Source organism: Mus caroli, unplaced genomic scaffold (genome assembly GCF_978045245.1).
Source record: "Mus caroli unplaced genomic scaffold, Mus_caroli_1 scaffold_1, whole genome shotgun sequence".
NCBI classification, from domain to species: domain Eukaryota; kingdom Metazoa; phylum Chordata; class Mammalia; order Rodentia; family Muridae; genus Mus; species Mus caroli.
In genome coordinates, this window is record NW_028227256.1 from 167,334,333 (window position 1) to 167,478,511 (window position 144,179).

At 40.8% G+C, this 144,179-nt stretch overlaps 1 protein-coding gene and 1 pseudogene across 1 annotated transcript; one reads left to right on the top strand and one right to left on the bottom strand.

Moving 5' to 3' along the window:
• Window positions 1-37,847: 37,847 nt before the first annotated feature.
• On the bottom strand, window positions 37,848-38,465 carry LOC110302266 (high mobility group protein B2 pseudogene; annotated as a pseudogene).
• Window positions 38,466-58,181: 19,716 nt separating this feature from the next.
• Rgs5 (regulator of G protein signaling 5) lies at window positions 58,182-95,970 on the top strand. The gene is made up of 5 exons (XM_021168838.3): window positions 58,182-58,316; window positions 79,237-79,347; window positions 85,145-85,206; window positions 92,780-92,946; window positions 94,569-95,970. Exons 1-5 carry the CDS (start codon window positions 58,273-58,275, stop codon window positions 94,728-94,730), a joined length of 546 nt encoding a protein of 181 aa, XP_021024497.1. The 5' UTR covers window positions 58,182-58,272; the 3' UTR covers window positions 94,731-95,970.
• Window positions 95,971-144,179: the final 48,209 nt, after the last annotated feature.

The window sequence follows — 144,179 nt, forward strand, 5'->3', positions numbered from 1 at the left end:
TGCCTCAAACTGCCTCTGGTGCTGAAATTTCTGGTCTTAGGTGAGTGACTTGGGCCTCACATCCACAGTCAGTAAAGAATAAGTGCAGTAACATCAAATCCCATGATTTCTTCCCCCAATAGTCCAGAGCTGTACAGTAAAGTATCATCACACCCAATGCTTAATAAGACCATGCCGTATTCTCAACTCCTTGTTATTCTGGAAGCTTAAACATTACTAGCAAAGTTATATACAGCTAATGTAGGACATACATGCACATTTTGACTGTTTGAGAAGCCATATCCTCAGACAATGCAATATCCCAATCTCTCAGATCCACTGTTAACCAAATGGTGTGTGTGTGTGTTTTTCCTAGTGAGCTGCTGCAGTGAACTATAGAGATGATTTTTTTTATTTATCCGTATCCTGACCATAATCTGTCTATCCAGCATTCTTATGGAGAAGTAGCTCTTTTGAAACACAGACTTTTTTGAAACACAGTCTTTTCAACCTTCTGAAAACATGAGTGGTTTTCTCCAGAAAATGGAATAAAGTCTGAACTCCTGCAGACTTTACACATTATCACTTTTCCCCTGGAATTCCTTACCTCTCTGAAGTCATAAACAACTTGCAAGACTCAGATAAGTAAGCTGAGAACAGAGTCTGCCTTCTCTCCTTCTGTATGTATGCAGTATGTAAATGTGCTGCTTGAAAAACCACCTTGTCCATGTCCCTGTCTCATCACTGATCACTTTTACATGTACTCTTTCTTGGGTATTTGGTTCACTTTGTGTTCGCAACAGGCATCATGTTTTCAACACATGCTTAGGAGAACATGACTCAACTGAATCACATCTTCACTGTACGTTTCGCTTTCTACAACATATTCATCTCAATAGCTCGTGGCATGTAAGGGAGACATAGATCCTCCTCTGACACACACACACACACACACACACACACACACACACATATATTATATATATTTTATATATATACATATATATATATATATATATATATCCCTTCTACATATGTGCCTGTAAACTATGCATGAGATCATGACCAATACGTTGAGACAACTGGACATATCCTGAACGGGCTAACTAAACTGATCATCTCATCTCTCCATATCTCAACCCAATTTCTGTTATAAGTACTATATAAGAAGCCACTAGATTTACAGAGAGATGTCACCTCATTTTTCATGACCCAATGCTACTATTCAGGCAGTCTGGTCAGTCTATTTATCTATTATTTATCTATCTGTCTGTCCATCATCTATGAATCTGGCATCTACCTATTTATCTGTCTATCATCTATCTGTTTGTCTATCAGTCATCTGTCTATTATCTCTCTCTCTCTCTCTCTCTCTCTCTCTCTCTCACTCACTCAATCATCTATCTGTCCGACTATTTCTAACTCTTACATATAATAAAACATCTTTCCAAACTCACTCTCATATTGCCCATTAATTTCATTCTGAGAGTACATAGGACAAAGAATTCTGAAAACTACTGATGATGGGCTTTGGTGTTTGTTGATTTGCCTAGTACCTTAGCACTCAAGTTATGTTCACCTGATGTGCTAGTTTGAATGACAATGGCCCCCATATGTTCAGATGTTCAGATAGTTGAATACTAGGTTCTCAGCTGGTGTTTGGGCAGGACTAGGGAATATTGTCTTGTTGAAGAAGATTTGTCATTGGGAGTGGGCTTCAAGGTTTAAGAAGCCCATTGCTTTCCCAGTTAGTTCTCTCTAACCCATTGTTGCTATTTTAAGGTATGAGCTCTCAACTACTACTCAAATGTCATGCCCACCTATTTGCTGCCATGTTGCCTGCCATAACGGTCACAAACTCAGCCTCTCAGATTGTAAGTCCCCAGTAAACACTTTCTTCTATAAGTAGCCTAGTTCACAATGTTATGATTTTTCATGACAATAAAAAGGGGAACCAAGACACTTGAAGTGTGAAAGAACGCTTCCATTGCTCACAAAGACCCCATTTCCCCCATAGCAGTTACAAACATTTGGTTTCAAAGTAAACTATCTCTTATACCCTTTGTTACTAGAATTGTGCTTCTGGCATTAGCAGTGACACATCTGGGGGTGTGTTGGTTAGCATTAATTTCCAACTTGACCGAACCTAGAATCACCTAAACTTCAGAGTTATAGTTAAGAATTATCATGATCATGTTGGTCTGTGGGCATGCCTTTGGGGGATTGTCTTGATTGTTAATTGAAGTAGGAAGATACAACACATAGTGGGTGGCAATATTCTTGAAGCCGTGGACTGAACCACATTCAGAGTAAAGAAAGGTAGCAAACAAGCAAGGAGACAACATAAATTTTTGTTTCTCTTTGCTCTTGACTGTGGGTATGATGCCTTGAGTTCCTGCCTTGATCCCCCACCCCCACCCCCACCCCCAACCCCCGCCTCCCCAGATTATGGTCTGTAATCCAGAATTGTAAAGCAAATAACCCCACCCTCATTTGAATTGCTTTTTGTCAGAATGTTTTATCACAGCAACAGAGATGAATTACACAGGCAGTAAGTCAGGGAATGGAGTTCAAAGAGAATGGCTAAAGTTTCTTACAAAGGAGCAGAACCCTGTAGGCATCAAGGAAGCCTTTGAAAGAGGGTCTCAAACCAAGAGAACAGCAGGAGCTGTGTTTGCTGAATTCCAGAAGGGAAAGTTGATGGTGGTTAAAGCCTGGTGAGTTGGGGCCGATGTGACATTATGATAGAAGAATTGCACATGTGACCCAGGCACAGATTCTTTTTAAACTAATATAAAACTTAGATACAGTGAAATGCGTAGATATTAAATGGAAAATTACTAGTCTATTCTCTTTCTTTACTGATGACTAATTAGTGTTCTAATGTATGAACATATCACAACAATCCATTTTCTCTTGGTATTTGAATTATATCCAGTCTCTCACTATGATAAATAAAGTTTTTATTATTATTATGTATAAATTCATTGTGTTTATACATCTTAATTTCTCTTTGATAAATATTTAAAGATAAATGTCTGGGTCATAGGACAAATGGACTTTTATTTTGATTGCATCATCAGATCTGGACAGTTTTCAAAAGTAGTTGTGCCATTTTTCATTGCTCTCAGCAGTGCGGATTCCTGCTGCTTCTCCATTCTCTTTAATATTGATAGTGTTGGTCTTTTAAAAAAGACTGTTGTAGAACGTACATCTTCTTGAAGCATCGACATGTGTTACCCTTCAACAGAAACCTGAAGACAGCAAAAAAGAGAACTGTAAAGAGGTCATGGGAAAAGTAATTCCTACAAAGAGAACAGCAATTCCCAGGAATTGGCTGGGAGTAAGAAACAAACAGGGCTTACGGCCTGGGAGATGGCGAGTTAATGAGCAAGCATTGGCATTTGCTTACTAGCCATTTTTGGTATCACTCTTTCTAGAGATTCAATCCAAGGTTTGTTCATCAAGTTACTAGTTTTCAAGATTTATTTCTATATTCTGCATAAAGAAGAGCTTTTCTTTTATTACTTTCTAAACATGAAAGGAAATGATCAAAAGGTTTCTATCAGTAGCCCTCCTATATGCATATGACCGCCACTGAAAAAGAAAACAGGGATACAACCCTTTCACAATAACATCAAATAATATAAAATATCTTGGGATAATGCTAACCAAGCAAGTGAAAGACTTGTACTATAAAGACTCTAAGACATTGAAGAAGACATCAGAAGATGTAAATATCTTCCATGCTCATGGATTGGTAAAATTATGTGAGAAAAAAAATACATTTTCAATAAAGTAAATAAATAAAATCCTTTAGAGTTCTTTAAAAAAGAAAGAAAAGAAAAACTTCACTTTATCCAATTTCATTGCTTGTTTAAAATATTTTTTTTAAAAAGGCTTCTGCTAGTGACCTCTACAAAGTCCATATTGTGCTACATGAACACAAAGCCTAGCTTTAAAAGATGCTATCAAATGAATTTATATAACAAGTGTATGTTTTCTTCTTTCATTTTATTTCATGAACTGGATGATATCTCATGATATACAGGAGAAAACCTTTCAGAGGAAGGTATTTTTAAACAATAAATCAAAAGATAAATAATCAAAACTCAAACAAATTAAGACATAATTAGAGGTCTAGGGATGGCTTACAATGGTCAAGTACAAGGCTCTTGGATTTATCTTTTGTACTATAAATGAAGGAGGAGGCAAGAAATATTTGAGAAAACATAAACAAGAAGGAATTAGCACTAATAAAGAACATTTATAAAAATCCTACAGTTGCCAGACAGTATCCTTTTTCTCTTGATCCAAAACAAGGCAAGAATGTTTGTTCTGAGTTTTGCTCAACATTGTACTTAAGGTCCTAGACAGCAATAGATCATGAGACAGAAATAAAAGTTAGGGATTAGAAGTGAATAAATACTTTTTGCTTGATTGATTTAAACATTTGTTTTAAAATAGAATAATTATTTACATAAAAAGTTCCACAGAATTTTACTCCCATTTGGGAATTTTTCTAGCAAAGAAATATCTTTCCTATGAATTTTCAATGAATGCCAAAGCAATTTAATGAGGATATTATTGAAAAACATCTTATGACAGATCACTTTTTCAAGTATTAAAATTTAAATTATAACCTAATTAATATATATTAATTGTTTATAATAATATGTTACATTATAACATTTCCTAATGTATGTAATGTATTTAAATCACATTCATCCCCATTGGTGTCTCCTGTTACAGCTTCTTCCTCTTGTAACCAAGCCCCTTTCTATCTTCATGTCTGTGTTGTGTATGTTCAAGAGGAAGAGAAAGGGAGAGAGAGAAACCAAATGAGTTTCATTACGTGTTTATATACACACAAACACCTTAGCGATGGTTATGCCTCTAAATGTCTCTCCCCAACCAAGAAATAAATATGAATATACAGAAAGAGGTGTAGCTCCAGGAACCCCTCCTTCCTACATGGAAGGGGTTGGCAGGCCCAATCATAGCTACTATAAATTCAAGAGAGTAATAGCAATGTCATGCCTGGGTGTCAGAGTTCAGCACTGTAGTCTCATGACACTTTTATCTGGCTCTTATATTCTTTATACTATGTCCTCCTGTGCCTTTGAGGAGGTAATGTAGACATTCTATTTATAACTGGGCACTCAAAGTCATTTATCCTCAGTATTTTGCACAGTTATGAATCTCTGAAGTAATTGCTGACCACTTGAGAGAAAAACCTTCCCTGACCTAAAGTGACATCGATATTAATGTGACCATTGGCTTCTGTTTGGACTCTTCTTAGATTTTGGAATGCTTTCTTGCTTTTGGAGTTCCTCCATAGACCACTTATCAATGACATAAAGAAAATGTTTAACCTCATCAAAGGAGGTTTCTCCTTGCAGCAAATGGGATCAAATACAGAGACACATAGCCAGACATTGTGAAGACAGTGAGAAACCTTGGGACACTGATCTCTAAATGGGATGTCGCCATCAAATCCCTCCCTTCAGAGCTCAGGGAAGACCATGGGTGAGGAGGCAAAAAGAATGGGAGAACCAGGAGGACATGGCACACTGACTCAACATGATCAAAGCTCATGTGAACTCACAGAAACTGAAACAGCATGCACAGGCAAGAATGGATCTGCACCACATCCTCAGCATTTATATTATGGCTTCCAATTTAGTGCTTTTATGGGATTCCTCAGTTTGAGAACAAGTGAGTCTCTTACTCTTCTGTTTAAAAGCAGCAAGTGAAAAGGTCAAGTAACATATAAAGGCAGACCTATTAAAATTAAATCAGAGACTATGAAAGCTAGGTGATCCTGGACAGATGTCATACAGCCCCTAAGAGAACACAAATGTCAGCCCAGGCTACTATATCCAACAAAACTCTCAATTACCATAGATGGAAAAACCAAAGTATTCCATGACAAAATTAAATTGACACAATATCTTTCCATGAATCCAGGCCTTTAAAGGATAATAAAGAGAAAACCCTGACACAAGGAGGGAACCTGTGCCCTAGAAAAAGCAAGAAAATACTCTTTCAATAAACCTATTAGAAGATAGCCACATGAACAGAATCCCAACTCTAGCAACAAAAATGACAGGAAGCAACAATTACTTTTCCTTAATATCTATTAATATCAATGGGCTCGATTCCCCAATAAAAAGACATAGACTAACAGACTGGCTAAAGAAACAGGAACCAACATTTTGCTGCATACAGGAAACCCACCTTAGGGACAAAGACAGATACTACCTCAGAGGAAAAGGCTGGAAAACAATTTTCCAAGCAAATGGTCCAAAGAAACAAGTTGGAGTAGCCATTCTAATATTGAATAAAATCGACTTTCAACCCTAAGTTGTCAAAAAAGACAAGAAGAGGCACTTCATATTCATCAGAGGTAAAATCTACCAAGATGAACTCTCAATTCTGAACATCTATGCTCCAAATGCAAGGGCATCCACATCCATTAAAGAAACTTTACTAAAGCTTAAAGCACACATTGCACCTCACACAATAATAGTGGGAGACTTCAAAACCCCACTCTCATCAATGGACAGATCCTGGAAACAGAAACTGAACAGAGATACAGTGAAACTAGTAGAAGTTATGAAACAAATGGATTTAACAGATATCTATATAACATTTTATCCCAAAACAAAAGGATATACCTTCTTCACAGTACCTCATGGTACCTTCTCCAAAATTGAGCATATAATCAGTCACAAAACAGGCCTCAACAAATACAAAAATATTGAAATAATCTCATGCATCCTATCAGATTACCACAGACTAAGGCTGATCTTCAATAACAACATAAGTAATAGAAAGTCCACATACACGTGGAAGCTGAACAACACTCTACTCATTGATAACTTGGTCAAGGAAGAAATAAAGAAAGAAATTAAAGACTTTTTAGAGTTTAATGAAAATGAAGCCACAACATACCCAAACTTATGGGACACAATGAAAGCAGTCCTAAGAGGAAAACTCATAGCTCTGAGTGCCTCCAAAAATAAACTGGAGAGCACATACACTAGCAGCTTGACAACACACCTAAAAGCTCTAGAACAAAAGGAAGCAAATACACCCAAAAGGAGTAGAAGGCAGGAAATATCAAACTCAGGGCTGAAATCAACCAAGTGGAAACAAAAAGAACTATAAAAAAAATCAACCAAACCAGGAGCTGGTTCTTTGGGAAAATCAACAAAATAGATAAACTCTTAGCCAGACTAACTAGAGGGCACAGGGACAGTATCCTAATTAACAAAATCACAAATGAAAAGGGAGACATAACAACAGAATCTGAGGAAATCTAAAACATCATCAGATCCTACTACAAAAGGCTATACTCAACAAAACTGGAAAACCTGGATGGAATGGACAATTTTCTACACAGATACCAGGTACCACAGTTAAATCAGGATCAGATTAATGATCTGAACAGTCCTATATCACCTAAAGAAATAGAAACAGTCATTGATAGTCTCCCAACCAAAAAACAACAACAAAAAAGAAACAAAAAACAAGCAAGCAAACAAAAACAGGATTAGATGGGTTTAGTGCTATCAGACATTCTATCAGACTTTCAAAGAAGACCTAATACCAAAACTCCTCAAACTATTCCACAAAATAGAAACAGAAGGTACTCTACCCAATTCGTTCTAGAAAGCCACAATTACTTTGATACCTAAACCACACAAAGACCCAACAAAGAAAGAAAACTTCAGACCAATTTCCTTGATGAATATCGATGAAAAAATACTCAATAAAATTATCACAAACCGAATCCAAGAACACATCAAAACGATCATACATATGATCAAGTAGGCTTCATCCCAGGGTTGCAGGGATGGTTCAATATACAGAAATCCATCAATGTAATCCACTATATAAACAAACTCAAAGGGAAAAAAAATATGATCATCTCGTTAGATGCTGAGAAAGCATTTGACGAAATCCAAAACACCTTCATGATAAAAGTCTTGGAAAGATCAGGAATTCAAGGCCCATACCTAAACATAGTAAAAGCAATTTACAGCAAACCAGTAGCCAACATCAAACTAAATGGAGAGAAACTTGAAGAAACCTCATTAAAATCAGGGACTAAACAAGGCTGCCCACTTTCTCCTGACCTATTCAATATAGTACTTGAAGTCCTAGCCAGAGCAATTAGACAACAAAAGGAGATCAAGGGGATAGAAACTGGAAAGAAAGAAGTCTAAATATCACCATTTGCAGATGATATGATAGTACATATAAGTGACCCTAGAAATTCCAGCAGAGAACTCTTAAACCTGATAAACAACTTCAGCAAATTAGCTGGATATTAAATTAACTCAAACAAGTCAGTGGCCTTCCTCTACACAAAGGATACACAGGCTGAGAAAGAAATTAGGGAAACAACACCCTTCACAATAGTCACAAATAATATACAATACCTTGGTGTGACTCTAACTAAGCAAGTGAAAGATCTGTATGATAAGAACTTCAAGTCTCTGAAAAAAGAAATTGAAGAAGATCTCAGAAGTTGGAAAGATCTCCCAGGCTCATGGATTGGCAGGATTAATATAGTAAAAATGGCCATCTTGCCAAAAGCAATCTGCAGATAGAGTGCAATCCCCATTAAAATTCCAACTCAATTCTTCACAGAGTTACAAAGGGCAATTTTCTAATTTATCTGGAATAATAAAAATAACCCTAGGATATCGAAATCTATTCTCAACAATAAAAGAAATTCTGGTGAAGTCACCATCCCCGACCTCAAGCTGCATTATAGAGCAATTATGATTAAAACTGCATGGTCTTGGTACAGTGACAGGCAGGTAGATCAATGGAATAGAATTGAAGACTCAGAAATGAACCCACACACCTATGGTCACTTGATCTTTGACAAAGGAGCTAAAACCATCAGTGGAAAGAAGACAGCATTTTCAACAAGTGGTGCTGGCACAACTGGCAGTTAGCATGTAGAAGAATGCAAATCGATCCATTCTTATCTCCTTGTACAAAGCTCAAGTCCAAGTGGATCAAGGAACTCCTGAAATGTATAGAGGAGAAAGTGGGGGAAGAGCCTTGAACATATGGGCATAGGGGAAAAATTCCTGAACAGAACACCCATGGCTTATGCTTTAAGATCAACAATTGACAAATGGGAGCTCATAAAATTGCAAAGCTTTTGTAACGCAAAGGACACTGTCAATAAGACAAAAAGGCCACCAAAAGATTGGGAAAACATCTTTACCAATCCTAAATGTGATAGAGGGTTAATATCCAATATATACAAAGAACTCAAGATGTTAAACTGCAGAGAATCAACCCTATTAAAAATGGGGTACAGAGCTAAATAAAGAATTCTCAACTGAGGAATAAAGAATGGCTAAGAAGCACCTAAAAACAAAATGTTCAACATCCTTAGTCATCAGGGAAATGCAAATCAAAACAACCCTAAGATTCCACCTCACACAAGTCAAAATGGCCAAGATCAAAAACTCAGGTGACAGCAGATCCTGGAAAGGATGTGGAGAAAGAGGAACACTCCTCCATTGCTGGTGGGATTGCAAGCTGGTACAACCACTCTGGAAATCAGTTTGGCGGGTGCTCAGAAAATTGGACAAATTACTACCTGAGGACCCAGCAATACCACTCCTGGTAATATATCCAGAAGAAGCTCCAACATGTAATAAGGCCACATGCCCTACTGTTTTCGTACTAGCCTTATATATAATAACCAGAACCTGGAAAGAACCCAGATGTCCCTCAACAGAAGAATGGATATAGAAAATTTGATATATTTACACAATGGAGTACTACTCAGCTATTAAAAACAATGAATTCATGAAAAATTTGAACAAATGGATGGAACTAAAAAAATATCATCCTGAGTGAGGTAACCCAAACACAAAAGAACAGACATGGTATGCACTCACTGATAAGTGGATATTAGCCCAGAAGCTTGGAATACCCAAAATATAATTCACAAACCGTATGAAACTGAACAAAGTATGGATACTTTGATCCTTCATAGAAGGGGGGACAAAATATCCATGGAAGGAGTTACAGAGACAAAGTGTGGAGCAGAGACTGAAGGAATGACCATCCATTGACTGCCTCACCTGGGGATCCAGCCCATATACAATCACCAAATCCAGTGGATGCCAACAAGTGCTTGCTGGCAGGAGCCTGATATAGTTGTCTCCTGAGAGGCTCTGTCGGTGCCTGACAAATACAGAAGTGGATACTCACAGCCATCCATTGGAATGAGCACAGTGTCCCCAATGAAGGAGCTAGAGAATGTACCCAAGTAGCTGAAGGGGTTCGTAGCTCCATAGGAGGAACAACAATATGAACTAACCAGTACCCCCAGAGCTCCCTGGGACTAAACCACCAACCAAAGAATACACATGGTGGGACTCATGGCTCTAGCTACATATGTAGTAGATGATGGCCTAGTTGGTCATCAATTCGAGGAGAGGCTCTTGGTCCTGTGATCTATGCCCCAGTATAGGGGAATGCCATGGCCAGTAAGTGGGAGTTGGTGGGTTGGTGGGCAGGGGGATGGGGAGGGGATAGGGGGTTTTTGGAGGGGAAACTAGGAAAGGGGATAACATTTGAAATGTAAATAAAGAAATTATTTAATAATAATAAAAAAAGATCGCAGAGTGAAGCAACTATATTAGAGTCTGGAGAAAAATTCCAACTCACTTTCAGAGGAAAAGTCAACAGAATAGCATGAGATTGCTCATCAAAACCAGGAAAGCATAGAATATCCTGGTTGCTAAGTGTAAGTTATTGTCAATTAAAATGAGTATGCATACACAAGTGATCTTTAGAAATGAATGGATAAGTAAACCCTCCCAAGATAAGCACAAACTAACTTACTGTGTTACCATTAATAAAGTATTGCAAAAGATACTTAAAATAACCCAATGCACAAAGGAAGAAAGACAGTCCTAATCACAAACCACAGGAAAAACAATCTGGAGAGGCATGGAGGAGAACTAATATCCAGTTAAGCAAGTCCTTCTCAGTAAACAGCCAAAGAAACCTACTATACATATGAGAGGGAGACAACCAGAGAAACAAATGACAAATACCATGAATCAAGAAATACTTCTCAGTAATGCCTCTAGGTGTAAATGGGCTTACCTATAATTAATAATAAAGAATAATTGATTTAACCTGGATTAAAACAAGAGGCTGCTATTTACAGTCTACAAGAAATATACCTAACTAGCAAAAACACGCATACAAACACAGACTGAAATTGGAAGAATATAAAATGGGATATTAAGCAAGTAGAAGCCTAAAATAAGTAGAAATCAATATATGACATGCTAAGGCAGACTTCTAGCTCACAATTGAAATATGTAAAGAAAGTTGGTGAATATTAATAAATGTAAAATCCTATTATGAAGGTATGATTACATATATGTATATAGATATGTATATACATATTTATGTATTCACAGACTATTACTATATTCAATTACATAAATAAAATATTACTGTACCGAAAGGGACATACAGGTCCATATTCAGTAATAATGAATGACTTACCACACACTCATATTCAACTAAATACACAAGAAGGAAAGTTGAGAATTAAGTTGCATAATGGACTCAAACACACATCTACAGACATTTCCATCTAATAGCTGCTGAATATATATAGTTTGCAATAGCTGGTTAAATTTTTCTAAAATTGATTATATTGGGAACTCTAAAGTCTTAACAAATAAAAAATTCAAATAAATTCTTGTATTTTATCAGATCATAATAGAATCAGACCAAAAAAAGGAATAGCAAGGGAAAAAACACAAATAAAGAGATTAAATATTCATTATTGAATGATTATTATGTCATTGAATAAGTCAAGTGCAAATTTCAATACTTAGAATCAAAATTTTAAAAACTTGCAAGGATCTTTTGGACATTGTTTAATCAGTTCTAAGGGAAGGTTTACATCTATGAATTTGGGAATTTAAAAAATGCAATATCACAAATAAATGACCTAATGTTGCACCGTAGAGAATTAAAAATTGTAAGAGAAACCAAACTGAAAATTAGTAGGTACAAACAAGTAATCAAAATCAGTGTGGTAACTAATGAAATGCCAACTAACAGAACGATACAAAGAATAGATGAATCAAAGAGTTGATTCTTTGAAAAGATAAACAGAATTGACCATACCCTGTCTTAGGTAGTGTTTCTGTGATAAAATATTATGGCCAAAAGCAATTTGAGGAGGAAGGATTTATTTCTGCTTATAACTCTCAGGTTGGACTCCATCACTGAGGAAAATCAGGGAAGGAACTAGAAGGCAGAAGATGATGCAGAGGCTAATGGAGGAGGCAGAAGATGATGCAGAGGCTAATGGAGGAGGCAGAAGATGATGCAGAGGCTAATGGAGGAGTGTTGCTTACTGATTTGTTTTTCATGGCTTACTCATCCTGCTTCTACAGCCAGGACTTCCCATCCAAAGATGGCTCTCTCCCCTATAGGACAGGCCTACCCACACCAATAATTAGTCAAGAAATGCTCCCACAGGCTTGTTCACAAGCCAATTCAGTCGGAATATTTTCTCAGTTGAAGTTCCCTCTTCCCAAATGACTCTATCCTGTGTTAAATTGACAGAAAAACTAACTGGCACAAACCCTTAGCCAAACTAACTGATGGAAAAACATAGAAGATTCAAATTAATAAAACTGGGGAGAAGGTGATATTATAACAGATAATTAATAAAATTCATAATATTGGTAGTGAATGTCTTTCAAAGCTTATATTCAAAACATGTAAAAAAACCTCCTATTAAATAGGCAAATTCCTAGAAACTTATGATTTAGCACAATTAAATGAAGAGGATATAAATAATTGTGCACACATTCACACATACACACATTTTAAAAAATAAATAAAACTTACAGAGACAAAGATTGGAGCTGAGACAAAAGGATGGACCATCTAGAGACTGCCATACCCGAGGATTCACCCCATAATCAGCCCCCAAACGCTGACACCATTACACACACTAGCAAGACATTGCTGAAAGGACCCTGATATAGCTGTCTCTTGCGAGGCTATGCTGGGGCCTAGCAAACACATAAGTAGATTCTCAGAGTTAGCTCTTGGATGGATCACAGGGCCCCCAATGGAGGAGCTAGAGAAAGTACCCAAGGAGTTAAAGGGGTCTGCAACCCTATAGGTGGAACAACAATATGAACTAACCAGTACCCCAGAGCTCTTGACTCTAGCTGCATATGTATCAAAAGATGGCCTAGTCGGCCATTAGTGGAAAGAGAGGCCCATTGGTCTTGCAAACTTTATATGCCTCAGTACAGGGGAATGCCAGGGCCAAGAAGTGGGAGTGGAGGGGGGGAGGGAAGTGGGGGAGGAGGGTTTGGGGGTAGCACTAGAAATGTAAATGAAGAAAATACCTAATTAATAATAATAAAAAAAAACAACAGGAAAAAAAACCCTAGAGTATGTCTTTACCCAGTATGTTTCTGACATGAAATATACTTAGAATCTATGGGGCCCTCAAAATGAAACATCAAAAGGCAACAACAAGAGAAACCAAAAAAAGAAACCCCAAATTATCTAATAATTAAGAACACAGACCAAGGTCAACATACCTTTAAAGATGATGCTAATGACCAATGTATACATGAAAAAATGCTCATCACCCTTAATCAACAAGACATGCAAGGATCAGCAAGGCATTGAAATTATTCTTCACCCAGTAAGAATGGTTATCAAGAAAACAGAAAGATTCTAGCGGGGGGGGGGGGCAAGGACAAAAACAAAACACAAGAAAACAAAACAAAAAAACTCTTGTGGAATGATGATCAGATTATAAAATTATGATAGCAGTATGGAAATGCATATAGAATTTCCTCAGGAAACTAAAAACTGAACCAACACTTGATCCAATTATAATACTCCTGGGTACATACCTTAAAGAACCTAAATGTACATAGGAGAGAGTCAATATGTCCATATTTATAAGGACACCATTGAGAATAGCCAGGTAATGGGATTAGTCTACATGTCTACCAACAGATGAAGAAACAATGAGGAAATTGTGATAAATATACACAACAGATTTTTTTGTTGTTGTTTTAATTTGTGAGACAAGATCTTACTGTATAGCCCTGGCTGGCCTGGAATTCTTTATGTAGACCAGTCGGGCCTGAAATTCAAGAGATCTACCTGCTTGAATGTGAGGATTAAAGGTGTGCACCAGCATGCTCGGCCTCAGAGAAGTACTTATGCTATTTGCAGGAAAGTGGGTAGAGCCAGAGATCGTCACCTTAAGCCAGACTTAGAAAGAAAAAGGAAAACAGAAAAAGGCTGGAGGGGACGTGATGGATGCTAGTTGGAGCTAAATATGAACAAACCCTATGCTGTATATTTATGAAAATATCACAATGGAAACCATAATTTTATACAATACACCTGCTAACTTTAATCTGAAAAAGATAAAAATGGAAAATTTACTTTAAGAATCCTTTTGAGGTTTTGAAAGCAAGAAACTCAAATCATGATAGCAAAACAAATGAAAAATTGCAAAAAAAAAAAAACCCTATCAGGTTATAGGTTTCCATCAAGATTTCATAGCAGAGGCAGAGGCAGGTGGATTTCTGAGTTCGAGGCCAGCCTGGTCTACAAAGTGAGTTCCAGGGCAGCCAGGGCTATACAGAGAAACCCAGTCTCGAAAAACCAAAAAAAAAAAAAAAAGATTTCATAGCAAATAGCAAAGCCACTGTGACCGAAGTGTAGCATGTATGGTCAGTGTCCCTGCAAGAAGGCCCTGATCACAAGGTCTAGGGAGAGGGTTGATAAGCCCTTTTACACCAGCATCTTGTCACAGCATTTTCTAAGGGCCAGGCACAGAGCTCTAGAATGTAATATTCCCAGTGCTTGATTTCAGTCTTCTTTGGTTCATTTCCTTCCTTTTCAATAGGAAATGTTTCCCCTAAGCCACTGTATCTTGGATAACTTGTGTTTTTTATTTCTTACATGGCCTTACAGTGCAAGTTTGCACTCTACCTATGGTATAAGTAGAGACCTTTGGGCCTAACTACTGAGCGATGCCGCAACAATCAAGATTCGGGGGACTCTTGGAAACAGAGAAGGTCTAGCTTGCATGTTAATATGCACATGAGACTTTGGAAGCTGCTGGCAGAATGTCAATATTTGGACAAATGTCCCTCTAAGGCCACGTGCTTGATGCACAGCCCACAGTGCTGTGGTGGTGTTTAGGGTAGGGCTCTTTATGAGAGAGGGTTAGTAGAAAGTCTCCAGTTATTAAACCGTGGCTTTGAAAAGGACCTTCAAATGTTAACCATGGCATGATATGCTGTCTTTCTCTTTTTGTCCTTCTGCATAAAATGACTGGTTTTGTTCTACCTTGTGCTTCTGCATGACAGGGTACCTGACCACAGACCCAAAAGAAGTGGACCAGTTTATCATAGACTGACATATTGGAAACTATGGGCCAAAATACACAACTAATTTTTCATTTATTTCTTAGTGTAATGGTAAGGTGACTAACAGAGATCTTGAACTGGGCTAAACAAAATAACAGAGGGCAGAAATTTTTAATATAGCATTATAATACTGATGTCAAATTTTCTGAATTTAATCAAGGTACAAGAATTCTGAAAGAGACATTCTATTCTTTTTACCTAGGCTTGTATTAATTACTCTTTCTTAACGATGTGACCAAATACTTAACAATTTGAAAAAGAAAGCATAGTCTTTGGTTCATGGTTTGAGAGTACAGCCCATCACCGTACAGAAAGCATAGAGGCATACAAAAATATCCACTATGGTCCCAGGGGGTTGAGGATGCTTGCTCCTGTCTGGAAAGACTAGGAATCAAAGAAAAGAATCAGCGGTGTATTGTGGTTGTTGTTATTGTTGTTTTCCCATTCCCTCTTTGGAATCAACCTTAGATTCCAACCCGTAGGATGATGACAGTCACATTCAGAATAGAACTTCCTCTCTGGAAATACACTCACATATATACCCAAAGGTGTGTCCCCTACAAGATTCTAGATCCAGTCAAGTTGAGGTTTAACCACCAAAGGGTTCATGATCTCCTTCAAACTGGAAACTTTGTTCTTTATTTTTTATACTTTCAGTTTCTCCCAGAATTCACATTCATTCTTAAGAAATAAAAAAACAGGTGGAATTTGAAAATGAATGTGAAGAATAGGAGGAATTGCAAGTGGAGAAAATAAAGAACAAATTTTCCACCGTCCACATCCATCTGTCTTTTCTCAGAGATCCTCTAGTATTTCTTGCATGCCACAGAATACTGTGAAGACCGACTAGTTAGTGGCACAGAAGCAACAGCATGGACAGATTTAAGAGCAAAGATTCAGCACCCGGATAAGTTTTTCTCCTATGATATCCATTCTATCTTTATTTTTTCTTTTTATTCTCCAGGATAACATCCAACCTTTTCAAGACTAACCTATGCTAACAGGTAAACCTCAAAACAAAATCAATGTTATACCCATAGTTGTTGATAAATAGTTTACATATAGTTTATAGCTTTTTACATATAGTTTATACCTGTCTTTAAATGCTTGTTGTAAACAATACCAAGAGCCTACGAGACAGTGCCATTTTCCTTAGAAGGTCCTGGAAGCTTTCACTTGGTGTGAACAAAGAATGAAGAGAAAGTAAGACTGGGTATCTCTGATGACAACAAACTAATCAGGAAATTGCTCCTACCTTAAAGTTTATACAAATGGACCAATCTATACACCATAGGCCTCTGTGATTAAGCACTGGGCTCCCAGGTGCTGGCTCTATTTGGTGAGGTTAGGGAACCTTTGGGCGGTGGGTAGGGCTGGAGGGAATGTGTCACCCTTGAACTGTATAAGCAAGCCTTCCTTTGGGTATTTCACTTTCTTGGCCTACCAAGATGTGAAGAGTTTTGACAACATACTCCAACTCCATCATGCTTTCCACACTATAATAGACTGTGTCACCTTCAACTGTGAACCAGAGTAAATTCTTCTCCCCTTACATGGCTTCTGCCATGCACTTTATCAAAGAAGCAATATCAACAACAGCAACAGCAACAGCAACAGCAACAACAATATAAATTTTTCAGAAGAAAAAGATTTTCAAAGAATTATAGTATCACTTTGAAACTAAACTAACCAACACCTGACTCACTGCCTACCCCCTGAATTTTAAAGGAAAAACAAGACAAGGAGAAGTCCAGTCGAAGTCCACTCATCATCCAAGAATGGATAGAGGAAAAGAGCCCCCACCTCATGCTCATTGACTCCCACTTGTCCTTTCATGTATACACCAATATTTGATTCCCACCTTAATTACAGAAATGGCCTGTTAGATCACAACAGCCATACAGCTGGGAAAGCTCTTCTGCACAGGTTGTAATGATAAGACAGGAGTGAGTTGCAACAGTCCTCAGGTGCTTTGAATAAAACACTATTTTTAAGCCCGAAGAGGATAAACTTCTTATATAGTCTTTGACTTCATCATTTATCCCTTCTCAATAGCTCCAAATAATGGAACCCTAGAAACAAAATGGATGCGGAGGGTCTAGGGTGCAGACAAAGAGTAAGTTTGTCTGCAAAAAAATAAGTTCAGTTTATTTCTCACCACACAAAGCACATTCCTTCTGGCTTAGTCTAACCTTGTGCATAACATTGCACTAAAGATAGATCTAACATTTATCCCTAGAACATTGTTTGGTTTACTATTGTTAACTTCTTCAAGCAGAGTGGCTTTCCCAAGAGGTTATATTTGGAGATCACACACACACAAACAACGGTTTGGTCTTCTGAGAGCCAGAATTGCAGAACGTGTTCCTTTCCTGGCCCTTCTTAATATGAATGCAAACTCTGTCACGTTCAGTCCATTAACTTCAGCGAGACAACTGTCATGCCTATGCCACTGTTTACACAGACATAAATAAAAACACTATATGAATTTTAAAACAGTAGGCAAATGCACAGGATTACTATGGCTGTCAGGACTATCTAGAGGTAAAGTTTTTCAACAACCTTTTGTAGAGTTTGCTATTGAAAAGACAGAAGGCATCTGGAAGATTGTATATATAATCCCATTGCATATTTGCCCTGTGCCTTGGTCTGCCACAGCTCTTGATACACATGGGTTCTTTTGTAATCACTTTGAGTTTGAGGTAGTATCAATGAGAAAATGGTTCATTTGATTTTACTGGCAAAACAAATCCTGGTTGCTTGTAGGATGTCCATTTAGAGAGTGGTTCTCAACTTTCCTAATGCTGCGACTCTTTAAAACAGTTCTTTAACCATAAAACTATTTTTGTTTCTACTTCATAACTGCAATTTTGCTACTTATATATTTTTGGAGATAGATATTTGCCAAAGGGGTCACAGCCTATAGGTTAGAATTAATGATTTAGAATTGATTTAGAGTGTGGAGTTACCATATATAAGTAATCATAGGAAAAGTGATTGTAAATGGGACTGTAGTTCCTGTGAGTCTCTCTGCATATTTTACAAGACCCTATAGGACCGGCAGGCTCTACAGGACTGTCCACTTAGGTATGTTACATGGCATAGAGAAACCTGTCTGTTCTAAGTGCGTTCTTCTGTGACAAACATGATGACCAAAAACAACCTAAGGAAGGAAATGGTTTCTTTCAGCCTACAGCTAACAGTCCATCATCAGGCAAGCCAGGGCAGGAACTCAAGGACTTGAAGCAGAAACTGTAGAGGAACACTGCTTGCTGGTTTGGCAAACACATGCTCAGATAGCTTTCTTTTTTGTTACATATTTTATTTCGTTTTATCTCATGTGATGAGTGTTGCACCTATATGAGTATTAAGTGCAGGGGGGAACCAGGAGAGGTATCAAATTCCCTGAAACTAGAGTTACAGAGAGCTATGACTTTGCCTTAGTGGGTGCTGAGAAATGAACCTGGATCCTTTGCAAAGGAAGGAAGTGCTCTTAATTGCTGAGTCATCTTTCTATACTCTGTAGGTAGCTTTCTTTCTTTTTTAAAAGATATTTTCTTTATATACATTTCAAATGCTATCCCAAAAGTTCCCCCTCCCCTCCCCCTTCCCCACCCTACTCCCCTACCCACCCACTCCCACTTCTTAGCCCTGGCATTCCCCTGTACTGGGGCATATAAAGTTTGTAATACCAAGGGGCCTCTCTTCCCAGTGATGGCCGACTAGGCCATCTTCTGCTACATATGCAGCTAGAGACAGGAGCTCTGGGGGTACTGGTTAGTTCTTATTATTGTTCCACCTATAGGGTTGCAGATCCCTTCAGCTCCTTGGGTGCTTTCTCTAGCTTCTCCATTGGGGGCCCTGTGTTCCATCTTATAGAGGACTGTGAGCATCCACTTCTGTATTTGCCAGGCACTGGCATAGCCTCATACGAGACAGCTATACCAGGGTCCCTTCAGCAAAATCTTGCTGGCATATGCAATAGTGTCTGAGTTTGGCGGCTGAATATGGGATGGATCCCTGGGTGGGGTAGTCTCTGGATAGTCCATTCTTTCGTCTTAGCTCCAAACTTTGTCTCTGTAACTCCTTTCATGGGTATTTTATTCCCTATTCTAAGGAGGAATGAAGTATCCACCCACTGGTCTTCCCTCTTCTTGACTTTCTTGTGTTTTCAAATTGTATCTTGGGTGTTCTATGTTTCTGGGCTAATATCCACTTATTAGTGACTTTCTTATATGGCCCAGGACATCCTGCCTGGGGAATATTGCTGTCCACAGTGGAGTGGCGCCTCCTGTATCATTTAACAACCAAGATAGTCTCCAACAGAAATATTCACAGGCCAGTCTGATATAGCCTACTTCTTTCTGAAATGTGTGTAAGTTGTATCAAGTTGGCAATCAAAGTTAATTAGGACACTGTCTGTATATAACCAAATAGATTTACAACTACTATACGAGAGACACTTTGCCTAATCAGCATATTAGGCCATTATTTTTATTTAAACCTAACATATTATGAGCTTCTGAATCATGTGCTAGAAGTCCTTTTCTTTCCTGAGATATCTAATAGCAAAGCAACCTATGGCAGGGTAATGCCAATCAATTGTCAGAGCCTCTACTTCAGACTAATTTTTAAGGTAATATAAGAAAACTACCCATGGCCTTTACTTTTGGTCACACACAGTTGGAGCTGTGGATAGAGTTAATAGTAACCAACCATACTTAAGCATTATTGTATGGAGTTCAAATCTACCCACACTGAGTAGCAGTATCCTTGGGATTGGATATGACCATTACACCTTGGACCACTTTGAGGATCTGTGCTCAGTTACTGACATGGGACCCTAACAAGATCTTGTCTATTCCAATTCACTTATGAAGAATGAATCTCTGGGCTCACCAGTCTCCAAGGCTCACAGGTGACCGTCACGAGGTTACACGCATAGCAAACAATTGCTTGGGTGAAAGCATTTTCAGTGGTGGCCCTTTCCTGAGTCACCCACACTGGAGGTGGCACTTTTCAATGGTGCAGCCACCTCTGAGGCACCCATGCTCTTATTTAACCCCCCAAAACTCATTAGTTCACCAAACTGGAGTCGGAAGAGCCGTTTCTTTGATCTCTTCATGTTCACTCTGTTAATAGACATTCCTTTATTATTCAACAGATAGAATCATGTGGCACACACTTTACTGTACTAGAATCAGCATCATGACCACTCAGAGATGAGTGATAGCTCTTGCTGGTGTTACCATTAATGCCCTAACCCCTTCCCTGTTATAAGAGAGAGACATGAAGAAATTAGTGTTGACTCTTGTCTTAGTTACTTTTCTATTGCTGTGCTAAAACTCTAAGGCCAAGCCAACTTACAGAAGAAAGGGCTTATTGGGACTGATGGTTCCAGAAGGATAAGAGTAATTCATGATGGAGAAGAAGAGGCAGGCAGCAGGCAGCAGGCAGCAGGCAGCAGGTGGGAACAGCTAAGAACTCCCATTTTTAACTGTAAGCAGAAAGCAGAGGGAGCAGCAGAAAGCAGAGAGAGCAAATTGGGACTGGCACGTGGCTTCTAAGACCTTAGACCCCACAACGCCACCCTCCTCTCTAATAACACACTTCCTCTAACAAGCCCACACCTCCTAATTCTATCTAACAGTGTTGCAAAGTAGGGACCAGTTATTTAAATGCCCAAGAATATAAGGAACATTTCATTCACACCTCTATAATTACATACACACTGCCTTTTATACTTTTTCCGAAAGTTCACAGGAAGCTGACAGGTAGAAAGGGCAGTTTGGGTTACCTTAATATGAAGTACTGCCTAAGATTTCTCATCTTTGCTTTGAATTCAAGCCTGGTGACTCCCAGGGCAAAGTTATTTTCAGCTTAAACACAAATGTCTCATTTTGTTCTTTTTTTTTTATTCAGAAAATTGAAGATCTGAGGAAACATGATATAAATTGGAACCATAGTCATCTTTACATTACTCAGGAACGAATACAAGTACAAAACATCAAATCCAATGGTTTTCAGTCACACGGTGCTTTAGATGAGGAGCCCAGGTTTATTTCCATTCATTTAGTTGGTAACTTGATAAGTATTTGTTAATGACCAGCTATAAACCAGGAACCTTGAAGATGCTGGTGATCCATCAATAAACAGTGCATGTATTGAGATTTTCATTAGAACGAGGGGGGGGGAGTTTTGGTGAAAAGAATGTCTGAGTGAAAGTGTGAATGAGGTGGAAAAAGTCATGGAGCTCAGCCAGGGACAGCATTCTAAAGCGAGGGACCACAAGGGACATGCCTGGAGGGCCAAGTCTGTGCAATTGTTTGGAGGCATAGCAAGAAAATCAGTGTGTATAGGACACCGTGGGCTGGGGAGAAGAGTAGAAGATGAGTCAGAATGGGATCAGCCGTTGGTCTCAGGATGCAGAGAACAAAGGTGAACTTGTATGAGACATCGAATGAGGAAGCCATCAGGATGCTTTGAGTAGAAAGGTGACAAAACATAGCTATTAACATGATTACCCTGAATCTGTATTAAGAATAGACCACAAAAGACCTATGATTATAGAATGTGTAGGAAGCTTAATCACTAGCTCAGGTGACAGATGATGCTAGTTTGGATCAGGTGGCCCACACAAGCGAGAGAGGGAATTTTCTTCTGCCTGTCACTAGGATCAGCCAGCTCTCTACTTAGAGCACGTATAGGAGTGATAAATGGCCAATGGTTAGCATGATCATGGAGGAATCTGTTTCAGGGTTGTTCTTCTCTTTTGTCTTTGTTGCTAGGCTGACCTTGACCTCACAGTCCCTCTGCGTCTTTCTCTGCACGTTGGCATTGCAAGAGGGCATCGCTACACCAAAGCCTATTCAATATGGATTTTCAAACACTGAAAGGGTTGAGTAAAGCAAAATAATCTGTGGTGGTTTGAGTGAGAATGACCCCATAAGCTCATATATTTTAATGCTGAGTCACAAGGGAGCAGAACTGTTTCAAAGTATTAGAAAGATTGGGAAGTGTGGCCTTGGTGGAGTAGGTTTGGCATTGTTGGGGGAAGTGTCTCAGTGCAGATGGACTTTGAGGTTTCAAAAGCTCATGTCAGGCCCTGTCTCTGTATCTGTCTCTCCATATGTGTCTCATTCCCTCTGTCTCTCTCTCTCTTCCTGACCTCTGATCAGGATGTAAAGGTCTCAAATACCACTGCAGTGTCTGTCTGCAAGTCATCATGTTCCCTGCCATGAAGATAATGGAGTAAGCCTCTGAATTTAAGCAAGCTCCTAATTAAATGCTTCTTTTTATAAAAGAGTTGCCTTGGTCATTGTGTCACTTCACAACAATAGAACAGCGATGAAAGTACAATCTAAGGTCTTGAAGAACTGTTAGTAATAACCATATTTTATTCCATTTACAGATACATATTATATTTACCAATAACAGTAAACTTCCAATTAGTTAAAACTGTTCTTATTTGAATATGATAACAGTTGTCTTTAATGATTCACACATAAGGTAGAATTTGGCACTAAAGTGATCCCTTTTCTGTTGTTGACTGAAAGAGTAATTCTCTACTTTAGCTGTTCTCTGTGCACATACTTGGCACTTGTTTCATGGACAAAGAGAAGTCCTGGAGCCTGCTTTAGTGAACATTCTGAGCATGCTTCATTATGGCAGCAGTTCCCCCAGAAGCCACAAAAGATTCTTGAGGTCTTGGTCCAACATGAACATGCTCTTCCTTGGGAGACTCTAATACTGGTTGAGCAGTGCTTCCATGACACTTACTCAATTATGAATTGCGATTGACTGGACCAGTGTGCCTACTGAAGCAAATGTAAGAGTCCAAGCTTCACCAATCTCAAGTAATTGTTGGAGATTCCTGGAGGAGCCTTGGGTTTGCAACCATACGGCAAATATTCCTCTAAACCAAGCAGGATTTGATTATATTGCTTGCAGAGGTGTGGTCTCCTTGTATTTCTCTTGTAAAGATGTTGACACTTGTCTGGAAAGAATGGTATCACAGCAATAAGTAAACCTGTCCTTACATGAAAAGGGGGATCTGAAACTCTGACACCATGCAAGCCTCTCCTGGATGTGGGAAGCGTCTTTTGTAGCAGCAATCAAGTTTCTTTCTGGCTTGAAGATCCTGTGATAACTTTACACAGGAACCCATTTTCTTTAAAACCCAACTAATGACCCCCTGTTGCTTCTAGACCATAAGCAACAGTTAGATCTTATCATGTTCTGGAGGAAATGAGGAACTTGTACAAAACTATTTCCTTGGAGAAAGCAGGTCATATACTTATACTAAGATACTTGGGAAATTTGCCTCATCTAGATGATTTGCAGTGGTGAGAAGCATGTAGGGTGATTCCTACGTGGGACAAAGAACACAAGGAAAGTAACCTTAGATTGGGTCCAGTTCTCTTGCATGAATGTGTGTGTCAGGCTGTGGAGGCATAGCATCTGGATTATGTTGTAGATAGAAGTAGCTTTAACCATTGATTTGGTAGACTGAATGACATTTCAGCTAAGCATACTGAAGTTAGAGATGTCTGATGTTCCCTAGCTTAACATGGCAGAAGGAAGCCAAAGGCTTGGGGATACCAGAAATTGGGAAGTTTATCATTTCTGAACTACACACCCACGACTTTTCACTTTATCCTTTGCTAAAATGCAGATAATTATTTGCTCCCAGAGGCAATGAAAACTGTGTTAGTGGGAGGGGTACCAGAATCCAGGTCCCGTTACTGTTAGGATGAGCTTTTAGATGTCAGTGAAGATGTTGGGATCCTGGGGAAGAAGAGGCCGTTAAAAATGTGCATCATCTATGGCAGGGCATATGTTTTATTGTTAATAGACATGAAAAATAAAGTTGTAACCAGCTGTTTCTAGTTCACAAAAGTTTATAACTTCTAATTAATCTTAGAAAATGAATAAAGAAGGATCCCACTGAATTTTGATTTACATAACATGAAAAAACTCAGTTCTGAAGGGCAATGAAGAATCAGAGTTTGACCCAGGACACACACCTAAGTCTGTTCAGAGTCCTGTGGATCAGAAGCCAGGTATCCCTGAGACAGTCCCTATGATTCTAACGTAATTACATACTTGTAGATATTTTCTCAGTATTTCCCCAAAGCCTTGGTCACTACTTAAGAAAATTGAGTAACTGCAAGGGAAAGGAATGCACAGGTTTTTAGGGGTTACTTTATGCTGTCTTTTTGAGTCCACTAATCAAAGAGGTGCTTATGAAAGTTAGGTAATACCTGGAATTTTATTCAAGTCAGGATTTTTACTCATGTAATCCCTGTTCATTTGATCCCTAAATATAAAATTGAAAAACATATACTGTCCCATGACAGATGCTCCCCACTGGACATCTGGCAATTATTACAGGACGAGTCAAGTCAAATACACTGAACATCAGTTTCCTTCTAGGATAGCAAACCATCTTAGAACAAGATTGTGGGAGAGCTGTAGATGGTAATGTCATCATCAAAGATATGAATGATGGGGAGTCATTTACAACCTGTATTCCCACCTTTGTCTTGTGTAAAATCAACTCACAGAAGGAATGTAGACTTGGAAAATCAACCCCCACTCCTAATACTGGGCATGTAGCTACTGAGGTTCTAAATGATTTTCTCTGTGTAACAGTTTGAAACAGCAAAGACAAATGACTTTGTGTCACATCACTGATGGCAAACATCACTTCACGGACCAGCCAGAGGCTATGCGGACTCTACCGTTTTCTTCCTCTGTAATAGAGTCTACAGACAGCTTAATTGTCTTCATATTCTATACAACGCTACACCAGGGAATGAGTCAATTCATACCTGTACAAGGTAATGTTTTACATACAAATGCTAAGTAGCTCCAATATAGAGAGACTTCTGATATAATGGCTGATATATTAACTTCTTGTTGCCAATTTTCTGTAAGAGATTGCCACATTATAGTTACTTACATTTATTTTCAGAAGTCTGAAAGCAATTATTTTTCAAAGGCAAAGGGGGAATTTTTGTTGCGGCTGCTGTTGTTTATGCTTCTAGCAGCTGTACGCACTTGGTGACCCATAACCCTTTCCCATATTCTCTACCACATCTTGCTTCTATTCCTGCTCATTACTCTGACCCGCGCCTCCCTCCTTACAAAGACCCTTGTAGTAAAAGACCTACTGGGAAGACTAAGTTAACTTCCCAGTCTCCAGATCCTTATTTTTAATTTAAGGACATACAAATATCTCTTTGCCTTTGTATTATGACATGTTCACAGGTTTTTAAAACTAGGATATCAAAAATTTATCAATGAAGAAGGGATATTATCTATATCACCAGAGCACAGCATCAATCATAGTCACCCTCATAGCCAATTATATGTAAATATCAGATGAATTAAGTTTGAAAGTTACCATGGAGTATGAAAATGTTGAACCTTTAAAACTGTCAAAGACATAAAAGAAAGGGAGGAACGCATTATTGTACATTGAAGGAGATTAATATAATTTGATTATTAAGTGCAAGCATATGTGACTTTGGGATAGAAAGACTGGATGTTTAGTAAAATCATAATTGGGTCTGCGGATTAGATAACCGAGGCATACCTCAAAGCTATTGTGGGTTTGGTTTCAAAGCATCTCAACAAAATACTGCCGTGAAACAAGCCACACAAATGTTTTATCTCCTGATGCATGTAAAAATTACATCTACTGCGGTCTATTAAGTGTGAACTAGCATTATGTCTGTAAACTGTATATTCCTAACTTTGAATACTTTATTGCTGAAACATGCTGATGTTTAGCTGAGCCTTCTGTCCATTGTAACTGCTCAGTCATGGCAGATTTGTTTAGACGTGGATGATTGCCGGCTGGTCGAGATGCTTAAACACTGATGGTCAGCACGGTAGTGGCTGAAGGCTGCAGCAGCTGTGACACTTTCTTAAAATAAGACAACAGTAAGCTTGCCACATTGGTGGACTTCCCTCTTCTGTACCTTCTGGATCATGCTGTGCTATAAAACAGCCTTTTGCTGGCAGTGAAAATCAGTCAGTGCTGTCTCTCCAACCCTGTCCCTACCTATCAAGGAAGCTTCTGTAACATTCTGACTCCTTCACTGTCCTTCACTGACCTCTCTCAGGGAAGTCCACCTAAGCCTCACCAGCTCTTGATTCCCCCCACTCAGCTACTTTCTATGTTCATCTATGAGAAGCAACTCCTCAGCCCTGTGGCATCCTTGGGAGGCTGCTGCTGTTCAAACAGAGCTTAAAACTCCACTTGTAGCTCCATCTTCATTTACGTTTTTGTCCTATCTCTCATACCTTCCTCCATTGAAGTCCTGACCACCTAGAAGTCATCCACAAAGCTTCTGCCAACTCCTTCCGACTCCAGGCAATGTTCATGTTTTCTTCCACAAGCCACATGTGTCCTCAAATGGTGCCTGCAACAGTGGTCTCTTTCTAGAAGTCTTTCAGTTAACTTTGCTCAATTTTGTCAATAGAATTTATTATTTATGGCAGCTGTATTGCCTCCCAAGGTACTTTTTCATAATAAGGTTTGAAAATCAAAATGATTGCTTAGTCATGAGTTATACAACGCTGGCTGTGTTACCAGCTAGGAAAATAGCATTACTCTCTGCAGAACTTCAGCAGAATTCTTGGGTCACCAGGTACATAGCCCAATGAACATGTTTCTTTCAAAAGATATATGCAGCCATTCTCAACTGTGAACTTAAAATATTCAAGAATTTTTTGCTCTAAACAGAGGTATTGCTATCTGGGTATCTTTATTTCATTTACAATGCACAGGGAGAGTAGGATTTATACAACTATTAAGAGATCTAAAATTTTATTGACTGGTAAATAAGCATTGGCTTCAACTTAAAGCCACCAAGTCAACCTTCCCTGTGAAGCTTTGTAGATAAAAATGGACTTCCCTGTAAAGCTGTGTACGTCCTGAGGGCATATTCTTCCTTCTACTCTAAGCCTACTGAGTTTATATAAAAGTCTGAGGTTAAGTGTAGCACCTTCATTGGTTATTTTAGCTAGATCCAGATAACTTGTTTGTATTAATGATCTTTTCTATCATTGTAACCAAATAACTAATATAAATAATTAAATAGAGGTGACAATTTTTGTTTATTTGTGATACATACCTATATATGTATGTATAAACACAAACATACAGATATATCTAATATATCTTATATATAATAAAATCTATAATTAAATATATAGATAATATCCTATGTATAATATCCAATATCATCTCTCTCTCATGATATATATATATACATACATATACACACACACATATATATATGTGTATGTGTATATATATATATATATATATATACATCATGACTTCAGAACATTCAGTCCATGGTTACTTAGACCCTCTATGTTTGAGAAAAATATCATACTGATGAACATATATCTCCTGGAAGCTTCTTGAGCCAGAAGGAAAGAAAGAGCTATACAGGAAGGAGCCAGGGAAAGATACAGTGTGTTTCTGCTGTGGCCCACTTCTTTCAGTGAAGCCCCACCTCCTAATAATGCCATTATATAACAAGTCCACCAAGAAATTAATCCACTCACCAATCTAAAACCATCATGATCTAGTTGTGTCTGGCAATGTTGTCACAAACACACTCAGGGTGAGGCTCACTAGTTCCCTGGCTCTTCTTACTGTAATTAAGTTGACACATTTTCCACTCTGGCCTTTACTGTACCATCTTGTGCCTGTGACATATAGGTGCAGTCTTTAACCTTAAATTAATGATCCAATCTTTGCTCACTTCAAACATCATATCTTCCTCAACCCTCACAGAACTGAGAAAAACTAGGCCTTTTAGGGACTAAATTTAACATAAAGAAGATTTGATCTTCTATTGAGAACACAAAACATTTTGTACACACACTCACACACACACACGTATCCTGTGTGCATACATGTATGTAATAAGTAGTGTTAAAAATAGAAAGACTATATATATATATACATATATATATGTGTGTGTGTGTGTGTGCATATATATACATATATAGTCTTTGAATAGAAAAAAGAGAATTTAATTTAATATTTCACAAAAACATTTGATAATTTTCATATTTTCCCCAAACTATAATTTATCAAAAATAAACAGATGAAGGAGAAAGTCTGAACAGCCTGTTAACTACTAAAAACACTGACTCTGCTCATTAAAACCTTCCTGTAGAAACATCCTGAGCCTGGATGACTTCATTCTGACATTTAATGAGAAATGACACCAACACGGCTGAAAATAGAAGGAAGGAACATTTCATATTTTTCTTTAGGATGTCAGTGTAATCTTGGTTGTAGAGGACATTATAAAAAAGGAAAATTACAGTCTAATTTCTCTCTTGGACATAAATGGAAAAATGTGCAATAAATCCAGTCACAGTTAAAAACAGCCACCCTAACTGCCTAGAGCAAGCTAGGTATTCAATGGTAACTTACCGTTTAAAGACAATCATCAGGTGCTGAAGGGATTACAGAGGGGACGGGAGGAGGGGAGAGAGAGACAGAGACAGAGTCAGAGAAATATTTAGGGAGTAAAAGAAAGGGAGAGGAATACAGAGAGTCAGAGAGACAGACAGACACAGAGACACATAGAGGAAAAAAATATCATTTCAGTGCCCACAGAAAACCTTTTTCTTCCCTTTTTGAGACAGGATGACCTAAAACTTGATGTAAGCTGAGGAAGACAAACTACTACTGATCCTTCTGCCTCTGCTCTCCCAGGCTAAGGTTATGGGTGTCCTTGCCTGCTTTACAAATGCCAGAGATCAAATCCAGGCTTTATTTATGCTGGCATCCTACCAGGTGAGCTACATCTCCAACCCCACCCCCACCCCCAAAAACCATTTATTAAAGTAAAATAATCCATGAAATCTTATTAAGAAAAAGCTGTCTGGCCAAATAGAAGAAGTTGCAGAATAACAACTTTGGAGAAAATATCTCATTTAAATTAACGGTTAATATGCACTTATTAAGATTCTGAGACTGGCGAGTTGGCTCAGTGGTTAAGAGCGCCGACTGCTCTTCTGAAGGTCCAGAGTTCAAACCCCAGCAACCACATGGTGGCTCACAAACCATCCGTAATGAAATCCGATGCCCTCTTCTGGAGTGTCTGAAGACAGCTACAGTGTACTTACATATAATAAATAAATAAATCTTTTTTAAAAAAGATTCTCATGTTTACTTATAATCAGAAAAATGTATTACTGAACTCTGATATAATGCTAATAAATAACTAACTGAAGCACTAAATTGTTCGATAACGATAGTGTTGGTTAAAGTGTTTGTAGTGGTTTGAATAGGTATGGCCCCACAGACTCATGTGTTTGAATGCTTGGCCCATGGGGAGTAGCACTAACTGTTAGAAGATATGGCCTTGGTGGTGTAGGCGTGATCTTGCTGGAGGAAAAATTTTCACTGTTGGGGCAGGCTTTGAGATCTCTTATGCTCAAGCTATGCCCATTGTGGAGTACAGTCTCTTTCTGCAGCCTGAGGGTCAAGATGTAGAACTCACAGCTCCTTCTTCAACAACATGTCAGTCAACTTGCTGCCATGATTCTTGCCCTGAAAATCATGGACTAAACTCCTGAACCTGGAAGTCAGCCCCAATTATATGTTCTCCTTTGTAAGAGTTGCCATGGTCATGGTGTCTCTTCACAGCAATAAAACCCTAACTAAGACTTGAAAGTCTTAAGTAAAGTAAAACTTGGTATACACATTTCTGAAACTATCTGATGGTGTCTACTAGAGCCTACACACAGTATATTCTACAGCACCATTCCTTGGTACATACAAGTTCTGTGTTCAAAAGATGCACTCATTGTATCGGTGATGACCAAAATTGAAAGTAATACCAGTTCTTGGCATCACCAAAGAAAAGTGCTGATAGTGGCTTGGTCACCAAGCTTCATGATAGCTTATTTCCTGAGGACAGTCCTGGTTTTGCCCTGCCCAAGCTGTGCCTGCAGTTCTCAGTCTGTCACTGTCACTACAAAGTGGCATATTCCTTATTATTTCCTATTCTCTTCCCACATTTGGGCAATGACTCTCTTTAAACAAGAACATTTCTTAAATAACCCCAATGTGAGTGTTGACACCCGTTTTTTTCTAACATGCTAGTGCTGAGGGTTCACTCAGGGGCCAAAAATGACTTTTGTATTGTACATGTGTCCACTCATTTAATGTAAAATGTGTATGACAATATGTGTGAGTAAGTATATGTATGTGTTTGTGTGTTGTGTGTGTCTGAGTGTCTATACATGAGTTTGTGTATGTGTAACTGTGTGTGTGTGTGTGTGTGTGTGTGTGTGTGTAGATAATGTAGTACTATGATTTGGAAATCAACCAAGTGTACTATAATGAATTTCCTAATAATGGAAGAAATTTTTTCTAAGAACAGAACAAAGAGATTTTTGACTTTACCTTTAATATTTTTAATACAATAAAACAATGGAGGATCTGGTGAAAAAGAAGAACATTATATTTTTTGTTTTTGGCATGAATACTGAGGTGTTCTCATAGCATACATTGCACTAAATGAGCACTTTATCTCAATTAAAAATAAATAAAATATCTGCAATAACAAAAAAACCACACACAAAAGAACACAAATATGAATACTGAGCAAGGTGCAAGGAAAGGTGTAGAGTTTAGATGTAGCAACACATTTTAGAAAACATCAACCATAAAGTGATGACCAGAGACAGAATGGCTTTGGATGAGGCAGGAAGTTATATCAAGGGTGGATCAATAGAGCCTGGACCGTGTTTGCATAGTAACTGAGGAAGAGCTAGAAGAAAGGAAGAGAAGATGGTGAAGACTAAAGTATCATCTGAAGAAGCTGGGTCCTGTTAGCTGGCAGTAAGAAATTTCACATGTGATAACAGAAATGTGAAGAAGTCATTGTGGGAAAGAGTCAGTTCATCCCTTCTTACTTCTGCAGTGGTTTGAGTAAGAATGGTCCTTATGGCCAGGGGTGGTGGCGCACGCCTTTAATCCCAGCACTTAGGAGGCAGAGGCAGGCAGATTTCTGAGTTCGAGGCCAGCCTGGTCTACAGAGTGAGTTCCAGAACAGCCAGGGCTACACAGAGAAACCCTGTCTCAACAACAACAACAACAACAACAACAACAACAACAACAACAACAAAACAAACAAACAAGACTGGTCCTTACAAAGCTCATATATTTAAATGCTTAGTTATCAGGGGGTGGTACTGTTTGAAAGGATTGGAAGGTGTGGCCTTGTTGGAGGAAGTATGTCACTGGAGGTGGGCTTTGAGGTTTCAAACTCCCATACCAGACCCAGTCTCTCTTTCTTCTTGTGGAAAAGGAAATAGTTGCTGTGTGGTCGTGGTGTCTCCTCACTGCAACAGAACAGTGACTTAGATACCCTTTCTGGTGTGTGATGTAAGGTTTTAAAGAAAAACCTATGCGACTGTGTCTGTGTTAAGTAGGGGAAATAAATTTACTAAAGCAACCTAGAAGAGTTGCAGAGGAGGACTCCATCACTAGCTGAAATCATTGGATACCAGCTTCATACAAAATCTGTTCTACCCATGAAAGCCTAAGTGAATTTCTTCAAAAACACTCACTTGTTTGGTGAAATTAGACACTGGTTTGTGCCAAGAAAAGGGAAAGGGAGCAGGAGCCAAGTGATCTGGTGATGACAAAAAGCAAACGTTCTTAATTATGCCATACAAATGCTAAGGAGAGAAGTAGAGGATGAACTTCTAGGCCAGGGAGAAGGCCAAATTCAATGCCTTCATGTCTGATGATGTCCACGAATGGTTTGAATGGATTGCTAGATCAAGAAATTTGGTGAACAAGAGGCAGTGTCCAGAAAAAAAGAAAGAAAGAAAAGAAGTGAAGAGTTCACGGTTGCTCCCCCACAGTTACTAAGATCCAACATCATGTCAGTATCACTTTCAGCTAGGAGGGACAGAAGAGCTAAAGTGAAGAAACCCGAGTTTCCCATGCACTATCCCAGTCAGGTTTTATATTCCTGCACAAAACATCATGACCAAGAAGCAAGTTGGGGAGAAAAGGATTTATTAGCTTACACTTCCACATTGCTGTTCATCACCAAAGGAAGTCAGGGCAGGAACTCACACAGGACAGGAACTTGAAGGCAAGAGGTGATGCAGAGCTATGGAGGGATGCTGCTTACTGGATTGCTTCTCCTGGCTTGCTCAGCTTGCTTTCTTATAAAACCCAGGGCTAGAAGCCCAGGGATGGCACCACCTACAATGGCCCCTCTCACCTTGATCTCTAATTGAGAAAATGCCTTACAGCTGGATTTCATGGAGGCATTTCCTCAAGGGAGTCTCCTTTCGCTGCCATAACTCCAGATTGTGTCAAGTTGGCACACAAAACCACCCAGTACAACTACCATCCCCTTTCCGAGTGGGCTCCTGAAAATTCTACCCATGCCTTTCAGTTTACTTCACATTAGCTAAAACCATGTGACTTGGCCAATCTCAGTTACAATAGAAATTTATTTGGGGGAAGGGCTAGCCATGTTACTACATACAAAACTAATTTTGTCTTTTGGAAAGAAAAATAAAAGAAGCAACTGACAGGTATCTGATAGAATATGCAGGCCTGAGGACCATGGGATGTGACTTGGTGATGACTGGTTCTGTGAAAGCCAGGAGACTTTTAAACACAAGTGTAATGATTTAAAGCGAAGGAAAACACTCTTGACCCTGTGACCTACAGCGTGTGTGCTATAAAACAAACTACAGAAAAGACTGTGATTGAGACATGGTTCAACTTCTGTTAAGTCCAGGAAGTGGGCGGACCGATAAGAGAGGGAGATAAAGAGAGTAAAGGACTTGTTAAAGACAGACACGGAAGAGCTGCTGGAAGTATGTAAGAGAGGAAGGGGGATTAAGAGACAATGAAGAGTCAAGCTTTTCTTTCAGGAGTCTGAAGTAAACAGCTTCTTAATCTGCCTTCCCTTGCTATCATAAACTACCTGAGATTGGGAGGCCTTAAAGAACGGGAGTTTATGTTTATTCATCCCGTCAGCATCTGGGAATTCCAAATTAAGAAAACCACATGTTGTGAGGTCTTGTTCACCTTCAACTCTGGTAGAAAGCATAAGAAGAAGTAGGGATATATGAAGGGCACATGGGAACTCACATGAGAAAGATGCTGTTCCATTCATGAGAGCTTCCCTGGCATGACCTCACCTTGGACTGGGCTGCATATCCCTACATTGCCACTTTGATCCACACCATAGTTTTGTTGGCCATATATCATATTGAAACCATAGCAGGAGAACAACGAATACTGACGTCAACCACTGATAGTATTTCAGAGAACAGTGCATAGAGTTTTGTGTCCATGGTTAGTGACCCTAGGAGAGCCATTCCCTCCTAATACATGCAGTATTACTAATTAGAGACCTAGGATGGAACCTGCTCTTCCTGCACAGAGGGAGGTAAAACCTGATGTGCTCAGCCCAGCTCTGGAAGAGAGAATCTGCATAGGAACTTCCCGAGGGGAACTTAGGAAAAAAAATAAAGCCAGTATTCCACTGATCAATTGATTTCCACAAAAGCCAAAATCTATCCACTAACCACGGATTCACAAGGTATTGTGGTTTCATTGGCAACAATTTTCTTGATAGCCAGCAAAGCAAACAAAGGTTCTCTTATTCCAAAATTAATTATTAATATTCACTTTCAGCTCACTCATTATCATAGAGTAAATCAATCGATGCTTAATTATCTATCTATCTATCTATCTATCTATCTATCTATCTATCTGCCTATCTGTGTTATAGAATAGCTATAAATGGGTAAAATGGCCACAGAAAAGTACAGAGAGTTTCAAGGAGGGCTTAGAAGCAGAGAAAAGGCTGATAGAAAAGCAAAGAGAGTCTCTATGGGGGTGGGAATAGGCGACGATAGGGGGTCAGATGAAGAACCCTATTGGAAGTCTACTCAAGATGTAGTTGTAGAGTCAGAATACTGCCAAGTCCTAGGTAGGATTTGAGCCTCCAAAGGGACGTGTGAGAATCACAGACTGCAGAGATGAAGTACCAGACCCAAGCACACCACCAGTCAAATATATATTGAGTCCAGATGGGTAATCTAACAGAGGGTTGTGTGGGCCAATTGTGGCAGACATTGTCCGTAACTGGGGGCTAACTGAAGCCCATGGGACAGTTGCAAGTTCTCTTCTCCTCATCTTGGCTTGTACATGGGATGGTCACATGACAGGTCGATGGCACTTTCTCCACTGTAGTAAATGTCCTCTTCTTTATAAGGTCTGCAAGAAGGAATTCCACCCTTTCCTCGGTCTGGTGTGTCTAATAAATTCTTGGGCTGGGGTTTTCCTGATATAATTTTAGTACACTCGTGTGCTTCCATGGCCCCAGTTTACTTTGGTTGTTTAAAGAATGGTACTCTCTCTACTCTCAGAATGCAACTATTTATCTATCTGTATCTGGTGGATGGTGTGGCAACAGCTGATGCTATTTATGTGTCTACTGAGGTACAGAGTCATCTTCCATCCTTAAAACACAGTCGACTGCTGCATAGAGGGTATCTCTCAGGGCAAAGCACAGCCTAAGAAACCAGTTGACTGAAATGTGGACTAATAGCACGGAGCACAGCCTCGTTGCAACGCTCCCAATTTCCGTAGCAGAAACTTGGTGATAAAGACAAAAAGAAGTAAAACCAGCCCTGTATCCTCTCAGGCAGAACGTGAGGAATGGGGACACAGATCTCTGTGATGACCCAGATTCGAAGGAAACAGAAGGGAACTCGGAGAGTGAGTATCCAAAGTTCTCACTCACAGGGATGGAATAAAAACCTTATAAAATATGGAGAACGGGGAGACTAAAGGTAGAAAGGTTTAAAGCAAAAATCCTCATTATTTTGTGGGAATTGGGTCCAAGACACTGTGGCTTAGAAAAATCAAGAAAGACTTAGTTTTAGAAATGTCCTCCAATGCTATGTTGGATAATACCCTGCGGCGAGAACGCGGACTGACAGAATGTTCTTGCGGCAGGAACTGTTTGTCAGGGAACGATACTGTTCTCCAGGGAGAGGGACGGGCTTTTTGACAGCCAGGGCTGACCTCGAGGATAAATGCTGCATTAGGGTAATTATGTGAGTGGAGCCGCTCTCACAGAACTCTGACTCCTGTCTGTTCCCTTTAGAGATGGAGTGGGAGTCCTTGTTGTATCTCCTGGAGGCGGGAAGGGACCTGCAGCATCCAACTTCTGGTTTAGGATAGGTAATGAGGCAGTCCTGGAATTCCTGTCAAAACTACCATGTGAAGCTGACGGGTGTTTACACTCGGTGAGCCCATCCTTAGAAGACGATTTTAGCCATCAAGAACTGCAACAAAACAAAGACTGTGGTTATGGCTCATGAGAATGTTTGTGTAGCTTGCAGAAAGAGCTGGGCTCTGTCCCTGGCACCTCGTATATCCAGCGTCATTCAGGAGGTGGGGGCAGGAGCACCTTTCATCTGTATTTTGATCTGTTGGTCCTTGGTTTTTAAACCCCTTTTCATTTTCTCCCGTTTGAGCTAGGGTCTCACTGCTGGACTGCCCACTGTGAGCAGAGGCATGCTATTCTCCTGCCCGGTTCTCCCAAGTGCTTGGATTACCTGTGTATGCCATTGTGCCTGACTCTGCTACTAATGTCTTAAACAGCTTATTATTATATCTAAAGGAAAAACGAATCACTTGCCTATACGTTTTCTACAGATCTTTCCCTTCTCCTTCGATTTTTGTTTAGACTTTAGTCCTTGCTTTTTAAGAAGGTCGCCAAATTTGACAATATTTTCCCTTCATCTTCAGATTTTGAGTCCTATCTAGAAAGCCTTTCCCTGTACTAAGGGCTATAAGGAATCCAGTAAAAACTAGCATAGTAGTTACAATCTACTCTTTTGGAAGCTTAACTCATTTGAAATATATTCTTCCTTTTTTGCTATTAAAAACCTTTTTTAACACAATTTTTACCTATAGAACCATAAATGCTCTCTTTGGAACAGGAACATTTACAACAGACAGATCCTGAGTCTTTTGTCAAAAACTTCTGCAAGCAAATCACTGCAGTTAGAATAACCTGGTGGCAAACAGTGGATACTTGTGTTTTGGTCCTTGCTTTGCTCATTTAACAATAGCTAGACTTTCCAACGTTGACATCAGCCACTCGCTAAGATGTAAGCAGTTGGGAGAATAAGTTACAAAAGGTGAAGACATTTAATCACATCCTCTTTATGTTTTGTATTCTGAATATTTTTAACGTTTATTAGGGTATTATATTAATGTGACTAAACTACTATTTACCCTTTCATATTTACTTTTTAAATGGATGACTCTCGTTTGTTTATTGTCTTAGTCACTGTTCTATTTCTGTGAAGGGACATCAGGAATGTGCTTATTGGTTCAGAGAGTTAGTCCCTTATCATCACAATGGGGAGCATGGTAGCATGCAGGCAGGCATGGCCCTAGAGCTTCAAGCTTTACATCCTTATCCATAGACAGAGAAATAGACCCTGAGCCTAGTGTGGGCTTTCGGAAACTTCAAAACCCACCCTCAGTGACACACTTCCTCTAACAGGACAATACCTCCTAATCCTTCTAATGCTTCAAACAATTGCATTCCCTGGTGACTAAGCATTCAACTATATGAGTCTAGGGGGGCCATTCTCATTCAAACCTCCACACCTATAATAAACCAGTTTTACGGAAAACATAATTTACTATATACAATTACAGGGGCATTAGTTTTAAGGAGAATCAAGTGAGTCAACAAACTGTCATAACATTAAAATAAATGTTGGGGGAAAAAGAAATTTAATCCGTGAGCTGTATTAGTGGATGCATTTCAACTTTTGTTTTCTCATCCAGATTATGATTTGATTTGATTTTTATCAGTATCCTTTAACAGTGATGTAATGTCCAATGTCTAATTATACTTTTCTTAGCTCCTGATACTTTTTAAAATATACATTATTTTATTACATATTAAAAAAAACAAAAAAATACAACATCCTAAAAAAATTCTTTTTACTGGTAATACAAATTCCTATGAAGTTTTTTTTTCTTTTTTTGCTACCATAAGAAATTAAAGAAACCATTAAATATTTAGAAACATTCAACATCAAAAGCTTTAAATCTAACTGTAATTGTAGCCCCTGAAAAAGCTACGAACTCTGTTTTAAAAGTATTTTCTCTACAAAGAATCTCATCAGCTATACAAAAATCTGTACAGTTTTTATACTGGAGCTAATGTTGAGCTGCACTTAAATTTCACATTCTTAGCAAAATAACTGCCTGAGCACATATACTCCACACTTTAGGACAGCCACTTATTCTTCATCCTCTTCTTCCCCCTCTTCATCTTCCTCCTCTTCTTCTTCCTCATCTTCTGGTTCATTCTTCTTCGAGCCTGTTGGCCTACCAGGACCCTTCTTTCCTGCTTCACTTTTGCCCTTGGCACGGTATGCAGCAATATCCTTTTCATACTTCTCCTTTAGTTTAGCTGCTTTCTGCTCATACGGTTGTTTCTCTTTGGCAGACTGCTCAGATCACATCTCACCTAGTTTCTTCGCAGTATCTCCAATAGACAGCCCCGGGTGTCCAATTTTGATCTTTGGGCGATTTTCAGAGCAAAACAGGCAGAAGGCAGACGGTGGTCTCTTCGGAGCATTTGGATCTTTTTTCTTTCCTTTCTTATCACCTTTGGAAGGAACATAGTTCTTCATCTCCCTGTCATAACGAGCTTTGTCACTATTGGCCAAATCTTCAAACTTCGACTTTTCCTTTGCGGACATGGTCTTCCATCTCCTGGAGCATTTCTTGGAGATCTCAGCGAAGCTGACTGACGAATTGGGATGCTTCTTCTTGTGCTCCTCCCGGCAGGTCTGCACGAAGAAGACGTAAGAGGACATTTTGCCCCGCGGCTTGATGGGGTCACCCTTGCCCATGACAACCCGGCATCTGGCACGAGAGCTTCCCTCAGACCTCCACAGAGAGACTTCCTTTCCCAAGCTCCTAGGAAAACCGATTTCTCGCTAACTCAACCCCCAGCCTCTTGTTTTGCAGAGTTCTCCTCGCCACCAGCTCCTGAGACTTTTAACTTTATTATTTATGAAAAGAAATATTCTTTACATATTTAACATTTTTCTTTCCCTTAATTTTCTCTTCTCTTCTCTTCTCTTCTCTTCTCTTCTCTTCTCTTCTCTTCTCTTCTCTTCTCTTCTCTTCTCTTCTTTCTCTGCCTCCCAAGTACTGGGATCAAAGGCATGTGCCACCACGCACAGCTTCCTTTCTTTCTTTCTTTCTTTCTTTCTTTCTTTCTTTCTTTCTTTCTTTCTTTCTTTCTTTCTTTCTTTCTTTCTTTTTGTATTCTTTTTTTAATTAGGTATTTTCTTCATTTACATTTCCAATGCTCATGTCTCTAGCTGCATATGTATCAGAAGATGGCCTAGTCAGCCATCAGTGGAAAGAGAGGCCCATTGGTCTTACAAACTTTTCTTTTTTTAAACAGGGTCTCACTTTATATATAGATCTGGTCCTAAAAATCACAATGCTCAGTCTGCCTCCACCTCCGCCTCCGCCTCCGCCTCCGCCTCCTCCTCCGCCTCCTCCTCCTCCTCTGCCTCTTCCTCCTCCTCCTCCGCCCCCGCCTCCTCCTCCGCCTCCACATGCTGGGATTAAAGGTTATGTTCTTTACACCAATTTTGAGATGCCAAACTACAAGTTGGTAACATTTACTTAAAACAAAGGAAAATATAACAAATGAAAGACAAACACTCCAATGGTCACTGTAAATATGACTGAAACATATTCACAAGTATCAAAACTGTACAAATTTAAGTGACATATTATTTATTGCCAGCCACAGAAATCCTGGCAGTTGTTGGATGCTGGGCGGTGGATGAGAGGAAAGGAATGGCTTAGGAGTCTAAATTGGTCAGACGGCTTTATGCTCTTTCAATGTTGTACCCCACAATCTAGTAAGTCTCCTTTCTGAACCACGTTGTGGGAACTCTGCTCCAGAGTGCTTATAGAGAAGGGCAACCACGTTTTCATGTGGTGGACTGGCTTGTAGCAATGAAAAGCATAATCTTTAAGCCGCCAAAATCCCTGCATAGATGGTATAGATGCTCTCCAGGCCCCACCCCTGACTGAGGAGCTGTTGCCAGTACGTGGTGCTGAGAATGGAGCATCATATCTCTGAGGGTAGATTTCTTAGGCTCCAGTGCACGGTCCTACACCAATGCACATGCATCCAGAGCTAACTGGACTTAGCGGGTTACCAAAAAGTAAAAGAAGGGAAGACATTAATTTGGGAGGATGCTATGATGGGGAACTATGGGGTATTTGAATGAAAGGGTGAGAACATGTGATCAAATTTCATTGTACATGTGTATAATACTCCCAAAAGTGAAAGTTTTTTTTTTTCTCTAAAAGCATGAATTTTAGGTAGGGTGCAATCTCTGTGTTGTTTTATTTGTAGTGATGCTTTTTAATCATTAATAATTTAATCTTTATGAAAGAGACTAAAGCATTCTTTTATTTAAAAAATAGCAGTAAGTGTACCTGTTATCTTATGCTTGCTTGTGGGAACTAAATATTTAAATGAACGGAAGTTTTGTAAAGCTCCTGGTACACAGAAAATGTTCTATGAGGAGAGCTACCATTATAATCTAAAGCTAAAACCAAAAGTTTACAGTACAGTTAAGAGCAAAAGGTAAGATGCAGGTTACATCACTATCAACAGGACTCATGATATATGTAGGTAACTGCCACATGCATTTTATGATTTCATATTGACTTTGTCTGTTTATGCTGCTCTGACAAATCATCTGACTCGAAGAGGGCTTAGGAACAGCAGTAAAAAAAATAATTTCATACAGCTCTGGCAGCTAAAAGCCTAAAATCATGTTGGGTTTGGTAGGTGACAAGGGCTGTTCTTGGATTCCATGAGATCACCTTCTTGAGGATATTACACGGAATAAGAAAGAAAAATAAATTCTCTTCCTCCAGCATTGTCATGCAGCCTTATGATCACCTCATACTTGAGAGTTCTACCCTCATGGCTTACGTACTTCTTGGAGTCCCACTCACTCATATTATAACACCGAATAGTTAGTTTTAACTTGTGAATCTTGGGGGTCCATTTGAAACACAACCTATATGTATATGGAAGTATTCAAAAAATTATCAGCTGAGTGTGGTGGTGCACACCTTTAATCCCAGCACTTGGTAGGCAGAGGCAGGAGGATTTCTGAGTTTGAGGCCAGCCTGGTCTAGAGAGTGAGTTCCAGGACAGCCAGGGCTACACAGAGAAACCCTGTCTCGAAAAACAAACAAACAAATTATCACAGGAACTGGGGATGTAGTTACATGATAGAGCACTTGCCTCGTACTGGGAAGGCCTTGGGTTCAACCCCCAGAACTTTAAATAAATAGTAAATAAATAAAGATAAGCAATGCCTTACATTACATTTTTAATGTGGTTCAGATGTAATGGAAACAGGAAAAGAATAAAAAGCAAAAGTATCCTCAAATTTTTGTTTGTTTGTTTGCCTCTGGTTTTTGAGATGGGCTTGCTCTCAGTAGCTTGAGCTGTCTGTCCTAGAACTCACCCTGTAGACCAGGCTGGCCTCAGACCTAGAGCTCTGTCTGCCTCTGCCTTCCAAGTGCTGGGATTAAAAGCATGCACCCACTGCCACATCTTCAAACTTCTTGCCACAGCTGCCATGCCCAGACTTTAATTTTATCTGTTGCTTCATTATTTAAGTGAAAAGTCTGGAAGCAAATATCACAACTTGTTGGCAACATATTCTTCTGAGAAGCAGAATTATAAATCGAGCTTGCGGTTTAATTATAAATGGCATATGGCTTAAAATTCGTATCAGTGTGAAAGGAACAAACAAAGCCACATGCCTCTGTCTATTCCAAGAATCTTTTACTGACATTAAGGGAAAAACTTTGCAGAAACTAGGGATGCTAAGGCAACATGTGGACATAATAACCCAGATCAGTAGTTATCAAATACACGAAGATATTGCTAATCATAATGAAGGGAAATACTTTAGTTATGAATATGCACTAAGACCTGAGCAATGGCTCAGTGGTTAAGGGCACTGACTGTTCTTAGTGAGAACCCAGGTTCAGTTCCCAGCATCCTAATCAGACAGCTCTCAACCACCTATGACTCTAGTTCTAAGGGATCTGACACCCTTAGCTGGCCTCCGTGGTTACCTGCGTGCTTGTGATGCACACACACACACACACACACACACACACACACACACACACACAGAGAGAGAGAGAGAGAGAGAGAGAGAGAGAGAGAGAGAGAGAGAGAGAGAGAGGCACACCCATACACATAAGATTTTTTAAAAATGTTTAAGAGAAAATGAATTAGAAATCAGAACAGTCTACAGACTCAGTTCCTCCCATTACTCCTTCCTCAGTCAGCACCCACTCTCTGTGGTTATTTACCTGCACTGCAGACTCTCCAACCCTAAGACTTCCTCTAAGCCAGACACCTGTTTGGAGCGTCTCTCAGTTCCTTCTCTGGTCGCATTAGTCATCTTTCTTAGCCAGTCCCTCCACTGTCCATCAACAGGTTTGGATTTTTCTGTTTCTCTCCTTTGCTATTTAAAAACGATCGATTTATTTATTTTGATGTGTGTGTGTGTGCCTACCTGAGTTTAAGTGCATGGAATGAATGCAGGTGGCTGTGGAGATTGGAAGAGGGTGTGCTAGTCCTTCAACTGTAGTTACAGGGAATCATTAACTGACTGTTGTAGGTGCTGGGTACCAAATGTGGCATCTTCTATAGGAGCAATAAGTGCTCTTAGCCACTGATGTATCCTTCCAAGACCATCCTTCGCCATTTTGCCTCTGTATCATTTCTACACATTTACTGTTTTTAAGGCAGTCATGGAAGACAAAAGGAAACAAAAATAGTTCACTTTATTTTAAAATACTTAATTTATCATGAGTAAGCTTGTTTTTTAATGTGATTGAAACACATGGGATTTCTCACTAAATCATCTAGCTTACTGTACAGTAGAGTTGGCAGCTGTAAGGACAATGCTTCCTAGATCTGTAGAGAGTTTCTATTTTCCATAACTGAAACTCGGGACCTAATGAGTGACGAGTCCTCAGTTTCCCTCCCGAGTTCCTAGCAGCACTTTCCTACTGATACAATAATACATGGCAATGTCTTGGGATAAAAAGGCACCCCATTTCCTCTCTAAAATTAATGTACATTGAATTGAGAATTTCGTACTTTGGGTTCTAATCTACGTTATTAGTAAATTTGATGCTCAAACTTTGGGAAAACAGTTCGACGCCTGCTTTAATTTTTAACCCTAACTGAGAAAGCGTCCACCATTGTTGTGCGTTACACAACCCCTCCCAGACATAAGTCCTCACCACCTCAAGGTCATTTGACCATCAAAAAGCAAGCCAAACATTTGGTAAGGAGTCACTTTCAGATGCCTCCCGTTCACAGTGTTAGACTTCATGGTTAACAGTGGTTTCACATTGCTGCAAAACTAGCAAACGAGGGGGTTAATTGACTGTTGTTTTTAAAGCTGCAAATGGCAGAACTTGGAAAGTCTGTTTCCTTCAAGCAGTAGTTATAAACATCTATGCTCTGGAGAGAGACCCAGTGTGCTCAGAAATAGAGAGATAAAAGTGATCACAGGAGGACTCAGTTCTGAAATGTACAACTGCGTGAATACACTGTAAAGAGAGAAATAGTCAGTTAGTAGTTAGTTAGTTAGTTAGTAGTTAGTTTTGACTTAAAAAAACTACACACGTTCTGATTATGACCCATAGAAAGAAAGAAAGTGTATTTGTGAGCAAGCATTCCCAGAACGATACTGTACCTTCAAACTGAAGTCCTGCTCAGGGCTGATTACCTGGTGATGAAGAGGTTGAAAGGATGCTGGACTAGATGCAAATTATAACTTATCTTGGACTCTCTTTTAGGCCCCTTATTAGTCACTCTTTACCTACTTTTGTGTCAGACCTAACATCCTGTGACTAACAGACTAAAAAAAAAAAAAAAAACAACAACTTTGGAATGAAGTAACTTAACAAAACTCTGGATTCCATCAACCAAAAGGTTGAGAATGCTGACAGATAGCATCTAAGGCCTATAGCAGTGTTCTACATACTTTTTTCTATAGCCTACCTACCGGATGTACCCACTCATGTATTTGAAAAGTATCTTGATGACTTCCAGCTTGTTGTTGTTGTTGTTGTTGTTCTGTTACTATATAAAAATGTCATGAAATTGCAATCTATTTGAACATGTTATTTGGGGAGATTTAAGTCTTTGTTCCCAGGCCATGGTCACTCATATTATAAACTACCTTATCTCCCATTTGAGAGGAGAACTGTGTTTTGGGGTTGACAGTACTTAGTGACCCTGTGCACATATACATGCTGATGAGCACATTTTTCCAGAAAAAAAAAGTTTGACTCACTATGTTATACACAATTGAGTATTTGTTTTCTTCATTTGATTTAAAACATTAAGTCAGAGTTCATGGACTTTATAAGTGAATAAAACTCTTGGAGAGTGTTGGGTCCCAAGAAAACTCCAGTTGCCCAGACTCTGAAAGGCAGAAATGAGAAGGCTTGACCCGAAAGAGGATGTCTGGTGGCTAGAGAAAAGCAGCGCTCCTTGGGAACTTGTGAAGCTGATTTTCCTCTACCAAAGGGAGCCATTTCCCTCACCTCTGGCAGACGCTACAGAAGCTACCCATGGTGTCGGGATCCCTCGGTACCACAACTACTTATACATTTCAGCGTCCATGCTAGCTAGTTATCCTAGCCCATTTCACCTCCTGCCCTACCATAAACCACCCAGCTCACAGCCTACCGACCCCTAGCTACTCACTCTCCTTATAATTCTCATATTCTCACTGTGTGTGTCCCTTCTCTGTCTGCTCCCGCTTCTCTTACTGTATTTTCTCACGCAGATAGCCCTGGCAGTATTCAGTCAGCTGACTGTGCTTAGTCTACATTCTCTCTCTGCTCTGGACTCTTCTGGATGTCTCTGCCTAGTCTCTCAGATCTATAAGAAGAACCTTCCCCTCAACCATACCGTGGAACAGTCATGTCATCAATTTATACATGGATGTTTGAAAAAAGTTGCATAAGGATGAAGTTATTTAATACAAATAATTTCAGGAAAGAATTGGGTCATGAGAATAAAGTTTAACACCAGATTCAGTTCTTAGGGATTGTGAAAAGGCACGCAGCTTTAACGAAGGCCTATTTTAGGCATCCATATTTGCATACATTTACATATTAATTTTTTTCTGCATCTTGAGCCTCAATGGCCCAAAGCACAATTAAGAGGAACTTGGGTCTAAATACTGCTGGAGTGACAACAGGCAGGAAAGATTGAAGAAGGAGGGAAGAGAGGTCTTCTGAAAGCATAGACAGCAGAGGGGCCCCACGGGGGTGGGGGGGTGATTCAAGAGATTACCTAGTCATCAAAGTAAGCAGCAGAGTAACACAGACTTAGCAGCCTTCTGGGAAAGTGTCTGGTGGATAGAACTGTCTCTTCCCTCCAGCACTTGCATCATACTAGTTCCCCATTAAGATTTTGGTATATCATCGTCCACATATTTCAAAATGCTTTCAGGTACATATGCATCCACAAATAGCATCCATCCATGCTTTGATTTATATAAATGGTCATGTTGTCTCCTCTACCGCTGAGCTCCAGAAAAACCTTCTAGAAGTGGGAACAGATCTATCTGGACTTGAAGAAATTAAAATCTTCCCACGTATCTACAGCTGGGAGAGGAAGTGGCTGAAGCCCTGGGGCATCCAGAACAGGATCTCATCCCCAATAGAAAGATGAATGGCTTATCAGATGACCCTTCAATGGACAACTTGACAGGTGAGATCTCAAGATCTGGGACAGTCGTAGGCAGGGGGACTACACACTGCCTGGCTGTCTAGTTATGCATAGCTGCTGCTTTCTGTGTAGGCCCTCCCCTCACATGAAGAGCCCCTATAGATGCTTTTGGGGTACTGGATCACTCTGTCCCTCTTCTCTTGGACACACTAAATAAATCTCCCTTGACTATTCACTATTAACCCTGTTCCCTTAGTAGGCCCGTTGAGAATGGGTGGCTGAGCCTGTCTTGTAGGAGCCATAGGCTGTGACCCCTAAGTCCAGTGACAGTATTGAAACTATGAAGGGACAAAAGGCACATTTGGGAGTATGCTGGCCACAGCAAGTTGATCCCAAATGAAGAGGAAAGATGGATGACTCCACCAGCTAAAATAAAAATCTCTTTTATTCCAGAGATGTTTTCTTGTCTTTCCACTTCAGCGTGCATCAGCCACATGTTTACCTCTACTATGAGAAGCTGAGAAATAAGTGTCTGGACTTTGGTTTGGAGTCTCAGAGAGTCAAACCCTTGTTAAGTTTCTCCCCAATTGGTATACCTTGGGTTTTGCTTTCCTGTTTATTTGGGGGCCTTTTTATTTTTTTCAAACTATTTAGGCAGTTAACATTTGGTGATTGTGTTGTCCTTTGTCCCAAAGGACTTCTTGTGTTGAACTCTTTGGGATGTTATTAAGTAGAGAAGCACAGTGACCACTGTGGTGGAGGCAAGGAGAGTTCTCAGAGGCACTGGGAACTCAGAGCTGGGGACTCTGTGCTACCATTCATGCAATCAGAGGCTTCAGAAGAGACATGGCTAGGTCTTCTTTATCTTGAGTTTGCCCTTTCCCTGCCAGGACCTGTAGATTTTAACTATTGGAAAGATTAAATATTAGCTGATATTCTGAAAAAACAAATAGAAAAATTAAAACTTTCTGTTTATGGCAAAGAATTAAAGTCTTTTTATCTTCCCTTCTTTGTGAGACCATTATAAAAATGTGTAACTACCCACCCCCAGTCAAACTTTTGGTTACACAAAGACCTCACTGCCTTCTCAGAACTAGTGTCAAGTGGCCAACCCTTTCCTGGCTTGTCTTCATTGTCTTCATTTCTATTGGGAATATGTCTAGATATCCAATAAAGAAGTTGTACTTCAGTCAATGGAGAAAAGATAGAGTTGTTCCCCAGGTTAGGATAAAACTCAGGAGCACATCCTGCTCCTTTGTACGTTCCCTTCTGCTCTTGTGAGGAGTGTACGTCTCTGGTCAGAAGTAGTTTTGCCTTTCTAAGTGGAGTAGGGGTCTCTTATCTTATTCCAAGCTTATGCCTAACAAAATCCTCACAGAAGTGGACCAGCTAGAAGGAAACATGGCTTGCTTTCTCAGGCTATAAGATCTGACTTTCAAGGGTGAATTGTCTAAAAAACCAGGCTCATAATCAATCAATAGTGCTATTTGTAGGCCAGGTCTTAACAATTAAGAAGCTCTTTTCAACAAATTGGGAGTTCTTATGAACTATTTAGGATATCTGTGATATGACAGGAAAGGTGTAGGGTTCTGTTGACCATTTAAGACTGAGAAACAATGGTATTGAGGGGATTTGACTGGCTATGAAAATATTGAGTCTTTAATATCTTCATACCCCTTAGAAAGAAAGAGTTGTAGCTGACTGCTCTTGCATAAATTTAGAATGCTTTTTAAGACCACATTGAGACTAAACACTAAACATACAATTTTTACCCTCGAGTAGAAAACTTCTGCCTCTCTTCTCTCCTTTTTCATCTTCTCTTCTCCTCTCTTCTCTTCTCCTCTCTTCTCTTCTCTTCTCTTCTCTTCTCTTCTCTTCTCTTCTCTTCTCTTCTCTTCTCTTCTTTCTCTTCTCTTCTCTTCTCTTCTCTTCTCTTCTCTTCTCTTCTCTCCATCTCCCTCCCCTTCCCTCTCCCTTCTCCCTCTCATTCCTACATTTCTCTCTCTTTTTTTTTTAACTTACTGTTTACTGAAAATTACACTTGGCATGGAGTATGTGTGAATGTATTTTGCAATTTGGGCACTGAAAGAACCAAACTCTGCTCAGAACACATCAAAACCAAGTTCTCAGCAGAAGGGAGATTTGTCTGCCCCAGAGAGACAAAAGGCAGGAAATAAGAAGCAAAGTCAGGAGCTAGGGGACCAGGTGAAAAGAAAAAAAAAAAAGAAAAGAAAAGAAGAACAAGGGAGAGGGAGGAGGGATATTTGCCTGGGAGGGACAAATGACTGCTTCTGGAGAGAGAGGAGACAGACATCAGACATGGCTCATAGGCAAATGGCAGCTTATGAAGGTAACATGGAAAACCCCGTGTTAGCATGAGTTGGTTGATGTTGATTGCGCATATTAATTATGGTAGCCTGAAAGGGGGTTTTGACTGCTGAATTTCAATTTTTTGATAGCTGAACCTTGGTGGTCACCCTAAGGAGGAGGAAGTGGCCAAATAAAGGAATAGACCATCCGGCTAGTTTTAGGAATGTAATCTAATGATTGTTCAGCAAGGGAGAGGGAATGGGAGAAGGACAAGGCCTGCCAGAGCTGGGTTTCCAAACCTTGAACCTGTGTTTGGAATGCTCAGGCCTGCTAGAGACCTTCAGGGACTATTAAGAACAATTGGTTCACTGAACCGCTCACAACCTCTCACCTCAGCACTTGGGAGAGCAGGAGGCCCTGCATCTCACCTGGGCAATGCTATGGAGCTGGCCCTTATGGCAAAGGCATGGGTGAGCTGGCCCCAAGGGTGTGAGAGAAGAATTGATCCTGCCTCCTGCCAATGGTGGCATTGTATGGCCTAGCAAGAGCAGTGTTGGAGAGCTGCCCTGGGAGAGGTGGCACACTGACCAGCTCAGTTATCACCCAAGGTTAGATCCAGGGTTCTGTGTTGGCTCACCTCAAAATCTATATCATCTGGGCTGGGATGCATAAAGGTGCCAGTTCTGCTGATCCAGGGTTGAGAAATCTTCATGACACAGGGCAACAATAGGACAACTAGGAGGAGGCCTAGTGAGGTTCCAGTTTACAAGTGAAGATATGTGGACAGAAGGATATATGGAGATCTATCCTTGGGATATATGGTGATATACTACAGCTTCCACAATGAGATGTTTTCTATGCTCTGTGTGTGTGTGTGTGTGTGTTTTGGGGTAAAGTTACAAGGGTAAATGTGAGGGTATGGGGAGATGGGCAGCACTGGGGTATATGATGTGAAACTTGCAGAAAATTAGTAAGTTAAAAAACAAACAAAAAGAACAATTGGTTCCATGCCTGGTTTTTTGGAGATAGCTAAATGTTTGATATCAAAGCCAGGACAAATGGGCATTTGGAGTGCCTACTAACATCCAAGTTGACACCACCAGGTTAGCCCAGCTCAATCCCTACCTGTCACAGGGTTCTCTTGCCTGCCAGACCCAAGCCCCTACCCTGAACTCTCCAGCCAGGACCTGGGCTGCCTTTCCCCAGGCAACTGTCCCTTAGATAACACAGCCAATTTCTCTACACCACTCTCTTGGCCTCTTTGTCTAGACTTCCTCTCTTAGCTAGAGGCTCCTCCCTGGCTTCCCTCCCCACGTCTCCTCCCGTGGTCTCCTTTAGTCTGCCAGCCTTGTTCAACCTGGACCCTTCCCTCTGCCTGCTTTCTCCCTTAGAGCTACAATAAAAATCTGCCTCAGACTTTAGGAGTAAGCATCTCCTTCTCCTCCTTTTATTTCTTTTTTCCATTCACTCGAATGTAAGGATTTAACTACACAATGAATTAAGACAAAGGGGACTCGCTTTTGCTGAGTATTCCTCACTGCAGGCTCTTTTAAACTACTAATTGAAATGCTAATTCTAAGGTTACTCCTTAATGATTGAGTTCAGTGCTTTTGATATTGTTTTAAGATCTTATTTATTTATTTTATGTATATGAGCACACTGTAGCTGTCTTCAGACTCACCAGATGGTTGTGAGCCATCAGGTGGTTGCTGGGAATTGAACTCAGGACCTCTGGAAGAGCAGTCAGTGCTCTTAACCACTGAGCCATCTCTCCACCCACGAGTTCAGTGCTTTTGAATGTTGTTACCTTTGGAAAGTGAGGCCTAGTTGTGATTAGAGGATCTCAGAGACAGAATTCAGATATAATTTTATTAAATGCTCACAAAATTTGTGAACTGCTTTTGCTAGGTAAACTAAACTATATGATTTAAAGATTAGTTTTAGGATTGATTTGTAAATCAGGATAATTTTGGCTTTGTTCACTTAAAAATGTATATTTTGTCAGTATTGGCATGGACTAATTGGCTTTGCTATAACTGTTGGGAGACTATTCATTGCACTGTAAACAATGTTGTGACATTATATACTTTATATCTAAACACTTGCTGCAGAATCAGCACTCCATCTTTGTGGATACTTAGTCGTGTTGATGTAAAAAATTAGAAAGAGAACTAAGAAGGAAGCTTGGGGGGTCGGATCTTTTACTTTGAGAGAAGAGCAGAGTGGGTAAACCTCATGATCTGCCAGACATGAAGGATTGCCAAGTCTTCAGAGAGCAAATCAAAATGTCCAGTGTCCAGACAGACTTGCTGGCAGTTTGTTCAGTGTCTGGAGATAGAAAGGGGAGAAGAAAAGGTGGGGTTTTTGTTTTTGTTTTGTTTTGTTTTGTTTTGTTTTTGTTTTTTTGTTTTTTGTTTTTGTTTTTTTGTTTTTGTTTTGAGTTGGGATGAGAAAAGCAAGCAAGGTTAATAGTGAAAGATGTGTATCTAGCTGCAGTGTGCTAGACCACAGTGCACATCTTTGGGACAGATTGGGGTGTGAGGTTGCCACCCAGGACCACAGATAGAACTCAGGGGCCATTCTTTTGATCAGGAGAAATTGCTTTTACTTAATGTGCCTTGGGCAAACTCAGATACTCCCATTCTCCTCTCTTCTGCAAGGTATTTTAGATCTTCAGAATGGGCAATTGTGGCGATTCACATGTGTGAGTGTGTATGAGTGTATGAGTGTGTGTGTGTGTGTGTGTTACCTGCATAAAATAAAGTGAGAAGAGGTCCCAGGTACCCATGAAGGAGGGGGGGGTGGCCATCCTCACTCAGCTCCAAGCCTGCTATTTGCTTTCTCCCTTCCAGCTTAACAGTCTGCTGTAAATATACACCACAAAATACCTAAGAAAAAGATACTGTTCACCAAGGGGCAGTGTTAGAGCTGCTCTATTTATACTTCATATTCATATTTATAGAGAGAACATTCTCATGATATATGTGATGTGTTCTATTATTTTGGCAGATAAAACATGATGAAATGGTATTAGATCTATTTGCTCGAGTATATTTCTAAAATACCCTGGCTACACATGAGCACTTGTGGGTACGAGCATCCTATGGTAGAATTTCAACATCAAAAACTCATTTGGGAACGTGCCTTTGGTTCCCCACTTTTGATAAACCCTGATGTCCTCTTTGTGGTTCAAGGGTCTGCTCCTCCCCACTCTGTCCTCCCTCCTTGGTCATTTCAAGCTATTGCCTTGTTGGCTGGAAAACATGGTCTTTAGTCTGACACTGACCAGGGTTTTGAGTTTTTAGTCTTTTATCAAAGTCCTAATCTTATGACTTACAGACAGGACATGATTGGATCAGGGTTTGGCAGGAGAAGCAGATGAGGCACACTTCTGGACCTCTACCCTTTGCAGCCAAAGGGACCGCAACTCAAGTCTAGCCAGGATTCCTGGTTTTGATGCTGCAGTGAACTTCAGTACAAGGTAGTAAGGCAGGGTTGGGAAGATATTTTTAATATAGACTTAAGCTTGTTTAAGTTTTTGTTTGTTTGTTTGTTTTTGGAAAATGTCAGAGAAAAAGAATGTGGTCTTGCTCAAAGCCATATGTACTCAGGCCTTCAGCCCAAGTCATGGTTTTAACATAAAAAATTCTCTATCAAACCCATTCTCCCAAGGTTCAGGGATCATTGCAGAAAAGGGGACAAAATAGTTGCAAGATCCAGAGGGCAGTGACTGTAAAAAGATTGTGTTGTCAGGACATAGGAGGGCACCTGCACTTATGAAATCCCAGCAGTTCTGAAAGCATTCACAAGACTTGCATAAACCAGACAAAAATCCTAGCATGGAGAGAGGAGGTGGGCATCAGTCCCAACCTTAGCCAAGGAACTATAGGCCGTTTATAGCTTCTGGGAAAGGAAGGGTCAGCTTCCTTTAGGGATGTGGTCCGGGTAGACTGCCCACACTCCAGAGGGAGGCCACACATCCAGGCATCTGTGGAGAGTACCAGCCGAGCTTGGTAGGTTGAAAACAAAAAGAGGACACAAAGTTGGGTGGGTAGGGAGCAAGGGTGGGCTTGAGAGGAGTTTACGGGGGGGGGGGGGTAAATATATCTAATACATCATTCAGAATTCTCAAAGAACTAATAAAAATGAGGAAAAATATATTTGTGAAAAGAGCTTTAATTTCTGTGGGAAGTCTGTACAGTAGATGTTAATTGTGCAGGAACTCTTGCTTTTCAGTGGCAAGAAGCTGGACTCAGACTCTAGGACAAAAGGATTCTTTCCCCCCTCTCGTGTTCTTAATTTTTCTATCTCAAAATTTAAAAATGTAGCGATATTAAGATGCTCAAGTCATTTAAGGATTGTCTCATTGCAGAGGAAGCCATGAGAAACATAACTGGTCAGTTGTTTGGCTATTAATGTGTGTATTGGGTGGGTACACGTGGTTGCTTATTAAACAACCTGTGTGCTTTGTGTGGGTTTTGTCAGTTGGAAGGAAAAAAAAACAACAACAAAACAAGACAATCTACTTCTGCAAATGACTGCCTATCATCTTCTGGTGTCTTGAAACTTAAATATTAAGAGTTGATCGAGGCGAGTCCTTCTGTATTTGTTTGGTGTGCTGGCTAGTTTTAGGTCAACTTAACACACGATAGAGCCCTCAGAGAAGAGAAAGCCTCAGTTGAGAAAGTGCTTCCATAAGATTGGGCAGGGGCTGTAGCTCAGCCTGTAGGGTGATTTTCATAATTAGTGATTGATGAGGAAGGGGCCAGCCCACTGTGGGAGGAGACAGCCCTAGGCTGGTGCTCTGGTTTCTATAAGAACTCGCTAAGCAAGCTATGAGAAGTAGCCAGTAAGTAGATCCCGGTTCTGCCCCGTGTGAGTTCCTGCCCTGCCCGTCCATGATGAACGGTGATGTGGACGTGTAAAGCACACAAATCCTGTCCTTCTAAGTTGCGTTGTGTCATGGTTCTTCATTGCAACAATATTACCCCTAACTAGGACATTCGGGGAATTTGTTCTGCCTTTAAAAGAAGGCTAAGAAGAGCAGAAGCAAAGAATTAGTATACCCCCATCACTAAATATCTAAGATTCATCTATTTTTTAAAAAAGGTTAACGTTTTCTGCTTTTGTGAGAAAAGTTTGTTTCTATAGAGGCAGTTATCCCAGCAAGGACTCACATTTACTGAGCTTTCTCTTTCTGCTATGTATACATTAGCCAGTTATGTCAGATTGGAAGCAGAACTCCAATGAATGGGACAAGATGCACTCACCACCTAGGTCAGGGATAAGAATGGAAGCCATCTCGGGCAAGTGTGCTTGTTAGTCTAGGTTGGATCTTGGTGGATCCCTTTTACAAAAATAATTTCCCTACTAACCTACTTTCTCTTTCTGTGTTCCTTACCAGACACCAACACTATTCTTTATTTCTAACACAAAAGGCAAGACTTTTATGCTTCATTAAAATAATTTTTATGTCTCCATTTCAGACTTTTATCTTCTTATGGAATTGTCTTAACAATATCAAGATTAATTAAGTGTCTATGTTGAATTCTTTTAAATGACCACTTTGTAAGCAAGTATCTCAATACATTTAATGTCCTCTGCATCTGTCACTGGAACTATGTAGAGCTGTGTATTGAACTTTACATGTGCAAAAGCTTTGCACAGGGCTTCCTCCCTCAACAACTATGCATGCCTGAAGGAAGGATGACGACTACAACTGCAGCCAGAGGCAGCCGGAGCAATGGTCACAGAAGGCCAGAGCACAGTGGGCTAGCCCTGGGTCAGGCTGAATACCTTGTGTTACCCCTGGTGACCCTGGATAAATGCAAGGCAACCCCCAAAACACATGAGAGGGCCCTAGATGAGAAATAGGGACAACTCATGGAATTTTTGGATTATGGGTAGCTAGTGAGGAAACTCCTCCCATCTGCTAAGTTGTACTTAACGTTGACCATTAAAAAAAAAAAAAAAAAAAAAACCAAAAAAACAATTGATACAAATAAAGGAATCTTTTCATGACTACTGGGACTTGGTAACATTTTTCTTTAGATCCCTTAACATCTGATTCTAGAATCCAACTGGAACCTGCTTAAAATGGGTAATGCTGGATCTTCACAGGTCCTGGCCACCCTCCAAAGGAAGATTTCACTACATGTGTGGTGTAATGCTGACTTCCTAGTGTCTTCAAGACTTTTACACTTGAAAAGATGTCTTGGAAAACTGCCATCTAGATAACCTCTGAAAAGCTGGCACAATCCTTTTTTTCTAAAGAAGCATTTTGTTAATATATGAGCTTCATTTGTATATATATATATTAATGTTTTTCAAGACAGGGTTTCTCTGTACAGCCGTGGCTGTCCTGGAACTCACTCTGTAGACCACTGCCTCTGCCTCCCAAGTACTGGGATTAAAGACGTGCGCCACCACCACCCGGCTCTGTTAAATATATATATATATTTAACAGAACTAACATAGGTCCTGAATAGGCAAGAGATTTAACATTTTGAGCATCAATGCTGTAGACATAGGCAATTAAACCAAAAACTCTAGATTTTCCTTTAGAAGTAGAAGTTAAATCAGTATGTAATGGGCTTCTATATAGCTGTGTATAATGAGGCTAATTGCTACTGGCTCTTTTCTATGCATATATGTCTCTTGTACTGTGGGAGTCTTGTAAGGATTAGTGGGCATTAGATCTTTGCAAGTCTGTACTCAGTCACTTAATGTTAGAAACATAAGTGAATCCATTTTGTGTGGCTTGAAATAATGTACTACCTGTAAAAACAGGAGCTTGCTACCAGGCACCTCTGATAAGAGATAGGCCCCAGAGGCAAGATCTGGTGTGTTCATAGGATAGCTCAAATATGAACAGAGATCAAGATAGGTTTTGACATGTTAAGGACCTAACCTTAAGGTGGCACTGATAGGTTGGTGAGCCAGACTCATGCTGTGAGCCCTGACAGCACAAAGTTACTGGCCAATGAGATTATACAAAACGTAGAACTTTGGAGATGATCTCTAGGACTGCATTGCTCTGTTCCCAAGACGTGTCTTCTCTAGCCTATGTGTTGCTGCCCATCGGCAAGAGGGCTTGAAATGGCGTCTGTGTGCCCCTGGCTTTGGTGACCATTGAACTTCCAGCACCATTGCTGGACTCACATATGGCTAGCTGTCAGTGATAGAGAGCTGCTGGCTGGACACTCTCAAGGACATCTGGGACCTCCACCAAAGCCATCCTCCCATGGCCTGTCATAGCTGAAGGACCTCGTGACAGACTTGGGTTGAGCTTGCAACCTTCTGATTCATCTTCACTGAAGCACTCTCCAGGGACCTACAGCAGCATTTTCTCCCCAGCCACATGCTCCCTGCTCAGGGAAATGTCTGCTTAACTCTTATATTAATGTGATATTATAAGAAATGTTTGCATGAATAAACTAAGCATGTTTGAAAGTCAGATCTTGTGTAGACATCCTAATTGCTGAGTGTCTCATAGCCCACAGGCTATGCTCTCTGCACTACATTTTTAAATTAGTATTATTCTTGGTTTCTTTCTTTGTTTTGTTATTATGTTTTTGTAAGAACTTATAGCTTCACAAAAGCTATAAGACACTCTACAGAAAGTCTCTGAAAAGAGAACCTGTCTTAGTTAGGGCTTTATTGCTGTGAAGGGACACCCATGACCACAGCAACTCTTAGGAAAAAAAAAAAACATTTAATTGGGGCTGGCTGTCAGTTTCAGAGGTTCAGTCCTTTATCATCGTGGTGGAAAACATGGCAGTGTGCAGGCTGACATGGTGCTGGAAATGGAGGCCAGTGTCTTCATCTTAATGTGCAGGCAGCTAGGAGAAACTGTGAAACACTGGTCAGACTTGAGCTTCTAAGACCTCAAACCTGTCCCCAGTGGCACATTTCCTCTACCAAGGACAAGCCTACTCCAACAAAGCCATGCCCCCTAATAGTATGGCTCACTATGGACTAAGCTTTCACATACAAGAGTCTCCGGGGGTGATTTCTATTCAAACCACGACAGAACCTAAACAACATTTTTAGCGTGCTAGGTCATTACCCACAGAACCAACAAGAAGGACCCCAGTTACTCCTAATCTTAGAGGTACTCCTATACCTCTTAGGGCTTCCTTAGAATTGGCCCAAAGGTTTTACTGACACTAACCTCTTGATATCTCTCCTTCCTCCCATCCAACCTGGGATCAAATCAGACTAAGCAGGATGAATCTAATTGTGGTTATTGTCAGGTCCAAAGGAAACTCCATTTTCCCAAACTCTAAAACGAAGGGATAAATGGCTATCTGCGGTGCCTATTAACTAACACATGCTGGCCTCCAGGATCACTTGGTCTCACGAGAACCTGTCACACATTTCAGAGTCCATGCTAGCTAGCATCCTGGCCCTTCTCACCCCCTCCACTCCCCTAAACTTCCCCAGCCCAAGGCTTCCCTCCCTGTGGCTACAGCTACTCATTGTCCTTAGTACCTTGATGTCTTCCATATGCTCAGTCTCTGTCTTCCTCTCTCAGTCACACCCTCTCTGTCCCAGGCTCCCTCCTCCTCATCTCTGCTCTCCTTCCCACTCTGTCCCTTTCTTCCTCTCAGCCCTATTCCCGCTTCTGTCATGCCCAGGTCCAGTCTGCTGGCCATGCTCAGTTTAATTTCTCTCTCTGCTCTGGCCGCTTCCAGATGCCCCTGGCTGTTCTCTCCTGCATAGCTACAATAAACCCCCCTTCTTACCCATACCATAGAGTGGAGTGGCCGTGTCGTCTGTTTATACAGTTGCCAGGGACAGTGGAAAACAAACCATCAGATGCTTAATCACGGCTTCAGAGAACATTGTGCAGAGGCAAGGAGGAAAGTTGTCAGGATTGAAATGGAGTCGCACGGGGCAAAATAGTGGCTGCTTACAATCTCACAACTTGGGAGGCTGACAAGGAACAGAAGTTTGAGGACAGCCTGCATGTCATAGTACCAAGAACCTCCTCTCCCCTCTTCTCCCGTCCTCTCCCCTCCCCTCCCCTCTTCTCCCTTCCCCTCCTCTCCCCTCCCCTCCCCTCCCTCTCTCTGTCTCCCCCCCCCCCGCCCCCCCCAGACAGGGTTTCTCTGTATAGTTCTGGCTGTCCTGGAACTCACTCTGCAGAGGAGGCTGGCCTAGAACTCAGAAATCTGCTTGCCTCTGCCTCCTGCTGGGAATAAAGGCGTGTGCCACCACCACCCTGCTCAAGACACTTTTCAGGCCAACAGAATGCATTTGTTTGTTCCAGACTTTCTGAAAGAAGCTAAACCCAGGAGTTATGCAGAGATGGTACTTAGCAGGGAGCTTGACACCCCCTGAGTGTATTCTAACCTCGGTTCCTACTCCTGTTCCCTTTGGGGTTTTTGCTTTCAGTCACAGGCCTATCTCACCTCAACCCTGAGGTGTTAAAGCAAAGGGGGACCAGGAGGTTATGGACTTATCTGCCAGGAACAAACCTTCTAAGGAGACACTTGTGTTCCCCTCTTTGACAACCTGACTGCTGACTGTTAAAGAACTCCAAGCTATTACTGCCCCCTCCCTCTCCCCAATCTCCTTCAGGAAGAGGAAACGGCTGAAGCCCTGGGGGCATCCAGAACAGGAATTTGTCTCCTGGAAAAAAGATTTACAGCTTGTGCAATGACCTTGACCTTGTGTCAGACTGGCTTGTGGGAAAGACCCAGTGTTGAGACATTGGTGGGCAGGGGAACCTCGTTTTGCCTTTTCTCTTTAGCTAGGTGTGTCCCTTGCTTTCTGTTTATGCCCTCTCTCACGTCAGGCTTGTAGTAGACAGACTAGGGTCACACTGAGCAAATCTCCTTTCTCTGCTCTTCACCATTAACTTGGCTCCCTTAATGGACTCACTGAAGAAAAGACCTGATTAGGACTTGTTGGGCACACAGGCTGTGACCCCTAGGTCTAGTGAAGATGTGCCAGGGCAGTTGTTGCTTACACCTAACTGCACCAATGTAAGACACACCTCCATCATCAGAGCCTGGGCTGGTCCTTTTACCTCGGAATTCCTAGCACCCATCTGAGTGCTCAGGTGATGAGAGATCCTCAGGTGCACACTCTCTCCACCGTGAAAAGAAGCCGTTTCCTCCCCTGTGAGTGGGTTCAGTGTTTGTATCCCAGGACCCTTGGCAGATCTGAAATGGCTCAGGGTATCTTGCTTTCGAAGAAAGCCTACATCGCCGTTCTGGCTGACGTCAAATTTCAGCCTTCAAGCACTAATGATCTTATCTCACTTTAGGCTCCAACCCAGCCCTAACTAAACAAACAAGAGACTGTAGGGACAGAAGCACCAGAAACATGTCCCAGCAGTGCCTGAAATCAGGAAAGGCTCCCAGCCCCCCACCGAAGGCAAACTGCTGCTGAGCTCCAGCCCACAATTTTCACCCAGGCTGCTGATTGGTCCTCGGAGCCACGGAGCTGTGAGAGAGCTTGTATATATTCCTCAAAGGGAAAGGCTGCCCCAGATTATTGAAGTTTCCACAGACTGTCAGCTGTTGAGAGGTTCGTGCTCAAGTTGAGGATCTAAGCCGCCAGCCAAAATGTGTAAGGGACTGGCAGCTCTGCCGCACTCATGCCTGGAAAGGTGAGAACTGAACTTCTTCAGTGTAGGAGATAAAGATGTGGTGAGCCTTCACTCAAGGGAGGATGCCCAGAGGCTCTGCGGGATGGGGTCCCACTGAGATGAAACTGATGCTCGGTAATAGACTTACTTGGCTTTGTCTTGTCTGTAGCAGTACTAAGATTTGGAAAGATCTGAGCTAGAGATTCAACAGGAGATAATCCATGGTCATTTAATATACAGAGTGTCAGAGCGCTGTTCCCCCTAACCCCCAGAGGATGTGTGTGTGTGTGTGTGTGTGTGTGTGTGTGTGTGTTAGAAAGGTAACTCCCAACACCGAAAAATAAAGTATCCTGGTTTGAATTCTGTCTCCCCTACATATTTCCTGGGTAGCTTGAAGCAATTTCTTTAACTTTGCACATCTGTAAAGTGGAGATTGGAAGCATGTCTATCTCACAGGGTGGTTTTGAGGACTGAGTGAGTGTTCACGTGTGGGAAGTGCTCAGAAGAATGTCTGACACAGTAAACTGTGGGAAGAGTGATCTTCATTCACACAGAGAGATGGGGGGGGGGAGATGAGGACTCTGCAGGCAGGTTTGCAGTAGGGCAGAGGGGGCTCCCCATTATTCCCTATTCATTAGATAGGAGTAGCTGGATTACTGGGCAAAAGAAAAGTCCCTGGGACACAGGGTTTGTCTATTACCTGGAGCTCTGAGACACATGGTTGTCTAGGACTGTGTTGTGGTCTATAGAAAATCCCATATCTAAAGTCGTCATCTTACTACAAACTTAACAACCCAATACCCGACATGATCTGTGTAGGTAGAAAGGTTCTGCTCTGTAGAGTCCTGATTGGTTTTACTTTGACCCTCAACCTTTAAAGGGAGTAAAACTGATTTTTGCACAGCCTCCTCTGTCCCCAAGGGTCAATGTCTGTCTGAGAAAGTCATACTGTTTAGTGGGCCACCAAAGACTTTTACCTATTTAAAATGTCACATTTTCTTTGACGTTTCTCATTACAGCAATAAATTTTAAGTGATTTTTTTTAAAAGAAGAAACAATGGAACATATTCCCTAGAGTCAAAGGTGTAAATGTTTTAAATACATGAAGATAGAAGAAATCAATAGCAGTGGCATCTGTAGCTGTATCCACCAGACCAGGGGGGGAAGAAGTGGATTCCAGGACTGGGAACTGTTCGTCATTCCCACACCCCATCTCTCCCACCTCTCCTATAGAGAGCTCCAGATAGGCCAAGTGCTTAGAACTGAGTGACATCCCAACCTCTTGGAAGACCAGATGATACATCTTTGCTTTCTCTCCAACTGTGAGAGTCACACGTTGACCATGACCGTGCACAGCATAGATAGATGAGTGAGCATGGTGAGCCTTTAGCTCACTTGGTATTTGCATTGAACATCATTAATGCAGTGAACATCATTACACTGGGTGAACAGTTGACGCTGTTTATGTGATAGTCTGCAAGGGTTGGGGCATCTTGATATTGTTACTCCTCTTGCCCTCAGTTTTGATGGAAATAATATAGTGTTTAGAGAGCTATAGTAGTGGTACTTTTGCAATTATTTCTTTTACTATCATGTATTGGATTCATTAGCAACATTGAAATTTATTTATTTTTACATTTATCATTTATTCACTAAAGCTGGGACTTTCTAGTTGGGGACTGGTGTTATTCTTGCTGGAAATGTATGCTTTTGAAACCCACTGTAGCTGATAAGCTAGTGATAGAATTGAACACATTGTGGAATTCATAATGTTAAGAACACAGCAAACTAATAATGTAGAGGAGAGGCCACTGAGAAACTGTGGATTCTTATTGATGAAACCATTTCAGTTATTTCAAGCCTGTGACATCTCTTAGGCATTTGGATGACAAGCCACACCCTGCTCACAGGATAGTGTGCCCCAGGTAGGAAGGTAAATGAGGATGCACATCACTGAGTGCTATGGACCAGCAGGGAGGAATAATTGCAGAGTACTACTAGAAGTCTTAGACTGGGGACTCAATGGGCCTCAGAGCTTTTGATAGTTGGGGAAGACTTCACTAAGGGTTAAGAAAAAGATGCTTAAACTACTGTTACAAGGCAGAAGAGTCAGGCATGTCTGTGTAGGAGAAAGAGATGTGAGGGATGCCTTTAAGGCCAAGGGGACAGGCTGCAAATACAAACAAGAACAGAAGAGGGTACAGATAGTTTGGCCAGTGTTAATATAACCTGTACCAAGACTCAGGCAACATATGTCTTTGTTGTGTGTCCACTGTGAGAACATCCCATCACTGACTCTCAAGGTCCTGCCTCTGTTGGAGTCTACCACCTCCCATCAGCACCTCCTGCAGAGCAAGCATTTTGTGTGGATCTTTGGGGAGGCATTCAAGATACAAACCACAGCAGGGCTTAGTAGGTGGTTCTCATGGGACCCCTCCCCTCACTGTGTGGTGCCTTCCTTTCATATTCCACCATCTGTAATGAGATCCTCAGAAACATGTTTATCAAGGAGGGACACCTCCAAATTTCTAGTCGTACTCCGTACACCTCACTCATTATTCCATGGTTTGGATTTGCTTTGTCCCCCAAGGATGTGTATGGTAGAGACCATCTAATAGCATCATAGAATATTAAGAGCTCTGGCTGTGGCAGGTGGTTTATTATCACAATGACAAAACACCTGAGAATTAATATCAATTTACAGAGATAAAAGGTCTACTTTAGCCCCGGGTTTTGGAAGTTCTAATCCATAATCATCTGGCTACACTGATTTTGATTTCAGACCTGTTTACATGAAAGTGCATGGCAGAACAAAGCTGTCCATCTCACTCCCATGTAACAAAAGGATGGAAAGGCGGAGGTCTCACACCCCACTGTGAGGACACATCACACCATTGGCTTTCTAGGTCCTTCCTCTTTACAATCTCACCTCCTCTCATTGCCGTTAGCACCTCCTGCAGACCTAACTTTTTGTATGGATCTTTGGATCTCTGGGGGGAGATATTCAAGACACAAACCATACCAGGGCTTAGTAGGTGGTTCTTTTGGGACCCTTCCCCTCACTGCTTGGTGTCTTCCTTTCACACACCTGTAAAGTAATTCTCACCAGGTTCCAGCTGATACAAACACAGTGTTCCAAAACCTGCAGATCCTGCAGAACTGGAAGCCTCAGGTGTTTTGCTACAGTATCAGAGAATAGATAAATAACACCTCACCCAAAGCCTGACTCTGAGAACTAAAGATGTTTGCATGGAACAAGATTTTTTCCCTTCTTTGCCTGAAGTTTACAAAGACAATCAGCATTTGGTACAAAGTAGGCTCATGATAAATATGTTCCTGAAAAAGTTCTCAACTAATTGATAGTAGCTGGAGACTGGGCTGCCCAATCAATGTCAGCCTGGCACTTTTCTCTGCTTTCCAGGGGGATCAGGAAGAACAAACATTAACAGGGCCATGTTAGGTCATAATGGGGAAAAAGGATCACGTTTCTGTTTCTAAATAATGAGGTATTGGGGGTTTCCTGCAAGGGCTGGGGGAGGGGGTGGAGGGAGAAGGTGAAAGGAAAGCCAGCATTTCTATGCCCTGGGCAGGGAAGGTTTGGTTAACAGGAGGGTGGTTTGTTTCTCAGGATTGCAGGTTTGTTTCTCCTTTGGCTTTTGGACTTTAAGGAACTTCACAGCCTGGACTGTTTCCCTGGGGTCCACCATCAAAGCTACTTTTGTGGCTTCCTATATTATCACCTCTCCTCCCTCTCACTGGTTTATGCTGTCAGATCCCAAAAGCTTAGTCAGGAAGGGTTCTTGGAAGGTTATCTAATACCTTTCTCCTTTTCTAATAAGAACTACAGATTAAAGTGGATAGATGATAATAAAATAAAGTTTATTTATGTTTCCTGGGCCAGTGTCAATGGCTTGTCTTGCTGGCTGGAGAAAAAGGGAGTGAAAGTTTAATTAATCCAGGCAGGATCAATCATTAGCAAGAGGAAGCAGGATGTGAATGGAGGCCAGCCAGTAGCCGGCTCCTCTCTCTCTTTTTTTCTTTTGAGTTTCAATCAGTTCCCAGATAACGTGTGGGCTGTGGACCATATTTTAAAGGCCAAGTCCAGTTGCAAGACAGCTTTAGCCTGACCCTCTGACTGCCCCAGAATGTGAGTGGAGGGGGAGGGGGAGAAATGAAGGAGGAGGATGCTGCAGTGCAGGGAGGGTAGCTCTGCAGCCTCCCATCCCTGTATCTGCTTTAGCCCTGGAACAGTTACAGGGATGCCGAAGAAGCAGAGACCACACAGTCTCACTCTCTAACCCTTCCCGAAGAGCAGGGGAAGCCCTAGCTCTCTCTGAGCCTCATTTCCTCACCTGAAAATGACTTGGGAATCCTGTTGGAAAGAAATGTCACAAGAAAAACACCACAACAAAATCCACAAGGTGACTGGAGTCACGGGTAGACCCTACCAAGTAGTTCCCCACCACCCTCCCTCTCCTCTGTATTCTAGGCGGCCCTGAAAATATTTTTTGGAAATGAGTTCTGTGTCAAAGCCTTTTTTAAGTATTTATTTCACTCATGATCATTCACCTTCCTGAAGTCTTCTGTGTGCTCCTCCTTTTTATCAGACACTACACCGTGCACTTTGTTGAAACATTAGAAAACTCATTACAAACAGCGATTCTTATCCAGAAATTAACAACAGTGCTCTTTCACGCTTGGAATCGTTCCATAAGCATTCAAACATCTAGTGACCGTTTTGCAGTTGGGCTGTTTGAATTAGGATCCAAAACTTGACACACCTGAGACCGGAACTCTTAGATCTCATAATAAATGCCTCCTCATCCCCTCCTACCACTAAGCACAGGATTTGCAGGTACAATTTAGGAAGCAGCTCTACGCTCGAGGAAGTTTTTAGATGGGGAGCCGGCAGAGTCCTGAACTACGATCCTGGCTTTTAATTGCCAATGGCCAGTCCTGAGCCCCATCTCTAGGCATCTCTACCTTACTTACAAACAGACATGGTCATGCATGGTCCTCTACACTCCTTCTAGTTCTGCCACATTGCTGTTCTGAATTTGGACTTTATATATCACTATTTTTTTATTTTATTTTAATTTAATTATTTTCTGCACCTAAATCCAGTCACATCTTTAAAAGCTGTAGCAATTATATTTCACTAGATGTGTACCTGTCCATAGAGCGATCTGTAATGTAGAGTTTAAAAAATATTAAATGCATTATTGGCAGTTTTATGTGTGTTTATAACGTGCTTAGATCATAGTCACCCATCACACCCTCTTAACTTCTTCAGTCTCACTGATACCCTACAAGTCTCATGACTACTTGAGTCAGTGGATGCTTGTTTGCTTGTTTGTTTGTGGGTTGTGTATGTGTGTGTCTCAATTGAGATTGATTGCATGAGCATCAATTATTTACTGTAGGTGCACCCGTACCTCCATGGGCACACAAACACATACCTGCATACACACATCTGCACACACACACACACAGGGGGGGGGGGGTTGGGATGGGATGGGGAAAATGGGTCTTTCATTCATAAAATATCAGTGGGTCAAATCAGCCTGAAGGTCAGAAGCATGTATTATCAACACCTCTAATCCACATGTAGCTTTGGGCTATCACCTGACTATAGAGCTCCAGACATACCCACAGGATACTTCCAGGAGAGCTATTCCACTACTGCTGTACCCAGGTAGGAGAACTTAACTAGGCACTTTTTTTTTTCTTAAAAAAAAAAAAAAAAAGCCTTAGTGTTTAAAGGCTTGAGCCAAACAACGTTGGAATTCTTTAGACAGTAACGACTTGAGCAGGTCCGCTGTGTACGTACAATTTAGACTAAGATCCATGCTCTATCCTCTCTAATTGCCTCTCCCAACACTTCTCAAGCAGCACCAAGTTCATCTGGACAGGTTCTCACTTCTCTTCCTTAAACCCCGTTTCTAGGAAGATGTTGGGCCTGTCCCTTTAACTGGTGGTCTTGAAGGCTACACACAGGTCTTGATGAGGGAAGACTTATACACTAAGTATGAGCTGGACTTTTCTCAGGTTGGAGGAGGAGGAGAGGAGGAGGAGAAGGAGAGGAGGAGGAGGAGAGGAGGAGGAAGAGGAGGAGGAGGAGGAAAGAGGGAGTAAAGTGCTTGTGACAGCATGAAGCACACTGCTCTCCACACATTTGTTATCAGCAGTGAAATGTAGACAGTTGTTTTGGTCAAGCTGTGACTTCTGTTGATTTGTGTGTGTGTGCAGAACATCTGTTTATTGAGGAAGCACTCATCTACAGGATTCAAAAACTTTGAAAAGAATCAAGACATTCCATCCAAAAAGTGGCTTCCTGTATTTTGGCAGCCTGTTTTAAGTGGTAGCTTACGAGGGACATCTGGGTCTGTGGAAGTGTGAGACCTAACATGCCTTTGGGATTGTGTAGATAGTCTGACCCTTTCTATGTTATAAGTTTCTAGAATCTTCCATCTGCTTCTGAGTCTACCATGTCTAAAGCAAGTATACCACTTGAATGAGTAGATTAACACGCATCCTTGTATGGTACTTTTAGAAATGATAAATCTTTTGTTGAAATCAGGGATTTACCCAGACCCTTAGCAGAACGGAATGATGTTTTCTTGCTGCATTTATTTGTGGGTGCATGCATGTGTGGTGTGTGTGTTTGTGTGTGTGTGTGTGCTAATGTGAGGGCTAGAGGACACCTTGAGGGAGTTTGTTTTCTCCTTCCATCCTGTGGGTCCTGAAGATGGAGGTCATGTTTTCAGTCTTGGGAATAACTTCTTTGCCAAACTTCTCACAGGGTGCTTGGGTCATCATCAGGGTGCACGGGGCTCTCAGATGAAGGAAACTTCACGATTACTTTTACTCAATGATATTAAAAACTTGGGCTCTCAGCAGGGGCTTAGGCCTAGGGACCCTGCCTCTCTATTGATCTTTATCTTGACTGTTCCTTCAAGCAATTTCAGTGAGGGTTTCATTGAGCCACTGTTTTAAAAATTTCTCCAAATATGGGTAAGCAGAGGCATTTATTTGGGACCCTCTCATGTTAGGTGGTAAGCAGGACTTTCATGTACCATCTACCTAACCCTTGATGGTATAACATTGGGACTTTAGTTTTTAACTCTCTTACTGTATCTTTCCTTTATTCAATTTCATTCTTAAAAAAAGAAAAGATTTACTTTATTTTGAAATCTTTCTTCATCTCTGTCTCTTTCTCTGTATGTGTGCAAGTGTGTGTGCATGAGTATGTGTTGGGGGTATGGGGGGTGGGTATGGGCCCTAGAAGGCCTGCGGCATCAGATCTTCATGGAGTTGAGAACACTTACACTGGCTTTCAGACTATGCTTTATGTATAAGTTAGCCATACCACAAAAAACATGATATGATGATGGATCCATTTCCTATTGCCATTGTAACAGTTGCCACCAGTTTGGTGGCCTGAAGAAACACACAAGTATTCAAATGCAGTTCTAGAGGTTGAAGTCTAGAATGGATCCCAGGGACTGCTTTCATTCTGCACGTTGTCAGGAGATTGATTTCTTTGCCTTTTACAGCAGGAGGAGGTGATCTGTGCTCCTTGGCTTATGGCCCTACCTTCATCTTTAAAGCCAGCAATTTCCCAGCATCTCTGCTCTCACTGTTAAGTCACCTTAAGGCCACGGTCCTCTTACCTTCTTTAGACAATGACCACTTTTCAGTGGGCCTACCTTAATTTTATCACATCTGCAAAATCTCTGCCTACATGTGGAAGATATGAAAAGGAAATTGGTGTGACTCAGTCTCCTCCTGTGTCCGTTTCTGTCCCTTCCTGCCTGCTGTCCATCATCATCCATGGAAATGTCTCAGTCAGAGACCATGTCTTCAAGACTTTACACAGATTTTAGTTTCCATCTAGAAGATGTTGCTCATCTCTTATGTCTTCTGTGGAACACTCCTAGGCCCCCTCTGGCATTGATCCTCCAAGTCCCCGGGCCTTTCTTTTTTGGGGGTGTGTGCTTTGTATCCATCCTGATTTACATTTACAACACATGTTAGATAGATTTATATCTTTCTAAGCTGGTTCAAGTCCCCAATCTAGAGGAAGGTGCTCATCCCAAAGGGTGACATAATATAGCTCATGTTTGTCAACATCATGGTTCATGGTTTGTGGCAGCTAAGTGACTGCCGGCCTGGTTCCTAGACACTGCTCCCACAACAAGCTCAGATCTATAATTTAGTAACAACTCCCAGCACTTTCTATTCTTTGATCTTCAATATGTGAAAGCTATGGTGTAGTATGCATGGATCCCTTTGAAAACATTTAAGAGTATTTTTAGGAAAATGCAAACTTCCACTTAATGTTTCAGAAGACTCGATGAAGAGTTAGGGCAAGGATAAGAAGAAATTGAGATCTCTTGGGGCTCAACAGACACCTCTTCTCCCTGGCCTGCGACCTCATCAAATCATGCACCCCAAACACTGGTTCTTCTGTAAGTTCCTTAGAATCTTTGTAACGACCCTCTCCCCTTCAGGGAGAAGCCATTCTCCTTCCCTTTCACACCCCCACAAAAATTCTTTACCTTCTACATAGCTCATACAACTTTGGAGGGGAAAGGGAGGTGGGGCGAGGATGGCTTCACACCTGTAATTTCGCTGCCTTGATCTCTCATGCTGAGGTGCAGGTGTGAACTGCATCACATCTTACCCTGCATCCTTCCATTCCCCTTTGTTTGGATATTAGGTATCGAATTTTTATAACAATCATGTGACATAGACAGCGTCATGTCACGATTTTCCTAAAGAATAAATGCCTGCTCTCAGTCGGACAGTGAACTCCACAAACCTCAGCTTGGCCATAGGTATGCTACCCCCAAATCATGTTTAGGCTGCATTCAAATAAGTCATCCCATCCTTGTCTCCATATAAAGGGGAAGCTACTGGAAGCCAGAAATGTTTCATACTAATAGTATAAAGTATTCCCACAGTATTTATTACATACAATGATAAATAGCAGTTGCTCCATTAAAGTGGGACAAATAAGTTACTATAGAAATAAATGGATAACTCTTTTTATATAGAATAGAATTTACTTAGGGCATGGGCATGGGGAGGGGAGTTGAGGACAGAGTAGAGATAGAGATAGGCAGAGAGAGAGAGCATGGATAACTCTGAGAAAGAAATCTGAGAAAGTATAAGCTGCTGTTTCAGTTTTTTTTTTTTTCAGGGAAAGAGAAACGATTATTTAAAAGCTCATTTTAGCCATAGAAGCTGTTCTCTGGTTCCTTATTGGTGAGCCATTATTTTACTCAACAGGCCCTTATAGTCATTTGGCAAAGAGAAACATTGACTGAGACCCTGAATGTTTCATGTGGGAAGACAAAATTTGTGGAAGAGTGGAAAGCAGGCTGGTTTTTAACAAGATCTCAACCTTGGTGACTTCTCTTCTTCTTCTTCTTTTTTTCCTTCTTTAACACCATTTGCTTATTCTTTCATTTTGGATAGGCTAAATGAGTTTAAAGTAGGAGCCACTTGTAGGGATAAGTGTTTAGTCTGAGGAGCCTCTCTGTAATTGAACATAAAAGGATGCTTGGTGGTTGTGGGTACCACTAGTGTCTACAGAAGCTCTCGTGGGAACATCGCTGACCCTTCCACCTTTGGAGCTCAAAATTTCCACAAATATCTTTCTTCCCCAACTGCAGGACCATTTCCCACTATCCATTATTTGGGTTGCAAACGTAATTACCAAAAGTCCAGCATTCTTGCAGACACTATTTTGAAGAAGATGGGGAATTGAAGGTCAAAGGGAAATGAGCTGTTTCTGGCCTGACCATCTTGTCCCTACACTGTGTCTTCATTACCCCCAGTAACCTACCCTGAGTGATGAGTATGTCAGAGACAGGCCATAAAATCTTGGGAAATGTCCCAAATTTCCTGGGAGTCCTCCAGTAGGGAGTGGATAGAGCTTGGGAAAAACACCATTGTAAAAATACACAGTAAACCAACACCACAAGGAAAGAGATATTACAATATGACTCCATTGCATTGGGCAGCTATAGGAGCCTTGTAGCAGGCAACCTCGATGCAAACAATGGCAACTCATCCCTCCATGCTTTCAGAGTTGCTCATGCTGTTGTGAGGTAGAGACTATCTGAAAGGAACTGACCTTAGTGCCAACTAAGCACAAGCCTGTTGAGTGTATACTATCTCCTTGTTCAATGCATGTCTATTAACCCACACAGACCATGACAGATAGCAGCTGTCCCATCGTCAGACATATAGACTAGTACAGAATGACTGTATGGAACCAGTACACACAGTGCTATGATAGGGACAGCAGTAGTCACAACACACATGCTGATGGAATATTTACTGTGCAGAGGCTACTGTAGGCACCTCTGTGGGATGGTTTATTATCATCCCCATGGATCTCCATCACCATTTTGTTATACAAAATGAGTTGTGATACTCAGTAACATGGGACGGGACCCTGCTGGATGGTGGGAAGTAGAAGATACAGCCATGCGGGGTGAGTCAGCTGGCTTTATTTTTCACTCCATCCCAATAACTAAAGCAACTCTGATAGTCTGAAGTGGTAACACATTTGGGGGGAAGGGATGAGATCAGAAGGGTTTTAAACTGCTGTGTGGTAGAAGAGAGATGGACGTGCGTAGAAAAAATTATGGGAGGATAGTGCGAAACAAGATTGGTAACTGGGGACATGGGAAGCCAGGAAGTGATGTTTTGAGTTTGGGATAGACCAGCAGCTCAATCCAGCCATGACAAGGCTGTGTGTGTCATGGTGGTGGGAGATGTCATGGGAAGGGAAGGATGAGGACAGTGAGGCAGGATGTCATACGATGCAGGATGACACAGCTGTGCAGTTTTTCAGGACTGGTAAACTTAAGGATGAAGGAGGAAGGACACACTGAAAGAATTTTCTGGAAAGAAAAATCAATCAATCAGCTGTTGGAATGAGGAAGACAGTCTGTAAGGATCAGGGAGTAGAAGTTATGGGAATAATATGGTTGTTGTTACACATGAAACAGGGCATTAGGAAGGTGTAGAAGTTACCACTCATAGCCTATGAAGACCTTGGGCCCTTGCTTTTCTTATTTATATGGCAAAGATGTCAAATGCTAAAATCATAAAATTTTACTATCACTAGAAGGTCAGCAGTAGTCTTATCAGCTACCGCTCCCTGATTTTGACCAGACCAGAGTACTCAAATACTTACCCAAGATCTTTCAGTAAATTGACTAGATTGTCAGGAGGGTTTAATCAAAGGCAAGTGTTGTCACCATGTATTTCCCTTTATTTATGATTGCCTTTTGTTCTGTGACTGCACTAGACATGTTCCTTCCTGAGCCCAGGACTTTCTGTAATAACATTAGAAATTCTAAACCCTGCAATTTGTGGTGTGCCCTGGTAGATGAGCCGGGCACTGAGAGAAATGCCTCACATACGGTAACTCATTTCACTCTCATAAAAGATACTTAAAAGGTAAGTACAAGTATTCTTGTGTTGTTGTGCTGCTGTATTTTAGAGATGTAAAAACAAGCAAACAGATCAGGAAGTACCCAAAGCAAGGTGATCTGAGAAGCCTGGAGCTGCCATGTCTGCCTTGGGCCACTGTGCTATTCTGTGTTTTCCTTTGAGCAAAAGGAACTTGCTTAGGGTACGATACGAGCTGTCTGGACAGGCACTCAGTCTTCTACTTGGCTTCTCTCAAGGGACAGCCCTTTCAACATGTTCACTGCTGCTTTTGGTCCCATGATCTGAGATGAGAATCTTATGAGTTAAAGGCAGTTGGGTCTTCTCTGCCAAGTGCAGGGAAGAGATTAAACAGGGTTCGATGGATTGTTTGTGAGTATAAGATGGACTGCGGATCTGGAAAGTGTCATATGATGTCACTGGGATGGTTCCAGGTGGTCACATGACAGGGTTATCCAAAGCAGCTGGCTGCCACTCTGGCCTTGATGGCTTTTCTTGGTAATGGAAACTTCTCCACATTTACTGTTCACTGTTTCCAGGGTTTCATCACAGTTTGTGGTTCATAAATTCTCCTAAATGCCTCCTGTTTAAATTTAAGCAATCTCACTCTTTTGCAGAAACATTTTTCTACTTACAAAAAAAATTACCAACTTCTTGAATCATGTTAAATGGATACCATTATTTTTAAGTTTCTTGTTTGAAGCTCTAGCATCTCTGGCAGTCGCTCCAGAGTCTGCTGGCTGGGTGTACATATCATCCTGGGTCGAGCTGCTGCTTTGGGTTTGGAACTACTATGGGTGCTGTCTATCCATCTTTCCACCCGAGCAGTCCCACCATCGCCCTGGCGTGTGTGAAAATGGGCAGCAATGTGTATCTGGAGTAGGGTGGAACTGCCTAGTCCTGGAGACTGATAGTATTGTGATTCTTTGTCCAGGAGAGTCTCTCTCTCTCTCTCTCTCTCTCTCTCTCTCTCTCTCTCTCTCTCTCTCTCTCTCTCTCTCTCTCTCCACAAACACACACACACACACACACACACACACATTTTCTTTCTGTGTCTCCAACACTGTTTATCGAAGCAAGCTATAGTGTCTCCTTGTGGAGAAGAAAGACTGAAGTGGAATACAGGCCTCGCCTTCATCATCATCCACTCTTGTAGAAGCCCAGGGTTACAAGTCCCCAAGTCAAAGGAATATTAGGAGTTAGAGCTGGCACTGGGAAGGCGCAGTTGTTAAATGAATAGACACGGTGATGATGATGACCGTGGTAACAATGGTAGTCATCACAGTGGCCAGCACGATGACATCTGTTTATGTACCAGGGACTGGACCAGCCTTTACAGTCGTCCCTTGCTCTCCTCACAGAAACTTCTTACACCGTCTCCTAATTCATCCTAATTGTATAGCTCTGTGGTTGAGGTGCAGGGATACATAGCTTGTATAAGTTCACTCACATAGTAAGTGGCTAAAGGAGAATGAGATGATCCATTCCAGACCAATTTTGGCAGATAAACAAGTCTATTCATGGTTAGTTGTGGTATTATTAGCTAGATTAGTAGTCATTTCTCAGTAGCGTCAGCATCAGTTTTTGAAAGCAGGACCACTGTACCTACAATGGAACCAAAGTGAACGCATACTTTTAGCTGACAAGCTGATGTAAAGTGTTTACATAATTCATTCCTCAGTAGCAACAAAGTCCCGAGTATTTGTGTTCTGCTTGCACTGGATGAAGGATTCGCTAACCCATGAGAGGATCTGAGTTGAGATTCTGATGCCCTTGTGGTTGATATTAGACAACAAGAAACCTCAGAGTCAATGCTCAAACCACAGAGGCCATCTCCAGGAGTGAAAGGTTAGCTCCGTCTTTACAAACCTGATTTAACATGGACGGGGATCCACAGTGGGCTTACCAATTCCAATCTGAGCATTACTCCTATGACTAGAGAGAGATTTGTATTGAGCACACATCTTTTTTAAAAGTCATTTCTAGCAAACAGCCCATTATCAATGATCTTGATTAGACTAGCAGGAACAGGTAGAGATGGCCTGACCCAAGGCTGAACTTTCTAAAGTGTTTATCACCACTGAGAAGTGCATATCTGGTTAGAGCACATGCCCATTGCCCTACACCTATCTCACAGTGTATCAACTGTGAACAGCTAAAAGTATAACAGCTAAAAGGCTAACAGATTTGTCTTTGACTCCACGGAAGATTTTCTTACAAGCATAGTGTGTGGCATGGGGCAGGCTCACAGCAAAGATGCTGCTCATTCGGCTGTTAAGTAAGTGAGCAGAAGAAGAAACTGCGTATGGCCCAGGTTTTGAATTGGCACTCTGTCTTATGAAGAAGTTAGCTTATCTAGACAAGTTTTCTGTTGACTACCTGTGTGTGTGTGTGTGTATTACACACACACACACACACACACACACACACATTTGTGGAGAGGCCAGAGGACATTATCATTCTTCAGGGTTCTTTCTCTTTCTTTCTTTCTTTCTTTCTTTCTTTCTTTCTTTCTTTCTTTCTTTCTTTCTTTCTTTCTTTCTTTCTTTTTGAGACAGAGCCTGTCACTGGCCTTTAATTCACAAAGTAGCTTAGTCTGCCTAGTGAGAACATAAGGATCTGTGTGTCACCAACTCTCCTGCCTGGGGACTATATGTACACAGTGCCTGACGTTATTTTTTACATCTAGTTTCTGGATGTTTCCTGCTTACAAAGTGAACAGTTTCTGGGCCCGAGCCGCCCCCACTAGTGTTTTGTGGCCTTTGCCTGTGAGGGCATCTGAGTGACAACTGTTTGGGGACAGCTCAGGTAAGAGCTGGAGCACAGAATGGCAATTGTTGTGATTAAGTCTGACAGGAAATGGTGGGAGGTAACAAGAGCTCGAAGGACGCAAGAGGTAAATGTGTTTTCTATAAATATGTCATAATTGACAGCTGTTGTCAATTCCATTTTTTTTCAACCATCTTATAGTTCAGAATGTCATTTAATGTAATTAATCACATGAGCTTTGGGAGACAGCTGTCATTGCTGAAGCCATCGTTTCAGTTATTTAACAACGGGGACACTGTGTATTTTCTGCCATCCTTCTCCACTTTCCTACCGCTTACATAACCAAGGGATATTTTATACAGACTAACCCTAGGGTCATTTGCCTAAGATACTGTAAGTAAATTATGAAAATGAGGTAAGAAATTAGGTATAAATTTTCATGCAACACACTGTTGGATAGCTATAACAAACACCATGGATGTTTTGTTTTTAGCCAGATGGAAATAGTAGAGTGGTGGAGTGGAGTCTTTCTCCATCTAAATGGTCTGGTTCTGCCTTCTTCCTGGTCTTGAGAATCAATCATTGATTTTTAGCAGTCATGTTTAGAAGATTTGAGAGGGGATAGCCGAAGACGGTAAATAAAAAGCATTCTGTGTGTGTGTGTGTGTGTGTGTGTGTGTGTGTGTGTGTTTTGGACACGTTTTCCTGGGTATTTATTGGGGAGGGAAGATAACACATGGTCATTTCACCTTTGTGGAAGAAGCCTGCAAGGTTAGCCAGATCCAGGGTTCTTTCTACGGCAATTGTAGCTCATGCCTCTTCGTAGCCAGCAGGGGGCATCTGCAACAAAGATTTGGGTTGTGTTGAGTTTTATCCTGACCAAGGAAAAAAGATCAAGTCTTTTGGAAACCAGTTTTGAAAATAAGGTCCTACACTCCCCAAACTCCTTGCAGAGAGCCTTTCTTCGTGAGTGTTCTTGAAATGTGTCTGGTGTCTAGACTTAAACCTTCCTGTGACTACCAGATATGTCCCAAGCACAGGACCCTTACTGCCCCTCTGTCTCTTTAACATGGTGGGATGTAAGCTTCTCATTACACTCAGGTTCTCTGCTCATTAAAATAGACCCTATATAAGTGATCTGAATAATTGAATGCGTGCACCATTTAAACCCTGCCCACCAGCTTTCATCTTGTTTTCCATTTTCTTCTCTTTCTTGTTTTTATTTCGGGGGCTGGAAATCTACCCAGGCTCTTGCCCATTCTAGGCACGCACTCCCCAAGTTTCATTGCCGGCCTCGGCTTCTCACTTCTCTGTCTCCGGTTACTTTAAAGAAAGAAACAGAACTCAGCCACTTTATGGTCCTTGCAGTCATCTGATGGCTTTATGTGTCTTCAGTCATGCTAGGTGATTGCAATTTTAAGCAGTCATATTCAGAAGATCCCAGGGAGTTGGTGGGGGGTGGTTGAAGATGGTAGCTAACAGGTGTGTGTGTGTGTGTGTGTGCATTTCCATAGGAATTTATTGTTTTTTTAGGAAGCAAGAACACACATCATGTCTTCATTCTTGTGTCCCATCAATATTTTCTAACGATGGGGAAATGACTACTATGTAGTTTCCTGTGTATAATGAACACTTTGGAGTTGTTCCAGACACTACCAGCACCAGAAACACCATCTTAATCCTTGAAACATCTAGAATCAGAGCCTCTCTATCGGCTCTCAATCAAGTTCTCTTGAATATAGTTCTATTTAAAAAAAAATTCATCCAGCCATACTTCTGTTTGTAGTAAGTCCTGGTGCTGGCCTTGCACACATACATCTAAAGGTTAAAACTTGCATCCAGTCTACTCGCTGGCAGGAAGGACTAAGATGGTCTGTGGCTTTCTGGGATTTCTTTCCCCTGGCCAACATCCCACACAGGGAACAGATTTACCATTGCACGAGGTTACTACTATTCAAACCTTTGCAGCTTGAAAGGTGTGACTCATCTCCACAATTCTCTCCCTCTGATTAAATGCTCCACCAGGCATTTCCAATTGATTTTATTTCAAAACAAGTTTTCTTTTTCCTTGTAACACAAAAGGATAACAGACCCAAGGAGACACAAATCATTTGGTGTAAATCAGCATTAATGTAATTTAGCCAGGGGGAAGGGCCTAGTGTGCAGTCGAAGAAAGCTAGGGACCATAGCTGATGTGGTAAACACATTAGAAAGTTCTCCTCTCCAGATAGAGATGATTTTGAAATTAAATTAATGTCAGATACGCTCAAGTTCATCTAGAAATGGGAAATGAAGTTGGTGAGTTTGAACCTCTTTGGCTTTCCCATTGCTTTGTACTATTCCCACACTGTGTGAGGCTCTGACAGGAAGGAAGGCAATGGAGGGGGAAGCTCTTTTCTGGGAACTCTTGAGAGCCATGTAGCAACTCTGTGATTTTTTGTTTTTTGTTTTTTTTTCTTTTTTACTTTTTTTTCCCTTCTGGAGGGTTTTGTTTGCTTGCTTGCTTTGTTTTTGTGAGGGTGCCAAGTATTCAGAGTGGCTGGAACCTTATCACTGGTTATTTTCATTGGTTACTGCTCGGTGAAAGTGACTGTAATCTTACTCATCCTTCTCTTCGGGATTACAAATGAATAAGTAGGTCAGCTCCTGATGATTTTTCAATGTCTTCTTCTGGAGCCTATATATACTAGGCCAGGGACAAAGTCTCAGTAACAGTGTTCTCCCAAGCACACTGTTCCCTCTTTCCTGCATTCCCAAGGCCAAGAGGAAGAGAGTACCTGGTGTTCTGGTATAGGTATCAGCTCTGAGAAGAGGAACACACGTGTATGCATGCTTGTATGTGTGTGTACACGCAAACACACACATAAGTGTATATATTATAAGTATTATATATCTCATGATGTCTATGGAGCAAAGGATAACCTTGAACTTTCTCATCTATCCATCTTTGCATCCTATATGGTGGGATTATAGGTCTTTATTACTATGCCCAGTTTATGCAGTTCTGAAGGTCAAACCCAGGGCATCTTACACACCAGGTAAACAAACAATTGAGGTTCATCATCAGAACATAATTTTTCAAAAAATAAGTGATGTTATAAGTAGTACGTCTTTTCTAGATCACAAAACACACAAAAATGGCCACTGGACAATTGATATAGATAAAATGTCTCTAGAGTTTTGTTTCACTTGTGTGTGTGTATGTGTGTGTGTGTGTGTACCATCTTAGGAAATGAGTGGTCATTTATAAACAATCCTTATGGTAAAATGCATCGAGAAATGGACAGCTAAAGACAATTTGAACCAACCTAAGTTAATAAAATAGTTGGCCTCCTCTTTACATGGAAACATTTTTTGAAGAGCCCTTTCTCTACATTTAACTCTTTCTTGCACACATGCCAAATATGTCACAAGCTTGGTGCAGCATGGTGGTCCCTTGTCATTTCCATTGAGAATAGGAAGACAGGATGACCACATTCAATACAGCTTTGTACTATGAACTACATTACATTTCACAATCAAGCAATCCATCTCACGGCCTTCTCTCTGCTCTGAAAAGTCAGTCAGGCTAATGTTAACAGATTTATAAAAAACAAAAATGGTCTTGCTCAATTGAGTGACAACTGGCCATTCTCCAACTCTACTTCTGCTTCTTTTGAGAAGTTCTCTGGACTTACCCTAGTGGGAACTGAGACTATCTGTTCAGGGTCTGCTCCCTTCCGGAAACCCCAGTGGAAGAGTTCAATAGGCTATAGGCATCTTAAAAGCAAAGACCAAGGCCTATGGGTGTTTGTATGTTTATTATGTACTACCTGGCACAGAAAACATAATCAATTTGTAAATTAGCAAGAAATGAATGAATGACTATTTTAAACTCTCTTGTTACCTTTACCCCTGCATTCTTGACTATTGCTCTTGCATGAGAAATTATAAACCAGTACCTTCCTGCCTTTTACAAAAGCAAATGGCTCCAGTGAAGCAAGAGAGAAGAGAACAAAGAAATAGAAGTGGGGGAAGAGGGGGATGGGGGAGAAAGCCTAAATCTTAAAGGACCAACCAAACAATACAAAGCCCCCAAACATGAGAGTGTATCACTAGTCTTTATATAAGTGTTGGTGGATGTAATGTTGTGTCAAGTTCAACATTAATAACAGCTTTCCTTATGTGCACAGTGGGAAAGGCATGTGGAGTCCAGGAGGCAGATGACTCTTCTTACTGGATCTTACTTACTGGGTCTTACTGTATCTCTGACAGTAGTGCTCTGTACTGGCCAGCAGAGGGTAGTCACAAGTGCTGTATACATTGTCCAGTCAACTCCCAATGATCTATTTTTTATTCCAGATAATATAATATGGTAGTAGTCTTACTTCCAGAGCTAGAATTTTCGAGGAACCCTTTACAATTTAAAGAAAGTGACCTATGTCATTTTCTGACCCTTTCACTTGGTGCTTATAGGTGGAAACCATGGGCTAGAGCTGGTTGAAAACAATAATTATGCAATTAAAGCTAGCAATTCAAATCATCTCAAAAGTCTGAGAACTTAACTATTTCACCAGACCCAGCTTCCAAGCCAGAAACACTTAACATCAGGTAGTTTATGTAACTTGTAGAGCCTGAACTCAAAGGGAGAACATCTCACTCACTGTGTAATATAAGCTGTCGCTTCCCCTGCCCGGCAGCAGATGATTCCCAATTCCCATCACAAAGCTTTGTTTAGCTAAGATATGCTTGATGTTAAGAGGTCGGGGGCTGTGCTCACTCACTGGGAAGTTTCTAGAGAAAGAACAAAAGTAAAAAGAAACAGAAATGAAAAGACACCTCAGAGTTAACTATTTCTAAATCAATTTCTATACCATATTTTGAGCTAGTAGGACATTCCATATGGTAATTGGGTATTTGTGGCTTTTTTAAGTTGCAAGACAGGGCTAAGATGCAAAATTGTTAATGTTGGTTGTGTACGTCACCTCTTTGCTATCTCTATGCACCAAATAGAAAAGTATGTTTTCGATATCAAAATCCTGTCTGATTATAATGTGAACCCCTCATAGCTCTTTAAGGCTTTCCTTATGATTGGCACTGACTTGGAGACCAATGGTAACAGATTGGTAAGAAATAAAATCGAGATAATTTTAGCTCATGATGACAAATACTATTGAATATTTGCTAGGTTGCCAAGCAACTGTGCCAGGCACAGAGATTAAAAGGCATTTAAGACTCGACTCCTACCTTGAAAGGGTTCTTCTATACAGCTTAGAAAACAGGCACAAATCAATAGCCCTAATGCAATATGATAAGCCCTATCCTCAAAGTGCATGTGGAGGGCCACAGTGACAAAGGAAGAATAGTCTGGGGTTTCCCAATACACAACTGATCTGTGAGCTACTATCTGAGATTAGGGTTTAGGGCTGGAGAGATGACTCAGCTGGTAAATGTACTTTCAACACAAGCCCCCATAACCTGGGTTCCATCCCCAGAAAACACAACAAGCTTGTTGTTGCGGCTTACATCTGGAATCTTTCCACTCCTATGATAAGGTGGGAGGTGGAAACAGGAAAATTACATGAGATCTCTCAGAGCATTTAGATTGGAGTATTCAGGGTAGCAGAAATGATAGAGACCTTGCCCAACCAAAGTGGTAGGAGAGAATCAACTCCCAAAAGTTGTCCTCTGACCTTCAAAGATGTGGCTTGGCACATGTGAACACACACACCACATAGATATCGATATATCACACACACAATTACAGATGGATGAATGGATGGATAGGTAAAGACAAACAGATGAATAGATAGATAGATGATTGAGAGATAGATGCATAGATACATGAACAGACAGACAGAAGAAAGATCTATGTTTATACAGTTTCCATGGTCTGTTTAAAGTATTGAATCATGAAAAAGATTTGCTTAAAAGATTTGTTTTAAAACTGAGTGAAAATCATTGCATCCCATCCCATAATGAGAGACTATGCAGAATTCTGACCACATCTACTTACTGAAATGCTGAAGTTAAAGGACTATTAAATCTCCAGTCCATCACTGGAAATGAGTCTCCTCTAGGAAGGCTGCTGAAAAGAGGCTACTTACAACAGCTAGAGAGTGGCAGAGCAAGGATTTTTAGAACAATTAAGCAAAAAATACTGTAATGTTATGATTGCAAATGGCTTCCAAAGACATCTAGCTTTACTCTGTCATTTTATAGAAAGGGGACAGAGATCTGGCAGTAAAAATAAAAACAAAATGGCTCAAATGTAATGCATCTAGTTGGTGGCCAGAGCCAGCGTCCTCAGGAGACTGAGAGACAGTTTCAGTTAGTAATGACACCCAAGAATTGTGGACACAGACTGCTTGGGCTGGATCACATACTCACTGGGCTGTATTAAGATATTTAAACTTCCTGTCATTCAGTTTCCCCCTCTGCAAAATGGGACAAGACTATATTACCTGCCAAATAGAAATTAGAAAGTAAGAAAAGAACAATTAAGGTTGGAATGAGATTATGCAAATAATTGGTGTCCTCTACACACCAGTGATTGGAACCCACGTGTCCTGTTTTCTATCTTTATGGGGTTTTTTGCTGTAATAGAAATAAAAGAAGCCAAAGAGGTTCTTTGCATTTTCCCTTCTCTGGTGCAGAAAGAAAGCACTGTTTGAGATGTGTGTGCCCATGTGTCATTGTCCCCTGACATCTCTCCTTTCAGGGCCAAGGAGATCAAGATCAAGTTGGGAATTCTCCTCCAGAAGCCAGACTCTGCTGTTGACCTTGTCATTCCATACAATGAGAAGCCAGAGAAGCCTGCCAAGGCGCACAAGTGAGTCCTGAATATGGATTCCTCTCATTTTCCCTTCAGATGACAGCTGTTTTTCAAGCGTCTGCTGCTGTCATTCATCGGTAGAACTACCCCCTTCCATTATTCACTGAAGATCATCAGAGTCCTCAGAGAGTTGCTTCATAAATAGTGTATTTTTTTTAACACCCCATATCTAGATCGTAACAGTAAATAGTTACAAAATTAAAAGAGATAGAGCTTTGCCTCATCTTTGGAAAGATGAACTGTACTTTATAAAATGACACCAGCCACTCAGTTACTGACTGGAAGGTCAAAACATCTGATAATTTATTGGCTTGGGTCAAGTAACCCTGATCCAGTTAATTATAAGCTCTGAGCACTCAGCCTACAGTAAGACCCAAGGTCTCTTCCTTGGGAGGAAAATGTGAGCACGTTCATGCTGATGAAAAGGCAGGCAATTTAGGACCCAATAGTTTCTTCTTGAGTATTCTAGGTTCCCTTCAAGGTCCAGTGGATGAGCCCAACTGCTACTTTTGGGAGGAATGAAGACTTTTCCTGATGTTCCCACACAATACACACCAAGCATTGCCTTCCCAACTCATAAAAACCATCATATTCCTGATAGTCGTTTTACAGTCCTCTGTCTCTCAGCTTCAGCTGTGCACATCATACCCACCCACACCCAGCTAAGCATGGCAGGAAAGTATGATTCCAAATAATCAAGAGACTATGCCCATAATCAAGAATCTACCCACTTTAAGTCAGTAATATCACCCATACCGTCGTCTCTGTCTGTCATCTTCCATTAGGTCTCTTACTGTCTAGACAGATGCACTGAATCCTCCCATTATAGCAGAGGTATCCATAGAAATGAAGAAGGGAGCCTGGACCGTCCAAAGGATGCTAACTCCTTTATTCTGCCTTCTAAAGGCTTCAAGATCACAGATGGTGTGGGAAAAGTAGAGTACCTTTGTAACTTTCATGTCTCTTGTTAAATCTAATATTTGTGGAAATTGCCCATCCTATTCTTTGTCCAAATGACCTTCAACTTAATATAGTTGATTGGCTGGGGGATACAGAACTGGGTTATTCTGTTTAAAAGTCATTTGCCGTCATCCTGAGTGGATATTTCCATTTTCTTCCTTTTATTACTTCAAAGTGTTCACAAACCGGAAGTGAGACATAATTGAATTTTCTACCTTTAAAAAGGAGAAGCTAATTCAAAGTGGAGCAGCAGGCTTCCTGGACCAGTAGAGAGCAAGAACCACATCACAGCCAGCAGGTCAAAAGGTCTATTTTGGAGCAAACAATGTGGCAATTATTGACCTGTTGGGATTAACATTTTCAAGTGTAGCTCTCTATATCCTACCTTGATTGTCTACTCTCGAATGCCACCTGGACACTTGAACCTCTTGGCTCTTAGGGAATCAAGAGAGAAATTGTTGGAGAAAAGCTGGGGCTAAAATTTATTGATTTATTTCTTCTTGTTGTCTTTCCTTCCCTTTCTTCTATCAAAAATATTATTTGTTTCTGGGTAAGACAACACCCTCCCTCCTCCCCCACCCCCCAGTCCCCAGGGGATGCTTGTGTGTGACAGCTGTTTTCAACAGTGGAACTGAAGAAGTGCTCCTCTTCCTTTTGGGTGGGTGTCTATGTTTTTAGCCTTCAGGGAACAACCTTGCTTTGCATGACCTCAGCCAAACTCATTTCTTCATTTCCACATTTCTCTGTGTATGTGTTTTTTTTTTTTTAAAGCCTATATCTTCTGAGGAAAAAATAAACCTCTTGATGGAAAGGTGTGTATTTTTAGCTCCTCTCATCTTCTTTGGGCAATTGCTTTGAAGAAGTACTTTCTATTTTTTAATATATTTTAAATTCTCATCTGACTAAAAATTTGAGCCCCTGGGAGGAAAAATAGAGAATAAGCTGTCTTATTTTCTTATATCCAGTCCCAGCTTCTCTTATCATTTTGGTATTCCAAAACTGACCATTGCTCTTCTTCCATTAGGAGAAAACAAGTATTATCATTATTCCATGCTGGAACAAAAAGCCCCTTCCTCATCCTTTTGACCCTTACCCCTTTCTCTTTGCTTCCATCAGCTTGCCTGCAGACTTTCTCCTCCTCCGAAAGGCCTACATCCTTGATGAAGGTATTCTTTCGAAGGCTGCCTGTCTGACTTATATGACCTGCCTTGTATGACCTGTTGTCTTAGTTTCCTCTTTATCAGAACTCTCTTTTTTAACTCATAGTTTAAGAAGTATTTTTCCCTCTCCTTGACCTACTCTGCCAGGCCCCTGCATTCTCAGAGGCTCTGCTGTAGGTTTTCAGAATAAATCATAACCAAAATGTAAGCCACATACATTGAGTTTGTAATAACATTATGGTTTGTAATACACACTGGCTTACAAAATGTCAGGGGCAGATATTCTTTCATTAGTTTTTTTTTCTTTTAAATTCTAAATGTCCCTCCTTGACATCTGTTACCAATTTTTAACTGAATGCATTGATCTCATTGTGTTTGCCATTCTAAAGCCCAAGAATGGCCTCTACAAGTAACCAGTCAGAACCCTGGCTGATGACTAGTCACAGCAAGCCATACTGTGTGTTCCTGCAGCTGGTTAACTGCAGAGTGAGCCTTGAAAGGAAATGTGTACAATTTTATGGACCCAAAGAAGTGGCCTTTCAAAAGTCTACAGGAGTGCCACTGGCCATGGGGCATGGACTCAATCAATGGGCACAGACTCGAGCCTGGCTGTGCTCTGTAGGGCAGGAAGGAAGAATAAAGCAGGCTCTTGTAAATGATACCAATGAACTCAAGATTTGATTTCCTTGTCAAAAGCAAGACTATGGGAAAACATGTTCAAGGATAATTAAGTATTGTACAAGACACTGTAGATGACCAACCAAACCAAAACCAAAAGGAAACCAAACTTACAAACCCCAGCCAATGGTGTTCAGCCAAACTACATTCTTCTTCAGTGCTACAGATAATATTGACCAGTATTGCCAGCAAGGGTAACAATGGCTCGTTTGTTCATTCAAGTCTAAGTATTGAATTAGCTGTGGCTTTCAACAAGGTTAACTCTGGGTAAGCTAAGGCAGATTTTGTTTGCCATTCAACTTGATACTTGTTTACTAAAAGATGTCCGATAGAGTATGCCCAGATCATGACCCCGAGTCCATAAACATGGATTGGGTCCTCATCCAATTGCCAACAATGAGATATAAACTATAGTTGGGCACAGGTAAAAAATCTTGCCATATTTTGATGTCCATAATTGAACATATATCTTTGGTCTTTGCAACCAACCTCATTCATTACTTAAGACTGATGCTGTGGCCATAGCAAGGAATGGGAAAAGTTCTCCAGGAAAAACACACAGTCCCTGAGGGGGTTATGTGCGCTGTTACCATAGGAAAGATCCTTCCAGTGAAGGGCATTTAACAATGGAAAAAGCTCCTGCTTTCCGAACTGATGTGGTCACTTCCTCAATCAGGAGGCATTTGCACTGGGCATTCTAAAACACATAGTTAATGAGTCCTAACAAATGTTTATCTTGTCTTTTATCTGGGCTACCTTTCTCCCCATCCTTCACACCCACACAGGGAAAGGAGACTCTGCTTGCCCTCTTTGGTCAGCAGTGACCTTGCGGACCAGGATGTTCATTGGCTATTTCGATCTGCATCTATCTTGTTTCCAAAGAAGTCACACTTAATGAGGGCTGGCAAATTCTGAGAATCAGGACAGGATGAACCCATTTCCTCCTAGACTTGTAATCAGAACACTAGGCTACATGCCGTGGGGGGATGTGTCCTGTTCAACTACGCCCTTAAATCAATTTGGACTAATTTCACCCCCAAGCAGACTCGGCACATGTCCCTCTCAGGAATTTAATCTTAGCCGTGATGTGCTGCTGATATTGACCATTACTTGGTTTTATAATGAGACCTTTTGGGACAAATTGCATCTGGTAACATGTTTAAGGCAGGGACACCTGCTCATCTCATTGTTTATTCCTGTGTGCCTTTATACTAGCCAAAGAACAAGGGCAGGAAAAGCTACTTCATTTTATGAAAATACGTATACAATCAGGAGGCTTAGGACATGAACCAGGCCTACCCTTTGCTCTGAGTTAGTCTCTTATTGTTCCATTGTATAGCATGCTCTTGATTCTGAGAACACTTGGACTTGAAAGTATTCTGCTATGTGTAAAATATTGAACCCACTGTGAGTACGTGCATACAGAATAATATACATATAGCAAAAGTGCTTGGTATCAAGTAACACTGAGTGGTCAAAGGGAGTTATCATCCATATGAAAACATGCCCTTTTGTGGTTATCAATAAAATAAATGAAAGAGATATGCAAACATACTTACAAGCCATGTTCAAGTCATCTCTCCCCTCTCTGTTCCTTTATAGTAACTAGGGCGAAGGATAAGAGGAAAGATAGTCCACTTGTGAGGGGTGCCCCTGTGAGAAATTCATATGTTTTTGACCTGAGATTTATGTGTCCAGCTAAGAAAACAGAACCCATCAAAGTTTATTTCACAAGATTTATTTTCCCTGCTTCTTGTTTAGTTTGGCTTTCAAAGAGTGAAGACATAAATTTGAAAAAAAAAAAAAAAACCCTCGAATCAAATCAGGACTTAATTGACATATATTCCACAAAGAGAGTTTAGAAGGTAGTCACAACACTTGAGTTAAAAGACCATCTTAGATTCCTTCCAGAGATACAATGAGAATGCCTATGCCTGAAAAATAAAATATAGATTGAAAATTGTCCCAGTAATATCAGTTGCTTCTGTCAATGATTTAAATACCCAAAGATATAATTTCATAAGAACTAGAAACAAGAATATTTCTGAGTTGCCTGGAACAGTTACTAAACAACCAAAGACCTTGGGAAAAACACTTCATCATTTTTGTCTCATAATAAATGTTCTGCCAGCCTGCTTTAATTGGATGGTAAAGACTAAATGTGGTGATTCAAGGATTCAGGCACTATGAACGAAGGAAGGCACATCCTGATGCTGATGAGAGAAGAGAATTGAGGGTTGTTACAAAGTACAGTTTTGGGGCTCCTGTGGATGCAAATATTAAAGAAAAATAGTCTATCATCATCATCATTATTATTATTATACCTTGGATATTAACCTTCTTTGAAGTCAACATTTACGTTCAACATTCTGACTCAAGAGATACTAAAAACTTTTCAGAAAAAATTAAGCTCCAAAAAGTATCATTCTATCTTAACTGGGAAGGATAAATAAATAAATAAATAAATAAATGTAGATTTTATTTTTCTATCATACTTCCAGTATGGGGTAATATCAAGCTGACTGATTCTATTATCCTTAGTGAGATAATTGTGGCATTGGGGTCTCCACCAAATATCACTTGTTGATTATGTCCGTGACTAATATGGGGCATTGTGAAACACAGAACATTAGTTTACCCTCTGTGAAGGGACAGTTGGATTTCATTAAGCTATATTTGAAATAAAGATAATCTTCAGATTCACTCCTATAGAATATATAAGACAATTGGACATAGCCTCGGGACAAATGAGCTCTACTTGTCAAAGAAACCTGTCTGCTTAGATTGTTCAGGAAGCAATAAAAATGCATGCAGATACCGAGTAGCAAACCAACTAACCAGACCTAACCATGAGAAAATAATCTATCTGTCCCCATCCTGAGGACCAATCACCAGCTGTGTCACCACCTAAGAATATCGAAGTCAAGTCATTACCATGCATGTGGTTATCTTCCTTCTTACTCTGTCCCCCTTCTTTGTCTTTCTCCTTGGTTTAGGCCCTCACTGGAGGAGGTCCTGCAGTGGCGCCAGTCCCTGGACAAGCTTCTCCAGAACAGCTGTAAGTTCACATGGTTCTCAGGAGGGTCGGACCAGAGACAGACACAAAATATGTTTGTTCCACTCGTGTCCTTCTCTAGTTCGTGTTCTGAACAAGTGGAGGGCAGCTTGGGAGTGCAACTAGGCAGTTGGCTAAAAGGGGAAGTCACCGTGAGGGCAGATATTTGAGTCTGTGTTCAGGCCTGTCCTTGTTTATTTGTGTAAGCCACAGCACCTGCCTTTCTGACTGAGACAGAGTACCATGCATCCAGGCTGGCCCTCAAACTCACAACATATCTGAGGATGGTTTTGAACTCCTGATCTTCCTGCCTCCACTTCTCAAGTGCTGGGACTGAAAGTGGGCATCACCCTTTCTGTTTCCGTATGCTTCTTCATGTTCTCACGAGTGAGCCAGATACACTTTCTGTCCTGCTTTGCCTCATAGATTGGGAAAGACTAGATTTCCTATTGAAAAGGCCTTTGAAGAAGCCAAAGGTATCTTAGCTCAACCTGCTATCAACTGCTCTTTTGCCCTTCTAAGATTGCTATCTCCACCTCTTGGCTGACCCTTTCCACACTCTGCTTCCTCTTTGGTGAGCCTCCCTTTGAGATACAACAAAGATGCACACTCTTTTCAAGCTGGAATTAGTACAACAAGTATTACTTTCCTTTTCTGTACTCCACACTCTCTACAGGTTCCTAAGGCTTACAGGACCAACTTCAAATTGCCAATGTTCAAAACTCACCACAATAACCATGTGACTGGTCTCCAGGAACATTGAACTGTTCTCTGTTCCTGTGAGATCTCCATGTAAACTCTTTGACAGACAGACCTTGTTCTCAGATCTTCATCTGCAGATGTTCTCTTTCTTGAAGAGCTAACCCAAATGTCAGATGCCACGTCTTCCTTGGCCATTTAGGAGGAATCAGTCACTCTAAAAAGTCCCAATGCCTTTTGTCAGCACATCTTTTACAGTGCTTAGAACTGGCTATCTGTGTTCTGTTGTTTTCTTTCTGGAATATGTTATAAACTCATTCACAGTCCAGATTTTGACTTTTTCTTCTGGGCAATTTCAAAAGACAAAGTGCATAGGGAGTAAATAAATATTTGTTGGCTGATTCATTCTCAATTTGTGGCCAACTTACAATGTCCAACTTATTTCTTTATCACCTCAACAAGCATGGAATATGGAATATGAAACATCATTAAATGATTAAAACAATAAGGATTTCAAGAGTGCTTCTTATTGGAGCCACAATGAGTACTGAGGGCCAAGTAGATGACATTGCCTGCATGGTGAATTGTATGTAAATTTTTAAAAAACAAAGTCTTATTTTTATTTTACGTGTGTGTTTTGTCTACACGTATTTGGGTGTACATCATCTTACTCCTGGCTCTGGAGGAGGCCAGAAGAGGGTGTCAGATGCCCTGGAGCTGGAGTTACAAAAGGGTATAAGCTGCTGTGTGTGTGCTGGAAATCAAACTCTGGTCTTCTACAAGAATAACCAGTGCTTTTAACTACTGAGCCATTTCTCTAGACCTTATATCAATATTTTCCCAGTTTGTTTCTGATGGAGTAACTTCTGCCCATAAGCTATGGCTATTCACTATCTCTTAAGAAGTGTCCCATTTTGGATATGTTGAGATTAATAATCTATAATCAGAAATAACTAATTGCTATGATTGATACAACGAAAGTAAGAAAGGCAGACACATTAAAAAGGCATGCTATTCCAAGCATAATGATCCCTTTCTGCATGCTTGACTTGAGAAAGTTAAGCCTTCTAAAGTTGAGAATGGTGGCTCATACTTGCAATTCAAGTGCTTAAGAGGTGGAGACAAAATATTTACTGTGAGTTTAAGGCTAGTGTGGGCTGTATGGTGAGTTCTGTTTCCATCTGAACTAAAGAGTAACATGTCTAAAAAACAAAAACAAAACAAACAAACAAAACAAAACTACAGCACTCACACACCCCAATTCCTGGAGGGGTAGGGGTAGCACTTTTCTGATTCACAAGAAACATTAGGAATTCCTTGTGTTAACATAGGCTATTGCCTCTCAGAGTTGATATAGTTACGAAAGCATTCATTAAATCAAATTTTCTTCAGTAGAAATAAACCCTATACAAGCTGCTGTTCAATCTTTCTCATTAGCAAGTATTTATTCACTCAAAATAATTTTTAAATTATGTTATTTATTAGTAATGCATGCAGTGTGTGTGTGTGTGTGCGTGTGCGTGTGTGTGTGTGTGTGTACATGCACACATGTGGGGAGATCAGAGGGCAACTTTCATGAGTTGGTTCTCTCTTTTCACTAAGGGTTCTGGAACAGAACTCAGGGCATCAGGTTTGCACAGCAAATACCTTTACCAGCTCAGCCATCTCACTGGCCCTAAACATGATTTTTAATCATTTGGGAGGTCCTTGACTTTGTTCTTAAAATACATCAGATTCTTATGAGTTTTGCCTTCAGTTCTGAAACAGGAGCCATCTGTTTTTGTTTATTAGGTCTATAGGGCACATAGCAAGTATGTTGATCTTTAAAACCAAAAATAGATTGCGCATGGGGGCTTGCATAATTCCATCCTAGCATCACCAGGGACATGGATTCTCCCATAAGAGCATTTTTAAGAGCAAACAGGGACGAAGCCCAGTCTGTGGCAGCACAGTCTTTATTTGGGTTCTCTTTTCCCAAGAGTTGCAAAAGGTCAGAGCATTTCCTCAGACACCCCGTGGGCTGGACTGTCTCGAGGCACGAAGCAGCTGGCTCCAGGCTCAGCCGTTGGTTCCCATCTTCACAGTTGGCTTTGGCTCTCTTCCTTTGCTTTCCAGTTTTCTTCTTTCTGTGTCATGGGTCCAAATTCTTATCGTCTCACTGACGGGCAGACAATGATCAAAAAATGTGTGATATATGAGGTATTCTTTATTCATATATTCTTTATGTTATTCCAAGAAATTTGCATATATTGGTCTATTTAGTGATTGTAATAATCTTATGACTTAGGTGCAACAAGTAACTCTATTTTTTAGAAATAGGTAGTTTGCCTATGGCATAAAATACAACAGAAACAAAATTGAGGTATCCGCTTTTCTTTAAAGTTCATGTTCTGCTGGATGTGCACACCTTTAATCCCAGTTCTCAGGAGCAGAGGCAGGCAGATCTTTGAGTTCTAGGCCAGTCTTGTCTAGAGAGAGATTTCCAGTCTGGCCAGAGCTATACAGAGAAGCCCTATCTTTAGAAAAAAATGGTCTTTGGTCCTGGGTGTTGGAGGGATTTTGTAGTCCACTGAGATCCACTATTAAGTAATAGGTATATATGTTTGAAGAAGGAGTTGGGGATGGGGAAGTGAAGATAAAGAGAAGTCAAGTAGTTAAAAGCCTCATGGAAAAGATGGTTGAACAAGCAATAGTCCTGGGAGGGGAGGGGAGAGAAAAATGCTCTCTCCATTGATAACAACCCTCAGGATAAGTACTCGGCAGTGGAGGAAAGATGTCACAGATGAGATAACATTTGGGTTCAGTTTGTAATTATGACAGATAATAATTTTTAATTTGTTATAAATAATGATGATGAAGGCCTGAGTGTATTGAACTTCATGAAAATTATGCATGGCCCCATAAAAGAGCCATATAGTCTTTACCACAGCCCTGTCATGTAGCTTTCATTACTACTTTCCTTTGACAAGCCACAGAGGCTCCAACAGGCTAAATAACTTGTCTGTGTTATTTCATAATGTGGTATGCCAGGAATCACCACTGAGCAATCTTGGGTCTAAAGCCAGAGCTGAGCTTTGAACCAATATGGTTCTTATAAATTACCAATGCCATTTCTGTTGCCTCCTCACCCTGTCTCCAATGAAGCATTTATACTAATCTCCTTTTCAGAATTTTATGACAATCTGACTTGGATTCTTGGATTTGTTTAATGTTCCTTGTATTCTCCAAATGGTTTTCCAGATGGTTCCCTCCAACCCTCCACACTCTCCATACAAGGTCAAAAATTGCTATCACTCATTAGGGCCAGCTCAGAGATTACAATGTCTGAGCACCATATGACCTATGGGTACCATACCCACAGAATGCATATGACAGCCAGTCATCAAATGAGCTTAATCAGAGTCCTGCATAGTGGGTAGGACCTGGGTATGCCGAGAAGTATGTTGAGGCTCTGCTGGCTCATACAGGCCCCATAATGCTTTCTTGGGGGTATGTGCTGGAGTTCTGTGGTATGAAGTCCCCAGGTAAAAGCAGTGGCTTACAAAAGATACATGTACCTTGTAGAATACAACAAACCATACAAGCAGAGGTGATGTGAATGCAACAGTAAAAATCTATGAAGAAATGACCAATGAGTCTATGAAGTAGAAAGTTGACTGGAAGTGATTGTGTAGGACTCTACTAAGAGAGGCCCCCTAGAGAGTGTTCGGGAGTCAGATGTAAGAAAAAGTAGCTTTAAATAGCTCCCAGATCAGTAGAGTATAAAACTATTTATGTGTTTTGGTTTAAAGTGCATACATTGACAAAAAGCCTTGAAATAGTACTGTGGAATTCACCAGAGAGATAAAACCAGTATTCAGGGCAAGGGTCTCTGCAATGGACAGCGGGTTTGTAAGTTCATTTCCTGCTGTAAAGTGAATGTTCACGACACTGAGGAATCCTGACAAGTGTCCTCAGGTCTGAAATATCAGTGTTTGGGTGGACCGATCTTTATCTCAAAATTTTATGGAGAAGAGGAATAAATGACTCAGAGTATCTGATAATAGGTAGGCTGAGGGGCTGAGGGGCTGTGGGGCTCTGAGGCTCTGGGTGTTTAGGGCTGAGCATTTGCCACAGGCATAGTCTATGAAACTACTTTTTCCTCTGAAGTCTGAGTTCTGGTGGTATGGATTCTTATAAGACCTTACTTCTTGGTAACTAAAAGGTGACTTGAGAGTTTTTCCATTTCAACAAAGAGCATCCGATACATTTGTTCAAAAAAACAGAGAAATAGCCAGGACAAGGATAAAGGTGGGTCTTATTTCTTTCAATGAATAAGTGGACCAGTTATCATTAAATAATGTCAAGTAATACTGAAGAAACTACAGTGGGGATGGGAAGAAGAAACACATCTGATTTTATCAAAGGATTTCAATGTAATTCAAGTAGCCAGTCAGGTTCCTAGAGAAACCTGCTTTTCAAGCAAGCTCATGTGCCCGGATATTTCTACTATTGATCCACAGTAGTGTCCTAGAAGTGCAGAGGAAAGATTAAATTGCTTGGGTCCTGGAATCAATACCTGGCCATTCTTTTCCTTAAGAATCGAGCACGGCAGTTGGAAATCACATGAACAGCACAGGAGGAATAAAAATGTATCAGGAAGATAGCTCAGCTAAGTGCTACCTCATAGTGTAAGTAAAAGGAGCAGAGTCTGAATCTGCAGAGTCCATGCAACTACCAAGTGGGAGTGCTGACCCACTTGTAACTCCACGCCCCTCAGGGTGGAGACAGGAAAACTCCAGAACAAGCTAGCCAGTGAGCTGGCTTATCAGCAAGCTCTGAGTCTGACTGAAGGTTCACATCATGAAGAATAAGGTGGACTAGCAATGAAGATTCCAGACATCAATCTTGTGTCTCCACATGTATGCACACACAAGTGTATCAGGATCCAAGAACAACATGTATACCCACACACATGATTACACACATATACACATGTACACATACCAACCGCACACACATACATACATATTAAAAATAGATCTGTGTCTCTGGTTTTATCATCACATATATTTTGTGCAATTCATAAAATTGTCAGTGGCCAATAAGTAAAAATGTACAGTCTGCAGACAAGACAGCAACAAGTTCTCAAGGAAAAGAGAAATGAATTAAAATTGGGTCAAAAATTAATTTATAATGTGAATATGATACCTAAACAGAAATAATGAATGGTAGACATGTCCTGGTAGAGACAAGTAAGGGGAAGCCTGTTCCCTGAAGTGGATAGCAGTCATTTCTGTCTCCTGTCTCAGGAGGCAAGTGGCTATCCAGGCCATGCTGCCAAGATTGTGACTTTAACATAGGGATGGAAACTATAGAAACCACCAAATTTCCTTTGTAGCAGCATGATTCTCTTCTTATAAATACAGATGTTAGGATTTGGTTTAAGCAGTCATATGAATATGTGTATATACACACACACACTTACACACACACATGCACATTCTTATTAAGAGAAGGAAAACAGAATAATTTTTTTTCTTTTTCATTTCCAATATCTTGTTAAATCCTCTTTATGAACTCTCTCCATTTATCATTTGGAAGATTCTAGAATGGTGAGAAAGAAAGAGGAAAGGGTATAGTCCAGGAATTATCATATGTACATAGATAGCATCTACATCTGGATAGGACTCACAGTTGTTATATTACATTCTCTATATTCTAAACACAGATGTAAAATTAACTGATGGATATAATTACTCTGTGTATGTGACAATTTCACCCAGTCCTTTCATTCAGACATCAATTTGAATATTCCTATTTCATCTATTTCACCTTCCTTCCTAACTTCAATTAAGCTCCTGCTATGACTCCATTGCTGCTCTTCAAAGGTTTCCCTTCATTGCACAGATGTAAAGATGTGCAATGAATCTCTTCTTTTATTATTATTTTTCCTTCTACTTCCTTTGGAATCTCTAAACTTTACTAGGGAACCAAGCTTATTTCATTTACCATAGTGACTTACTCAAAATTTATTGTAAAAAAGAAATGAGATCATAGTTTGTGGCAGTCATTACAAATATTATTTTGACAAACCAAGTTTTGATTATATTTTCTGGGGCTAGGAACATAGCTTTGTGGTAGAGTGCTTGTGTTAGCATGCATGAGGCCTTTAATTCAATTTTTACCACTAACAAGAAAAGTTTTCTTGGGAATTGAGTGTGTCCTGCATGTCATCAGCACTGATGTGAGTCCTCATCAATGTTCTATACACTTGTCACCCGAATGTACACTGCATTCACTTGTATAACAGACTGTGAGGTAAAGCCCGCTCTCCAGTGTCAGAGTGTGTGGTGGGCAGAGTTGTTCGCTGTTGTTCCTGATTCTGTCCCATCCTGCCTGCATCTGAACAAAGGCAGCTGAGGATGAACTAAAATTCATGTACGGGGCAGCATCATGGAGCCTTTCCCATCATCTCTAGCCTCTTTGTTCCAGCTTTCTGTTTTTCTCTCAGTTCAAGTGCAAGAGAGAGCACACAGCTCTTAATGGACTTTTCCTGTTCCAAGAAACAGAATCACACATCTCTTGAAAAGTATCTGAGGATAATAGACAAATGTGTGGGACTGCAGAATCATATAGCCTGGTTCTGAGTCCTGGCTCTGTACCCACCCACTTGGCATTTGAGAACAGTTCCTTAACTTCTGTGACCTCATTTACAAAATAGTCACTTACAGTACCAAACAGTTGGGTGTATACTGAGCATTAAATGAAATTCTATTTGTAAGATTTTTTACATCAATGGTAGAATGTACTGGAAGTAAGATTGGGCTATTTAGCTAGATTTAGATTCATTGTCAAATCAATTAATGAATTTCCTTATTGACTTTTTATCCTCTAGATGGATTTGCCAGCTTCAAAAGTTTCCTGAAGTCTGAATTCAGTGAGGAAAACCTTGAGTTCTGGGTTGCCTGTGAGAATTACAAGAAGATCAAGTCCCCCATCAAAATGGCGGAGAAGGCAAAGCAAATTTATGAAGAATTCATCCAGACAGAGGCCCCTAAAGAGGTTGGTACGGGTGGGCAGGTGGCTGAGTGCAGCTATTTAAGAGCCAGATCATCACATTACCAGGTATGGCTTCATGAGCTGCAGCCATGACATTTAGAACTAAAGGCCACCGGTCCTTATGATTAGAGTGTGTAGTAAGCACCTACTGAATACAAAGGCAGTATGATAGGGTCGGATGCCTGATTTAAATGTTATGCAGCTGACAGCTACTGGAGTACCGTGCAACCAACTTTAAACAGGAAGGCGGCCAATATAAGATTGGGGATAAAACAAGGGGATTGGTTCCTTTCCTTTGAAAAGTAAGAAAGACCGTAACTGTTTTATAAAGCTGTGAGAATTAAACAGTAGATATGAAAACACACATGAATGTTTGGAATAATTGATGCCAGTGAGTCCCCTGTTGCCAGCCTTTGACATTTGTCCTTTGTTGAGGCAACAGGACTTCCACTCATGAAAACCAAAATAATCCATGTTAACAGTGCAAAAGGTATTCAAAGCCAATATACCACTAATTAACTGCTAAAGACCAGATACGCTCAGGTTTCAAGAAAGCTTTGGGGAAGTTTGTCTGCCCTCATCTTTGCTATCAATGGATCCAAACTGAAAAACTTGTTGAAAATTTCCAAGATGGCCACACCCAGACCAGTCCATCTGGTCAGGACCTATAAACCCACATGGTATTCTTGAATCCAATATGACACTAAATTGTCACCAAGGTTTGGAGTCAAGCACACAGGTGATTGAGCAAGCCATTTGTGTAGTCAGTGATCTTTTATAGATGGTTTGTAAGGGGAAAGATTCCTACCATCTCTTTTGCATGTGTGATACATCTTACAGATACAACATCAGATGTTTATTCCTTTGGTTGTGTAGTATCCCTAGCTGACCCTCTTAAGAGAAGGATGCGGGCATAGGGTATAGAGCACTTGCTAGTATGCAGAATGCCCTGGATTCACTCCCTGGCCTAGATTTACCACTCAGTAGATAAAGTGCTTGTTCATGGCTTTATTTGTCATGTCATCAGAACTACTGTTTCCTCATTTATTGTCAGGAAACAGCAATTCTAAAGCTCGGAAAAAGGCCATGGGCCTCTGGCCACAAATTATTTGTTCTGTGTCACTGTCATTGAAAGCAGGAAACTTAAGGGGATAGAAACATGAAATCAAGCACCAATTCATCTGCATTCTAATCTGTTTCTCTGGATTTGAAAACACTTAACAGAGAGATGATCTTGAGCCACTTAACCTTGTATGTATATATGATGTGTATATATGTGTGTGTGTGTGTGTATGTATGTATGTATATACATATACATATATATACATACATATATATATATACATACATATATATATATATATATTCTTAGGTTGCTGAAGGATGCAATAGCATATTCATAGATTGGGTACTGGCTGAGGATACCTGCTAGGCATCCAATGCTGGTTGGATCTGAACCATGTGTTCACACCAACATCAGTTCTTCTGAAACAGCAGTGGCATTTCTTACTTTGCATGGCATTCCCCCTATCTCTCATCTTGCTGGTGAGAACTCTGCCCCTCTGGTGCCCTCATCGAATCCTGAAGCCTGAGCTGACTCAGTGACCCTGTTTCCTGGCCCACAGGTGAACATTGACCACTTCACTAAAGACATCACCATGAAGAACCTGGTGGAACCGTCTCCTCGCAGCTTTGACTTGGCCCAGAAAAGGATCTATGCCCTGATGGAGAAGGATTCTCTGCCCCGCTTTGTGCGCTCTGAGTTTTATAAGGAGCTAATCAAGTAGTCATCTGGCCAGGCTTCCAAAAGTTGCCCTGTGAGTTGAGTTACATCCTCTGTAGCAACACAGCATCCTCCCAGGCACCCGCACAGTTCTCCATAGCAGCTTTGCTCCAAGATACCCAAACGTAGGCAAACCACAGGCTGTGTTGCTAACTCTTTCACTCATGTTAGTTTGGTTATGTGGATCTGTTGTCTAAGGGCCTTCACTTTTTTTTTTGGTTCTTTCTGACTGCTTTGTAATAAAGATTTACCAAGTCATTGTCAGTCTAAGTCACAAAAATATCCGGTTTAACATAAAGCTGTCTGTGCAAAGAATAGGTGATAGACTGCTATTTTAACCAGGCTGAAAAGAAAACCAGATGCAAGTGTCCCCTTTCATGGGGATTTGACTGTTCTTTTTTATTGTTTTAATTCTTATTTTCTAATGGCTTCAGAATTTGGTTAGTAAAAAAGCAGCAAGCTGGTCATAAGGCAGCCACCATTAGGTTTTTCAGCAAATGCATTATTTAACATTAGTGACCTCTCCTTTCTAGAGTACCGCTGTGTTACCTGGACATTCTCAATAAGAGATACAATGAATACATTGTTCTTCTAAACAGAATTCATTTCAATCCTGCCCTTTATGCTTCCAAATCTCAAGGGGAAAGGGGCAGCCTTTGACTCTCTCGAACAATTAGAAATGCTAATGCCCAAACATTTTTTTTAGCTGTTTCTTAAACAATGGAAACAATAATTTAAAGTTGAAATATTTTCTTCACATTAGTTGGAATAGCCGAATGTCTGAAAATACCCAAGGAGTGAACGGGCTGTTACACACTCACTCAGATGCCTCCTGTCATTGTGACCTCAATTGACTCTGCTTACAAACTGTGTGATTGGTTAGTCTTGTCAGTGCAGGGTGAGGAGGGTAGGAAGGGTGCCTCAAGGGCAGTGCTGTGAGGCCACAAAAGGATGCAGGCAGGCATGCTTCTGCAGTCTAAGGGCTGCATCATATATCCAGACATTTACTGTATCACTATATAATCTTAAATTTTAAAGCATATTTATATACATATACACATACACATATATATTTTTTCTAATATATAAGATACCCAATGGGAGGTAACTAGTCTAGCTCCAAAGGAGAAGCCAAATGTATTAAATTGGACTAGAAACTATTTGTAGGAAGAAAAAAAAAAAAACAAAACCAACAACAACAAACCTCCATGTTAGTAGTAGTTTCTATGGTAACAAGAAGAAAATACATTCTTTTAAATCCGAGAAACGAGAAGAAGTGGGATGACCTTTCCAGGAAAAAAATATGTAGTGTTTGTTTAGCGTTCCTCCCCCCTCCTTCCCCTGCTTGCCAGTTTCCCTTGAGTAAATTGCCTGAGAAAGTATGAAGCTAACTTAATGTGTGAGCCCAGGGCTGCTAGTGTTTCCCTCATCCAGGAGAGGAGCACAGCTAGGCTGAAAGTGGATCTGGGATGTAGGAAAGGGTTGGGTCTAAATTGTGGTCAAGGGCAGGAGTATTTGCTTCTTGTTCCTGAAGGAGGCCTATGATTCACTAGGAACTGATCCGTAATCTGGGCTTCTGTCTGAGGCTGATATAGTTCTGGGTTGAGGGTCAGATTGATCTTTAAATCAAATCGGCAGATACAGGCTAGGAGCCTGTGTCCCATGTGTGTCCGCTAGAGCAGGGTTGTTCACATAAACAGACACACACACACACACACAGAGAGAGACATGCACACTCACATACACACTCTCTCCTATATAGAGGACACTTTTCAAAAGGCAGAACCAATTACATGGAAATATTTTACTGTCTTTGCTTATATTCCATATACCACCACATTTTTTTGTATACATTAAACTTTTAGCCCATTTTCATTTCAAATGCATGAGGTGAGTTAATGAAAAGGTTTTTCTTTTATCCCATTTAATAACTTAGACATAACTTGACTGATGCTTCCTCTGGCTAAAATCCATTTCTATGAGAAGGATTTGATTCTTTCCTGAAGAGCAGTAGGCATTCATTAACAAATCAATTGATAAGCTACCAAGCACTCCCTTCTAGGGATTTACCAAATTATGCCATCATACAAGAGATGGCTTGAGAATTATTTAAGCAGCCAGTTAATCTGAAGGAATGACTTTCACTCCTGAAACTGTATCCTCTAGCAGGCACTTCCTTCACTTCCTAGGGATTTAGCAGATTTGGAAGATGACTGGACACAAGGAGAAGGGCAATAAAGTAGAAAGGGGAAATCGCAAAGAAGTAAGAGCTCAGCCTAGGAAAAGTAGCACACTGACTAGAAAACACAGGAAAAGTCCAGAATGAAGGAGAATCAAACTGCATCTTGCTCTCATTCTGGGTTACAGAAGGTGTTTCAGGGCTCATGAAGCAAGACAAGGAAGTTGTCTTAAGATCCCATAGGAAATTAACTAGAGAAAAAGGCAACTGTGGAGAGCTTCTTTTCCATTAGACTTGTGGGTGCTGGAAAGTAGAGAGTGGAGGGTTCAGTTTGGAGCATCCAAGCATCCAAACCCCAGGGCTAGCGAACTCTAGGCAGGTTTGGGCTGTAAGTCTTGGTGTGTAGACTCTCCAGAGTTGAGTCTCCATTCTACATGCGTTCCAGCATCCATTGAACATTCTCAACACAAAGCCAGCAATTTCAAAACTACTTCTGGTGTTAAACACGTTTCCCATTAAATAAGTCCTATGGCTAATGAAAGCAATTGATAACCAAAGAAAAAGCTTTCTGTAGCCTCAATAAGTTATCCTGGAACTGAAAAGTGTCTGCTGTCTGCACTGAGGAGACATCTGAGACTCTAAATGGAAGCTTATTGCAGACAATGATGAAGAAAACCCACAGTCATTAGCTTTGGAGTTTTATCCTCAATTCACTGTTTAATGATAATCGTATGTATCAAGTAGAGAAGCTATGTAGCCATTTTGCTCAATATGCAGTTTAATATGTTCTCTCATTTGATAGCCTTTTCTCTCCTCCCTCACTTGCTCTCCCTTCCTCCCTCTCTGAAACACCATGGCTCACAGTACTTAAGTAATAGTGAATATGTTTAAGGGCACATAAGTTCCTACCTAAGAAGAGGTACAGGCAAAAACATAGACAAGATAAAGAGAAATGCTTAGAATTATGTCACAGGAGGGGAGGAATCTGGGTAATGCTTGCCAGACATTCTAGGACATGAAGTCATCACGATGTGAGGGAACAGGAGTTCTGGTTTTGTTTTTAATTCTGTAAGTTAGTCTTTTGAGGGCTATAATGGAATGGGGTGGGAGTTTATTAAGTCCTGTGCCAGCACTTCTCTCATAAAGTTTTAAATTCTGGATCAATAGTGTTTGTTTCCTGATTATTGTATCCAATACTTTGCCTAATATGTAACTCACTCTTACTGATAATAAAATAAACATTAGCCTGTAACAGAAGTCACATTTTATGTTAAATATGTATCTATGTAATGGTCTCGTGAGTTCCTCTTGACTTCCAAATGTTCTTTCGGGAAGCAATTTTTTTAGGAAAGGATCATCCCCCCCATCCCACCCCAACTCCCACAGTGTTCACAACACGTGAAGCTTTGCTCTGTGGGCAGGTTTCCCATCAGCAAGATTCAGTCCCATTTGGGTCTGCTAAACAAGACTCAGAAGGTATCGAATCAGCTAGTGACCACTTCTCCTTGGGTAGAGGTAGGAGGCAATCAACTGCTGGCTCAGCTGCTGTGATGGAAATAGGTCGAGTAGTGGAATAGTATAATATGAATCCTGTGATATTCAATGTATATGTTCTCTTCTTTCCTCATATTGGCAAAAAAAAAAAGCATAAATCTCAGTGCTTCTGTGAACAATTCAAATCCCACGATTTTTAAATTTGGTGCTAAGATCATTTAGGTGAGGTGTTAAGGTCACAGGTAGTGGGATTGGGACTGGATAGAAGGGCAGAGCATGAGAAACTGGCCTGAGTAGGGCCACAGGCCTCATCCGGCCGGATCAGCACCAGGGTAGCTAGAGCGCAGGGCCGCCTGACACCCGCCAGCTACCCACGACCCCCACCACAGGATTTTGAGACTGCTGGTGAGTGGAGCACAGCTTCTGCTCCAGTCCAATCACGCGGGACCTGAGACTGCTTTGGTTGGGGAGGGAGAAATCCGGCCTACATAGGGCCACAAGCCTCTTCCGGTCAGAAAAGCACCGGGGTACCTAGGGCTCAGGGTCGGCTGACACTCGCCAGCTACACACAACACCCGCCACAGGATCTTAAGACTTCTGGTGAGTGGAACACAGCTTCTGCTCCAATCCAATTGCGCGGGACCTGAGACTGCATTAGTTAGGGAAGCAGAAACCGGCCTGAGTAGGGCCACAGGCCTCATCCGGCCGGATCAGCACAGGGGTAGCTAGAGCGCAGGGTCACCTGACACCCGCCAGCTACCCACAGGATTTTGAGACTGCTGGTGAGTGGAACACAGCTTCTGCTCCAGTCCAATCACGCGGGACCTGAGACTGCTTTGGTTGGGGAGGCAGAAATCTGGCCTACATAGGGCCGAAGCCTCTTCCGGTCAGAAAAGCACCTGGGTAGCTAGGGCGCAGGGTCGGCTGACACTCACCAGCTACCCACAACACCCGCCACAGGATCTTAAGACTTCTCTCCAGAGTGGAACACAGCTTCTGCTCCAATCCAATTGTGCGGGACAAGAGACTGCATTAGTTAGGGAAGCAGAAAACCGGCCTGAGTAGGACCACAGGCCTCTTCCAGCTGGACCAGCACTGGGGTACCGCCAGCTACCCACGACCCCCGCCACAGGATTTTGAGACTGCTGGTGAGTGGAACACAGCTTCTGCTACAATCTTTAAACAGTGACAACGACAACAACTAACCCCAGAGATTACCAGATGGCAAAAGGTAAACGTAATAATCTTACTAACAGAAACCAAGACCATCATCATCATCAGAACCCAGCACTCCCACTTCGCCCAGTCCAGGGCACCCCAACACACCGGAAAAGCTAGACACGGATCTAAAAGCATATCTCCTGATGATGGTAGAGGACTTCAAGAAGGACTTTAATAACACACTTAAAGAAATACAAAGGAACACTGGTAAACAGGTAGAAGACATTAAAGAGGAAGCACAAAAATCCCTTAAAGAATTGCAGGAGAACACTGCTAAAGAGTTACAAATCCTTAAAGAAAAACAGGATAACATAATCAAACAGGTAGAAGTCCTTAATGAAAAACAGAAAAACACATCCAAACAGATGATGGAAATGAACAAAACCATACTAGACCTAAAAAGGGAAGTAGACACAATAAAGAAAACCCAAAATGAGGCAACACTGGAGATAGAAACCCTAGGAAAGAAATCTGGAACCATAGATACGAGCATCAGCAACAGAATACAAGAGATGGAAGAGAGAATCTCAGGTGCAGAAGATTCCATAGAGAACAGCGGCACAACAATCAAGGAAAATGTAAAATGCAAAAAGATCCTAACTCAAAACATCCAAGAAATACAGGACACAATGAGAAGACCAAACCTACGGATAATAGGAGTGGATGAGAATGAAGATTTTCAACTCAAAGGACCAGCAAACATCTTCAACAAAATTATAGAAGAAAACTTCCCAAATCTAAAGAAAGAGATGCCCATGAACATACAAGAAGCCTACAGAACTCCAAATAGACTGGACCAGAAAAGAAATACCTCCCGACACATAATAATCAGAACAACAAATGCTCTAAATAAAGATAGAATACTAAAAGCAGTAAGAGAAAAAGGCCAAGTAACATATAAAGGCAAGCCTATCAGAATTACACCAGATTTCTCACCAGAGACTATGAAAGCCAGAAGATCCTGGACGGATGTTATACAGACACTAAAAGAACACAAACTCCAGCCCAGGCTACTATACCCAGCCAAACTCTAAATTAACATAGATGGAGAAACCAAAGTATTCCACGACAAAACCAAATTCACACATTATCTCTCCACGAATCCAGCCCTTCAAAGGATAATAACAGAAAAAAACCAATACAAGGACAGGAACCACGCCCTAGAAACAACAAGAAGGTAATCCCTCAACAAACCTAAAAGAAGACAGCCACAAGAACAGAATGCCAACTTTAACAACAAAAATAACAGGAAACAACAATTACTTTTCCTTAATATCTCTTAATATCAATGGACTCAACTCCCCAATAAAAAGACATAGACTAACAAACTGGCTACACAAACAAGACCCAACATTTTGCTGCTTACAGGAAACTCATCTCAGAGAAAAAGATAGACACTACCTCAGAATGAAAGGCTGGAAAACAATTTTCCAAGCAAATGGTATGAAGAAACAAGCTGGAGTAGCCATTCTAATATCTGATAAGATTGACTTCCAACCCAAAGTCATTAAAAAAGACAGGGAGGGACACTTCATACTCCTCAAAGGTAAAATCCTCCAAGAGGAACTATCAATCCTGAATATCTATGCTCCAAATACAAAGGCAGCCACATTCATTAAAGAAACTTTAGTAAATCTCAAAGCACACATTGCACCTCATACAATAATAGTGGGAGACTTCAACACACCACTTTCACCAATGGACAGATCATGGAAACAGAAACTAAACAGGGACACAGAGAAACTAAGAGAAATTATGAATCAAATGGATCTGGCAGATATCTACAGAACATTCTATCCTAAAACAAAAGGATATACCTTCTTCTCAGCACCTCATGGTACCTTCTCCAAAATTGACCACATAATTGGTCACAAAACAGGCCTCAACAGATACAAAAATATTGAAATTGTTCCATGCATCCTATCAGATCACCATGGACTAAAGCTGATCTTCAATAACAAAATAAATAATAGAAAGCCAACCTTCACGTGGAAACTGAACAACACTCTTCTCAATGATACCTTGGTCAAGGAAGGAATAAAGAAAGAAATTAAGGACTTTTTAGAGTTCAATGAAAATGAAGCTACAACATACCCAAACTTATGGGACGCAATGAAAGCATGTCTAAGAGGAAAACTCATAGCTCTGAGTGCCTCCAAAAGGAAACTAGAGAGAGCACACATTAGCAGCTTGACAACATACCTAAAGCACTAGAACAAAAGGAAGCAAATTCACCCAAGAGGAGTAGACGGCAGGAAATAATCAAACTCAGGGGTGAAATCAACCAAGTGGAAACAAGAAAAACTATTCAAAGAATCAACCAATCAAGGAGCTGGTTCTTTGAGAAAATCAACAAGATAGATAAACCCTTAGCCAGACTCACTATAGGGCATAGGGAAAGCATCCTAATTAACAAAATCAGAAATGAAAAAGGAGACATAACAACAGACCCTGAAGACATCCAAAACACCATCAGATCCTTCTACCAAAGGCTATACTCAACAAAACTGGAGAACCTGGATGAAATGGAGAAGTTCCTAGACAGATACCAGGTACCAAAGTTGAATCAAGATCAGGTTAATGATCTAAACAGCCCTATATCCCCCAAAGAAATAGAAGCAGTCATTAATAGTCTCCCAACTAAAAAAAGCCCAGGACCAGATGGGTTTAGTGCAGAGTTCTATCAGACCTTCAAAGAAGATCTAATCCCAATTCTTCACAAACTATTCCACAAAATAGAAACAGAAGGTACTCTACCCAACTCATTCTATGAAGCCACAATTACTCTGATACCTAAACCACAAAAAGACCCAACAAAGATAGAAAACTTCAGACCAATATCCCTTATGAATATTGATGCAAAAATCCTCAATAAAGTTCTTGCTAACCGAATCCAAGAACACATCAAAACAATCATCCATCCTGACCAAATAGGTTTCATCCCAGGGATGCAGGGATGGTTCAATATACGGAAATCCATCAACGTAATCCAGTATATAAACAAACTCAAAGACAAAAACGACATGGTCATCTCGTTAGATGCGGAAAAAGCATTTGGCAAGATCCAACACCCATTCATGATAAAAGTCTTGGAAAGATCAGGAATTCAAGGCCCATACCTAAACATGATAAAAGCAATCTACAGCAAACCAGTAGCCAACATCAAAGTAAATGGTGAGAAGCTTGAAGCAATCCCTCTAAAATCAGGGACTAGACAAGGCTGTCCACTTTCTCCATACCTATTCAACATTGTACTTGAAGTCCTAGCCAGAGCAATTCGACAACAAAAGGAGATCAAAGGGATACAAATTGGAAAAGATGAAGTCAAAATATCACTATTTGCAGATGATATGATAGTATATATAAGTGACCCTAAAAATTCCACCAGAGAACTCCTAAGCCTGATAAACAGCTTCGGTGAAGTAGCTGGATATAAAATTAACTCAAACAAATCAATGGCCTTTCTCTACACAAAGAATAAACAGGCTGAGAAAGAAATTAGGGAAACAACACCCTTCTCAATAGTCACAAATAATATAAAATATCTTGGCGTGTCTCTAACTAAGGAAGTGAAAGATCTGTATAATAAAAACTTCAAGTCTCTGAAGAAAGAAATTATAGAAGATCTCAGAAGATGGAAAGATCTCCCATGCTCATGGATTGGCAGGATCAATATTGTAAAAATGGCTATCTTTCCAAAAGCAATCTACAGATTCAATGCAATCCCCATCAAAATTCCAACTCAATTCTTCAACGAATTAGAAAGTGCAATCTGCAAATTCATCTGGAATAACAAAAAACCTAGGATAGCAAAAACTCTTCTCAAGGATAAAAGAACCTCTGGTGGAATCACCATGCCGGACCTAAAGCTCTACTACAGACCAATTGTGATAAAAACTGCATGGTACTGGTATAGTGACAGACAAATAGACCAATGGAATAGAATTGAAGACCCAGAAATGAACCCACACACCTACGGTCACTTGATCTTCGACAAGGGAGCTAAATACATCCAGTGGAAGAAAGACAGCATTTTCAACAAATGGTGCTGGCACAACTGGTTGTTAACATGTAGAAGAATGCGAATCGATCCATTCCTATCTCCTTGTACTAAGGTCAAGTCTAAGTGGATCAAGGAACTTCACATAAAACCAGAGACACTGAAACTTATAGAGGAGAAAGTGGGGAAAAGCCTTGAAGATATGGGCACAGGGGAAAAATTCCTGAATAGAACAGTAATGGCTTGTGCTGTAAGATCGAGAATTGACAAGTGGGACCTCATGAAACTACAAAGCTTCTGCAAGGCTAAAGACACCATCAATAAGACAAAAAAAACCACCAACAGATTGGGAAAGGATCTTCACCTATCCTAAATCAGATAAGGGACTAATATCCAATATATATAAAGAACTCAAGAAGGTGGACTCCAGAAAGTCAAATAACCCCATTAAAAAATGGGGCTCAGAACTGAACAAAGAATTCTCACCTGAGGAATACCGAATGGCAGAGAAGCACCTGAAAAAAATGTTCAACATCCTTAATCATCAGGGAAATGCAAATCAAAACAACCCTGAGATTCCACCTCACACCAGTCAGAATGGCTAAGATCAAAAATTCAGGTGACAGCAGATGCTGGCGAGGCTGTGGAGAAAGAGGAACACTCCTCCATTGTTGGTGGGATTGCAAGCTTGTACAACCACTCTGGAAATCAGTCTGGCGGTTCCTCAGAAAATTGGACATAGTACTACGGGAGGATCCAGCAATACCTCTCCTGGGCATATATCCAGAAGATGTCCCAACCGGTAAAAAGGACACATGCTCCACTATGTTCATAGCAGCCCTATTTATAATAGCCAGAAGCTGGAAAGAACCCAGATGTCCCTCAACAGAGGAATGGATACAGAAATTATGGTACATTTACACAATGGAGTACTACTCAGCTATTAAAAAGAATGAATTTATGAAATTCCTAGCCAAATGGATGGACCTGGAGGGCGTCATCTTGAGTGAAGTAACACAATCACAAAAGAACTCACACAATATGTATTCACTGATAAGTGGATATTAGTCCAAAACTTAGGATACCCAAGATATAAGATACAATTTGCTAAACGCATGAAACTCAAGAAGAATGAATACCAAAGTGTGGACACTGTGCACCTTCTTAGAATTGGGAACAAAACACCCAGGGAAGGAGTTACAGAGACAAAGTTCGTAGCTATGATGAAAGGATGGACCATTTAGAGACTGCCGTATCCAGGGATCCATCCCATAATCAGCTTCCAAACGCTGACACCATTGCATACACTAGCAAGATTTTGCTGAAAGGACCCAAATATAGCTGTCTCTTGTGAGACGATGCCGGGGCCTAGCAAACATAGGAGTGGATGTTCACAGTCAGCTATTGGATGTATCACAGGGCTCCCAATGGAGAAGCTAGAGAAAGTACCCAAGGAGCTAAAGGGATCTGCAACCCTATTGTTGGAACAACATGATGTACTAACCAGAACCCCGGAGCTCTTGTCTCTAGCTGCATATGTATCGAAAGATGGCCTAGTCGGCCATCAATGGAAAGAGAGGCCCATTGGACTTGCAAACTTTATATGCCCCAATATAGGGGAATGCCAGGGCCAAAAGAATGGGAATGGGTGGGTAGGGAAGTGGGGGGCGCTATGGGGGACTTTTGGGATAGCATTGGAAATGTAATTGAGGAAAATATGTAATAAAAATATTAAAAATCAAAAAAAAAGAAGGGCAGAGCTTGATAAAAATGAAAAAGGAAGCAAGAACAAATAAATAAAATCAGATTTACCAAGGAAAGCAAAAATGAAAAAAATTAGAAAGACAAAGAGGGAAAGAGTCCTAAAAAGCAATTAAAGTGAGTTGCCATTGCCAGGTCCCATAAGGCCCATCTATATTTACTATAGACAAAATTCCCCAAATCCTTTCAATGCTATCTATTCTTCTCCTGATTTTAATCATGTCGGGTGAGCTTCTGAGAGTTTCCAGTAAAAAGTATTATTAAGAAGGACCACAGGCATTTCAAATGGCACTGTTATTGTCACCATGGAAGCACCACTTGGATCAGAGGAACTACATGAAATCCTGTGAGCCCTGGGTGTTATTGGCTTTAACGAAAAACAGGACAAATGAACCTATGCCCAAGTGAAACCCAATCTTACTGTGTGGCAAGATTGGGTAAACAAAGTCAGTTAAGGCAAGGTCTCCAAGTTAGAAGGTATTTGAGATTTTTCTTTTTCCTCTAAATTTACATTTTCTGAATTTTGGTGTGTAAGTTACTTTACTAGTACTGTGATAGAATACAATGAGTAGAAGCAACCTAAAGGAGAGAGAGTTTATTTTGGCTTACGGATTCAGAGAGATGACAGTTCATGATGGCCAAGCAGAGGCATGGTACAAGAACAAGAAGTTGAGAGCTCACATCTTGAATGACAAGCTCAACGCAGAGAGAGCTAACTACCAGCAAGGCAATGCTGGAATCTCCCTAAGTCCATCCCAAACTTCCTCCAACAAAGGACCTTCTACAACTTCACACAGAGCACCACCAACTGAGGACCAAGTGTTTAAATGACTGAGGCTGGTGGGTGGAGGGGTACATTTCTCATTCAAATCCCTACAATCAGTATCTTCCAATTTTCCCAATACAGCAGCTTTCCTCATGACTTCTTTTTGCATAGTCTCTTGTGCAGTCTGTGTTTGAATGAGTCTTAATAGATCAGTTCTTAGTGTTTTCAAATTATCCACTTTTGGCCAAATCCTATTCTGTTTGTTAAAGCAGTAAAATATATGAGTGATAATTTTACTAAAAGGCAAGTTTTTGAGTCCTTGCTCCGTGTTTGGCAGACAGGTTTTCTAGCCAAGTAACCAGGTCTCTATTGTTGAAAACCACATTTCCACATTGTCTTCACCATGGGGTATCCAGTGGGTTGGCATGACAACAACCATGCTCAGAAAAATGATGCCTCATGCAACCAAAGGACCTGTGACATGTGGGAGATGGATGTCTCCCTTAAATTATGCCTGAGCAGAGTCCCTGAAAAACATAAAAGACACTTAAAAGGATATTAGAGCAGAAGCAGGGTTTTCAGTGCATAGGGGTGAGCAGACATCACTGTATCCTTATCTCTTTTAATAGAACATTAACTTGGACTTCTTAATTTAGCAACTAAAGCCCTACACTGCTCCAGTTTTTCCAGCAATTGACTGACAATGACTGGGGAGAGGGTGATAAAACATTTTTAAAATCCAGGTTCAGAAAAGCTTGTCATTTTCATGTGCCCAGACAGGATGGAGGCTAATTTCTCTTCTCTCTGCAAAGACCAGCAACTGGGGGGCATAAAGACTTGGAGTATGCCAGGGACTACTCACCTGCACAGGCAAATCACCCCAGGAAATATTAACAGCAAAATACAAATTCACTTCAAAGATTCTGAAGCATTGGTGGCCTGCCATTTTGAATAATTTAAATTAGTATATTTAATGATATTAGTCTACCTAGTCTCATCTCCTCAGAGATCACTTGAAATTTGGATGAGTTATTCTAACTATAATGTTGACCTCCCATCATTCCAGTGAGGAGCATCCTAAGTCATCAGCCATTGCTTATAGTTCTCTAAGCTGGCAAGTCATGTGCTACTTCTCAAAGTTGTCACCACACCAGTCCCTTTCCTGTTCAAGGCCTTTGATTATCTTCCTCTGCCTTCACCCTAGTAACACATAGACATTTTCAGAGAATTTAGCAAGCAAATGTCACCTTCTCCAGAGACACCGTCTTGACCCCACCCCCACCCCACCCCCACCCCCAACCATATCTAACTGCAATGGATGTCATTTCTGCAGAAGAGTCAGGAAATTCTCTTAGAAGAATGTTAGCAAAAGAGAGGTTTTAATTTATGAAAAATCCACCCACAACAATGTGCAGATACCACATCCTCTTAATTTCTCAGGAAGACAGACAAATGAAGGAAACTAAAGTTAGTATGGCTTCTAGCTCTACCCTTAAGAAGCAATGGCTCTCACACACATTGACATCCATGGTGATAAATATCTATTCAGAGGGGAGCAGCAAAGGCTAAGCTAAAACCAGATGAGAGATAGTGGGGCTGGAAATAAGCACAGACTCCTCTGGGCCCAGCCCATCCTTTGTCCCCTTTAAGATGTCTGCACTGCATTCCCTGGGCTCCGACACCAGCTCCTCTTCTAAATAAGTAGGTCAGGCATCTGTCACGTTCTTGGCTTCCATGTACCTCCAGCCAATTTCCTAAGTAGGAGCTAGAAAGGGAGAGAAGTAAATGAATTGTCTGTATTATTTCTTCTGGCAGGTACCTACTGCGTGACTTTTCGTTCTGATATCAGGTCTACCTCCCAGTTGGGGGTAAACATAGAGAGAAAGCTAATATCACTCATTTGAAGCAGTTCTTGCTTCCTCCAAACAGGTTTAATGGCAATGGGGATTTGTGGCTTCCCTGTGTCATCTTTTAGAATGTCTAACTGTAAGAGAAGGGATTAAAATAGGCTTCTTTTTTTTTTTTAGCTTATATGAGAGGGTCTTTTATTTTATTAATCAGCCTTCAATAAAGTGTCTGCATATGAGGATGAAGACAGTTGCAATCAAAATGGACCCATTTGTTTACATCCTAACTCCTCAAACCACACAGCCAACTAAAAGGAGACCTCAGTGATCCAAAAGGCATGAATTGATGCAAACTAAATCTGTGGCTTTTTGTCCTATAAATGCAGGTATTCAGAGATGACCTTAAGCTTTGAGAATGGTGTTCTAGTCCCAACCGTCCATCATCTCCCTCTGCATGACTCAGTCTACTGTGGCTTAGACCCACATAATTTGAGTTGTAGGCCACATTCTTCCTCTCCAAGACCTTAGACAACACAAATAACTCCTGAGCTGAGTCATTTTACTCTGCTGCCAAAAGGGTATTCTGTAGCACAGAGAAGTGATCAAGAGTAAATAAAATTCATTAAATATATGAAAGGTTTGGAGCCTGTGAAATAAAGCTGTTTTCTGGGATCCCTAAGTAGGTCAGTTTGCTCCTTTCACTATCTATTTTGGTTTCCTTTAGGTTGCTGTGATAAAACTCTGTGACCAAAAGCAAGCAAGGGGAGGAAAGGGATCCTTTGGCTTCTACTTCCAGGCCATTGTCCATTTTTTGAGAGAAATCAGGGCAGGAACTCAAGCAGTTCTTGAAGCAGAAACCATAGAACAATGTTGCTTGTTGGCTCACCCATAAGCTAAAGCTTAGCTAGCTTTCTTTGACAGCCAAGAATCAACTACAGGAAATGGTGCTGTGTGCAATGTGCTAAACATGGCCTGTATCGATCAATGATAGACAAGCTCTCACAGACATTGGCCTGTGTGCTCACGTGATCTGGACATTTCCTCCGTTTAGACTTCCTTCTCAGGTGACGCTAGGCTGTGTCAAGTTGGCAGGTAAAGCTGACTAGGGCATCATACTTCTGGTATGAGATATTAAGGCATAGTCAGAAAAAAAGATGCATTAATTATTAACAAAAGAGAGGGACAGAGACAGAAATGGAGACAAACAGAGACAGACAGACAGACAGAGCACAAATGTCACAGGTCTTCATTTCCATCTTAGTGCTAGTTTATAACTGTGAGCTACAATGAGTATGGAGCTCTGTTTCATTCATTATGTCCTAAGAACCTAAACTCAACTCACAAAACTGTGAGCCGTTGACTGGTCTACCAGATGTCTGCTGCAGATACCCTATGACCTCATTATAACTACTGCTCATGCAGTTTTCCCTTACTATATTTCACTTGGACAACACTGTAACTTGGTGATGTGAAAAAGAAGATTCAAAATGCTTACTTCACACATAATAAGTCTGAACTTTAGAAATTTAAAGATTTTGCAAAGCCACATTGTTAATACCAGCAGAATTAACAGAGGCCAAATATGGAGGGCACAGAGGAAGGGAGAATGGGCCCTGTGGCCAGAGGGCTCTCTCTCTCTCTCTCTCTCTCTCTCTCTCTTTCTCTGTCTCTCTGTCTCTGTCTCTCTCTCTCTCTTCTTTTTCTTTATATATTTTTAGGCAGGTTCTTGCTGTGTAGTCCAAGCTGTACTCAAACTGGCAGTCCCCTGTTTCTACTTCACAAGTGCTGGGATTACCCACTCCTTTCTCAGCTTTGAAGCTCATTTTCTTATGTCAGATTCTACAGAATGCTGTTAACACATTCAATATTTACGGTATCTTCCCAGGCTGGTTATACAGAGAGAGAACTCCTAAATGATGCCTGGCGATAGCTATGTAGTGAAGATCCATGGAGGATGTGGGTATAAGTATACGATTGTTATACTTCTTTTCATTAAAAGTATTTCTCATTTAGAAGACCACAGAGATGACTCAGTGAAGAAAAGCATTTGACACTAAACCTGACAACCTGAGTCTTATTTCTGCAATCCACATGGTGGAAGGAGAGACTCAGCTCTGGAAAATTGTCCTCTGACCTTCACAAATATACCTTGGCACACCACACTACCATCAAATAAGTGCAATTACAATTTTTTAAATAATAAAAATATTTCTTTCTGCAGCTGGGGAGATGAGTCAAATGTGAGGACCTGAGTTTGAACCCCCAACACACACACACACACACACACACACACACACACACACACACACACACACACACACACACACACACCAAACACATAAATAAATAAGCAGTAGCACTAGAGAGTATCTTTTACTAGCAGATTCATACTTTATCTAAATGGTTAATGAAAGGAAAAGTGTGGAGAGCCACATGAAGGAGCTTATCTTAGAGAGAGAGAGAGAGAGAGAGAGAGAGAGAGAGAGAGAGAGAGAGAGAGAGAGACGTCTTTTAGGGAATACAGTCTATAAGGATAAATGCAATGATCCCAGGTTGACTCTGCATCTTGGAGTAACAAAGCCCAGAGCTCCACACTTTCCTGCATTTTAAAGCTTTGTCATACGCTCAGCTGTTTGCAGTTACCCCATAAGTATATGTATGTGAACTGAGTCCTGGCTGTGTAGTAGGCTCTTTGCTACTTAGAGATACAGACATAAGAGACTCTCAGTCTCTGCTCTCTGAGACTCGGGTTTTTGTTGAGAAGTTCCATGTGCGGATAGAGTGCCAAAAGGAGGAGACAGGTGACATGCTAAAGCTCACAGTGTGGGGATCTGAGAGAAGAGAGACTCCAGATGACACACTTCTTCCCCACCCCCTCACCCCACCCTACCCGCTGCAGTCAGCCCAGCAAGTGAATTTCAATGTGTTTCTAGTGTCACACTGTCACTGCTATTTACTCTATATTTCAGGGCTGGTGATGCAGGGCATACAGCCCCACCCCCTCCCCTCACCCCCAGTCTTATTCCTCCCCCCTTCTCTTGCCCTCCCCATCCATTCCTTAAAGACACAGTCACAAGGGTCACTTACATATGAAGAATTTATATTCTGACTACACCCCCTCCAAAGGTCTCTCTAAAATAACACTGTTAATAAAAATAAAATTGTTGTTTATATTATACGCTAGGTGTTTTACCTAGTGTTTTCTGCCTACCATCACAATAGCTTCTAGGAACAACTAAGAGGTTGGTATTAGCAATCCTTTTTGAAACTGAGAAGAGAGGTTTAGAAACTCACCAAGGCCACAGTGTTTCTTTAACTGTCTAGACTGTGACCCCAATGTCTTACTTGATTGCATATTCCGAAGAAATGGGTCAGAACTATGACTGGGGTAAATTACATGTTTAAAGTGTGTTTGTTTAGTGAGTCAATCAAACGGAGCCAAGCACAAGTGCCACTCAACTTCCTGTGTAAGGTAGGGAAAAGCAGATGTGGTTTTTTCCCCCCCTTCAACTTGAAGAAATTCAAGAGAGTAAGTAATCTCTCTATGTGAATTCCACAAGTAGAAAAGAGCTGGGGTCTGAGTATGTCATGATTCCTACTCTAAAGTTGGTTTACTACCAGGCCCCTTGTCAAAGCAGATCTCTGATGCCTTTTCCTTGACCTCGCTCACATGTTGGTCCATACTATGACTAAGAACACTTAGTCATCAATCCCAAAAGTCAAGCTGAGTTCACCACTGTGCTAGCCACCATCTCTTACCCACAGGACACTTGAGTGCTGCTCTCATTGACCACGAATACTCCATAGTCACACCTGGTTCTCGATTCCAGTGTTTCTCCAAACAACACTGGATGCAAAGCATTTCTCTGGTTCAGACACCTTTAGGCGTGTTCTGAGTTCCTGACAGTTAGTCACTACCAAGTACGACAAGTTAGGTTCCCTTGAGATGAGATTAGCATATCGTTTAGCAGATTCTGTTAAATTGTTATTTTTAATTATGAGGTTGGGTGTGGAGGGATGAAAGGTATTAATCATTGCTAGTTTGCTACTGAGACAATTGGCATTGTTAACTAAATGTATCTGACAATTTCTTAATGTTGTTTGTGAAATCCAAAGCAATTTTACTAGACAACTTAAAAATATACCCAGGAAAAAGAAAAAAATATTTTACTGTTCGGGAGTAAAGTTGTGCCAATCCTTCTCGGAGATTAGCATATCATCTAGCAGATTCTGTTGTTATTTTTAATTATAATGAAGAGGGTTTGTGGAGGGCGGTAGCGATTTCTTGCTGTCATTGCTAGGAAATGGATGCCAAGTGAAGGAAGACAAGAGCAGAAGCTCCCTCAGCGTGTCTGAAGACCACCAGGCAGGCAGACCGTGGCCTTCCTTCTGTGCTTGATATCCTGAGTGTCCTGAGGCAGATTGAAGCAGTCCCACTACCATCCCAACCCCAGTTGCAGCTAGGGGCAGTTATGCCCAACACTAATGAGCTGGCTTTAAGTCTTGTTTCCTTCCATACCTTCCTTGGGGTTGGCTCATTTGCTAGGTTGGCACAGAGAACTGAGGAGTAGCACAATTACTGATTTATGACAGAGGGTACTAAAAGAATAATCTAGACAGGCAAGAGGGTAAGCTATGGGGGTGGATCAATGAAAATACATTGTAAGCATGCATGAAAAATTTTTAATTTTTTTTTTAGAAACAAATGCAAGAGAAGAATTATACAACAAACAACTAGGAAAATTGAATAAACATTCTCTGTAAGTCTCTAATCATCATGTCTGATGCAGGAGCTTGATATCCATGCAGAAGACATTTGGGGAAGGAAGGCAGATGTGAAATAAGAGAGAAGATCAAGTTACCACCCAAGCTGGAGGAAGGGGAAGGACTGAAGCTGATGTTGGTTCTTATGGTTTCTATCTGATGGGAGAGTGGGAGGTGATAGAAGAGGGTGGAACAACTGCAGGTCCTGAAGCCACCTTGAGCCACAAGGATGAAAGCAGTGGATAAAGAATGTGTGGGCTCTAAGCAATGGCTAGTGCATCGTTTTTACCTCTTCTCTCTCACAAGTATCTTCTCTTGTGCTCTGTTCTAACTGGAGACCCACTGTGAGAGGCATTTGGAGATGTGAAGTTCACTTTGGTCAAGCTGACATAATACAAAGCCACTTTAGTCCATAGTAACTCCATAAGAGACTTCTGAGTGGCTCTCAAAACTACTTCTACTATTTTATCATCGGTAGGATATGCAGGAATGAGTTGCCCCAAATTCTCACCAAGGATCAGCCTGACTTTTACACTTTAGTCATTTGAATATATGTGTTGTGGTTTTTATTGTGATTTAGCAGATTGCTGATAATGATGAATGCACGTTTTTAGCGTGTGTGCATACACATGCATACAGAGCTCACATACACACACATACATGTGTGCACAAGCTTGTGCACGTATACCATGGTGCCTATGTAGTGGTGATCCTGTAACAACTTTCTGGAGTCTGCTTTCTCCTTCCATTATGTGGGTATCAGGAACTGAGTTCAAGTTTTACACTGGACAGTAAGTATCTGTTATAATAATAACTAACCTCAATCAGGGTTTCTACCCTGCCTTTGGTCATTCAGTTCCCAGATAAAAGACATAAACTGTTATATTTACAATAGGCCTTTAAAGCACTAGAGTTGGGCAGATGTGTCATTATGTCTACTTCCCTATCAATAACCCTGAGTTATAATTTGCTATGTTCCTTCTGGGCTGCTCTTAACTCCAATTGGCCATCTCTCTTGGCCATGTTTTCCTGATTCACCTACTCCATGGTCTCTTCTCTCTCCACCTTCTTCTCTCCTTCTTCCTCATGGTATCTCCTCAGACTCCAAGCCCAGGAAGTGAAACACCCTCCTACCTCTCTTCTGCCAGCTATAGGCTGTAGGCATCTTTATTTGAACAATAGTTTTAAATCCCTCCTACCTCTCTTCTGCCAGCTATAGGCTGTAGGCATCTTTATTTGAACAATAGTTTTAAATTAAGGAACAAGGTTTGAACAACAAAAGCTGGTAAACCTGAGAATCCACTCCTAGGCCTAGACCTTCAGGTACAAAACTCAGCATTACAATACATAGCAACAAACCAAACCTCAATAATTTCCCTTTTTTGTCCAATAAAAAGATTTTTTCTCGTATAATAATAAACAACATACGGTTGAAACAATTATGCAAATTAATAGGTTAAGAAGTCCTCACTCCCCAAGTCGTCTCCCCAGTCCTGATAGGTGCTTTTAAAATATGTATTTATTAGCTATTTGTGTATTTCTCTTGGCTCCATGCTTGTTCATGTTGTAGACACTATTAACTTCTTGCCTTTTTATAGTCAAAATGAAGTAATTCTATTTATGTTCTGTGTTCAGGTATATTTCAAATTTTCTCCTGGGGTATCGTGTGCCTTTCTAATTTCTTAAAACTACCATATACTAAGAAGATTTTTTAACTAATACAAAATCACTTCCATTCTTCTCATTTATGGCTAGTGCTCATGTGTATGTGCAAAAGTGTTTTCAATAAATCATCTACAGAAAAGCATAGCTTGCTTTAGCTTAACTCAAGCATGCTCAGTTATGCAGTCTAGGGGTCTTTATTTGGTTCATTTTTCTCTGCCAGTTTAGCAACACCTCTCCTGGGCATATATCCAGAAGATATCCCAACCGGTAAGAAGGACACATGCTCCACTATGTTCATAGCAGCCTTATTTATAATAGCCAGAAGCTGGAAAGAACCCAGATGCCCCTCAACAGAGGAATGGATACAGAAAATGTGGTACATTTACACAATGGAGTACTACTCAGCTATTAAAAAGAATGAATTTATGAAATTCCTAGGCAAATGGATGGACCTGGAGGGCATCATCCTGAGTGAGGTAACCCAATCACAAAGGAACTCACACAATATGTACTCACTGATAAGTGGATATTAGCCCAGAAACTTAGGGTACCCAAGATATAAGATACAATTTGTTAAACGCATGAAACTCAAGAAGAATGAAGACCAAAGTGTGGACACTTTGCCCCTTCTTAGAATTGGGAACAAAACACCCATGGAAGGAGTTACAGAGACAAAATTTGAAGCTGTGACGAAAGGGTGGACCATCTAGTGATTGCCATATCCAGGGATCCATCCCATGATCAGCTTCCAAATGCTGACACCATTGCATACACTAGCAAGATTTTGCTGAAAGGACCCAGATATAGCTGTCTTTTGTGAGACTATGCCGGGGCCTAGGAAACACAGAAGTGGATGCTCACAGTCAGCTATGGAATGGATCACAGGGCCCCCAATGGAGGAGCTAGAGAAAGCACCCAAGGAACTAAAGGGAACTGCAACCCTATAGGTGGAACAACAATATGAACTAACCAGTACCCTGGAGCTCTTGTCTCTAGCTGCATATGTATCAAAAGATGGCCTAGTCGGCCATCACTGGAAAGAGAGGCCCATTGGTTGTGCAAACTTTATATGCCCCAGTACAGGGGAACGCCAGGGCCAAAAAGGGTGAGTGGGTGGGTAGGGGAGTGGGGGGGTGGGTATGGGGGACTTTTGGGATAGCATTGGAAATGTAAATGAGGAAAATACCTAAAAAAAGAATTAAAAGTCACGAAAGAAAGAAAGAAAGAAAGAAAGAAAGAAAGAAAGAAAGAAAGGAAGGAAGGAAGGAAGGAAGGAAGGAAGGAAGGAAGGAAGAAGAAAGAAAGAAAGAAAGAAAGAAAGAAAGAAGAAAGAAAGAAAGAAAGAAAGAAAGAAAGAAAGAAAGAAAGAAAGAAAGAAAGAAAGAAAGAAAGAAAGAAAGAAAGAAAGAAAGGGAAGGAGGGAGAGAGGAAGGGAGGGAGGGAGGGAGGGAGGGAGGGAGGGAGGGAGGGAGGGAGGGAGGGAGGGAGGGAGGGAGGAAGAAAAAAGATCTGGAGCATGCCTTGCGAACTCTCAAGGGCCTCAAACAGGGTTAGGGTTGAAGAAAGGTGTTTATTGAAAGTGAGGAAACACAGATATGCAGCAGAAGCACAGAGAGAAAGACCATCTTCCGCATAGCAGAGTGGGGTTTCAGAAAGCCATCAACAGGGGGCTGCTGGTGGGAGACAAAGGACTACAAAGCTATTGTTTGATGGTGCCAGGGTTTTGTCTCACAGCAGGAAGGAGCGGCAGGAGTCAGTCATATGGAAGTTCTTTACTTTAATTACCTCTCCATGCCCCCCTCTCTCTGTCTGTCTGCCTACCAGAGAGCCTGGTCTCCCAAGCATCTACACTACTACATAGGACACAGTCATCTTACAGACCTGTCTTTAAATACAGTGTTGGATATCTCATGGAACTGACTGCATACAGCACAGAAAAGTGCTAGTTCCCAGTTGTTAGCCTCCTGTTGTACAATGATCAGCCACACCATCTATCTAATTCTTCCCTAGCTGCTAAATTCCTAGCATGTTGCAGGGCCAGCTAGGTAAGAGAATAGGATTAACTCCCTAACTTAGCGCTTCATACCCTATCCTATATACTTTATTCTCTGCCAGAATCAGAAACTCCTTGGTTTAATACACAGAAATCTCTATCTACCCTTCCAAGCTCAGAGACCCCATTCTCCAACCTCAGAAGTCTGTAAATGTAAGGACTGGTAGGTTGTCATTGAATTGCTTTCCAGCCTCTTCTACCTATATAGTTAAAGAATCTGATCACTTGAAATCTGTCTCTCTACCACACCCAGAAAGAATCATTGTTACTCTTTTTTTTTAGTACAATGCAGAATGATTGTGTGGACATAATTTCACACAACCATGAAATTTTTTAAAAAATCATAATTTGAACCATTATGAAATGAGGAATCAGCTGTACAAGAAATTAGTAAGTCGTTTATTAAACTTATTCCTAAGTATTCCTAATTTCCATTTTCATTTATTAGTCTAAAGTTTGTTTTTATTTTTACCTTTTTATTGAATATTTTTTTTATTTACATTTCAAATGTTATCGCCTTTCCTGTTTCCCTCTCTCCCAAAAACACCCTATCTCATCCTCCCTCCCCTTGCTTCTATGAGGGTGTTCCTCCACCCACCCACCCACTCCCACCTCCCTGCCCTCAGTTCCCCTACACTAGGTCATATATCGAGCCCTCATAGGACCAAGGACCTCTCCTCCCATTGATGCCTGAAAAGGCCATCCTCTGGTACATATGGAGCTGGAGCCATGGGTCCCTCCATGTATACTCCTTTGTTGATGGCTTAGTCCCTGGGAGTTCTGGGGGACTGGTTGTTGGATATTGTTGTTCTTCCTATGGGGTTGCAAACCCTTTCAACTCCTTCAGTCCTTTGTCTAACTCCTCTACTGGGGATCCCACACTCAGTCCAATGGTTGGCTGTGAACATCTGCCTCTGCTTTTGTAAGGCTCTGACAGTGCCTCTCAGGAGACGGCCATATCAGGCTCCTTTCAGCATGTACTTCTTAGCATCCACAATAGTGTCTGCAATTGGTAACTGTATATGGGATGAATCCCCAGGTGGGACAGTCTCTGAATGGCCTTTCCTTCAGTCTCTGCTCAACATTTATCTCCATATTTGTTCCTGTATTTTGTTCTCCTTCTAAGAAGGACTGACGCACCCACACTTTGGTCTTCCTTCTTAATGAGCTTCATGTGGTCTGTGAATTTGATCCTGGTTATTTGGAGCGTTTGCACTAATATCCACTTATCAGTGAGTGCATACCATGTGTGCTCTTTTGCGATTGGGTTACCTCACTCAGGATGATAATTTTTAGTTCTATCCATTTGCCTAAGAATTTCATGAATTCATCATTTTTAATAGCTCAGTAGTACTCCATTGTGTAAATGTACCACATTTTCTATATCCATTCCTCTGTTGAAGGACATCTGGGTTCTTTCCAGTTCCTGGCTAGTCTAAAGTTTTTAATGTCTAATTTGTACACTAGAGATACAGATAACCTGAGTTCAAGTCTTGGAACTCATGGAGAGAATCCTATGGTAGTTTGAATGAGAAATGTTGTTCATAGTCCCAGGCTTCTGAGCACTTGGTCCTGAGTTGGTAGCACTGTTTAGAGGTTTCTGAGAGGTGTAGCTTACTGGAGGAAGTATATCACTAAAGGAGGGCTTTGAGATTAAAAGCCTCATCCCTGCCATTTTCAGTTGGATCTCTCTGTTTCCTTCTCTTGCCTTCAAACATGATCTTGCTACCGTACCTCCCTGCTGGAGCAGATTGCTCCTCTGGAACCCTAAATCCAAAAAACCCATTCCCTTCTATAAGTTATTTTGATGGTGGTGTTTTATCATGGCAATAGAAATGCAATACACCTTCAGAAAGCATTCATCTGACTCCCATAGATGGAGAGTGACATACATGCACCATCCCTTCACATACTCTCACACACATACACACACACACACACACACACACACACACACACACAAACTCACTCATTAATACACTTAAAATATCTTTTTAAAAAGTCTGTTGAAATCTAGAAAACATTTTAGATGAATAATTATAAAGTTTGTCAGTTGTAGCCAGGTTCCTTTTTAAAGAATATTTTAGAATTTAGCTCCTTAGATTCAAATGGAAGAAGGTACCCTACCCTTCCTAAAGTGAATGGTCTAAGCAATTCTCCCAAAGAAAAGAAGTAAAGACGTGTAGCGACTTGAATGAAAACAGCGTGTGAAGTGATGATCTGAGGACAAAATGAAAGGGAAAGGAAATGAGGAAGAATGCAGGAATGCTGGAAATCCGCCATTTTGAAAATGAATGAGACTGAGAAAAAGAAAAGAAAACTAGAAAATTCAAATTTCCGAGTTAGAAAGGAATGACTAAATATCAACGCAGATCTTTGAATAAATAAATAAATAAACAAATAAATAAGAAAATGGAATGTCAAGTCACAAACTAGAAGAAAATATTTGTAGCAACTGATTTGATAAAAAAGCATAAAGAATAAAAATAGCACCAAAAATCAAACAACCAAATAAAAAAATGAAAATAATTTAGACTATATTTCTTCATTTCTAATTATAGTTATTATATAAATAATAAAAGTTATATTTTAAAAATCCATATATGTATAACACATATGGGCACACTTTTAAAATGCCTTTATAAAACATGATTTGTTATCTGCGTTTGTGCATGTGTGTGTGCTCATGCCACAGTGTACATGTGGAGGTTAGAAGACAACTTCTGGGAGCCAGTTCTACTGTGTGGGTTCCAGGCATTGAACTTGCCAAGCCTCTAGGCTTGCATGCAAGCACCTTTATCACTGATAAAAAATCTTGAAGGCCCATCACATTTTTGGAGGAGTGTGTGTGTGTGTGTTCCTGTATAGGATATGTGCATGTGGGTGCAAGTATCCTCAGAAGCCAGAAATACTGTATTCCCATGGAACTAGAGTTACAGGCAGTTGTGAGTGCCTGACTCTGCAAGAGCAGTGTGTCCTCCCAATGCTGAGCTCTCTCCATCCCACACCACACTTTCCAGTTGCCAACATCTGCCTACTTGGTTTCGGAGTCTTTTTCATCCCAGTTCCCTGCTCAGTGGCATGTTGAGAGTCTGTGTGCTCAGCACTCCACGGATCTTCTGTCCTAAGGCCACTCTCTTTTTTCTCCTGCTTTCAGTCCTCCAGGCTCCATGGCTCCTTTTCCTCTCTCCTCTGTTCTCTCTTACTTCCATATCCCATTTTCTGCCTCACCTTTCTATGGGGCTCTGTAGGCTTCCTTTTCACTCATAGGAGAGCAAGGCAGGCATTCCACAGTCCACAGCGCCTCCTGCGGTGTGATGCACTCTTATCCATTCGACTGAAAAGTTGCTTTTCCTTATTAAGGTTAGTGCCAGCTTTTAGGGTTGGTCCACTAATATGAGCTAATACGACTCATTCTTCTTCCACCTATCTTCTGTCTCACTTTTCTTGAGACTGGTAGAAAATTACTTAGAGAAAGCTATGCAGACTATATACATAATGGAAGATTGATATAATGAATACCCAGAATGCATATCTTCACTGTGCCCCATACACCAGCCTCAAACAGCACACTCCACTCTCTTACTAGTGCATGAGGTTTGCTACGGTATTGTTTCATTTTGTTTTCAGAGGACCACTTACGTGTCTCTAAAATACCTTTCAGCTTTTTCTATTGCCAACCCTTACGCAAAGAGCCTGATACCCGTTTTAACTCTGTGACTTGCTTCTCCACTGCTCAAATGACACTTTCATTTTACTGGTCTATAAAAATACAAATCATTTACTTACTGAGAATCATGCACATGCATGAAGGAATAAGGAATTAAAATATAAACTACAATCAAACACCACGAGGTAGACACAGTGGCATTGATTTTTGTAAATGTCCCTTTCTTCTTTGCTTTATTTCCTGTTAGTTGTTTGAGGCAAGATCTCACTAGATAGCCTTGCCTCACCTAGAACTCACTCTGTAGCCCAGGCTAGCCTCAAACTCACACTACTCCCACCTCTGCTTCCTCCCAAGTGCTAGAATTACAGGCATGCATCACCATGCCCTTTGTTATTTGTAAAACAGAAACTACGTTAAAATTTTAGCTTGTTCAAAGATTTCATGATGATGAAGAAGTTTTTTTTTTCCAAATATGTTTCTGATAGATACATACTTCCTCTTAATTTAGTATTGAAGTGTGCTGATTTTATGGTGCTAAATCAATTCTTATTTTAGAATAAATGTATATGGGATATATGTTAATTTTTCTCTTGTGAAGTTTTTTTTTTTTTTTGGTAAGCAATTATTTTGGCATTTTTCCTTTTGTTTGCATGTATGATATTTGCCTTTAATTTTTCACTGTTGTATATTCGTATAGCAATTTTGGTGTCAAAATTATGATAACTGTGAACTATGCTTAAAAACATTCTCAATTTATATGTATTTGAGAAGAAATTATGTGTGATAGGAATCATTTGTTTCTTTAACACTTCATAGAATTCACCATAGGAAACTACCCAAGAGTGACCCAGTTTGGTTAGCGGCATTGCAATTCCTTAGGGTTTTAATTTCTCACGAGCTAACCTCTTGTGCTTTATGTTAGGAAAGACACATGTTCTGGAATGTTACACAGTGATTTAAAATGTTTCTTGTCACATTTCAGTATCATCTGTTTGTAGTTGTCATAAACGCATACCTATTTTTCCTGAAATCACTGGGTCATGCTCTCTTCTGGTCTTCTATCATCCACGAATTGGGTTTCTTTTCATTTGCTTTTAAAAGAACCCGATTTATTGGCTTTGCTGCTTGTCTTTATGGCTCAGCTATTCTCTTCCATTGGTGTCTGCTACAGCTCAATGTCTACTTGCTTGTTATGGTCTATCTGGTTCTCTCCTTTGTAACAGCTGAAGTTGGATGTTTATCTCATTAATTTTAGCTTCCTTCATGTTTTTTACTGTAGCTTTTAAAAGGATGCATCTGCAAAGTACTTTTTTAATGCCGTTATGCAAATTTTGGTAATAATAACTTTATTGCTATTTAATCTAAGTAGACTTGCTTTTCAATACAGTTTTCCTTTGCTAGCTGTTTGGCAGTGTGCGACTCAGTTTCCCCATTTATTTCTTCACTCTTGTTCTTCATTTCTGTCCACTCTTTGGTATATTACTTAATTACAAAACTTAGTCAAGGAAAATTGTTGAGATGTATTTTTATATTACAGCACAGTGGTTCTCAACCATCCTAATGCTGCCACCCTTTAATATAGTTCTTCATGTTGTGGTGACTCCCAATTATTTTTGTTGCTACCTCATAACTCTAATTTTGCTATTGTTATGAATTGTAATATAAGTATTTGATATGCAAGGCCTTTGAAAAGATCCATTGACCACAAACGGGTCAGGGCTAGCAGGTTGAGAACCACTATTCTAATATATGACAGTTCTTTGTAGAATTTACAAAATAACTTAAAAAGAAAAGTTATTGTCCAACGTGGCTTGGTTTGGAGAAATAAGGAAGTGTTTTTAGGGTTTTTAGATAGGGAAGTGTAGGCTCCTAAGTCCCATAATCCTTCCTCAGATTACTGGGTGACAAACTAATTACCAAAAGAAAGGACAGTCATCCACGGAGGAACTTAGATAGACCACTGACAGAGAACAACTATATAATGTGGGCAGAATTAAAAATAGTGAATTAACCAATCAGACTCCATCCCAGAGGGTGATTGGAAAAGAGACACTCGAGTGGAGGGGGAATGGAGATGCCCACATCCATCCATTGCACCTCCCCCTCAGAGAATGTGTGGATTCCTGTTATAGCATCCATTTTGAAAAGGAGGATACCCAGCATTGTTCCTGTCTAAAGGAAATGCAGGGAGAAAAATGGAGCAGAGACTGAAGGAAAGGCCATCCACAGATTGGCTGAACTTGGGATCCATTGTATGTACAGATGCCAAACCCTGACACTATTACTGATGCCAATCTGTTCTTGTAGACAGGAACCTAGAATGGCTGTCTTCTGAGAGGCTCTACTAGCAGCTGACTGAGACAGATGCAGATACTTACAGCCAACCATTGTACAGAGGTCAGGGACTCCTATGGAAGAATTAGGGGAAGGCAACCCCTTAGGAATTACAACAGTTCAACTAACTAGATCCCTCAAAGCTCCCAGAGACTAAGCTACCAATCAAAGAGTATACATGGACTGGTCCATGGCCCCTGGCACATATGTAGCAGAGGGAGGACTGCCTTCTCTGACCTCAGTAGGAGAGAATACACCTGATCCTGTAGAGACTTGATGCCCTGGGGAAGGAGGATGCTGGGGGTTGGGGTAAGGTGGGAGTGAGTGGGTGCATGAGGAGGTCAGGGGGAGCACTCTCTCAGAGACAAAGGGAGTGAGAAGGAGTGAAGAACTCTGGGACTGGGGACAGGGAATAGGGAATAACATTTGGAATGTAAATAAATCAAATAGTTTAATGATGATGATGATGATAGAAAATGAGGCTAGATAGCCTAGAGTTTCACTGCCTAATCAGTAAACTGAGAAATGGGATTAAAGACAGACAGAATTAGATAAACACTGAACGGGAAGGAAACGGCAAAGGAATATACCCCAAAATTCTGACTGATTTTCTAGGGGCCGGTGATAGTTTCCTGAAATGGGAGTAAGAAACCCAGAGCAATGCATCTTGAATCTGCTAAGGGTAAAGAGTTTATAAAAGAAAATTATGTCATAATTAAACTGTCTTCTAAATTAAGATTATGATATAATTTTCCCATGATTTTTTATACACTTTAAAAGCTTCCTTTGCTATTAAAACTGACTCCCTTGGCATGTGTCTTCACATACGGTCCTGGCTAAATTTTATTTTTACCATATGGCTCTCCATTTCTTTCCAAACTACTTATTTAATAATCAGGTTTCTTTTTTTTCCTGGCTTGTTTGATTCTGCTTTTTGTTGAAAGCAAAATTGATGTCTTGAAATAAATATAGCTCAAATCAGTCAGACATCTTGCTCTTCCCCTCAGTGCACCTCTGACTCCCCTTCATGCTCCCATTGAACTGTTTCCCTTGAGATAACTTGGCCAGACCCCAAATCTACCCTCACACCTTTTTCTGTGCATACTAACCCCTTCACTCTTCAAATGTCACTTTCAAATTTCAAATATGATCCATCTGCCTTAGATACCTATGTCCAAACCATCGAAGTGTTCCTTTGAGAGAAAGAAAGGATGTAGATTTGGGTGGGTGGGGAGTCAGAGAGAACCTGGGAGGTATTGGGAAGGGGAAAACATAATCAAAATATATGACATGCAAAAACGATTTCCAACAGAAAACATTAAAATTATCTATTTAAAAATTATGTTCTGGGCTAGAGAGATGACTCAGCAGTTAAGAGCACTGGCTGCGTGTCTTGAGGTCCTGAGTTCAATTTGCAGCAACCACATAGTGGCTCATAACCATCTATAATGGGATCCAATGTCCTCTTCCAGTATGTCTAAAGACAGCTACAGTGTACTCACATACATGAAATAAAATTTAATTTAAAAAAATTAAAAAGAGCACACCATACTGTTGAAGTGGGCCCTGTCGCCTAGTCATTCTTTAAAAAAAGTTTCTCTGAGTTGAGACACCCTCTTCCTGATCCCAGTGCTCCATCCCCTATGCAGCCTCACACTGCAGCCTAAGTGATCTAAACCATATACACATGTCACATATGTACTCACACATATTACACATATACACAAATACCACATGTATACATACCACATATATACAAGCACACAATACACAACACATACTACATACCCACATACATGCACACACATATCTCCTACATACACACATACCTGCATATACATACCACATACATACATAAACACAACACATACATACCCAGCCAAATACATACATGCATGTATATCCTCACATACACAAACATACCTACAGAGACACATGCCACGCATATACATACACACACCACATACACAACATATACATACAAGCACACACACACCACACACACTCACACTCTAAGTTAAAGCTTTGATTAAAACCTTTTAAAGACATAAACTAGCTTAGGGCTTCCTGATACCTTCTCACCATACAAAGATTAAACCAAAGAATCTGCCATGACCTACACTCTGCACTTGATCTTAGCCAAAAGGCCGAGAAGCGATCATGACCTGCACTCTGAAAAGCTCAGCTCCGCACATCCATCCTTGCATACTGTCCCTCAGGGAAGCATCCCACACATTCTTTTCTCTGAGCTTCTGAACCTGCTATTCTTTCATTCCACTTTTGTCTTACTGCCAGATGATCACATGGCTCACATCATTAGTTCTGGGTTTTGTCCAACCATTCCCTTCTCAGATACTGTTATTAATAACATATATATTAATATGTATTGCTTATCTCACATATTTGCACCTGATATCCAAAGACATTTTAAAGTATGATATTGACCATTCTGCTTAAATACAAATATACTGTCTTTGACTTCTCTGGTGCATCTTCTAGTAAATCTACCCAACAAGAAACAAGACCCACTTGTGTGCCTTGCTTGGGATAAAACCTTGCTTTCCTCCAGTAATGGCAAGACCTTTGTAGCTGCATGACCTTTTCAACAATCTCCTTCAGGAACATTTTAATTTTCCTGAGCTCATTAGACTGCTTGCATGGGTTTCCCTTCATTTAAATAATGCAAAGATTAGAGAATGCTTATTGGATTTGAAGTTTTGATATCATTGAATGCGATTCTGGTTTTCTATTATCAGAACTCTGAAATACAATTGTCTCGAATATGGAAACTTAAGCTCATTTGGGATAATAACATCAGTCCGGTAGAGGATTAGATAGAGTTACAGTGTCAGAGCCGGATGCGAATGGCACTGGAAGAAAGCAACATCCGGGTGAGCAGAGCTGCGTCACGCCAGTACCACTAACGTAAAGCCCATCTGGCTCTTGAGAATATCAAGAACACCGTTGCTTTGCTTCTTACACTCCATTGAACGTCATCACATGCTTTAAAACTACTCCTAAACTCTAGTCTGACACCTTCTCTTTGGGAAGGAACTATGATTATTAGGAAAATACCCTGACAAGGGTGAGTTTAGAGGCAAAACTCTTAAAGTATCACTCAACACAAACAAGAAAAATGACATAAACTTTATGCCCAAGAAATACAAAGTATTTTGGCTTAAGAGTGAATTCTGGACACCAGAGTAATAATGGAAGAAAGGAAGGTGGAAAGGGTGTTATTGGGTAGTTTGGCAGAAAGGAAGGTGGAAAGGGGTGTTATTGGGTAGTTTGGCAGAAAGGAAGGTGGAAAGGGGTGTTATTGGGTAGTTTGGCAGAAAGGAAGGTGGAAAGGGGTGTTATTGGGTAGTTTGGCAGAAGGGCTAAAGTCGTTTTAAGAATGGGAGCATTTACTGTGGGCTTTTACGCTTTATATACTCTTTTTTAAATTAGGTATTTATTTCATTTACATTTCCAATGCTATCCCAAAAGTCCCCCACACGCTCCCCCACCCACTCCCCCACCCACCCACTCCCACTTCTTGGCCCTGGTGTTCCCCTGTACTGAGGCATATAAAGTTTGCATGACCAATGGGCCTCTCTTTCCACTGATGGCTGACTGGGCCATCTTCTGATACATATGCAGCTAGAGACACGAGCTCCGGGGGATACTAGTTAGTTCATGTGGTTGTTGCACCTATAGGGTTCCAGATCCCTTTAGCTCCTTGGTTACTTTCTCTAGCTCCTCCATTGGGGACCCTGTGATCCGTCCAATAGCTGACTATGAACATCCACTTCTGTGTTTGCTAGGCCCCGGCATAGGTTTTATATACTTTTAAACTGACCAGCTCACCTGTCTCCCAATATCTTCAGTACAATCTTGTATGCACTGCTTTTGTATTCTCTTTCTCTCTTTCCTTCTCCCCTCTCCATCTTCCCTTCCTTTCCCCACCAGTGTGCCTGTGCACATTCAGTCCTGTGTGTGCATGTATATACAAGTGTGTGTGTGTGCGCTTGTGTGTGAGCATGAGCATGTGTGTGTGTGTGTGTGTGTGTGTGTGTGTGTGTTATTTAAGAACAATGGGTAAATTCTGGGTGGTCTGTGGAAAGAGAGAAAACAGTTACAAGAGCTTGTAAGCTGTCTGATTTAAGGAAGCACCAGACAGAGCTGACTATGAGTGGTAACTCGTTAGGATACACATAGGACTGTGTGGGAGTAATAGTCTTAAATTGCTCTCTGGGTTTCAGGACATTTATTTATTGATTGATTATGTTTTTGTCTACAAGCAAAGAATGCTTTAATCAATACAATGCACATGCCTACTGCCATTTTATTTATCAACACAAGCCTCGTGTAATTCTTTCAGTGTGAGTCAGGGCTTTAAATGGAACTGACTTGGGTCATTGGCCAAGTCTTTGAACTTACAAACCAAGGCTCATCTCCTAGTGCTCACAGACAGGTCCTTTGCTCCGTCAGCCTACGCACTGGTGATCCCTTTTGACTTTCTTATGTCGTTTACCCTCTGTGTAGCTAATAATCCTTTGAATTATCTCCAGTTTAAAACGTTCTGCATCATTGGATCACACTGTTTCCTCTGAGTACACACATGGCTCTCTTTGAAGAATGGGCCACCATCTGGCTCTGTCTAGGGCTACCCTTTGGCCTATGTACTCACTCAAGGAGTTAACTCTTTCTGGACCTCGACTTTAACTTCTGTAAAGTGGGGGGTAATAGCAATAAGATCAAGGTGGAAGTAATTACATGAGATCCTGTTTTTCAAAGCAGTTAACACTTTTCCAAGAATATCACAAGGTCTTGAGGACATTCCGGCTCATCTTGTTAACAGCAGCTGATAACTTCAGCCCCAACACATTCTTAACTGCAGGGTAGCATTTTCTTCCACAGTAGAACCACCATTGAAGGAAAGAGAAAAATGATGAACCCTGTTGCCTCTGGTTAAACATGACTTCTCTGCTGATTTCTCACCTGCTTTCATGGCCTGTGGTTCAAATAACACGCTCATTCTGCACAAATATCTCCTCACTTATGAATTATATCAGTGGAGACCCTAAGTACCTGGAAGAGAGAATGAGTATCTGGCTAGAGAATGAGGCTCTGAAAATGTCTGTCAAATGCACAGGCTGGGCTCAGAGCAGCAGCAGGCCTGAGGAGAAGGAAAACAGGCTGTTAGTTTTGTAGCAACATCTTATTGATTTCTACGTTTTCGTTGAGGTTCAAGCTGGTGTAGGCTCTGCTGACTATGCCAGCATCACTGCCACCATATGGGACTCTCTGTCACGTATTATTTCCTGTTCTATATGAATGCCTGTCATGCTGTTGCCACCAATGTTTGACTCATTCTCATTTATAAAAAAAAAAAAAAAAAAAAAAAAACCCTTGCCACATACATCTCTGAGTCGTATGCAATCTTTTCTCTTAAATACAGATTACAAATCAAACCACGACTGGAGTTTCCTTCTTGTTGGCTTTATCTCTGTATCCCCTTTATCTAGAAATCAGTAAGAGTAATATAGAATTAGAATGAAGAATGAATTACTTAAAAAAAATAGTTCAAAGTCAGTGGAAAATTTATGTACAACACCTCAACTCAGGGGTAGAATAGAACTTTAGTACCTAAAAAAGTCAATATAGTAATATTGAAGCTTATTTCCTCTTGAAAATGAAATGGTTGGGCCGGGGAGATGGTTCAGCAGAGCTTGACTCCAAGTCTGATGTCCTGAGCCACATCCAGGGCTCAGGCAGTAAGAGAGAACCAACTTCAACTTGGTATGTCCTCTGATTTCCATAGGTATGCTGTGGCACACCTCATTCCCTCAAGTTTAAGTTTGGAATTTTATTTTAGATTTATAAGTGAAATCTTAGAAATGATAAGATAATACCATCTTATTTGCTAAACTTTAAGGGTAAAGACTTATGTGAATATGAACCGTATTCTTAGAAAGTTTTTTCTTGATTCTTTGTGAATTTCACAAATGCACCCATTCATCTCCCTGTCTCTTTATATCCACCCTTAAACCTTCCCCCACAAAAGAAAATAAATAAAAACAAAACCAAGCCGGGCATGTTGGCGCATGCCTTTAATGCCAGCACTTGGAAGGCAGAGGCAGGCAGATTTCTGAGTTCGAGGCCAGCCTGGTCTACAGAGTGAGCTCCAGGACAGCCAGGGCTACACAGAGAAACCCTCTCTCGAAAAAACCAAAAACCAAAAACACGCACACACACAAAAACCCCAAACAATTCTTCTCATGGGATCTGTAGTGTGTCATGTGTATCTCCCAGCATTCCCTTCTGTCCATACATCTTTACTTGCAAATGTTCACTGCAATGAGTCACTGGTTTTCTTTGAGGTTTGCAGCTTCTCTTACACTACCAATACTGGATCCTCACCAAAACTCCTCTCAGATATCCTTTGTTGCCCTATGTCATGGAAATCCTGCAGCTTTGGATCTGGCCCTTTTATCTGCTCCAATAGTTCATAGATGGGGTAGATGTTGGGGTAGGCCAACCAAAAGCCCTGGATCTGGGCCTGGGTGTTAGCTGAATTGGTCAGCCTGTCAGCTCTCCCCTACTATCCAGGTGAGGGATGAGGCCATTTCTCCCACCCTGCCCATGTGGGAGGGAGGGCCATACCTCCTACACCTACACCCTCCGAAGCCTGCTCTCAGTAGCTAGGGAGGGGCTGGGACAACTCTCCTGCACTCAAGCCCTCAAGACCAGCTCATTTATATCCCCACCACCAAGGCCAGCTCTTCTACACTTCCCAGGCCTCAGTCATCAACATGACCCTTAGCAACATCACAGGCCATAACCTCACCGTGGCCCTCAGGTGGCATCACTGGCTACTCATTACCTTCGTGTCTCCAGTTCCTCTTCTCTACATTGTGCACACGCTGTTCTGCTTCTCTTTCTCTCCCATCTCCGCACCATTTACATGCTCATCTTAGTAGTTCCTAGACTTCTGGGTATCTTCTGTCATGCCCAAGTCATATGGCAGTAGGTGAGGGGGTCATCTATGAACTGCATTTTGATTAGAAATGTCTTGGCTTTCTTTCAAAATCCTTGTTTTGGCATCATGGAAACAAGGCTCAAAAAAGACCAAATAACTTGGAAAAGAAGCATGAGTCAGCATGAATGGGTCTCTATTGTACTTATCAGAATGTCAAGTGATGGGGTAGACCTGGGCTCATTTTCTCATTAAGCAAATCCAACCCTTCAAATTAAAGTTTTATTTGAATAATGATAAGGAGAAAATTCCCCCTCATCAGGAAGGAAACTCACGACGTGCTATTCCTTTCCAGCTTAGGGAGTTTAGCTTATTGAATTAGGAATGTTAATATTTCCCAAGCAAATATTCTTTTCCTAGGAAAATGGAAATGGTTTACAAAGATGGAAGGAATAATTGTACAATTTATCAGGTAAACAGAAGGAAAAAGGATTGAGGTAAAACCAACATCATAAAAAAAAAAAAAAAAAAGAAGAATGGCTTTCCACACCAGTCTGACAAGACATGTCTGACAGGAGACAGGGTATGCTCTAGGTCCAAGAGAAAATCAGAGTTCATTGACTTCAGCAGAGCAGTTGATGAAATATGTTTTCCTGGAGGTAAATTTCTTGTCAGACCTTTTCTCACACCAAGGATCATGAACTACTTTTCATTTTTCTATCAGTGTCTTCCCTGGACTTTTCTTTTTCTGTTGGGATATTGAGCTGAGTCTGTTCTCAGAACAATGGATTGATAGTTTTCTAGAGAACATAGCAAAGCAGTAGCTAACATCAAACTAAATGGAGAGAAACTTGAAGCAATCCCATTAAAATCACGGACTAGACAAGGCTGCCTGCTCTCTATTTATTCAATATAGTACTTGAAGTTCTAACTAGAGCAATTAGACAACAAAAGGATGCCAAAGAGATACAAATTGGAAAGGAAGAAGTCAAAATATCATGATTTGCAGATTATAGGATAGTATACTTAAATGACCCCAAAAATTCCACCAGAGAACTCCTAAACCTGATAAACAACTTCAGCAAAGTGGCTGAATATAAAATTAACTCAAACAAATCAGTAGCCTTCATCTACTCAAAGGATCAACGGGCTGAGAAAGAAATTAGGGAAATGCCCTCCTTCACAATAGTCACAAATAATATAAAACACCTTGATGTGACTCTAACCAAGCAAGTGAAAGATCTGTATGATAAGAACTTCAAGTCTCTGAAGAAAGAAATCAAAGATGATCTCAGAAGATGGAAAGATCTCCAATGCTCATGGATTGGCAGGATTAATATAGTAAAAATGGCCATCTTGCCAAAAGCAATCTACAGATTCAGTGCAATCCCCATCAAAATTCCACTCAATTCTTCATAGAGTTAGAAAAGCAATTCTCAAGTTCATTTGGAATAACAAAAAACCCAGGATAGCAAAAACTATTCTCAAAAATAAAAGAACTTCTGGGGGAATCACTATCCCTAACCTCAAGCTGTACTACAGAGCAATCATGATAAAAACTGCATGGTATTTGTACAGAGACAGGCAGGTAGATCAATGGAATAGAGTTGAAGGCCCAGAAATGAACCCACAAACCTATGGTCATCTGATCCTTGCCAAAGGAGCTAAAACCATCAGTGGAAAAAAGATAGCATTTTCAACAAATGGTGCTGGTTCAACTGGAGGTCAGCATGTAGAAGAATGCAAATGGACCCATTCTTATCTCCTTATACAAAGCTCAAGTCCAAGTGGATCAAGGACGTCCACGTAAAACCAGATACACTAAAACTAATAGAGAACAAAGTGGGGAATATCCTTCAACACATGGGCACAGGCGAAAATTTTCTGAACAGAACCAATGTCTTATGCTCTAAGACCAAGAATTAACAAATGGGACTTCATAAAATTTCAAAGCTTCTGTAAGGCAAATGGCACTGTCAACAGGACAAAATGGCAACCAACAGATTGGGAAAAGATCTTTGTCAATCCTATATCTGATAGAGGGCTAATATCCAATATTTACAAAGAACTCAAGAAGTTAGACTCCAGAGAATCAAATAACCCTATTAAAAATGGGGTACAGAGCTAAACAAAAAATTCTCAACTGAGTAATACCAAATAGCCGAGAAGTACCTGAAGAAATGTTCAACATCCTTAGTCATCAGAGAAATGCAAATCAAAACAATCCTGAGAGTCCACCTCACACCAGTCAGAATAGCTAAGATCAAAACTTCAGGTGACAGCAGATGCTGGCAAGGACGTGAAAAAAGAGGAGCACTCCTCCATTCTTGGTGGGATTGCAAGCTGGTACAACCACTCTGGAAATCAGTCTGGCAATTCCTCAGAAAATTGGACATAGTATTTACCTGAGGACCCAGCAATACCACTCCTGGGCATATACCGAAAAGATGCTCCAACATGTAATAAGGACTCATGCTCCATTATGTTCAAAGCAGCCTTATTTATAATAATATCCAGAAGCTGGAAAGAACCCAGATGTCCCTCAACAGAATAATGGATACAGAAAATGTGGAACATTTACATAAATGGAGTACTACTACTATTAAAGACAATGAATTCATGAAATTCTTAGGCAAATGGGTGGAACTAGAAAATATAATCCTGAGTGAGGTAACCTAATCACAGGAGAACACACATGGTATGCACTCACTGATATGAGCCCAAAAGCTTGGAATACCCAGGATACAAATGAAGCTCAAGAAGGAAGACCAAAGTGTGGGTGCATCAGACCTTCTTAGAAAGTGGAACAAAATACTCACAGGAGCAAATATGGAGACAAAGTATGGAGCAAAGACTGAAGGAAAGGCCATCTGAAGACTGCCCCACCTAGAGATCTATCCCGTATACAGTCACCAAACCCAGACACTATTGTGGATGCCAAGAAGTGCATGCTGACAGAAACCTAATATAGCTGTCTCCTGAGATGTTCTGCCAGAGCCTGACAAATATAGAGCTGGATGTTGGTATCCAACCATTGGACTGAACACAAGGTCCCCAATGGGGTCCCTAAAGAAGGAGTTTGAGAAAGGACTGAAAGAGCTGAAGGGGTTTGCAAACCCATAGGAAGAACAACAATATCAATCAACCAGACCCCCAGAGCTCCCAAAGACTAAACCCAACCAAGGGGTACACATAGAGGGACCCATGGCTCCAGCCACATATGTAGCAGAGGATGGCCTTGTTGGGCACCAATGGGAGGAGAGGCCTTTGGTTCTGTGAAGCTTGATGCCTCAGTGTAAGGGAATTTGAGGTCTAGGAGGCAGGAATGGGTGGGTGGGTGAGGGAATACCCTCATAGAAGCAGGGGGAAGGGGAAATGTATAAGGGATTCCGGGGTGGGGGGACTGGGAAAGGGCTAACATTTGAAATGTAAATAAAGAAAATATCCAATTAAAAAAAAAGAAAGAAATTATTATTAAAAAAAAAAAAAAACACCCGCAAGCATATCTTGAAGTCCTACTAGGTGGGACTGGCATTATAAACAGTGCCCTTTGAAGCTAATTCAAATAATCCTGGCTTTGTTGGACATGAGTTATGTCTTGATTTCAATCCCAGTAACACAAAGGTCCAGGAGCCATGCCCTGACATCCTGCTACTGTTCCAGCCTCATTGTCAACCATCCTTCCCTTGCTGCATTGCCTCTCAGCTAGTACTTAAATGTACAATTCCTGCCTCCTCTCTATAACTCTTTAGCTTCAGGGTATTCACATGTGTCTCTTCCACATGCTTCAAAACTCAGCTCAGAGAAGTCTGGCTTCTGACCTCTCCACGTGGAATGGGAATTCCCCTTCCTCCTGTCTGTCCAAGTCTTACCTCTTCTCTTGGCTAAGTCTTCATTAAGTACTTGCTGCTAAGTTATTCCTTGTTATGAAGATGAAGTGCCCTCTATGGGCTCATCGGTTTCAACACTTGGTCCCTACCTTGGGGGGAGGATGCTGAGGGTCATAGTGAGGAGGCAGAGAGGATGCTGAGGGTCACAGCAAGGAGGAACTTCCTGCTCAAGCTTTTTCCTCATCTGAGACAACAAGATATGTCACACCACAAGCTGCTACCACAAGGACAGAATCCCTGCAGCTGCGTCCCCCAGCATGAAGGACAGTATTCACTGACCTCTGAGCCAAAACAATCCTCCTATCCTGAAGTTTGCAGCTACAGCACTCTGTCATGTTAACAAGAAAAATAACCGATCTACTTACATGTTTTTAATTTCATGAAATGTGTTTTCTCCCATGTTATAGTTGAATTTAAGCCATAAGAAAGCAGACACAACAATAAATAGCTAATAAATATTTATAATAAGTAGAAGATTCTTTATATTGATATAAAAACTTGCAGACAAATGTCCCAAATAGCAGACAAGTGAAATCATTTTCTTATGTCCTATGCCTCATGCGGCTTCTGGATTTTAATACATAATGGGCCAAAGACAAGAATTTTCCATTATCACAAGCTTTATTCCCTAAAAGAACTCTGCCCTTGAGACATACCTTCAGAAAGAACTCTATTCATCATGGTCCTGGCTCTAGAAACAAAATCTGCTGTAATTGCTTAGGAAAACTGAAGTTATTAATAGCTGTAGACAACTCACTGAATCATTGGCCAGGCTGGAAAATCAGACTTGGACTTTCAGTTCAGACTTCTGAAATGACTTCAACACCATATGGAACTGATCGGCCAACGAGATACTCAATATCCCTTCCCTGAGAACTATGGAATTAGAAAAGCCACCATAGCTTCGAGGACACAGGACAAGGTCACTTTGTCATGAGCATACAGCTGACAAATCAGGAAAGCCACCTGGATGTGCTAGCTTTAGGATTTTACACCCCTCCCTTGCCAGTAAAACAAAGGTGTCACATCATTCTGTCTAACTCCATTTGGCATCTAAGACTTTCATACTTTTCTCTGTTTAGTAGATCTCAATTCACATCCAGAAATTTTGCTGCCAAGAGTAAGAAAAATATGTTTTTTTTTAATTACTCCAAGATGTCAGCACTGATGGAGCAGCTAATAAATTATAACATTCAGGCTTCACAGAAATCCCATAATATAGTCGACATTTTGACCCTGGAATAGAAGAAGAGGTGGAGGGTTAGAGAAAAAAATGATTCACTGATTCGATGAGTCATTAGTGAGGTTACTGGTGTTAGTTAGATTTCTGGTCCTGTGGCAAAGTACCCGGGGAAAAAAAAGAGAAAGAGAGAGAGAGAGAGAGAGAGAGAGAAAGAGAGAGAGAAACTTACAGAAAGATTTATTTTGGCTCAGACTCCAAAGGTTCCATGACTGTGTCACTAAAGTATTTCTGGGATTGTGAGAAGGCAGAATATTGTGGTGGAAAGACCTTCTGAATAAAAAACCAGGGATGGAGGGAGGGGAGAATGAAGGAAGAGGAAAAGGGAAGGAGAAAGAGAAAAACAGACAGAGAGATAGAAACAGAGACATGGACAGGGAATAAGCATCCTTTCACACACACACACACACACACACACACACACACACACACACAGAGTGATCTACGTCCTTCAGCTCAGCCCCATTTCCTGTTGTTCCCACCATCTCGCCATCAAATGAGGACCCAATGGATTTCTGTAGATGAATCCAGAGCCCTCATGATCAAACTACTTTCTAAAAACCTCAACTGTAAACAATGTTATCTTAGGGATCAAGTCTCTAACACATGAACTTTGGGGGCATTTCAGATCCAAATCATAGCACCATCTAATGAAACACCTTTGGTCCTTCTTTCTAGGATTTTCTGTTGTTTCCTTTTCAGCTAAATAACTCAAAGACTGTTGTTACATTCAGAGTTCAAGAAGTTTGAATAGAATCTCAAGATTCTATCCTCCAAATGTAAAGACAGAAAGGGTTAAAAATTCATATATACATATATATATATATACATATACATATACATATACATATGTATGTATACAGAGAGAGAGAGAGAGAGAGAGAGAGAGAGAGAGAGAGAGAGAGAGTTTCTCTGTGTAGCCCTGGCTGTCCTGGAACTCCCTCTGTACCTCTGTAGACCAGGCTGGCCTCGAACTCAGAAATCCGCCTGCCTCTGCCTCCCAAGTGCTGGGATTAAATGTGTGAGCCACCACTACCTGGCTCAAACATCTTAAAGTGCCAAAAATAGCTAGCTAATTTCTAGTGATATTATAACTTGTGTTATAACATGTTACTTCCTGCCATATACAGGTGAAACAAGGAATCTTTATGAGGCATCTAATATGTGACATTACCTGGCCAGATACTTAACCTGCAGAATTTTATTTTTATCTCTCAGAATCTGGCCTCTGTTTTAGAAATGAGGTAACCAGGGTTCAGTCTCAGGGGGTTGCTTAAAGGTACATCGACATGATGCTAAAGCATCCAGATGTACCTAGAATTTGAGTAGTTGGGCCTCAAAGTAGGCAAGTCAAAGTGGACTTTGTGTGGCTTTTGATATGCTTGACTTGAACACATTCTGCCCCATTCAAAGAACAAAAAAATGAAAAAGAGAGGCATTGCTAAGAGAACAAGAGAGTGATTTGGTCAAGGCAAGATGACCTAGCCAGCAATCGTTATCCACAGGCATGACTCACGAGAGATGAAGCAGGTTCTGCCTACCTTTATGGAATCACCAACTGCATCCCACACCAGATTAGAAATGAAGAACCACATAGAGAGATTTATTAAGATACAATTTTATCTTGAACTTGTGTAGTTAGTAAAGTTCCTTGCCTTACTTTATTTCCTGGCTCTTGAATGCTCGGGGATGGGGAGGGGAAAACACACACACATTATTGCCACAGTGTGTCAAAGAGAGCCATTCTGGTTAGGCACACCTAGAACCATGAAGGTGACAGGTACACCTTTATGGTAGCAACAGTGACCTCATCGTTGTCACCTACTGAAGAGAGGTTCAAAACCATCGAGTGAAGCCAGAGGGTTTTGCCAGTAAGGAGAACGTTGCCAAGTACAGTTCTTGTCCTATTTTGGAATCAACAGACCTCACTTAGAGAAAGAACTGCTCACCTAAAATAAGCATCTGAGACAACGCCTAAACTTATTTGGACAGGCTGAATTCTTGGCAGAAGCTAATGCAAGAAAAAGGCAGAAGGCAAGGGAAAATCTTGTTGGTATCTACAGTCGATCCAGTGGGAGCCACCAGATAGATGTTCCTCCAAGACATCTGTGACAAGGAAATGCAGGTGACAATGTGCTCACCAGAAAAGAAGGCTCTCTGGCAGCACCTGTTAATTCAACTGTGTCAAGTATGTTTATCTCACTGGGCAGGTGGTATGCTCGCTTGGGCACCAAATGGTTATCAGGCATACTACGACTGAACGTCATGTGTTAGCTTTCATCCTGTCTGATTTGCCTTTATGTTCCATAAAGTTCTGTTGTTAGGACGCTACCTTCCCTCCCTTTCTTGCCCTCTCATCCCTCCTTCCTGCCTTTCCTCCTTTCTCAGCCTCTTTTATTACTTTTTTCCATGCTCAGTTTCCCTTTGCGCATCAAACAGACATTACTGAATACCAACTTTATTTCTGTGTTTGTTTTCCAGAAAAGACTATGACTCAGAACCAAGAGCTTAAAGTTCACCATGTGAGGAATTCTATGCCTGCCTCATAAACACTAATCAACATGACATTTAAGGATTACCTTTGCAAGGCTATGCCACTATATAAGCCTGTGATGACCACAGCTTTCTATGTTACTACCTGTGAAGCATACAGAAGAAACCTTCCATATAAGGGCCTGCTGTCAAAACTCTTACTGCTTTTTAGAGGAAATAATAATTTAGGAAACTACCAGCAAAAGACATAAGGCAGAGCTGAGTTATATTCAGCCTGTGCGTATGAGCATATAGAAATGAGTCGCTGGAAACAGGAGGGCTCATTAACATTTTCCTAGAAGAGTCGGGCATCACTAGGATTTCAAATGCAGACAGGAATCTTTCAAAAAGAAGAAGAAAGGGTATACAGCCAGGGGGAGGGACAAAATTACCAAGACAACAAGCAGAGAACGGGTTTACCTTCAATTTTATTTCTTTTTTTACATCTGAATCTTTCTAGACTTCGTTTTAAAGAGAGAGTATTTTTCTATCTTTTACAGTATAGCAAGTACCATTTATTAATTTCTGTTCATATCAAAGACCCATTTGTACATACGTCCTTGATGTAGATTTTTTCCCTTTGATCCATTATATGCGAGTGAACATATTTGATGGTTGCTATGCAGCCATCTCAACATGACCTTTGACCCTAACAGACAAATCACATGGTTGGTTAGTAAAAGCAAAGTCCCATCTAACACTCTCCACTGTGCTAGTCCTGCTGGCTGCAAGCAAGCCAGCTGTAAGCATGCTGGCCGCTACTGTTCCTGGAGGGTGTCTCTGGAATGTTCCATGATTCAACCTCCAGGATTTTTGTGTATTGAGCAAGGAATCAGTGAGACACGGGATAGTAGTAATACACACATGGATTTATTTAAAAGCCAAGAGAAAAGTATAGATCCATTCTAGAGTGACAGTGGGCTTAAGCAAGCACAAGGGCTGAGGAGCTCTGTTTGGAGAGCCCAGAAACTTGTCATTATCAAAGAAGAGTTCTCTGAAGGGATGAACCTGCCTTTGTTGTAGGTGATGGATTTTGCTTAGTTGGAGGTTTGTTCAACTTTTAGGATGCTCCAGGGCAGTTTGAAGGATGCTTTTACTTGGTTGTGAGGTCCTAGGATTAAGCTTATGACACAATCATGTGTCTGACCCTGTTTTCCTATCTCCTTTTCTGTAACTAAAGCCTGAATCATTGTCATGGACTCCTTATGGCAAAAATGTACATGAACACAGCACATGTGCCTTTTTACAATACCATAATCTGCTGAGTGCCAATAAATTCACATGATTTAGTGGTTTCAATGGCAGCAGTTTGTGATAGGATACCACCAACCTCGGTAGCACGGCCAAGGCACGTGCAGGTTCTTTGACTGCAATCTTAGTTGCTAATGTAAACTCTCATGTCGCATGGCACCCATACACAAGTTAAAGAGGCTACAGCAGAGTTTAAGAGCTTTCACAAGTGGGCTCAGGAAGAGTCTGTATTGACTGGATAACAATGAACCAGACCAGCATGGGCAGGGGGTTACTGCTGGAGCTACTGGGGTTGAGGTTTCAGAATGAAGCTGCAGAGTTCACCTGTAGGGTGGAAGAGGCTTGGGCCTAGAGCAAGAAACTTGTCAGGAGCAGGAAATAGTGGGTCAGGCCTGGACAGATGAACAAATGAAAGGGTAGGCTGGCAATTAGGCCACAGCAGCACAGGGGACCAAGACAAGTCAGTGTTCCTGGGGTCTGGGAGTGCTTCGCCTGTCGGTTGGTATGGGGCTATTGTGTCACTGTTTCGGTGTTCATCACTTTTTGAGGTCCAGATGATCATGTCTAGTACATTTTGGGGCTTGCTTTCTCTGATATGATTTTTTTTAAAAAGATTTATTTATTTATTATATGTAAGTACACTGTAGCTGTCCTCAGATACTCCAGAAGAGGGCATTAGATTTCATTACGGATGGTTGTGAGCCACCATGTGGTTGCTGGGATTTGAACTCGGGACCTTTGGAAGAGCAATCAGCACTCTTAACCACTGAGCCATCTTGCCACCCCTGATATGATTTTAACATGCCATGAGTCCTCATGTTTCAATTTACTCCACTGAGTTTATTGGGGTGGCTCAGTTTTTACTCCTTGGAATGTCATGCATTGGGCTGTGCTGGGTGGGTACTTTCTGAGATGATGCATTTTCTGGGTCAAATGGAGCTAAAGAGCTACTTGTGAAGTGGCATCTCCTAGGGCAAGGCACAACCTGAAAAATCCACCATTTTCTACAGTATGGACTATCTTAAGGTGATGCATAGCCTGATGCCAACCATATAGGGTCTCCTCTGGTGACTCAAATACCCTGTACAAATCTTTCAGAGAAATAATAGCAAGTGCTGGACCAAATATTAATAGAAAGGGTCTGTAAAGGTACTTGTTGCTACAACTTCAGACTTGAGTTTAATCTCTGGGAACTGAGTAGTGGAAGGAGAAAACTAACTCTTTCAAGTTGTTCACTGACCTGTACATGTGTTCTGTGGTACATGCATGTTTCTGCCATAAGGACCGAGCAGCCTAATGATACCCCATTTACTGGCATCTCTCTTGCTATGAAGAATTCCTGTGTTCTCTCTGTCTCTCCATCCCAGTCTTTATCTCTGTGTCTTCTCTCTCTCTCTCTCTCTCTCTCTCTCTCTCTCTCTCTCTCTGTCTATCTTTTTCTTTTTCTGTCTTTCTCTGTCTCTCACTCCCCCCCCCCCCCACTTCTCCTCCTTCTTAACCTTCAGCCTATGAACTTGCCCTCTCTGGTCCACGATTTTCATTGTTCAAGTTTTTGAGACAAAAACCCAAAAGCTACTTGCTCAGCTTTCGTAGCCTTTTGAGTTTCCAGGACCCCAGAAAGGCCCAATGTTTCTTAAAGATACTTCTCACTATTCCCATATCAGTAGAACGTTGACTAGACAAACATGATACATGATGTGTCATTGGCTTGCAGGTACATTCCCCTATGGAAAACAGCTAGTCTAACTAAAGGAAGTATCTACAACTACCTTCCTCTCAATCTGATTCAGTATTCAGTGTGAGACTTTATTATCCTCCTCAGGGTTCTCAGAGTGTCTTTATAAGAAGGAATGTGTATTCTGAGTAGCTTGTTTCCACTCTACATTCATTATTTTCAAATATATTTCTCAAAGACGCCTGAGGTAAGCCACAAGTTTTGGGCTCGCGACTCCCAAGGATACGTTGTCTCTTGAGCCCTCTCAGCAACCACAGGCTCTCAGCCCACTATCGCTTAGTGCCCTGTCATCTTTCCCTTATTTTTGCTGTTTGTGCTCTAGGAATTATAGTTTTAATTTTAAAAGCTTTATGGTATTATGGGAAGAACATAGAAGTGCCTGGCTGAACACTCAGTCACTTATTAGCTCTGAATTTTCGTCTCCTCATTTGTCAAATGGAGACCATAACAATAACATCCAATAATCAGGCTCCTGTGAATGTAGATTCAGCCAGTGTGCCTTGTGACTTCCTGATCTCTAGTAGGGTAAGTAACTGGGACAAGGGCCTTTCCCATTAGCCTTCAAGTTCCTTACATGGAGACTGTATTTCTTGCAGAGCTCTGACACTGCCTGACTGTTAGGGGTTACTGTTGACCATAGATCTGTTTTCTTCCCTCCCTTCCGTCCACCCCGCTCTCTTTGCTTTTCCCTTCACTTCCATTCTTTCTCTTCCTCTTTTTCTCCCTCTTCCTTTCCTCACCTCTTCTTGTTTCAAAATTACTCCCTGTTAGTAATTAGTTAGTTGGTTTTGTCAATTTGGGAAGGGCCATCTGGGAAGATGAATTCAATTAAAAAAATGCTTCCATCAATTTGGCCTGTTGGCAAGCCTATCATGCATTTTCTTGATTAATAATTGATATAGGAAGACCCAGACTACTCTGGGTGGTAACATCCCTGGGCCTGGGGTATATAAGAAAGCAAGATGAGAGTGTGAGTCAGGGTTTGTATTCTTGAACAAAACATCATGGCAAAGAAGCACGTTGGGAAGGAAAGGGTTTATTCAGCTTGTACTTCCACATTGCTTTTCATCACCAAAAGATGTCAGGACTGGAACTCACAAAGGGCAAGAAGCAGGAGCTGATGCAGAGGCCATGGTGGGTGCTGCTTACTGACTTACTTTCCCTGGCTTGCTTGGCTTGCTTTATTTTTTATTTTTTTATTTATTTTGAGACAGGGTTTCTCTGTGTAGCCCTGGCTGTGCTGGAACTCACTCTATTGACCAGGCAGGCCTCGAACTCAGAAATCTGTCTGCCTCTGCCTCCCAAGTGTTGGGATTAAAGGTGTACACCACCACTGCCCAGTCAGCTTGCTTTCTTATAGAGCCCAGGACTACCAGCCCAGGGATGGCACCACCCATAATGGACTGGGCCCCTCCCCACTTGATCACGAATTGAGAAAATTCGTTACAGCTGGATGTCATGGAGGCATTTCCTCAAGAAAGGCTCCTTTCTCTGTGATAACTCCAGCCTGTGTCAAGTTGACACACAAAGCCAGCCAGTACAATGAACAAGCCTGGAGAATCAAGTCGGTAAAGAAAGAAGGTTCCTCTGGGGTCTGTTTCAGTTCCTGCCTTGAATTTGTTTCCCTTGAGTTCCTGCCCTAACTTCCTCCCATGATAGAATATAAACTTCAAGGTGAAATAAATCCTTCTTTCCCAAGTTGCTTTTGGTCATGGTCTTTATCACAGTCGTCAAAGCAAAGAAAGACAACCAAACACCAAATCCCTAAAACACCTGTGGAGCTGGGACCCCTTTATGAAGTTCTCAACTTTTACTTCAGATGAGTATTTTCTCTTGCCCTAATCAATTTTATTGGAGGCTAGTAAATTTAACATCACACAAAATTGCCTCAGATGATAGTAAACCCTTAGTGAAAGATCCATGTGAGGTGGTTATTGAAGACAGTGCAATTCAAGGGTCGGGATAGTTGAAGCTTCTATGAGCCAAAGATCTAAGATCTCAAATTGAATTAATTTTAGTCCCAACTCTAATTGCTGGTAGTGAGATTTTTGAGCAAAGAACTCAACCTCACTTAGGTCTTGATAGACTCATGGGGTAGAAATATTGGAAGAACTGAATGGCTTAACATGTATAGGGTCGATTTCCAGTGCTAGCTAGGTTTAATAACAATCCTAGCAAATAGAAAGTGTTAATACCTTTAAAAATATAGCCAAAGATTTCTTTTCAATAGTTTCTTCATTTTCCTTTATTTTCCATGGATCTTTCCATTTATACTTAAAATTGCCCATGTACTTTAAATTTCTCAGAGTATTTTATTCTTAAAAAAAAAAAAAAAGCAGTGCTGAACCTATTCTCAGCACTCATTTTTACTGCTGAGATCACAGAATATCCGTGTTATTTTCTTAATTATCAGTGAACTAAGGGCCCATAAATCAGGCAACAGAATTGGAGGCAGGTGTGGCGACTGCCTGACCTGTCATTGGTAATTAGTCCATGGACTGAGTCCAAGTGCTAATGGAATGATAAGAATTAGATAGGTCGCTAAGTAGCTGACTATTATGAAATGCCTGTACAGCTGTGATCTGGATTTGCTTCAGTATTCAAGGTCTTAAAATATCATTGGAAATGCATGAATATCTTGCATGGATTAAGAGGGGTATGTGAAGGAAACGGTATAAGAAGAAACAAGTCTGTGACTGGTAGTTCAGAAGAAATGTACAAAAGTGGGGATGCAATACAAGAGAGCAGAAGAACCTGTCTGAGGAAAACATTTTGAGAGAAAAGTAGACAGCAAATTATATATAGATGTAGATGTAGATGTAGATGTAGATGTAGATGTAGATGTAGATGTAGATGTAGATGTAGATATAGATGAGAACTCCATGATTGTATGAGATATACTTGATCTGTGGGGCTATATAGTCTTGAGTAAGAATTTGACTCTCTATGCATCAGATTCTCATCTATGAAAGGAAGGTGATGGATATTTACAGTTTCTTCATCATGGTTGTGATATGCATTAAAAGAGTTAGAGCAGATAAAGTGCTGCTAGTACAAAACAAATGATGAATGTCAGTGAATCTGCTGCAGATGTCACTGAAGGGATGGTGCATGGAGAACTGGATCAAAATATATTTTTACATATGAAAATTTACATATGTAAAGATTATATATATAAAATAATATATGAACACACTGTGAACACACATGACTTTTTATAAATTCTTCTTTTGTAAGTGGCTCCAGTGACATCTTCCCTGCTATATTTCATTTCCAGCCCTCTATCACAAGGCTGGGAAAAACATCCTGTGTTTTTCAGGAAATGACAGGAATACAGTAGACTTCGGGAAGATTCCATCCCATCAATACTCCAGAGACAGTAAGCACCCAGGGAAGTGGGAGGAGTCAGAAGCACTGCTTCCTCCTTCCATCCTGAAATATGTAAACTGATGTAAATCACTTTGTCAGCAGCCATCCTCCAAGTGTTAGGTTCGTGACTTGGTGCCGGCCTTCTTAAATCAATGAAACATAGTCTGAGACGTTGAAAACTTGGCAGTATAGTTTTAAAGACAAAAATCAGTCATTGCTGAACAATGTTCTTGGAATAAGAGCATGCTGTGCAGTAAGGCAATGCCACTGAAAGTGGGAGACAGTTGTTCAATGGAGATAAGTCTGAATTTAAATGCTGCATTTAAAATGAATGTAGGCGTTATCTAAATGAAGGAGATGCACTAACCAGAAAATGGTAGGAACAACTTATCGCGTTCCACTTCAGAAATTGTCAATCTTGACAGCAGAGTCAAGGAAAGACTTGTAGAAGATAAGGCCAGAAATCTTGACCTAGTTCAATGTCATAGGATCTAGAACACCAGCCAGGAGAGTTTGAAGCACTATAACTTTTCAGGAAGAGGTAGACCAAATGCAAACCTAAGAACATAGTGACAGTTATTTGAGATTAATTTGAAGGTCCCCAACTGGTGGTTGGGGACAGGCCTGTAGAGAGGTTAAGTCAACAACCTAGGCCATGTTCTCTAAGGTAAGGTACATCCCTGCGGGAGAAAAAGCTTTGAAGTTTCATCCAGAGAAATGC

Bases quoted from the DNA above. Each gene is read 5' to 3' on its own strand.
- Rgs5 (XM_021168838.3), top strand. From the start codon at position 58,273: ATGTGTAAGGGACTGGCAGCTCTGCCGCACTCATGCCTGGAAAG. The intron at 58,317-79,236 runs GTGAGAACTGAA...CTCTCCTTTCAG, and splicing joins CCGCACTCATGCCTGGAAAG to GGCCAAGGAGATCAAGATCA. The intron at 85,207-92,779 runs GTAAGTTCACAT...TTTATCCTCTAG, and splicing joins CAAGCTTCTCCAGAACAGCT to ATGGATTTGCCAGCTTCAAA.